Source organism: Marmota flaviventris, chromosome 2 (assembly GCF_047511675.1).
Source record: "Marmota flaviventris isolate mMarFla1 chromosome 2, mMarFla1.hap1, whole genome shotgun sequence".
NCBI classification, from domain to species: Eukaryota; Metazoa; Chordata; class Mammalia; order Rodentia; family Sciuridae; genus Marmota; species Marmota flaviventris.
The window spans coordinates 64,291,908-64,434,213 of NC_092499.1; the positions used below are offsets into that span (position 1 = coordinate 64,291,908).

General features: G+C 49.0%; 1 protein-coding gene across 3 annotated transcripts; it reads left to right on the forward strand.

The window, feature by feature from the left end:
• Positions 1-15,850: 15,850 nt before the first annotated feature.
• Positions 15,851-111,174, forward strand: Actn1 (actinin alpha 1). 3 transcript variants are annotated; one of them, XM_071607933.1, is made up of 22 exons: positions 15,853-16,671; positions 67,234-67,348; positions 71,952-72,071; positions 79,143-79,229; positions 80,987-81,074; positions 81,787-81,865; positions 85,015-85,096; positions 87,782-87,867; positions 94,740-94,832; positions 95,730-95,960; positions 97,423-97,570; positions 100,671-100,821; positions 101,374-101,482; positions 101,906-102,046; positions 103,080-103,262; positions 103,431-103,565; positions 104,667-104,846; positions 105,872-106,018; positions 106,954-107,034; positions 107,499-107,564; positions 108,788-108,946; positions 110,261-111,174. In XM_071607933.1, exons 1-22 carry the CDS (start codon positions 16,567-16,569, stop codon positions 110,417-110,419), a joined length of 2,745 nt encoding a protein of 914 aa, XP_071464034.1. In that variant the 5' UTR covers positions 15,853-16,566; the 3' UTR covers positions 110,420-111,174. The 3 variants fall into 3 exon arrangements, with proteins under 3 accessions (XP_071464033.1, XP_071464034.1, XP_027785255.1); XM_071607932.1 differs by lacking the exon at positions 106,954-107,034 and having other exon boundaries at positions 15,851-16,671; XM_027929454.3 differs by lacking the exon at positions 107,499-107,564 and having other exon boundaries at positions 16,175-16,671.
• The last annotated feature ends 31,132 nt before the right edge of the window (positions 111,175-142,306 follow it).

Consider the following 142,306-nt stretch of genomic DNA (forward strand, 5'->3'; position numbering starts at 1 on the left):
GCAGCAAACCACAGACCAGCTACAAGATTATATGTACCCATCTTTTCCATTCTTAGTACTTGAAAACCTGTCAACACGTTCACTGCTAATAATTCTCTTTCTTGCTTCTGTGGAGAAAAAGGTCAGTGAAGGAACCCGGGATAGACTGCTGAGGAAGACAGGAGGACCTCTGAGACTTGAACACCTTAATCCATGAGGCTCCTTCTCGGGGCAGCTCTCAGCAAAGACCTGTGAACATGCTGGCCAACATGGGTTACAGGGAGTGTGGAGGAGGGTTTTCCAGAAGGCAGGAATGTGGAAGAGGGACTTGAAGAAAAAGTGAGTGGGAGGGTGTGTCAGGAGGGCCATGAGGTAATGTTCCCAGAGTACTCTGAGCCTTCTAGTTAAAGGACCATTTATCCACGAGTTATTATCCTGGCTATTACTTGTGTCTGTAATAACAGCCGTGACAATGGATTCTGCAAAGGTCAACCCTGGGGCCCCTGTTGCCTAATGCATGCGGTAAGGGCTGGAGGCAGAAGGAGCTGATGAGGTTGATTGTTGATCCAAACAGGTTTCAGCTGGCCGAGATGGTGGAGGCCTGTGAGAAACCCCAGATGGAGTGACTCTTCTCTGGGCCCCAGGCAAGGATGGCAGCTAAAATCTAACTTGAACACATACAAGGTAAGGTATGCAGAGCTCATCTCATCCTGTAGGATTCAGGGTGGAGCCCTGAGAGGCAAGGATTCGCCACAGAGAGAGGGCACTCACTCCAATCAGGGCAGAGGCCCTCCTTGGTCACCAGAGCATCCAGGGGAGGGCTCTGGGCTCTCCTTCTGAACACTTCCCCGACCCCAGGAGGTCAGGGCTGCCCTTTTCTATCTGGAGTTGTCTCAGATCCCACCTGACATTTCTTGGTGGGATGGTAGCCGGTCTATCCCTTCATCTTACATGAGGTAAAGGAGGCCCTTAGAGGTGGAGAGACTGGATCAAGTTCACCCAACCCCGTGGAGGCTGAGCCTCAACCAGCCTTGGCTTCCAGTTGGAGGATCTCTACCTCATCTGCAGTCCCCTCACCCCATCTGAGGCAGGCAGATAGTAGTCTCCCAGGCCCCAACTGTGGGAGACAGGAAACCCAGAGACTACCCTGTTCACACGCACCCCGATTGTGCCTTCCAGCAAATGCCTTTTGAGCACTTATTACATTTCATGTACTGTCATGCATGGGGGAGAAGGACATGAGGTTTAGAGTCAGACCTCGGTCACTTAATCCCTCAGAGCCTTGATTTCGTCACCTGGAAGAATGTGCCTAACACATATGGTGAGTACACCTTGAAAGGTGGCTGGAAAAGATGGGAGCCAGGCCCTCAGGGGAGCCAGAGTCATGAGCAAAGACATGCAGTGGGTCTGAACAAAGGGGCTTAGGAACAGAGGAAGGAATAACTAACTCTAACTAAGATGTACGGTGGCAGTGTTTGCTCTGCCACTTACCAGCTAGTTGACCGACCATAAGCCAATTCCTCAACCTCTCTAGAGGAGCCAGAATTTTCTTAATTATAACACGGGATGATGTAAGTAGCACGTAAATGCAGGGTTATGCATTCATAAATTGGAGATAATAAGAAACATTTGATACTCAGTAGGCATCAATAAAATAGGATCATTGTTTTGGAGGGTGAAGTCAAAGAAATCACAGAAGAGGTGACACTTGAGTTGCATTTTAAGGATGAGCAGAGCCCACCAGGCATGGTGGTGTAGGCCTGTGATCCCGCGGCTCAGGAGGCTGAGGCAGGAGGATCTCAAGTTGAAAGCCAGCCTCAGCAACTTAGCGAGACCCTGTCTCAAAATTAAAAATAAAAAGGAAAAAAAGCTGGGGATATGAGTCTGGGATGGAGTACCCTTGAGTTCAATCCCTGATACCAAAAAAGAAAGAAAAAAAATAGAGAGATGAGTGAGCTTTAAAGGGAGATGACAGAGGACAAAGGTGAGGAGACACAGAATTAAATGTTTAGAGAAAAATAGTGGCTTGGAGGTTCTGGAGCAGGGCTGTGCAGAGAGCAGTAGAGAGGAGACGGAGCTGGCTGTGATGGGCCTTGTGCCCAGTGCAAACAAATGTGGACCATAAGGGCCATTGGAGGCTTTTTCTTTTTTGTACCAAGGATTAAATACAGGGGTGCTTAACCACTGGGCAACATTGCCAGCCAGATATATATAAAGGGGGATTGAACCCAGGCCCTTGTGCATGCAAGATAAGCACTCTACCAACTGAGCCACAATCCCAGCCCCCACTTTTTATATTTTATTTAGAGACAGGATCTCACTGAGTTGCTAGGTGCCTTGCTAAATTCCTGAGGCTGGTTTTGAACTCTGGATCCTCTTGCCTCAGCCTCCCAAACTGCTGGAATTACAAGCATGCACCACTGTGCCAGGCCATTGGGGCTTTGTTAGGTCAGGATTAAATCAGTATTTGTAAGATAAGCTTCATTAGCACTTTCATGGATGACTTTTAGTTCTGTTTTGTCAAGAACCATATTAGTAGTCATAATACGATGGCGATAAACTTCTGAGTATCTATCAGAACTCTGTCCGTTGCAAGTGTCAGAAAACCAAAATCAGATTACATGTGGTGGTTTTAAAATGAGTCCGCGGATTATTTGATACTCCTTCCCTCAAGGGGTGGAGCCTGATTCCCATCCCCTTGAGTGTAGGCTGGACTCACTCACTTCTAATAAGTGGGGGTGACCATATGTGACTTCAGACTAGGTCACAGAAGGCTCTGAGGGTTCTTCACTCGCCCTGTGTCTGACAGCTCTCCTTGGGGAAGGAAGTGCCATGTCATAGGGCCACACAATCAGCTTTAGAGAGCCCAAATGGCAAGGAGCTGAAGCCTCTTTGCCAACAGCCTGGTGGAGGCCCAGCCTTCACTGTCCTTGCTAACATCCAGACTGAAATTATGGAAGACCCGGTGCCAGAAGCATTTGGCTTAGGGTGCCCCCAGTCCTTGACCTATCAGAAACTGTGAAATGTTTGTTCTTTTAAGCTGCTAAGTTTTGCAGTAGTTTATTAAGCAGGAATAGATAACTCATACACAATTTATGCAAAAAGGGAATCAATAGTGCACATAACTGAGAAGTCTTGGATGCAAGGCACCAAAAGATGTCACGTGGACTTGGTTTCTCCTCTTGTTTTCCTCTGTCGTGGCTTTTTTTTGGGGTGGGTGGGTAGGTGGGGAGTGGTCCCGGGGATTGAACCCAGGGGCACTCAACCACTGAGCCCCATCCTCAGCTCTATTTTGTATTTGATTTAGAGACAGGGCCTCACTGAGTTGCTTAGCACCTCCAACTTGCTGAGGCTGGCTTTGAACTCACGATCCTCCTGTTTCAGCCTCCGGGGCAGCTGGGATTTCAGACGGGCGCGGTGCACGGCTGCTGTGGCTTTTTTCACAACTTCCACGTAAGATTCCTGAAAGTTCCAGGCACATCTTTACTGCTGGGCTCTTCAGGGGAAAGGACTGTGTGCCTTTCTCTCTGGAGTGCCTGCGAGTCTCATTATGTGTCCTTCATTCTGATTGGGTCCCATGGTCATTCATAAACCAATTGTTGTGCTCTGATTGGTCAGCTGCCCTTTCCTAGTGCTTGGGGGTGGGGTCAGCTCTACCTGAAGCACTGGGACCCGGGCAGAGAGGAGCCTCCCCTGAGGAATATCAAGGCGCGGTTGCCTGGAGGGGAAAGTGGTTGCTGGGCAGCAATACAACAGGTATCTATTGTACCAGCATTTGTATTGTACTTTTCAGTGTGTGCCTGGGGCACGTTATTCCAGCAAGCCACTGTGATCTCCTAGCTATTTCTGGAATGCTTTTGCTTCCTCTTCTCTTTCAGGTCTTAAGTATCATCCTCCCTGAACACCCTTTTAAATCACGTAATCTCCTACTTCTCTGCATACTATTTCCCTTCCTTGCCTTTGTTTTTCCTTAGAGCTTAGCACATATTATTTTACTTATTTATTTTCTTTTTAGTGTCTCATATTGAAATGTAAACTCCAGCTATAAATGGTGGTGCTTACCTGTAACCCCAGGCAGCTAGGGAGGCTGAGATAGGAGGATCACAAATTTGATGTCAGCCCTAGCAACTTAAGGGGATCCTGTCTCAAAATTTAAAAATAAATGAAAAGGGTTGTGAGTGTAGCTCAGTGATAGAACACCCCTGGGTTCAATCCCCAGTACCGCCACACACACCGGAAGAAGAAGGAGGGGGAGGGGCGGGGAGAAGGAGAAGGAGAAAGGAAAACAGCTTCATGGGGTAGGAACTTTTGTTCATTTTGGCCCCTGCTACATCTTCTGTACCTGAAACAATGCCTGGCACATAGTAGGTACTCAATAAATGATTGAATGAATGCGTGTGCACAGCCATCCTGTGAAGTAGGTGGGATGAAGGTAGCTCTCCTGTTAAAGAGCCCTGAGACTTGAGAGAAAGATCCTGTTGGCACAAAGACTTAAAAAAAGAAGTTTAAAAACTAATTGTTAAGTGTTAATGAGAAAACAACAGAGGGGAACTTTGTGCATTATACTGTGTTCCCACCAAGTGAAGGTTAAATGATGCCCTGATATAGTGGTTCAAATAGAGAAAGTGGTAGGAGACTTGAGTCATCTGGCACGTGGTATTACATCCCGTGCAAAGACCCACCTGTTCCATCACAGTCAGACCTAAATGGGAGAAGCAATTTAGTTTCAGCAAATAGCAACAATCACATTTAAATTAATGTGACTAATTTGAATCTTACTGGTTTTATAGTTTCTTTTAAATAGAATCTGTAAGCTTGTTTTGATTTTATTGTTGATGGTAAGCCTAAAACCTTAAGTTTGTACTTAGTTTTGCATTTGTATATATTTAAGGAACATTAGAACTGAAAATTAAGTACCTGCTAGGATTTGTATCCATTATAAAGAAACTTAGTAATTGAGATGGCAAAACACTTTCCAAAAAGATTCCATCCCTGTGGTCATTAGAGGTTATAAAGGAGGAGTCTGAGAAGGATATTCTTAGGTGACTGCTCAGGACCACCTAGCCAGAAGCTTCAAGACCACCTGGTGAGTCCAAGCTCTCACTTTGTAGATCAGTGGCCCAGGCCCAGAAGCTCTAGATTCCCAACCCCAGGGCTCTTTCCCTGACCTTATTAGAATACCTGTCTCCCAATGCTGTCCCATCATTTCCCTAGAAGTGATCTGGGCAGGCCTCTAGCACTCAGCATCCGTCCTTGGTAGGCCAGGGGACCCAGTTGCTAAGAGCTCTCCTGCCACTCCCTTTCCCAGGCTGCAATCTGCCTGTAGGCTCCCCAGGGAAGGGGAGTGTTTCTCAGCAGGAATTTCCCCACTGTGATTAGAGTATTTGCTTTGGTCTTTGGTGTGAGTTAGAGATAGCTGGGGGAGAGCTCCCAGCCTTCCTTGGATCTCAGACGTGGCTATCTCTGCTCTGAGAGATTACTTCAAGGTCATGACCCTAGGGTGCTGCTTCAGTTTTATCCCTAGAATTTGGGGAGAGACATGATCACTGGAAAAAAGAGATGTTCCATCACCTGAGACAAGAGAATTAGGCACCCCCCCAACCCCCCCCCCCCCAAATGACAACAACAACAACAAAAAACCTCCGAAAACCTTTCTGCTTACTCCAGTACAGGTTTTTTTTTGTTGTTGTTTGTTTGTTTGTTGTTGTTGTTGTTTCAGTACAGGGGACGATTCCAGGACTTGGCATATGCTAGGCAAGTGCTCTACCATTGAGCTACATCCCCAGTCCTTTTTATTTTATTAAATTTTTTTTAATTGTTGATAGACTTTTATTTTATTTATTTATATGTGGTGCTGAAAATCGAACCCAGTGCCTCACACATGCCAGGCAAGTGCGCTACTGCTGAGCCCCAGCTCCAACCCATCCCCAGTCCTTTTAAAAATTTTACTTTGAAACAGAGTCTGGCTAAGTTGCCCGTTCTGGCCTCCAACTTGCAACCCCCTTGCTTTAGCTTCATGAATAGCTGGGATTCTGGGTGTGCACCATTGTGCCTGACTTCTGATCAGTCTTTTTTAAGAGATCCTGCAAGAGGGAAACTGCTGACGGTCCCCTTGTCCCTGACCAGCTTTGGGTGGGAAAGGGAGGAATGGCCACATGGCAAATAGCCCCCATCAGGCAGCAGCTGACCACTAGGAGTCAGGCCTAGTGAAGGCTGACAGTGGCTGGCTGAGGCACATGAGAAACATAGTTGTCTCAATTTTTCCAGCAGTAGCTTCTCAGGAAGCCCAAGAACTTAGGACATCCTTATGTGGACTCTGGCAGAAGACTGGCCTCCTAGGGCTGCCTGTGGGTTGGAGGGGAAATTGAAGCAGAGAGATAGAACTTGACTAAAGCCAGATTTCATTCAACCACGACTGAAGTGGCGCATCTGTTATGTTAGGCTATGTGTCCTACTGTCCCTGTGAGGGGCAGAACCTTTTCTCATCACCATAGGGATGGTTAGGAGAAAAAATGTGGACAAAGAGCTCAAATAAAGCAGAGAATGATTTCTCAGTCACAAATGGTACACTGTGGAAGTTCAGGGGAAAGAGTGTCCATTAATTAGATTCCTACTGGGAACAGGGACCAAAGTGAAGCCTCTGGCTTCCTGGGATTTCCAAGAAACCATAGTGAGTTTTTCCTACCTTCATCTAGCCTTCTACAAATATAGGTTGTGTATCCCTTATCCGTAATGCTTGGGTCTAGAAGTGTTTCAGATTTTAAAATTTTGGAATATTTACATATACACAATATGATATCTTGGGGATTATATACAAGTCTAAATCCAAAATTCATTTATGTTGCATACACACCTTGTACACATAGATTGAAAGTAATTTAATACCCTAATTTCAGTACACCTGTGTGCTTTTGTGTGTATGTATGTGTGTGCTGTACTGGGAATTTAACCCAAGAGTCCCTTACCACTGGGCTATATTCTTGGGCCTTTACATTTTTTATTTTGAAATAGGGTCTTGCTAAGTTGCTGAGGCTGGCTTCAAACTTGAGATCTTCCTGTTTCAGCCTCCTGAGTTGCTGGGATTACAGGCATGAGGCATCATGCCTGGCTTGCACCTGTGGGATTTTTTTTTTTAAGAGTTTATCATTCTTTAAATAAACAAATATATATATATACATACATACATACACACACACATACACACACACATATGTTGTATGTGGACACAATTTATTTTTATGTGGTGTGGAGGATTGTACCCAGTGCCTCACTTATGCTAGGTGAGCAGTCTACCACTGAGCTACAAACCAAGCCCCTGCACCTGTGTTTTGACTACAACCCATTACACAAGGTTGGATGTGAAATTTTCCAAAGATGGTATTATGTTGTCACTCAGAAAGTTTGTTTGTTTGTTTATTTATTTATTTATTTATTTATTTTTAGGTGCAGATGGACACAACACAATGCCTTTATTTATTTATTTTTTTAATGTGGTGCTGAGGACCGAACCCAGGTCCCGCCCGTGCTAGGCAAGCGCTCTACCCCTGAGCCACAATCCCAGCCCACTCAGAAAGTTTTTGAGCTGGGCATGGTGGCATACACCTATAATCCCCAAGGCTCAGGAGGCTGAAACAGAAGGATCTCGAGTTCAAATCCAGCTTCAGCAACAGTAAGGTGCTAAGCAACTAAGGGAGACCTTGATTCTAAATAGAAAAAAAAAAAAAAAAAAAAAAGAAAGAAAGAAAGAAAAAGAAAAAATAAAAAAAGAAAAGTTTTGGATTTTGGAGCATTTGAAATTTTGGATTTTCCCATTAGGAACACTCATCTCACACTCTTGACTAGTGTGCTCTTGAACTCTTAGGAAGAAAGAGCCTGTTAGCATCACTTGCCATAAAGAGACTGTTGGCATCACTCAGTGAGGTGAGAAAACTCAGGAAACAAGGAAGAAAATCCCCAGATCTGCAGCTAGGGAGCTCACAGTGCTTTTAGTTTCCAGAATCTTGCAGATCCTCCTTGCCTTTGTTTTCCCGCAGGGCCTTGTGGGACCAATGTCACACAGTAGGTCAAGCCGAAGGAACTAGTAGAGTTGAAATGTCTGCTGCATGCAGGCCCTGGGCTGGCACTCTACCTTCTTTCTGTCACCTTGCCTGTCTGTCCAGTTCATTTTTGCCCTCTCAGACTGAACCTGTTGGTGGCTGTTAGATGTTTGAATTCTAGGGGAAGAAGCCCCTGATCTGGGGACACTGGCTTTGAGAGGACCAGGGATTTTTTTGAGCCTGCATCCTGCCTGGAACAGGATGAGCGTGGGGAAGTACTCCCAGAACTCACAGGGAGTATGATCCGAATGCTTCCTTCTTTCCCAGGGAGTTGGGTCATCTACCCCAGAGCGAGATTCTTTAGACAACAAAGCACCTGTGGCTCTGACTGACTCACTGAAGCAGCTGCCCAGAGTGTGGGTGATGGATGAGGCAGGCGTCTGAGCTGCTGTGGAGAAGCTGGGAGTTGGGGGTAGGTGTTATTCTCTTCCTTGAGCAGCTCCACAGAAAGCCCCCAGCTGGTGGAGGAAGCCATTCCAGGGTCCTCCTCCTCACCACTGCCCTAAGGTTCCTTTGTGATTGCACCCAGAGAAATCCAAAGAATGGATGGTAAAAGGACACCAAAGCCTGGGCCTCTGGAAAGAAGCATTGTTTCCTAGGTAAGTGTCCCTACTATGTCCATTTTCCATCTTACCTCATTCTACTTTGGCTGTACATGAACACCCAGGTATTTTTTTTTTTTTCTTGCATTACTAGTGATTGAACCCTGCATGCTGGGCAAGTGCTGTACCACTGAACTATAGCCCTAGCTCAAATAATATATATTTTTCTTTCTTTCTTTTTCTTTTCTTTTCTTTTTTTTTTTTTCTTTTGAGATGGATTCTTGTTCTGTTGCCCAGGCTGGTCCGAATTCATAAACTCAAGTGATTGTTCTGCCTCAACCTCCTGAGGAGCTGGGAGGCAGCCCACCACACCCAGCCAGGATTATTTTTAAAGAGCTGTTTTTCTTAAACTTTTTATTGAAAAGTCATCTAAAAGCAGAGTGCAGTGGCACATGACTGTAATCCCAGCAGCTCGGGTGGAGGACGGGGAGGCTGAGGCAGGAGGATCTCAAGTTCAGAGCCAGCCTCAGCAACTTAATGAGGCCCTAAGCAACTCAGTGAGACCCTGTCTCTAAATAAAATACAAAAAAAAAAAAAAAAAAGGACTGAAGATGTGGCTCAGTGGTTAAGCACCCCTGGGTTTAATCCTGCTACCAACAAACAAACAAAAGTCATCTAAAATATATTTGCTCCAGCTTCCCACCAAAGCAAACCAAACCAAAACAGTTCCTATCAGGACCAAACAGCCTATCCCAACAATCATCCATGGAATAGTTATTAAACATATGCTATTTATTCTTAGAGAGACAGGACCTCATCTGTCTTATTTGGTCTTGTATCTTTAAAAAAAATATTTGTTTCAATTGTAGGTGGACACAGTAACCTTTTTTTATGTGGTGCTGAGGATCAAATCCAGTGCTTCACAAGTGAGCCACAACCCCAGCCCTTGACCTTGTATCTTTTTATTTATTTATTTGTATTTTGTTGGTACTGGGGATTGAACCCAAGGCCTTGCCCATGCTAGGCAAGCATTCTACTGCTGGGCTACATCCCTAGGCCCCTGCTCTCTTTCTTTCTTTTTCTTTTCTTTTTTTTTTTTTTTTTGTTCTGGTGATTGAACTCAGGGTACTTGACGACTGAGCCACATCCCTAGCCCTATTTTTTTATATTTTATTTAGAGACAGGGTCTCACTGAGTTGCTTGGCACCTCTCTTTTGCTAAGGCTGGCTTTGAACTCGTGATCCTCCTGCCTCAGCCTTCAGGGCTGCTGGGATTACACGATGTGCTACTGTGACTGGCTAGGCCCCAGCTCTCCCATTTTGTCTTTACTTCAATCACAGTGTCAGCACAGAGAAGTGGCCTAATATTTTTTGAATCAATAAAATGAATGAAATTTGGGGAAGTAATAAAATATGCATGTTGTTGTCCCCTCCCTCAAGCAGAGGACAAAGCTATGAATCAATGGCAGCAGGGATGAGTGTTATTTATCCAGATGGCCAAAAAGCATATGAAAAGATTTAACCTATAAAAAGAGACCACTATTCACCCACTATAATGGCTCATTTGTTTGTTTGTTTAGTTTTTTTTTTTTAAGAGAGAGAGAGAGAGAGAGAGAGAGAGAGAGAGAGAATTAATAATATTTATTTTTTAGTTTTCGGCAGACACAACATCTTTATTTTATTTGTATGTGGTGCTGAGGATCGAACCCAGTGCTCTGCGCATGCCAAGCAAGCGCGCTACCGCTTGAGCCACATCCCCAGCCCTGATTGTTTAGTTTTTTAATTGACAATACTAGGTAGAAGGAGGATCTAGAGTAATGGAAATCCTCATACCCTGCTGCTAGGAGAGTAAGTTGTTACAGCCAATTTGAAAAACTGGCAATATTTACTAAAGTAAAACATATGCCTACCCAGTGACCCTGGCAACTCCATTCTTAGGTATATGCTCAAGAGAAATGAATGCATATGTTCATAAAAATACACAAAAAATGTTCATAGTAGCTTTATTCATAGCAGCTCCAAACTGTAAGCAATGAACCTATCAACTTGGGGTATATTCATGTAACAAAACAAACAAGCCCAAACAAATAAACAAACAAACAAAAAACCCACAACAAAAAAAAACTACTGATATAAATCACAATGTGAATGAATCTCACAGACATTTAATTGAGCTAAACAATCCAGAAATCAAATTTTACATATTTATATGAAGTTCAAAAAACAAAATAAAAATAATTATTTATGATACAAAGTCAGAATGGTCGGTACTTGTGTGGATTGAGAGTAGACTGAAAGGGGCATGAGAACCTGAGGTGCTGGAAATGCTTCATATCTTGACCTGGGTGGAGGTAATATAGATGTAGACACGTGTACAATTTTATGGAGTTATGTGCTTAAGATTAGTGCATGTGATTAATGCACTTTATTGTATGTTATGCCTAACTTAAAAACAAAAGGATGTTATAAACATACCTTAACATCCCTATAAAAAATTGAACATTTTTAGTGGTCATGTTTCCTGTATGTCAGGACTAGGACTAGTATCAGCAGTGTTACATCACTAGTGTGATTGTGCTAGTTAGAAGACTGGTCAGTTCATCCATTCACCAGCTTTGGCCCATTAGGGCCTCCTCCCTTATTGAGAAGACCAAGACCCTTGGTGATGTTCCCACCCACTTCCTGACTCCCTTCCTACACGCTATCCTCACAGCCTCACCAATTCTTACTTCCCTCTTGGTTTCTCAGAAGACCAGGGTCTTTCTTCTTATTCATGATCTATTCTTTAATGGGTGTCCTTGAACCCAACAGAGTCCTGCCTCAACGACTTCATGCTGTCCCTAACTTTCTTTTTTAAGTGGAGCACGGTTCTTTTTTTTAATATCTATTTTTTAGTTATAGGTGGATATTGGACATATCTTTATTTCATTTTTACATGGTGCTGAGGTTGGAACCCAGTGTCTCCCATGTGCTAGGCGAGCGCTCTACCACTGAGCCACAACCCCAGCCCCATCCCTAACTTTCTTTTGCTTACATTGTCAACCCTTTCCTCTCAACTGGATCCTTCTTCTCAGACTATAAACAAATCCAGTTTCTCTAATTCTAGAAGAAATCCTCTTTTGACCACAGTCTCCCTCTAGTTACTACCTATTATTGTTCCCCTTGCTTAAAAAAATTTTTTTTTGGTTGTTGATAGATCTTTATTTTATTTATTTATACACGGTGCTGAGAATTGAACCTCACACATGCCAGACAAGTGTGCTACCGCTCAGCCCCAGCCCCAGCCACCCACCCCTGCCTTTCTTTTTTCTTAATATTTGTTTAGTTGTAGATGGACATACTACTTTTATTTATTTAATTTTATGTGGTGCTGAGGATCGAACCCAGTGCCTCACATGTGCTAGGCGAGCACTCTGCTACTGAACCACAACCCCAGTCCCTGATTTTTCCCCTTCTATATTAACTGTTTTCATTATTTCACCTCCTAATTTTTTTTTCTTCTTCTCCTTTCTCTTCTTCTTCTTTTTGGTACCAGGATTGAAGCCAGGGGTGCTTAATCACTGAGCCACATCTCCAGTCCTTTTTGAGACAGGGCCTTGCTTAAATTGCTGAGGCTGGCTTTGGACTTGCAATCCTCCTGACTCAGCCTCCTGAGTCACTCAGATTATAGGCATGTCCCACCATGCCCCTCTCTCCTACTGCTTCTTAAATTCACAGCTTCAGCCACTCCTAAAATCCACAGGCCAAGGCCATCAGTGAATTTTTCACTGTCATATCCAAAGAATACTTTTTAAAAAAAGATATTTATTCTTAAGTTTTAGGTGGACACCATATCTTTATTTTACATTGATGTGGTGCTGAGGATCGAACCCAGTGCCTCCTGCATGCTAGGCGAGCCCTCTACCACTGAACCACAACTTCAGCCCCTCCAAAGAATACTTTTTGGGCCTTACTTTCCAGACTTTTCTGATATAGCTGATATTGTTGGTTCCTCTCACTTTGAAATCTAATTCCCTTGACCAGCTCAACACAGTAAGTTCTAGACTCTCCTTGTTTCTGGGTGATCATTTCCTCTCTGTCTCTTTCAGGGATCTGGTTCTCTAAGTATTGCAGGTCAGAGTTCTGCCTTGGTTCTCTTCTCATCTCCACATGGGCATCCTTCATGATCTTCTCATGGTATCAATACCACCCATGTGCTGCTTGCTGGGTAGCTGAACCTGGAATTCTAAGGGCACTTCAAATTCAGTGTGTTTAAACTCAATTCAAGATTCTGCTCTCAGGGTTGGGGATATAGCTTAGTTGGTGGAGTGTTTGCCTCACATGCACAAGGCCCTGGGTTCAATCCCCAGCAAAAACCACACACACACACACACACACACACAAAGATTCTGCTCCCAAACCTTGTCTTCTGTTCTGTCTCAGTTGGTTGTACTTCTGCCATTCTTCAGATCACCCAAACTATAAACTCCTGATTAAAGCAGAATTTCTCAACCTCAGCACTACCGGGGTTTGGGGCCAGAAAATTCCCTGTTGTGGGAAGGTGGTTCCATCCATTGTAGGATGTTTAGCAGCAACCCTGACCTCCCTCCAGCTGAAGTCAATAATAACTCATCTGCTGTGACAATCAAAAATGATTACACGTTGAGCCAGGCATGGTGGTGCACACCTGTAATCCCAGCGGCTCTGGAGGCTGAAACAGGAGGATCTCAAGTTCAGTCAGCCTCAGCAACTTAGCAAGGCCCTAAGGAACTCAGTGAGACCCTGTCTCTAAATAAAATATAAAAAAGGGCTGGGGATGTGGCTTGGTGGTTAAACACTTTGGGTCAATCCCCGGTAGCAAAGTCTCCCCCCAAAACAAAAATGATTGCACATTGATAAATATCCCATGGGGGCAGGTGTGTGAATATTCTGTGGTTGAGAATCACTGCATAAAGGCATGGGTCTAGGAGTCACTGTGCAAATTTGGACTAGCTACCTGAACCTTGGTTCATTTTTTTCCTCTTAGAAGGAGCTTAAATAGGATAACACACTGTAGGTAAAGTACATTTTCTTCCCATATTAGATCTCAGTGAAAACTCCTGTCTCTTCCATATGTCAAATAAAATTCTTAGGTGTCTCAGTTTTAGCTCTTGAGTATTTTGTCTATCTACTGTTCTCCATTCCTATCTGGGTTATGATAACACCTCTGCAACTGGTCCAGCCAGCTTTGTTCCCCTTAGAGGAACACTGGACACGGCATATGAGCCCACCTCTGCAACACTAAACACTTCCCACCCCTGCCCCACCTGGCCTTGTTCCAGCCCATTCCAGCCCATGCGAGGCATTCCTCTGTATACCCTGCTGGTTCCTGTCCCTGTTAGCTTATGCTGTTCCTTCTGCCTGGAATGAGCTCCCACACTCTGTCTCTCATTCCTTAAGTCTCACTCAAGTTTCACCTCCTTCAAAAAGGTAAACACAGGCCTCCTTTCCCATGCAGCTTTGTGCTCCTCCTCTGTGTGCCTATAGAACCCCCTTAGATCTCTTCCTGCATCCACTCTCTGCATCACAGTTTTGTTTCTGCATCTGCCCTTGCTGGGCTGCGTGGGGCAGGGATTGTGTCTTTTTCATCTCTATGTACACAAAGTCTAGCACATTTCCTAATAGACAGTGCTCAGAAATATTTATTGAGTGAATAAATAGATATAGCACCATCATTACCCTCTATGTTAGGTTTAGAGCCATAGTTTAGAAGTGGTTATAAAATAGTCCATAAATCCACTGTCTCTGTGGCTCAGAAGCAGTGCTTCCTTGGCCAGCAGCTTGTGGAAGGCACCGTGCTGATGGTGACACTTGCATATACATGTGTGGGTGACTAATGATGCGTGGACCAACACTGCCAATATCTGCTTACAAAAGCATCAGCTGGCTTCTCCAAGAATCAGAGGCACTTTCTTTTCCTTTTCCATACATGGCCTCTCAAGTATTTTAGTTCAGGGAATTTCCTGTCAGTGAATGTTTTCTTCTAACTCCTTCACTCACCTCTGGATTGACATATTTGCTTGTGAACTCATGTGTGTTTGTGTTTTGCAGTTGACTTAGCCATTCATTCTACAAATACAGTTGTCCTTCCATTTTCATGCTTCTGAATCTGCTATGCAACCAACCAGATTGAAAATATCCTGGGGGAAAATTGATGAATGTATACACTTCTTTTTCTTGTCATTATTCCCTACACAACACAGTGTAACAGCTATTTACATAGCATTTACATTGTATTAGTATCATAAGTAACCTAGAGATGGTTCAAAGTATACAGGAGGATGTATGTAGGTTTTACATAATATTATGCCATTTTATGTAACAGACTTGAGCATCTGCAGATTTTGGTATCTGCAGGGGTCTTGGAATCAATCCTCCTGAATAGGAAGGGTGACTATATAAATTAAGCCCTACCATGCTAGGTATAGTGGTGACACTGACACTTCCACTGTCCACATGGGAACCATTTATTGAAGAAATGACTACTGATTTCTAGACTCACCATCCCACAGGGGAGCCCATCTGGATGTGAGCCCTGTCTCTCCCTAGGAACTATCATGGCTGGACTAACAGGTTTCATTCATCTTAGGTCTGAGAAAGGCCATCCAGGTTCCAAGCAGCAGTATAGTCAATCTTGTTTTCCTTCCTCATCCAGTAACAGTAAGGCTTTGTTTATTGGGCATAAGGTTACAGTATTGGCCTTCGGAGTCCTGAGCCTGCTAAAACTCTTGTCCAGCTCAGCTCTTCGGACCTTAGTTTCCTCATATGTCAGGTGTGTGTATATGGCAAGGGGCTATGCTGTAGGGCCCTTCTTCCCAGTTTTTAGGGTGGTGCTGAGGGTCTGTGTGAAGGGGAAGGCCAATCAAAGATAGCTCCAGCCACAAAGCTTGCCCGCGGGAATACCGGGGAGCCGGGCAACGCAGCCTCCACCCAGAAAGCCCGCGGAGGAGCAGTCCCCTGAGTCTAAGCGCCGGCCCCAGAGGACCCTGTATGGACGCGGGAAAGCTCAGTGGCCTCAGAAAGACGTTTATTGGCGAGAAACCTGGCTCCCACAGGGCAGGGATCAGCCGGGTCGCCCCGGGAGGGGCGGGGATGGTGGTGGAGTCAGGAAATTCCCAGGAAATTCCTTTCCCCTAAGGGGCCCCTCCCCGCCCCCTTTCCTAGGGTGCCGACTTGTCCAGACCAGGTTCCCTGAGAAGGAAAAAATAAAATGCTCCTTCGGTTTCTCCGCGCTTCTCCAGCCCCCGCCGGGCCGGGGGTTTGAAGCACGCGTGGGAGCGCAACAACGCCTGTGCGCCCAAGTTCGGGGCCTTCGCTCGGGCGGGGAATGGATCCAATTCCCGGTGGCTCCCGGGGTTCCCAAGCGCGCTGTCGCTTGGTCCCCGAGCTCTGGAGGCGTCCCCCGGCTTCGGTCCTGTTCAGCTTAAGCTGGTGTCACATGAGCCGCGGGGGAGTGGGAACCCGGAGAGTGGGCGGGGGCGTGCGCGCCGGGAGGGGGCCGCCTAGTCCACCTATATGCACCGCAGCCCGCCTGACGGATGCCAGGAATTCCCAATGAGAGGCGATGGGGGGAAGTTTGGGCAACTCGGTCTGGCCAATGGAGAACCTCGGGAGGGCTCTGCCCCTTTCCCCCGCCCCCGCCCGCCTCGGCTCCCGCAGCGCGAGTGTGTCCGCCTCGCTCAGTGTGCGTGGAGATTAGGTCCGAGCGCCCGCCCCAGGCAGGCAGTCCGCGAGCTCCAGCCGCCGCTGTCTCCACCAGCACTCGCAGCCTCCTCGAGCAGCGCCGCGGCGGAACCCGGCGCAGGGGAGCTAGCCCGGCCCCGCCAGCCCAGCCCAGCCCGGCCGACTCCCTCCCCACGCCGGGGCAGCCGCCGCCGTCGCCCGTAGAGAAGGTGGAGGAAGAAATTCAGCCCCTAGCACGCGCACACCATCATGGACCATTATGATTCACAGCAAACCAATGACTACATGCAGCCCGAAGAGGACTGGGACCGGGACCTGCTTCTGGACCCGGCCTGGGAGAAGCAGCAGAGAAAGGTTAGCCGCCCTCGCCCTCCCGCCGCAGCCCCCAGCCCCCAGCCCCCAGCTCCCAGCTGGGACCTGCTCTGCCTGCCGCGCTTCGGGCTCCGGGCTCCGGGCTCGGAACGGGTTCCGGGCGCGCACGGGCGGGGGCGGGGACTGCGCGGCCACCGCGAGGTGGGGTGTTGGGTTACAGGCTCGGGGCGGAAGCTGGGAGCGCCCCTGCCCCAGAGCCCGCGAACGGCTAGCTCCGGCACGGGGAGGTGGCGCCGCCGGCGGGCAGGTCTCCTTGAGGCGGGTGATTCAGGCCACCCGACTTCTGCTGCCACCATCCCCGTATAGGCAGGGAGCGGAGGCGGTGCTCCTGAGGTTGGGGCTGAGACCCCAGCTCGGTGGCTGCCTATTGGTATCGGTTTTCCCTTCCCCGCCCCCTGGTCGCCTCCATATGGCGTGCTGTGGCAGCGCGCTTCCTGGGCCGCCCAGGGCTCAGTACCTGAGGGGCCAGCTGCCCCCGTCTCTAGGCTCCCTAGCTCCAGCTCGCAGGCGGTCGGAGAGCTAGCGCTGGGGGGCTTGGCGGCGGTCTTCGGATCTGCCTGGAGGTGGACCTGCTGGAGTGTGGCTGGGGCCAAGAAAACCTGGGGGGCGTCCGCTGGCTTTCCAGCCGGCCTTGTGGGGGCGGGGTCAGGACCTAGAACCGTTTTATTGCTTAACTCTGTGGGTCGGTAGCTGCAAGCTTTGCGTCTGCGTCCTGTTACTCCCATACCTGCTCTTTTCCTGGGAGGAAAGCTAATTTGGGCACCTTGATTCGAGTTGAGGGTCTCTAGGATGAGGAACAGACTCCGGAGCTATCTGGGGTCAGTGGGGATCCCTGCTTAACCACGGAGCTGCGTCCCTGGCGCCGTGTGCAGGGTACGCGCTGCGCCACTGGGCTTGGGGCTGGGAAGCTGGCGATGGGACCCGGGCATAGTGGCTAGTGGTAGGAAGAGGTCAGAAACCACTCTTGTTGGAGGAGGGCGCACCAACCCCGCTGCTGCTTCCTGCCTGCTCTGTGAGCCCTTGCCCCAGGCAGCCACGTACCCTGAACCCCACCCCCCCAGCTGCCCGCTCCCATCCGGTCCCTCCCGGTTTCATACCCCCCCTCCCCCGCTGATCTGGGAATGGGGGGGGGACAGGATGGCGCGTCCCTCTGGATAGTGCGGTTAGGGCTGGGCTTAAGGGAGAATGCTCATGTCCAAAAATGGTAACATTCATTCCCTTTTTTAAACTTAAAAGGGGGGGGAGTTTAGAGAGCCGACTGAAGTTTTTTTTTTTTTTTTTTAGCCAAAGGCATCCTGTATTAGCTCACTCAGGAATCCTAAGCCCTGAAACCATTCCCTTTTACTCACTTCATCAGACATGCAGAGGTAATTTGAAACACACCACAATGGGCTTCCTCAGACTGGTGACCCGAGGCCCATGTGCCTGGGCTTCTGTTGGGCCTGGCACTAGAGGACATCAACCTGGGAAGATTCCCCTGGCTCTGAACTGACTTCTTTGTAATTTAGCAGTTGCTTAAACACACCCTACCCATCTTCCTGTCAGCTTCCTACCGGAGAGCTGAGGGCTGAGGGGCTGTTGCCATCCCCCCCACTCATTTAGCTTATTTCCTGGGACCATTGAGCTGTTGATGGAACTGAAGGTTGAGTGAGCAATTTGGAGGTGTCCATGAGGGATAAGGCTGGGGTAGGATGCCTTTCTCTCTCTCTCTCTCTCTTTTTTTTTTTTTTAATTTCAAGGTAAAGCCTCCTTGAAAACAATTTTTAAAAAATATTTTTTTAGTTATACATGGACACAATATCTATTTTGTTTATTTGTATGTGGTGCTGAAGATTGAACCCAGTGCCTCACATGTGTGAGGCAAGTGCTCTGTCACTGAGCCACAACCCCAGCCCCTTGAAAATAATTTTAAATTTAAATCTAAATGGGGCTTGGGTTATGGCTCAGCGGTAGAGCACTCTTCTAGCATGTGCGAGGCCTTGGGTTTGATCCTCAGCACCACATAAAAATAAATAAATAAAGGTATTGTGTCCAAGGGTGACCTTTTTAAAGAAAAATTTAAATCTAAATGGATTTTAATTTAAATTGGACAGGAGAAGAGGGATTAGGATGATGGACCTCTTGGGATCGTCCATGGGGAGTAGTAGAGAAATCTCTGCTTGAAGCACTAACTTATGCCTGGGATGGGTAGGAGTGATAGAGCTTTCTAGGAACCTGGTCCCTGTAAGGGCTGTGAGACTCAGTTCCTAGGGGACAGAGAGGCCCCTTGTCCTACACATAACATTCAGTTTTACTGAGTGAATGAAGGAATGCAAAAGTAACCACCAACTCTCACCAGGGTCACACTCCCGTTCTCATATTCACCTAACAACAGGATTAATTCCCAGGATTCTGAGCTGGTAGGAGCAGATCATCTGGGAAATTTGGTCATCTAGGAGGCAAAGGCAGCAGTGTCAGGGGCTGCAAGGGCTGATGTGTGCCAGGCACTGTTCTAATCATGTCACCTAGATTAGTTGTTCCCATCAGCTCTGTGAGCCAGGCACACATGAGGATGAGGAAATGAGCCAGAGAGGGGAAGTAGCCAGTCCTGAGCCCAGCTTCTCCTCACTTGCCCCTCCTTTGGGAGGAAGGAGGCATCACAGCAGGGTCTGGCATCCAGAGACAGAGGATCTCTGGACCAGTGGCTCTCACCTGCTTTGTTAGGGTTCCTGGCCAGGGACTGGCAGAAGTGTCTCTGGTTCTGACTTGGAAAATCAGGTCCAAGTTTTTTTTTTTTTTTTTTTTTTGGTACTAGGAGTTGAACTCAGGTGTGCTTCACCACTGAGCCACATCCCCAGCCCCCTTTAAAAAAATTTTTTTTTTTTTCATTTTTTGAGACAGGATCTTGCTAAGTTGCTGAGGCTGGCCTTGATTTTAAGATTCTCTTGCCTTAGCCTCCCAAGTTGCTGTGATTACAGGTGTGTGCCATTGTTCCTGGTTTGGTTTAGGTTTTTTTTTTTTTAGATTTTCTCCTGCCATTTAATTGTCTGTCACTTTTTGTGGGCCTCAGTTTCCTTTTTGGCAGAACTTCTTTCCTGCACGTATCTCAGCATCGTGATAGGGATATAAGGAGTTGATATTACATAAGACTTAAAGCTACTTGTAGCTTTTAACATTTTCCAGGGTCCACAAGAGGACAGAGACCAGCCATTGGAGAGGGAGGCAGAGGAGGTATGGGAGGTAGGGCACTGTACCTTGGAACCCAGGGTTACCAGGTAAGAGACTGAAGACTCTGTTTTTACCCTTGGGGCAACCATGGCTATTTCTGAGACTTTGGGCAGCCACTTACTTCTCTGAACTTTGATTAGATTGTTCCACAGATGGCTTTGTGAACACTGACTCTGAGCCATGCATGGTTCTAGGTGCTGGGCGCAGGGCACTGAGCAAGACAGACCAGGTCCCTGTTTTGGGGTGCTTCCATTATTTTTCCTTGTCTGTAAACGGCTTCATTCCTGCCCTGCCAACCTTCCAGGGCTCTTGTGGAGTTTTGATTAAACAGTACAGTAGGAAATACTTCATTGATGAAATTGAGGCCTGGTGCAGATGCAGGTGGGAGTCTCAGCAGGCAGGAGGCACAACTCAAGGAGCTGCCTGGAGTTGGCTGTGACTTGTCCCTTCCAAGAATGGTTTAGTACAGAGTTGTTCAGGCTGGTCTCCATACCTCCAGACCCAGATTACAGTGCTCTGGGAACAGAGTATGTGAAGTAGAGGAGCTTCCTATACTTGACTGTCTTCTAGAGTCTTCCTGAGAGAGAGAGAGAGAGAGAGAGAGAGAGAGAGAATTTTAATATTTATGTTTTAGTTTTTTTGGTGGACACAACATCTTTGTTTGTATGTGGTGCTGAGGATCGAACCCGGGCCGCACACATGCCAGGCGAGCGCACTACCGCTTGAGCCACATCCCCAGCCCCTTCTTCCTGATCTTCCAGGCTGAGTTCTGAACCATCTTTCCTAGGAGCAATTGTTCTTTTCAGGACCCCGGCTCATTCTCTCATGTATCTTGAGTGTGCCTGTATGTGTATGTATGTACATGCAGGTGTCAGGCAGGTAGAGGGAACGTAGACTAGGAGCAGGAGCCTGGCTCTGTACTTGTGACCTCTGGCAGGTTCTTCTTGGAACCATCAAGTCCTTATGTATAAAAATGAGCTGATGTACGTTGATTGGAGAAGATGTGTAAAATGGCAGCTGTGCTGTAAAATTTCATTCTCCCTTTTGCCTCTGAAGTCCTGGAGATTCTGGTTGAACGTGTGTTCCCACAGATGCCAGCCTCAGGGCTTCTTTATATCGAGAAGCTTAATCAATATTTGTAGAGTGAATGGATGTTGAAACAAAGAGGCGGCCTTGGCAGGTGAATGAAGATGGCTGTGGATTAAGCCCAGACCCTAATTCTGTATCCATGCCAACCCAGGTCATAGGGAGACAGGCTTCGTTCGTTTTTTTTTTTTAAGAGAAAACATCTTTGTATAACTTCATTTATAAGCTCCAATATTTGTAATTACTTTTGTTACACTTATATTCTGGTTATCTTTGGTTGTGCAATAAATTTTAAAACTCAGTGGGTTAAAACAACAACCTTTTTTTTTTTTTTTTGTAGATGGACACAATGCCTTTATTTTATTTATTTTTATGTGGTGCCAAGACTCAAACCCAGTGTCTCCCATGTGTTAGGCAAGCGTTCTACCACTGGGCCACAACCCCAACCCATAACAACCTTTTAATTGTATCTCTGTTCTATGGGTCAGCAATTTAGTCGGAGCTCAGAACAGCAGTTTTCTATTCCATATGGAATTGCTAGAAACTACTCAATAGGGTGCAGCTGGGAGATAAGCTGATCAGGAGAGTCTGGGGTGAGGCCTCCTGGCTTAGGCTCACTTCTGGACAGGAGACCATTGCAGGACATAAACCAAAGACACAAGTCAAGGTGGAGGGCTGCAGAGAGGAAGGCCTACCGTGGATGGGTTTATCTGGGGAAGGACAGGACATCCCAAACCAGGGTAATGCCTGGTGGAAATGAAACCTGAAAGAGAAAAAACTGGGTTTTCCATCTTGAGACTCTTTACTATTCTCCACTCCTGATGGCTTCACCCCATGTCACTGTCCTTGGCACCAAGAGACCCAGCCTGTCCTGTTCTCTCCCGAATTCCTAGTGCCTATCACAGGGGCAGCGCTGTTGTAGGTGGCCTGGTTAAGAAGTATCACTGAAAAACTGGATAAATGGCATTATTCCTGGCTCTCAGTCCCAGGCTGGGGATTGGGAGTGGAAGTGAAATGCTTTATGTTCCAGATAAACTACCCTATCCTGGGGCTGTATCCTGATTACAGCCTCCTCAGATAAATGTGCTCTGGGCACACTGGGGAATCCAAATCTTGGCTTCTCTATTGACCGGCTGTGCTCCATTGGGCAAGCCACTTACCTCTCTGTACCTGATGATACCTTTGGAGAAATGGAAATAATATAGTTCCTGCCTGATACAGTTTTGGTGGAGTTTTAAGGGAAGCTATGTTTGTAGGAGAGTTAGCATAGCACCTAGCATATAGTGAGTACTCAATCATTGTTAACTCTTTGGAGTAACCAGAGTTCCTATGGCCTTTACCCAATAGGCAAGACATAGACTATAAACCTATCTTTGACAAGCCAGAGTTGGCTTGAATATATGGGACTTGTGTTGTCCTTTGTCTCTAACCCTGAGTTCATTTCAAGTCATTAAACCCCTCTGATTGCACAATCTCTTCACCTGGGGAATGAGGTAGGCTCCCTTGCTTGCCCTTTCCTACTTGGTATACAGAATGAAGGGATGGATGTTACAAGTGCTTAAAAATTGTGTCTGGGGACAGGCATGATGGTGAACGCCTATAATCCCAGTGGCTTGGGAGGCTGAGACAGGAGGATCATGATTTCAAAGCCAGCCTCAGCAATTTAGTGAGGCCCTAAGCAACTCAGTAAGACGCTATCTCTAAATAAAATACCAAAAGGGGATGGGGATGTGGTTCAGTGGTTAAGCATCCCTGGTACATGCCCCACCCCCCCAAAAAAATTCATCTGCTTATTAGGGTACAGGAAAAATGACCACTTGGTATAAATGACCTCTGTGTGCCAGTTAGCCCAGGAGTGTGTAGCTGGGGGCATTCTTTGGGTCTTGCCCACACTTTCCAGCAGCTTGTCCAGCCCCACTTTACCCAGGACTTGATGCAACAAGCCTGTTCTCCAAACCCTGTTCCACGTGGTTGTGCTGAGAACAGGTGCCCCGCTGGTTGACGAAGTTATTGGGAGGGTCAGGGGCTGGACCATCAGGCTTCTGGAGCCAGTTGGCCCTGGGTCAGGCAGGTAGAAGATCACCGTGCACCAGATTTTCCAGTTTTGAGGAATGGCAGCCCTCCAGGGGCCCTCCAGCGGCCCCAGTGTTGCTGAGCACTGGAGTTGGGTGTGTGGGAGGGAGGCTGGCAGGCTCCTGCAGGCTGCGTGGTCACTATGTGGCCTTCTGAGGAAGAAAAGGAAGAAACTTGTTGGCTTGAATCTCACTTCTTGGGGAGGTGCTGCAAGGCCCCCTCTCTTTCCATCTTCTGAGGGAAGGCCTGGGGCTGGGCACCTGGCCAGTAACCATAAACCATAAATATGGCTTGAGGACTTGTCACACAAGACATGGTCCCTCCTGTGGGTCTAGAGCCAGGGTGGAGCAGCCTGAGATGTGACCTGGTCTCATGGTCATGCTTCTGTGTGGCTAGAGGAAAGAGCCCATCCAGCTCCTTCGTAGCATAAGAATGCTGGCCATTCCTCCTGCAGAGTTGGTCAGTGGGTGTTAATTGAACTCATCAGATGCTCTGCTTTCTGTGTGTGGGGTCAGGAAATCACTATTTAGGTGGAGAGGGGACCAGGAAGACCCAGAGGAGTGGCAAGACAGTGTCTCCCCTACTCCCATGGAGGGCAGGCGTTAGCACTTTGTGATGGGGTGGTGGCGAAGGCAAAGGGGCCTGCTGAGTGGTGTCTCAGGGTGCATGGGATATAAGAAGGCTCTGTTGGGAAGCCACATTCCCTGGGTATGCATGTGTGCATGAGGGAGAATAGAACAGAGAAGGGGAGAGAGATGAAGCCTGGAAAGGCAGAGAAGAGCCACAGTGAGTCATTTGCGGGGACACCCCCTTCCATTGTTCTCCTTCACTGGGCTTCTTTCCGTCCCTCCCAGGGCTGACCTCTCACTTTGCTGAGGCCAAGCTGTCTGAGTAGGTCACAGGTCTGGCTGTCAAGGCCCACACCTCTGTGCAGGTATTGGCGTCATCCCAGCCAGCTAGCCCCACTGAGCTGCCCTTAGTGTGTAATGGTCTGGTGTGGAGCCGGGGGGCACATTCCCTGCCCACCCCGTCTCTATTCCCTCTTGACAGCAGTCAGTAGGCCACCTCTCTGCAGGAAGGGTCACACAAACTAGGCTGAGTTTCTCCTCAAGGACACTGATGCATGGCCTGCAGACCTCTGGCTAGAGGTGGATTGGATGGTTCCTGTTTGCAGGTCCTTGGAGAGGTCATGGCCAAAAGGATACAGGCAGAGGAAACCCCTTTAGCCTAATTCCCTGGTTCCATTCAGACAGGTCAGCCCTAGCCTTACTCATTCTTCAGCACAGGGTTCTGTCCTTATCTGGGAAGGTGCCAGCATCCTACTAAGTACTGCTGATGCAAACTGGTCCTAACTGAGGCCAAGAGCCTTGGCAGCAGGGAGTTTGCAGGGGACTCAGCAAACCAGGGTGCAGAGTCACCCTGAGAGCCCACCTTCCTTGCTCTCCATGCACAACCAAGAGTTCCTACCTGTTCCCCAGCTGGGCATCAAGCCAGAGCCTCCTTGAGTCCTTCCTCCCCAGCAGGTGGGGTGAGCCACCAGAGAGGGTTCGTCAGGCCCTGTCTCCCCTTCTCCCATGGGGTGATATCCTTCCTGGAGGTTATCTGATAGGATTTGGGTGAGTGGGGCATTGTGAGGCCAGCCTAGTGATATGTAGGCCTCAAAGCCAAGTATGACAGTGTCCTTGAACCCGACCTGCCCCTCGGTGATTCAGCCCATGTGGTGTGAGCACAGCAGCTAGGAGTTGGTCCAGATCCAGCCCCCTCCTGGACCAATGAGTAGAAATTGGTTGTCCCCAGCAGCCAGAGCTGGGTCATCTCCACAGATCTGACATGGGCGGGAATGTTGGGAATATGGCTTCCCAACAGAGCCTTCTTATATCCTGTGCACCCTGAGATGCTGCTCAAACAGGCAACTTTGCCTTCGTCACCACAAAGTGCTGGCTCCTGCCCTCCACAGTTTAAAAGAGTCAAGAAAATTCTTACTATAATGACTCACCCTTTCTAAAATGTGCTCTTACCCTGTTAGGTGGGTACAACTGCTTCCCCATTTTGCAGATAGGGGAACTGGCTTAGCAATGCAGGACATTTCCAGGATCGTCCAGCCAGCCAGCCAGCCAGCCAGCAGAGGTGCTGGGATCTGAAGCAAGGCGGCCCTGGCCTGGTGTTTCCACTCCTCACGACTTTGCTCTGATGCTTATGAAACACATGCATGCGTGTGTAGGAACATTTAACCAAAGACAAATGTATACAAAGAAAACCCCAGTGAGGAGATGTTCTGGAATTAGATAGCGGTGATGGTTGCACAACCTCATGAAATATTTAAAACTGCTGAATTCTGCTCCTCAAAATGGTGATGCTGGGGGTATAGGAATTAGATCTCAACTTGGAAAAAAACCTAAGAAGAGACTAAGTAATATGGAATATAAAGAAGAAAATGACAGTTGCCTGTCATTCACCTCCCAGAGGTGAATGCTGTCACAGGAATTCCTTTCTTTTTTTTAATTTTGATTTTTTTGAGTGCTGGGGTTGGAACCCAGGGCCTTGCATATGCTAGCCAAGGGCTCGACCACCAATTACATCTCCAGCCCCTTTCATAGAAGTTCTGATGGTATCTGCCATCCTCATCGCTTGTCCTTATTTGTGTGTCCCCCTTGTTCATCTTGACTCTGGGGCCAAGGATTTGGGCTAATGGGGGAGACAGGAGAGGAAAATCATCAGGAAGGGCAGCTTTCATAAAAAGCCTGGTATCTGATGTGGCCCCTTTCTTGGAAACTGCCTAAGAATAGATGACAGATAAGCACAGGCAAACAGAAGGCTGGGGAGGGCGGGGGAGGCCCTCCTCATTTCCCAGCCCTTGGGGAAAGTCCCACCCCGCTGCCCTGTTGGGCCTAGATGGCTTCTCTCCTGCCATCGCCGGGGTTAACAGGCTTGGGCAGCTTTCCTCAGGGTCCCAGGTGCAAGGTGAGAGGCAGGATGGGGAGGCAGGGCACCTCTCCCGGAGGTTGCCTAGCAATCGCGGGGAAGGTGACTTAGCCCACTACAGAGGTGGGAGGAGAATAAAAGTCAGCCGAGGATGGGAACTGGGCGTAGATACGGAGGATGCTGTTCCCCTGGAAACTGCCTGCTTGGTCCTTGGCTACCGTGGGCCACTTCTGGGGCTGGGAGATTCTCCACTGAGAGGAAATGGGGTCCTCTCCAGTCCCATCACCCTCAGGGTGGGGGTTAGGATAGAGAAACCCTTCCTGCATGTGGACTGTGTGTCACACACATTCTGTCGGTGGCCCTGTTTCACATTCCCGGCAGCTTGGTCAAGTATGTAGAATACTCACTCTTTATAGACGAAGATCCCGAGCCAGAGCCACAGAGTCACATGCTCACAATTGCACAGAGAATGGGCTGGAAGTGACAGTGCTGGTACCTTTGGCCTTTAAAGGGAACTGGGCATTTCATAAGCCCTAGATGCTGAGGTCAGTGTTAATAAACACCATCTACCTCCTGGGAAGGGAAGAGAAGATGGGAAAAGAAAGGCCAGGAAGAGTTGCCTGTTTTATATCAACCAGCCAGTCAGTGTTTATTAACAGTGTCTCTGTTTGCCAACTAATAAAGATATTAGTTGATATTGATTAAAGGTTAAATGGTTTGGATTACCTCAGTCTGTCCAGCAACATTTTGAGGAAGGGACTGTTGGTTTTCTTGTTACCCACAGGGATATTGAGGCCCAGAGGAGGTAAGTTATCCAAGAGTGACCAGTGCTAAGCCAGGTGATGAAGTCAGGCTGTTTGACCTCAGAATGCTGAGGTCAAACTAAAAGTACTCACACACACAAACACACCCCGTTTGCTATTAAGGAGTTTGTTTTAATTGAGAGACAAACTTTAAATATAAGTGAAATAATATTGGAGATGGCATGTAATTAAGTACTCATGAGATGATTCATGATTTTTAACATTTATGCTTTCACATTTAATATGATGTGATTTCTTTCATAAATCATGATGAGACAACTTTTGAGGTCTTATTTCTATTTTATAGCCAGGGAAAGTAAGACTCATAAAGGTTAAGTGACTTTACCGGGGGCTGCAACTTCAATGGGGTAGAGTTGATTTTGAATCCAAGTCTTTGACTAAAGAGTCCTGAGACTAGAGGGGACAGGCATAGGCCTTTCTGAAGTTTCTTCCACTGTGGTGCTGGGGATGGAACCCAGGGCCTCGTGCAAGCTAGGTAAGCACCCTGCCACTCAGTGTCCCCAAGCCCTGAAGTTAACTTTTGTTGACTGAAAAGATAGTGGAGGATGCTAATTATATTTTTCTGCATTTTTCAGTAGAAAGACTGTCAGGAATAGACTTGGGTCTGAGCTGGAGGGCCCCCTGGGTCCCTGGTGGCTTCTCTGGTGCTGACTCCAGCTTTTGGGAACTGGCTTCTTCTGCTTAAAGATTTCGTAGCCCTGCCCCCCTCTGCTGCCTCTTCTTGTCTCCTTTCTGTTTCTCCTTCCCTGCCTCCTTTGTTTGGAGAGTCTTCCTTTGTGGTCACCACAGGAACCAAACAGGCTTTGAACCAGGTAGCTGGGGCTCAGGTTTATTTTGATTTTAGAATCTTGTGCACGTGAAACCCACACAGTGTGAGGCTCTGTTTAAACCCTGAGACTGTTAAGAAAGTGGTGAGGGCAAGTGTGGGAACTCAGGTTGGCTTTGGTGGAGCTGGGCTGAGTCAGAGCACCAAGAGGACAGGGCCATTTCCTGACCCCCACCTTTGAGCCTTATGGGGCGGCTGAGGGTCTAAGTCAAAATCCCTAAATGGTTCTGCTCTGTGCAGAGAAGGGGGGAGGGAGCCTCCTCTTCCTTACCCCTGTTTCTGTTTCTTGGTGGTTAGAGCTTGTGGGGACTGATCGGAGGCCAGGCTGGGGCTTGTAAAGGAACATTTTTATGGGCCTGAAGATTTATTTTTTAAAAGCCATCTGCAAAGCTGATTATAACTGATGGGAGTAGGATGGACTGGTGCTGAGCTCTATTTTCAAGTCCTCTGTAGGTGAAATGACACCAGAGGAGGGAACTTCGAGGTGGGTGGCCTCCTTCAGGCAGGTCCCCTGGTGGAACTTGGCTTTCCATGTTGGAAGAAAGGCACCAAGCTTGCATGAGGGCAGGAGGGGGCCATGGAGACCAGACTTTATCTATTCTCCTTATGTCCCACGTGGAGATGGCCACGCTTCACATCTTGTGGTTTGGAGATGGAGAGAAAAGTAGAGCTTTTAATCCTTGTCAGTCAAGTCCCAGCACCAGAAAGCAGGATCCCTCCCTCCCCTGTCCGTGTGAGTGCCGGCTCGCCCGCGTGACTGGCTCCCAGAAGCCCCCTCTGTTGTGTTTGGCCACAGCCTCGACTTTGGCAGAGGAGTGGCTCCCTTCAAACCTAGCAGACATCCTCCAGATAGTACATAATGGCACTTTCCAGTCCAGTTCCCGATATTTCGGAAGGGCCTTTCTTTCCAGGAACCCAAAGTGCTTTTCCAGACTTAGCCCTGGGGGCTGGGAAGTGGAGGAGGCGACGGCTCATGAATCGTGTTTTCCTGGAGGCAGGGAAATGGGGCCAGACCCCTGGTTTCCTGCCCTTGGTGGAGGTTACTGGTGGCCAGGACTGTTTGAAAGTGTCTCTGCATGTGTGAAGCCCTGAAGGATGTGTTTCTATTTTTCTGTTGTTTTCATTTGTTTTACAGTGCTAGGGGGTTGAACCCAGAGACTTGTGCATGCTGGGCAAGCACTCTACCACTGAGCTATATTCCCACACATTTTCTTCTTCTTTTCTTATTTTTTCTTTTCTTTCTTTCTTTTTCTTTTTTTTTTTGGGGGGGGCAGTGCTGGGAATATAGGTCCTCCCTGGGTTGCTGAGACTGGCCTCAAACTTGTAATCTTCCTGCCTTAGCCTTCTGAGTAGCTGGTATTAGAGTTGTGCACCACCATGCCCAGCTTCTTCTTTATTAAGGTTAAGCCACAGTAAATTCAGAGGTTGACCATATATAGTTTTGTTTTTGCTTTAAATTGAGTAATGCCTCATTGGGGTCTTAGTTTGGTGGGTCCATCTAGCACTCCCTGAGTGAGGCTGCTTGGCACAGACAGTGAGGCCACACTGGTTCCCCAGGGTGCCCAGATGGGGAACCAGCCCCTATCCCCTTTTCAGAAGCCACAGGTTCAGGAGAAGGCCCAGTTGAGGCCTACCTTCCTGGCCCAGGGGACTGTCTGGAAATAGGGCACTGAGCATCCGATCCTCCCCTGTCCCACCTTTGCCCCTAACTTGAAACACCCTGGTGCTGTGGTGTGCAAGAGCAGATAGTCATCCACGAGGCCTGAATGAGATGGCTGGTGGGCAGTGCAGGTGTTTCTGAAGAACTGAAAGGTTCAGGTGATTACTGCAGGTATTTCTGTATCTTTCTGATCTTGAAACTAGTTCACAAAGATCATGTTGCCTTCAGAATTTTAAAGGAAAGAGTACATTACAAAGTTGAATGTACCAGCGTTCTCTTCCTGAATTCCCTTCCTGTCTTTTGCTGGAGCCTTCCACTGTCCCATGTCCATGTTTTATTCTTAAGCCTACATTTTTACATGGTTCCTGCCTCTATCTGGTTGGCTATATGTTTGTGCCTGTTTTAAAACTTTAGATAAGTAGGCCAGGCTCAGTGTGGCCTACATGCCTGTAATCCCAGCAATTCTGGAGGCTGAGGCAGGAGAATCACAAGTTCAAAGCCCAGCCTTAGCAACTTAGTGAGTCCCTAAACAACATAGTGAGACTGTCTCAAAATAAAAAAAACGCAAAGGTCTGGGGATGCAGCTCAATGGTGAAGCCCCCTGGGTTCAATCCCCGGTACCATAAAAGGAAAAGAAGGCGTCAGGTCAGCAGTGTCACACCTGATCTTGGCTCTGTGTGTTGTGCTTTTTGCCTGAACTGTTGAGATGTCCCTGGCGGGAGTGCCGCATCCCTGTTTCATGGCTGAGACTGCTAAGGCCTGGAGGGCTTGTCTAGGTCACTCAGCTTTTTGCAGGTGGCAGGTGGAACTGGAACCTGGCTCTCTGCCCTAGTGGCTTCCTGCCGCCAGTGCTTCTGTCAGAGTTCAAAGACTTGCTGGTGTTTGATGAGGGAGGGCAGAAGTCAGTCTCCATTTCTTGTTTTCTTCCCTGCCAGGTGTGTTTTTGGCATCTGGCTCCTTTGCCCTGTGGGTACCTGCTCCTTTGTCTGTGACTGTTTCTGGGGCTTTGACAGGTTCTTAGAGACAGGTGCCACCTTGCCATTTTTCCCTCCTCCCAGGGTAGCAGTTATTCTTTCATTACATCTCGGTGAAGCAGATAAGCAGTGACTGTGAACTTGGGAGTGCTTCTAAATGAATTTATAGTTCGTGTCTCTCAGTGGCATCTTGCAGTGTTTGGAAGCCAGTTTAGTCTGCAAGACGAGCATTTGTGCTCTGGATATGAAGCCTGGAAGAGGGCAGAGGTGGGTAGCCATGGTGACCCCCTTTTTTCCAGGCTCCAGGGATAGCCAGTGGTGTCACAGCTATGTCGTCTTTGTCCCTGCCTGGTCTCCTGGCTCTCGCCTCCTTTTCCCCTTCCCTGACTCTAGGCCACTTCTTCCTGTCTTGCTCAGTTAGCCTTTGGGCTATAGGAGGGACTGGAAAGCTGGAGAGGACAGTGTGCTGGCAGCCTGCTAGTGGCCCTCCGTGCACTCTCTTGGGCATTGCTGTTCGACTTTTGGCTAAGGACATTTGAAGCTGATGCTGCTGATCCTCACTGATCCAAGGCTTCTTGGGTGATGGAAGGTGGGCCTGCAGGGTCTCCTGGGGGCCCTTGGAAAGTGTGACTTCTCAGGAGCCTCCCTGACCAGCTCATCCCAGCTCTCTGAAGAGCAAGCAGGCAAGAGCTTGCACATAGAAGGTGCTTTTGGCTGGGAGTGTGGGCAGCTACAGTCCAGCAGGATATGTTTGGCAGATGCTGTTGGCGATGATCTCAGTCATCAAGGACTGCTCTGGTAGTGGGGTTGATTCCTGGGCCCAGGGGAGGGGCCTGGTTGGCCCCTCAGACTCAAGTGTGCCCTGGAGTCAGGAGGAGGCCACAGGCCAGAGAAGCTGGCCTCATGGTGGGGATAGAGTGAGCGCCTTAGATGCTGCTCAGTGCCCCTCCTCTGGTGTCTAATTGTGGGATGGGGTGGGGGCACTGGCCTCGCACCCCTGTTATAGAAAGACCAGCTGTGGTTTTCCTCTTGGCCAGCTGCCCACTTCACATTCCTCTCCTGAGGTGCTAGACATGCCGGCATGTCCCTCTGCAGCTGCCCCTTCCTCCCTGGAGGGTGGGGTCATTGCCTGCTGCCAGGGCCTCTGATTCAGAAAATCTTAGGGAGTTTCTGATCCTCTTTATAGGTTTGGGGACCTCAAGGAAGTAAGACCTTCAGTTTTCCTTCTCCTTTCAGTCTCTTGGCCGGGGACTAGGATTCCCTTCTGAGTAGGGGACAGCAGCTGTCTTTAGCAGCCACATCCTGGGGTGTGGATCTGCACAGCACTGTGGTGCCTCCTGCTCATAGGAGGTGGGGTCTTACAGGACCTTGGTTCACTGGCCTCCTCTCTTTCTGTTGGGACGTTGGAGGTGGCATTTGGGAGAGGGGGTAGGTGTGGAAAGGTCCTTTTTGAACTATTAAGTCAGAAAACTGTTTGGTAGAATCCCGTCCAGTCTCCTGGGAACAAGAGGATGCTAGTGGTTTGGACCAGGGCCTGGGGGGGGGGGGGTTGCATTAGTGCCGACTGTGGCCCTGTGATGCTGGGCTCCACCTGTAAAGCGAGGGGGCTGGATTGGAGGAGGGCGGTTGGAAACCATCCCTGGGCTCAGGGCAGTGCCAGTGTTCTGTGTTTCTGACCTCTTGGGTGGACACTCAGCAGAATCAGTTATTTCTTCAGGTGTCCTTGAGGTTGACCTCCAGGCTTCTGAGTTGGCCATTAGGGCTAGCTATTTGGCAAACAGTCTCTCAGTTTTAAGAGCCTTCTGTGTCCTCAGCTTTCAGGAATTTGTCCCCACCCTCTGAGGAGGGTGTGGCAGGGCAGGTGACTGAGCTAGCTTCCCTTCTGGGCAGACCTAGAAGCCTGTGCTCTGGGTCCAGGGCCCTGCTTCGCTCTGACTCTAAAAATGCCTGCTTAGGGTGTGGCTCTGAGTGGGAAGCCAGGTGCCTGGAGAGGGGAGGAGGGGCTGGGGAGGATGCTTTGGCCCCGCCCCCAGCCTGGTGTCCAGGTCTCTTCCAGGGTAGGTGGCTCAGGAGGAGTGGGAGAAACATCTCTACCTCCTTGCAAGGTGGACTGACTGTTCATAATTCATCTTTTGTGTCGGTTTGCTTGACGCACAGGCCTGGTGTGAGGGTGGCTGTCTTCCCTGTGGACTCGGTGGGTCGGGAGTAGGACTTTCAGCCTGGAATTTGCCCAAGGGACTGATGGCAATAGGCTGCCTGTCCTTCACTTTCAGGACCCAGCTCTGACTCTTCTCTCCCCTGCAGCAGTTTGAAGAAATTATATCATAGAATAGTCAAGCCTACATTGTCATCGAACCCTCCCGTATTTACAGGAAGAGACTGAGGTCCATAATGGTGGTCTGACAAGATTTGTCCAAGGACACTCTGAGTTCTTTCCTTGTGGGGCTGGATTTCTAAGGATTCTTTTATTTTGAGTATATACAAACCGCCTTTTGAAGTCACCCTTGCAGGTTCCTCCATTTCAGGTGAATTTTACCTGTTGGAGGTAGTGATGGACAGGTGGGTGGGCCTTTATTCACCAGCCCTCCTGCACTGACTCCTGGGGACAGAGGCTGAAGTGGTGGCTATGGTCCTGGTAACTACAGCCCACATTTACTCCTATGTGCAGAGTCCAGCTCTACATTCTGTCAGTAAATCATCATAGCCATCTTGTAAAAAAGCAAAAAGAAACAAAAACTACTTTGGTATTTTTATTTCTGCTCTGCAAAAGCACCTGAGGCACCACCTGTGGTGGTGCACGTGACTTGGGAGGCTGAGGCAGGAGGAATGAGAGTTAGTCAGCCTCAGCAACTCAGTGAGACCCTGTGTCTAAATAAAATATAAAAAAGGACTGAGGATGTGACTTAGTGGTTGAGCACCCCTGGGTTCAATCCCTAGCAGTCCCCCATCAAAAACAAAAACAAAAACAAAAAAACCCCCAAAAAACCAACAAAACAAAACACCAAACACCTGATGCTTAGAGAGATTAAATAATTTGCCCCTCTTTGCACAGCAAAGTGGTGGGAACTAGACGTGGGCCCCAGGACTGAGTGGCCAGAGCCCATATTGCTGTCCACTGCCCTGGCTCCTTCCTTTCCGCCAGGTCATTCTTGCTGGTGGTGAGCAGAGAAGCCCCTCATTAGAGACGGAGCTGAGTCTCCCCACTCGCTGAGCTCCAAATACTTCTCTTCTGACTTGCACATTCCAGCACATTCCAGAGGAAGCAGGAAGTGGCCCTCTCTGGTCATGGAGACTGAATTCCTGGTGCTGTGTTAAGCAGTGGCGGGGCCGTGGCTCAGGGCCAGATGGGGGCTTTTATCCACCTCTCCAGGCTTCTCTTTGCCCAATTCCTTTCTTCTCATGTCTGTCCTGTTCTCCCTCCACCCCCAAGTGACACCCCAGCATCAGCCACATCCAAGAGTGATCTTGAGAGTGAGACTGTGCTGCGCCTTGCTCTGGGCAGGGGCAGCCTTTTTGTCCTCCTGAGAGCTCAGTGCTGGCCCAGCCTTTGATGGCTGCAGTTCTTGGGCACTATCCTGGCTGTGTCGAGGTGATCCAGGCCTGCACCCTCTGAAACAGCTGGTTGAGTTGCCCCTCTTTCAAGTCAAGTTCCTGTGCCGGCTGGCTGTTGCCCACAGTTATCTTGCTTCCTCCCCACAACAAGGGAGCGGGCATTGCCCAGTTAACTGGGAATCAAAACCTTGAGAAGTAATGCACAGCAAAACCCAAGACAGCAACGGTGTACTTCCCAGCCTGGCTGCAGCATCCTGGGCTGGGAGAGTAGGAGCGTGTCCCCGAAGAATGCAAGGAACACGTGTTACCAGTCTCCCTGCACAATACCAGTCTCTACTGGGAAGAGGCCAGGTGGAAAGCATTTCCCAGGCTGTGGGCCCCTCTGACCCATTACATGGGGGCCGGGCCATTGCTCAGGAGTGCTGAGATGCTCCGATTGCCAGGAGCCAGACTGAGTCTGTCTCTTGAATCTGGCCTTGCCTTTGGGATTCCTTCTTTTCAAGTCAAGTTTCAGTGTCCGTTGTCACCTGGACCTGTTTTACAGGAGCTGCGGGACCCTGGTGGATCATGGTACAGTCGTGTGCTGCCTAGATGAAGGTGGTCCCATCAGGTTACAGTGGAATTGAAAAAGTCCCGTCACCTAGTATTTTTTTTTTGGGGGGGCGGGCACTGAGGATTGAACCCAGAGGTGCTTTACCACTGAGCCACATCCCTCACCCTTTTTTTTTTTTTATTCTGAGACAGGGCCTTTCTTATTTACTGAGGCTGGTCTCAAACTGTGGTCCTTCTGCTTCAGCCTCTGCAGGCGTGCATCACCACATCCAGCCAGCAAAATACTTTAGAGTTTAATAAAGGTATTATTTCATGGAGTGTTTGACTCTTATTTCTTTCCTTATACAAGGTGCATGGCAGGAAGAATTTAAAAAATTTATTATGGAAAATTCACCCACAGGCACAGAGAGACTAGTGTTGTGTGCCTGTTAACCCAGCTTCAACAGTTAGCAACAGGACCGGGCTGTAGTGTTGAACCATCTGGGTTGTTTTATGGACGCTGAGATCAGTGTGCTAGGACGCCCTGCTGGGAGTTTCTCATGTGAAAAAGCATAAGGGGAGATGGAGTGATGTTATGGTGTGAATAAAGCCTACCCTCGTGCTCTGTCAGGCACGTGCAGGTGCTCAGCTGTAGCATTGAGCTCCAGCCCCGGGGTGGCCGGAGAGTGTCTGAGGGGCGAGTTCAGCAGAACACAGGAGATTTCTCAAATGACACATTGGGATCAGAAGCACCACACAGCCAGCCATAGAGCCTCCACATGAGATGTGCAAAAGTACAGAGAAGAGTAAAACGGACACCCGTGTGCTTGCCACCCAGATGTAACAGATAGTCACATATCACTTAACGATGGGGGCTTGGTCTAAAAACTGCATCGTCAGGTGATTGCATGGTTGTGTGAGCCTCAGAAAGTATGCTTACACAAGCTAAGTGCTTATGAGTCACGAGGCGATAGGAATTTTTGAACTCCATTATAATCTTATGGACCATTGAGGCTTTTGCAGCCCATTATAGACCAGTTCCTTCCAGGTAACAGCCAGTGCTTTATCTGTGTGCTTCTGAGCAGGCCAGTGGGTGAGGGACCCAGGATTGTCACTTTTCCTATCTTGTACAAAGAGGTCACAGCCAGTATAGAAGGGAGCACAGAGAGGTAGACCCCAATCTAGCCTGGAAGAGGCAGGTATGACTTCTGGAGGAGATGATAACTGTGAGTGAAAAGTCAGATCTGGAGTGCTGGGTGCGCTCAGTGGCAGGGTGCTTGCTAGCATGCATGAGGCCCTGGGTTGGATCCCCAGCACAGCAAAGTAAAAAATCGGAAAACGTAAGAGTGAGTCAGGCGAAGGGGGTGGTGGTGAAGGGTGCAGGGAGATGGGCCTGGCAAAGAGTATGACCAAAGGCAGGAGAAAGGCAGCAGCAAGTTCTGGGGAGGGAAGGGCGGGAGATGAGTGTGAGGGAGTGGGCGGACGCAGCTGGAGCGAAAGATGCCTGGGGGTGGGTGACGATGCCTGCTGAGTGGCTGAGTCAGTGGAGGGACAAGCTCTGGCCATCTTCAGGGCAATAGCATGGGCTTGTCCTGAGAGCTGCTCAGCACATGGCCGTCTGACCTGCACTCACATGTGGAGAGGGTTGCAGACTAGTGTCATCCATGTGCAGAAGCCTGTGTTTTGGGTGGGGAAGGGTGGGAAGTGTGCAGAGGGCTACTTGTTGGAAGCTGGGCTGCTTAGAGAAGGACCTAGGATGTCATTTGGAAGAGGGGCTGCATTGGGTGGGCCCAAGTGGGAGAAGTAGGACTTGTTGGAAGCCGTGTGGAGAAGGAGTCTAGCTCAGAATAGAATTTCTCATAGTGAACTCTCCAAAGGAAGAATGATCCGGGAGGGCGGGAGTGGCATGTGAAGGTGCCTGAGTAGACTCAGGGTACTGGAGACCGGGAGGGTGACCTCTGCTGCCTGTCGTGAAGGCCTCTCTCTTCTGTGTTCTGAGGATTCAGGCCAGAGAGGGTGGGTTAAGTGACCATGGGCATCTGCAAATGGTTCTCCAAGGAAGGCTGTGGAGGAGGTGCTGGCCTGTTGCCATGGGAACCATCTCTACTGTGGGTTTCCATTTCCAAGGATGCCCTGGAAGGGAGTGAGCTCATCCCACCTGCAAGGTGGTGAGCCAGCCCTGCCTGTTCTGCTAGCCCTCCAAGGCTAGGGGGGAATCTGAGCGGCAGACCATGCCTGTACCACTCCTTGGATCCCCCAGCATTGCCCTGGCCTGGATGTAGGCTGTTTTCACCAGCCAGTAAAGATGGCTCCTGGCCATTCTGGGAGCCATCCACTGTTCTAGTCCCTCAGCCAGTGGGGACCGGCACCACCCGCAGCTGTGCTAGACCTGGGCTCAGAGTCTGGGGCTGGGCAGCTAGCTGCTGAGGGTGTGATTTCAGTGGTGCCGAGGGCTGGGAAGGAGAAGCGCTGGCCGTAGGAGAGTCTCTTGGGCAGATGGGGATGGTCCCTGGAGGTGGAAGAGGAGAGCTTTCAGCATTTGACCTGACCCAGGAAGGCTGAGGTGACAAAGTGGGTGATAATTGGGTGACAAAGTCCTAGGCACCTGGAGGTTGGGGTCATGGTCCATGGCTTCTCCCTCAGCACCCCATCCCCCGTGTGCCTGCCCAGTTGAGTGCTCAGCAGAACAAGTCAGGACAGGGGACTGACTGCAGGAGTCTTGAACAATGTGTGTGACTCAGGGCACCAGGTACCTTCCTCAGGGCCCTCAGAAATGCCACTGGGAGCCGTCCTCTAAGGATCCAAATGGGGTCCCCTCCCCCACCCCAGGAGCAGCCCTTGAGATGACTTAGGAAAGGCCAGCAGCAGCTCCCTTGCTGGCTTCACCCCCATGGCCTCCCATTCCTTCTGAGAAGATAAAGGACTTCAGAGGGAAAGGACTGTCTAACCCTTTCACCTAAACAAAACAGTTTATATTTGCAGAAACCTATTTGTGGTTGTATCTTCATGCCTGCAGGATTTTGATAGCGGTAATCATAGTGCATATAAAATGGAGCTTGGCTTTTTTATTTCCCCTCTTGGCATTTTGTCAAAAACATTTTTTTTTTCTTATATAGCTACAGTGCCTTTATGCTCCTTCCCTGGGGAAAGGAAGATTGTTTCATGAATATATATGTATTTGTACCTTTCCTGCCTCTTCCCCCCAAAAGTTGAGGTAGACACATGATAGGGCTGTGTACAGCTGAGTCTTCCAGTTAGAAGAACTAGAGCTTTGTCAGAGGGCTCAGGAAACACTGTTAAAAGAGGTTAGTTTAAAAAAAAAAAACAAAAGTTTCTCCTCTCAGCTTTTTCTTTTTTCCTTTTTTTCCCCCCCTTCAGTACTGGGGATTGAACCCAGGGGTACTCTACCACTGAATGGCATACCCAGCCCTTTTTATTTTTATTTATTTATTTTTAGATTTTTAGTTGTAGATGGACACAATGTCTTTATTTTGCTTATTTTTTTAATTAATTTTTTTTTTTAATGTGGTGCTGGGGATCGAACCCAGTGCCTCGAGCATGCTAGGCAAGTGCTCTACCACTGAGCCACAACCCCAGCCCTATTTTTTATTTGAAGTTATTTTTATTTCAGGGTCTTGTTAAGTTGCTGTGGCTGGCTTAGAACTTGGGATTCTCCTGCCTCAGCCCTCTGAGTCTCTGGGATGATTAAGTGTGTGCCACCTCACCTGGTTTCCCCTCAGCTTTCTTGAGGTATAATTGGCAGTTGAAGATCGTATATATTTAAGGTATATAGTGTGATGATCTGATAGACGGATACATTGTGAAATGATGACCACAGACAAGTTAATGAACACATCCCTCACCGCACATAGTTATCATTGTGTGAGTGAGATAAGGATACTGAGAACTATTAGCAAATCCCAACTAAACCGAACAGGATCTTTAACTATAGTCGCCATGCTGTGTTAGGTCCCTGAGCTTCTTCATCTGGTAACTGAATATTTGTACCCTCTGACTGACATCACCTGTTTCCTTCACCCCAGTCCTGATAACTATGGCTCCACTGTTTCTGTACATTTAATTCATTTTAGATTTCACCTGAGTGAGATCATGTAGTATCTATCTTTCTGTGTTTGCCTTCATTTAGCCTGATATTAAAAGTGGTTAGCTTTTGTAAGTCAGTACTGACCCTGCTTCTGAGCTTCCTGGCCACCAAAACAAAAAGGGAAATTGGAAATAAGCAGTGCTTATTCCTAATAGGAGGAAGTATATACCATTTCATGGGAAGGACACACTTCTGTTAGCACTAAATGCTGAAGGCCGGACCACTTTCAGAAGAGCAGTGCATGGGATGGTGGTGTCCGTTTTTCATGGAGTACACAGAAACCTTTTCTATATTCTTGGTCCTTAAGACAACTCCCAGTAAAACCCAAAGGCCTGCTGTAAATCTCTTGTCTGAGGGTGTTTCTGGGGGGACTGAAGCCGTGAAACCAGCTCTGCTGTTTCTGACCTCAGAGAGGCACAGGTCCTTGGAGCTGATGCTCCTAGCACTTCCTGGTGCCTCGTCCGGCTGGCCATTGACACAAGCTGGGACTGTCAGGCTAAGGTGCTTTCTGAAAGCACCAGAAGAGTGGGAGCTGTTCTGTGCGGCTGTGAGGTGCTCCTGGCCTTGGGCCCTTTGCCACAGAGCAGGGACGAGGCTCTCGAGGAAGGAAACCACGTGGTCAGTCAGGCTGGCCCATCAGGTAAAGATCTGCTGCCTCAGGCCAGGGCAGGTGGCATACTCTCCTTATCATTTCCCCGTTGAGTGCGTATTTTTGTTTTCGCACTTTGAGCCGTCATAGAAAATGCCTTGAAATATTCCCTTCACGTGGACATTTTCCCACATTTCAGATACTACCCAGGGGCTGGGTTAATAGTCCATGGAAGGGAGGATCGTTTCTGAGTTCTTTTACATATTAATCAGTTGCTTTAACAGACTGATCAGCTTCATGCACCATCAGCAATACGTACCTGTTTTTTTCCTAATTAAAAGGAAATATTTTAATACTTATTTTGAAAAGTATAGAAACCACGGTAAATTATAAAGAAGAAAACAATGATTACCAGATTTCTACCACATAGAGGTATAAGGTTTGGTGTGCTGCCACTGTGAACTTGTGGCCCCTTCTGGCCTCTTGAGCTTGGGACAGTCCCCTGTTAGCCACTGTGCCTAGGTGCTGCCCTATTGGAGGGAGCTGATTTTCCTTCATCCCAAACCATCTGACCTCTCTGGTCCTGGGCTTATGTTTCCAAGTCTCTAAAGGCCCTGTTAGCGTTTTAATTTAGTGCTGACTACATAAAACATGGTTTGGGAAACTCAGAATTTTTAAGTGTTTGGGAGGAAAATGTTAAGTCAGTGTCACCTGTTGTCACCTTAGCAGCTTCTTCAGTGGCTAGAGCGAGGGGTAGGTAGAGGCGCCCAGCTGAGGAGCTTCAGGGGAGAAGCAATCAGTAAGTAGAATCTGTGTGGGCCCATTTTGGCCCATTTTTGTCCAGATCTGGTTCCTGACCACCTTCCCAAGTTCCTGTCTCTGAGGCTCTGCAGAGCCACAGTGTTCGGTGCAGCTGAGGGGAGTGGGAGAAGTCACAGACAAGAACCCCAGCCTGCTGCTTCTGGCCTGGGTCTCACTTCCCCTCTTCTCTTCTCTGAGTTAACCGTCCCGTGGTTTGGGTACCTGTGTTCTTGTACTCCCTGATCTTTAGAAGGAAGCTCCAGGGAAGGGGGTTACCCCTTCCGTGTTGGCTAGATGCCTTGCTGACCTCTTGACCCCCCACTCCTACCCTTGAGTGTCACTTCCATTACTGAGTAGCTCCACTGTCACCAGAGCCATTATGTGTCTCACTAAATTTCCCAGAAGTTAGAACAGGAAGAAAAAGGTGGTCTGTTCATGGAATTACTTGTCCTCAGTCCTTAGGCGCTTTAAAAACTGACCAGAGACTTCTTAGGTGGCCTTGGGGCCACAATGGGTGACTGTGTGGGTGCTCTTGGTGCTGTGCACACAGCAGTCACACACCTGCGTGGCCCAGTCTTGTGCGTTGCATAGGAGCTGATGCCCAGAAGGCCCCTGTCCTGCCACTCACGCCGTTGCATGGAGTTGGATGGGACCACACCTGAAGGTCCCTTGGGGGGAGAAAAGATGAAGGCTTAAATGATGACATTCTAGCCTTACCCGGACCTCTGAACCACATGTGGAACTGCACATGCCCCCAGAGGGTGCTTGATGTCTCTGTTAGTCTGCTTTTTATCACTGTGACCAAAATACCTGACAAGAGCAACTTAGAGGAAGGAAAGTTTATTTTGATGCACAATTTCAGAGGTTCAGTCCATGGTTGGACAATTCTTTTGCTTTGGGCCTGAGGTGAGAAAGTGGTTCACCTTGTGGCAGCCAGGAAGCAGAGAGGGGGTGGGGTGGGGTGGGGAGAGGAGCCGGGGAGACAAGATAAAATTCCCAGTGGCACACCCCCAGTGACCCACCTCCTCCAGCCGTGCCCCACCTGCCTACAATTACCACTGGACGCAGTAACCCATCCATTGGATGAATCCACTGATGAGTTTACAGCTCACAACCTGATCATATCACCTCTGAACACTCCTGCATCCAAACCCTAGGGCTGCCTCTGCCTCCCCATCCCTGTATCCCGTGACCAGCCTATCTGACCCACAGTCTGGAACTGTTTTCCGACTTCCAAGGGCTGAGGATGATCGGAACTTTGGAACCAGGGAATTTGCCAGAGAGAATCTTGGTTTGGGGATGTTTCCTCGGGGGCGGCGAAGGGAAAGCCACTGGAATGTCTCAGCTGCTGTTCATGTTGTTGGAGTAAAGAGCTCCCACTGGGGCCTCTCGTGCCTCCAGCTTGTGGCCATGTGGACAGGCTGGGATTCATTTGTTCTGTCTGGTCTGTCCGACACTGTACCCTCTTCGCCCTTCCCTACCCAGAAAGCCACAGTGAGCCACATTGGCAGGTCCAGTGAAGATTCACGGTGATCGGGAGGCAAGAGGCAGCCTCTGGGGCACAGTGACTTCTAGCTGCGGCTGGTGAAGGAACGCGCAAGGACTGGAGGCCGGTTACACAATGAAAGGGCCTGCCTCCCACCTCAGCCTGTATTAAATGGTCCCTTCTTTCAGGTGACCACAACTTCTCTGTAGATGTGCTGGTTCCCATGCATGTGTCTACCCTCTGTTACCCAAGTTTTGCTCCTGGGCTGTATTCCTTAAAGGGTGGTTTTTGGGCCACCTGGGCCTCATCTAGACCTACGAACCAAATGCTCCAATCAGAACCCAGGAATCTGCATTTCTAGCAAGCGCTTCAGTTAAATTTTAGATAAATCTACAGAGTTCTGTGGAGGCATATCATTGCTTGAGTCTGAAAGGGAATAGTTCAGCTAGACAAACTCCCTTACTCTTCTTCACTCTCCCCCAGGATATTTAGATGAAGCTTTGTTTCCTTGTGACATACGCCAGAAATTTGCTAGCTACCCTCGAGTTAGAATCAGGTACTTCTGGGCCTCAAATCTCTATTATTAGGAAGGTAAGTAAAGAAAGGGAAGGAAGTCTATTACTGCTTTCCTGATTGGCACTTGCCTTTGGCTTTGGAGCAGATGGGCCTGTTGGCATCTGTAAGGCTGCTTTAAAGTAATCTGCAGCGATAGCAGGACCATCCTGATGAGTTTCATTCATCCTGGGATTCTGCCTGGCAAAGACAGCCCACCCTGCCCACTGGTACCCTGCAGCTTGTGCTGTGCTTGGGGCCCTCTCCTGCCACTGAACACAAACATTTGTGTCCTCCACTGACCTGCCGGCTCTGTTTCCTGTGGAGAGGGGTCTTTTCAACTCTCTGCATCCTTCCTTGCTCTGGCGCCCCTCCCAGGCCCACCTTAGTGACCTCTGATCCTTTAGTTCCATTGAGCCAGATTCTGACCATGGCTGATGTCTGGGTTCCAGCTCCCATCCAGGCAGTGTGACAGTGGGGGTTTGGGTTGGCCCTGGGCTCTGTGAGCACCTCCCCATTGTCACGAGGCTGAGTGGCTTTCCTCTGGGGGTCTGCCTGCAGCTGTGTTTTGTTGGCACAGACTCCATCTGCCTCCTTAGACAAGCCCAGGCAATGGGAATCCTGGAAGTCCTGGCAGACTCAGGTTAACAGGAGATCCCCTAGACGTCACACTGCTAGGGGTCTCTTTGGAGGCTCATAGGCCAAGAAACCCTCTGGCTGCTTCTGTGCCGAGTAGAAGCTTCACGGGGGAGTTGTGGGACCACTGAGCAGAACGGGCTTCAGGGGGCTGGGAAACGGAGGGCGGTTGAGGAGTGGAGCAGGGAATTGAATGTGTGGGGCACATAGGGCAGCCCTTACCAGCTGCTGGCATCAGGGTGTACTAGGGGTATGGGGAGGATTGGAGGGGAGGTAGGACTTTGAGCTAAGATGTAAGAAAAAGGATCTCTAGAATGCTTAACTTGGAGGCCCAGAGAAGGTGACATCTTCCAATCAAAACAATGTATCTGAGAAACAATTTAAGAAGGATAAGATTCTGATAGAATGGGTGGTCGAGCTTTCTTTCTTTCAAAAAAATTTTTTTTAGTTGTAGATGGACACAATACCTTTATTTTATTGATTTATTTTTATGTGGTGCTGAGAATCAAACTCAGTGCTTCACACGTGCAAGGCAAGTGCTCTACCACTGAATTACAACCCCAGACCCCCCCCCCCCCCTCTCTCTTCCCTACTTCCTTCATGCATTATAGATATAGGAATGTGCTTATTTCTAAAAAGTTGCAGTTTGGGACAGCCTTTGGATAACACTATGGTTCTTGATACAACCAAGCTATGAAATTTACATACCTTTTAGTCTAATAGTTCCATGCCCAGGATTGAGGCTGATAGAAATTGACCAACAGAAATAAAGACATGCTTGGAAATATTCTGTGTGTGGTATCAATGAGAGCAAAACAGGAAAAAGTGCTTTCATGTTTAACTACCCTAAGCCGGGGTTTTTTTTTTTTTTTAATATTTATTTTTTAGTTATCAGCGGATACAACATCTTTGTTTTGTATGTGGTGCTGAGGATCGAACCCGGGCCGCACGCATGCCAGGCGAGCGCGCTACCACTTGAGCCACATCCCCAGCCCAGCCGGGGGTTTTAACAAACCATTTCATACATCATAGTGGTGGAATATTTTTTCAGTCTTTAAAAATAATAACTCAGGTCTGTTGCAGTGGTGCTTGCCTGTAATCCCAGTGGCTCAGGAGGCTGGGGCAAGAGGATTGCAAGTTCAAGTTCGTCTCAGCAACTTAGCGAGGCTCTAAGAAACTTGGCAAACCCTGCCACAAAATAAAAAATAAAAATAGAGGGGCTGGAGATGTGGCTCAAGCGGCAGCGCGCTCGCCTGGCATGCGTGCGGCCCGGGTTCGATCCTCAGCACCACATACAAACAAAGATGTTGTGTCCGCTGTAAACTAAAAAAGTAAATATTAAAATTCTCTCTCTCTCTCTCTCTAAAAAAAAAAATAGAGGGCTGGGGAGGTGGTTCAGTGGTTAAGCACCCCTAGAGTCGATCCCTGATACTGAAATAAATAAATATAAAAAAAAAAAAACTAGCAAAATTGTATGGTAACAAAATAGTCAATGGACCATTGAAAGTAGGGGAATACCAAATAATATATACATTATAATTGAGTGCAACTGTAAAATTAATGGAGATACAGAAGACAGAATGTAAAAATGAAAATGGCTACTTTTTTTTTCTTTTGTGATACTGGTCAAACACATGACCTTATACATGTTAGGCAAACACTCTACTACTGAGTTATGTCCCCAGCCCTATGAAAATGGCTATGTTCAAGGTGTAGGATTAAATACATCAAAAATTATATTTAAAATTCATAGCAAGTCAGGGGATTTTTATCTGAAGCATTGTCTCTCTTCAAATATTTTTCTGCTATCACTTGTCCCTTTTTCTTGATACGGCAGCTTGGTAAGATTTGACTGTCCCTTCTGAGGACTCTTGGTGCAGGCTCTTTGGAGCACATAGTAGAGGCGTGGTCCCTGGCCTAAGAGCAGAGGGATGGGTGCCTTTGCCGGGTGGACCAGATGTCCCTGTGCTGGACAAGCTGATTAAGCTGGGTGCCAAGGTATGGATGGGATAAGGGTCCGTGAGGACTGAGGGTGGAAGGAGGGGTCTGGCCCTTCAGCTGGGGTTGGAAGAATCCATAGGACCAGGAGAGCTTTCAGGATAGGGAAGCAACCAGTCCATGACTGGGGAAGCCTAGAACGTTCTCCAGAGTCCAGTTGTCCTTAAGATAAATTCTGTTTAGATCATCACAGTTTTGTATGAGCTCAGTTAAGTAAGATGTCTGTTATTCACCCATTTGCTAGACACTAGAAGCTGAAATCCAGGGAATGAATCCTTCCAGGAATCTCCAGAGACCTAGGGGACAGGGGCAGTGTGCAGACTGGCTCACTGGGCTGTACTCCAGCCACAAGCCCCATCCGCACCTCCCCAGGGGCAAATCCCCAATTCCCTAAAGTCACCTTTTCTGTCCCCTTTGATCTGGTGGCGACCCTGGTGGTGGAGAATCAGTTTCAGTTCTCCAGCGACCTCTCATTTCAGATCCGTCCCTGTCTGCATGGGTGCCACGTACTCCCAGGGGGCCTGCCAGTCACACTTGCCATTTGGGGAACTTTGACATTTTGTTTAAGTGGGGATGTGATGGAGGGCGTGCGAGAGAGAGAACCGGAGGCTCTGGCTCTTTAAGGCTGGACCTTGCAGTGAATTTTGGCAGAGGAGATACTGAGCATTTAATTTTAGGGCCAAGGAGGGGGGTGGGGGAGAGTCCCCACCGCATCTGGTTTGTGTTAAGCCCTTCCCTTCAGAAGAGGGCTGTGTTTATGGTTAAAATCCGGCAGAGATGGGGACCGGGAGGGATGCCAGTTCCCCCAGTAAGCCATGTGACACAGGGACAATGCAAGTAGCTGCCGTCTTGCCCTCTGACCCTGTCCTAAGCCAAATGGCTCCAACTTTGAGAATACTGCGACATCCATTTCATCCCTGAATTGAAAGCAGGATGTTTGCCTTCAAACTGCCTCCAGCAGCTGGACTTTGCCAGACCGAAGCTGCGTCCCTCGTGCCTCAGAACTCCCTGGAGTTGGCTGACTGTCAGCTCGCTTGTCTGCAGTCTGCAGGGTCCCGGATGGGTCAGTGGCTGCTGGGTCTGAGTGGGGGCTGCAGGAAGCTGCTGCACGGGGCTGGGCTCCAACAAGCCTCCCTCCCAGGACCCCAGGATCAAGGGGTTGAGGCAGCTCCTACTTTACCTGTGTGGACTGTCGGGGCTGGAGGCCCCTGTGGAGACCAGAGCCAGCATCCTCTGCCAGAGGAAGAAACAGAGGCCCCAAGGGCTGAAGAAGCTCCTCCAAGATCAGGCACCACGTCCAACAGACTGGGGATCAAACCCTGCTTTCCCAGCTCTGTTTGGTGTGGTGCTGCTCTTCATGGCTCCGTGTGGCTTCCCTTCTTCCCTTCCACGCCTCATTCTTGAAACTCTGGAAAGTTCACCAGACTGTGACTACCCCAAAGACTGGGCTCCCAGCACGAGCAGGGGACCTTGCATAGTAGGAGCTTAGAAAATATTAAATGAGTGAGTGACAGGGTTGCTGGGCCTGAGGGGGTGGCCTGGTGTTCCAGTCAGAACCGCGGCTGCTGGCAGGGAAAGCAGGCCCGAGTCTCTGCTTGAAGGAAGTCTCCCCGGTCATTTCCGTCCCAGCACGTCACCCAGCTCTTACAGAAACCTAGAGCTTCAGAAGGGGCCTGAGATATTAACTCTCCCACCCCCTTCAACTTGAGGAAACTGAGGCAAAGCCACACAGGCCGTGGGGCCAACAGGAACAGAGCCGCCTCTGCTGGGTTCCAGAGCCGCCTCTGCTGGGTTCCAGAGCCTCCCTACACCCTCCTGGTCTGGTGTGTTTATGTCAGGAGCAGAGGGTAGAGGGACGGAAGGTCCTGTCCTGACCATTGCGACATCCCCGCCCTGTGTCTTCCTCAGTGGGTGAGCAGCCTACAGTTGCCCTGTCCTGTCCTGTCCTGGAGGCGGGTGGTGGGGGTGGTGGGGTGTGTGTCACCAGAGTAGACTGCATAAAAAGTCTGGGCCTCTGGGATTGGGCCACATCATTCCCTTGTGCCTTCCTAGAAAGGGAAAAAGGCAGACTGGTTCATTTCCTTCCGGGGAAACTTCAGCTTGAGTCACCTTGCAGGCAGGGACCAGGGAGGGGCCACCAGTTAACCCTTGCCTCATGCTTCTTCCCTCCTGCTGTTCTGTAAGGATGGAAGGTCAGGAAAGGGCCTAAGCAGTCCACCTGGGCCCCACCTCAAGTCTACCTTCGTTGCATTTTGTTGTCCTGGTCCCAAAGATTCAACCCCGGGCCTTGCACATGCCAGGCAAGTGCTCTACCCCTGAGCTACATCCCCGGCCCCTTTTTATTTATTTTGAGACAGGGTCTTGCCAAGTTGCTGAGGCTGGCTTTGAACTTGCAATCCTCCTACCTCAGCCTCCTGAGTTGCTGGAGTTACAGGCACGTGACACCACACCTGGCTTCCTAACCAGGACTTCTTAAGTACCCTCTTGGAAATGTTTTTGGTTTACAAACCTTTTAGTGTCTTTTTTTTTTTTTAAAATAAGAGTTTGGCCTGCTTTTGGCAAAATAAAAAACAACTTCCCACAGATAACACTGTTATTTTTCTTTGTCACATATCAAATTTTATATGCTTGATCATATACATGTAAAATTAAACATACACATTATTATGGTAACATGTATAGTGACATTTACATTTTAACTAGTTTTGTGTTCACAGCTCAGCGGCATTGGGGTTACATTCACACTGTGGTGCAGCTGTCGCCACCATCCATCTCCAGAACTTTCTTCATCTTGCAAGACTGAAACTCTGCACGTGTTAAACAATTTTGCATTCCCCTTGTCCCCAGCCCCTGGTAGAAGAGAGACTTCCTGCTGTGAGTTTAGCTAGTCTAGGTACCCCATGGAAGAGGAATCACACAGTGTTTGTCCTTCTGTGACTGACTTATTTCACTTAGCCTAGTGTCTTTCAGGTTCGTCCATGGTGTAGTACTGTCAGAATTTCCTTCCTGTTTAAGGCTGAACAATATTCTGTTGAATTACCACATTATGTTTATCTGTTCATCTGTTGATGGACACTTGGGTGGCTTCCACATTTTGGCTATTGTAAATAATCCTGCTATGAAATAGGGTGTGCAACTGTTTGAGTCCTTGCATTTGACTGTGTGTGTGTGTGAGTGTGAGTGTGTGTGTATAGGTGTGTATGCCAGAAGTAGAATTGCTAGGTTTTATGTATGTACTGATTGTAAATACACCTGGAGGCCCCAAGGTGGGGTTGACAGGTCAACAGAAGATCCTGGAGACCTCCCTTCTCTCCTCCTCTCCTGGCTGGCAGGAGTCTGCAGAGGCCGGCAGGCTAGCCAGCTCAGTCCCCAAGGACATATGAGTGTGGTGCAGCTGTGGGGAAGTCTGGGACCATGGAGCTAATGGGAAGTTCCGGCATGTTCTGGTGGAGAAGAGCCTCTTGGGGCCAGTTCCCCCTGCCTTCCCTTCCTCCTGACCTCCCCTGGCTTCGGACCCAAGGCAAGGGGGCTGTAGCTTTCTGGGCACCCTGGGGAGGAGTGGGGACCCCAGAGCTTGCAGCCACCTTTCTTCTTCCTGCCCCAAGCTGTTTCTTTCTCAAGGACTTTCCCAGAGGGTTAGTATGTGACACATTTTTGGCTGGTGAGTTACAGTGACTAATGCAAAACTTTCTAGCTTCCTTTGGGGAAAAGTTCTATCCATTCCTTGCTAATGGCAGGATCCTGTCCTCCTCTCACTGAGCTTGCTGTACCTGGCAATTGCGCTTATGTCATGTCAGCCCTCAAATATAGTCCCACCCAGATCCCCCACCTGGACCCTGTGCAGGCAGCCAGCAGTCTGTGTTCCTGGCTCTGCAGGAATCTGCACCTGGTCTCCTCTTGGGTGCTCTGTGTTGTTCTCAGTGACAGTGTGTGTCTGTCAGCTTGACGTAGTTCCTTGATTACTTTTTTTTAAAGAGACTGGTAGTAGCTGTCTCCTCGACTTGCGATGGGGTTATATCCTGATAAACCCATTGTAAGTTGAAACTATCCTAAGCAAAAAACACACTCAACACACCTAACTTAAGAACATCTTGGCTTAGCAACACGGTCCACGTAGAGCACTGGTTGTTCCCCTCAGGATCTCATGGCTGACGGACCTGGAGCATGCTGCCACTGCCCAGCATCATGGAGTGAGCCTCCTGCGGCATGTCACCAGCCCAGGGAGAGAGTAAAGTGGTTTCTACTGAATGGGCATTGCTTTTTTTTTGCACCACTATAAAGTTGAAAAATCCTTTGGGCTGGGCTTGTGGCTCAGTGGTAGAGCACTTGCCTAGCACGTGTGAGGCACTGGGTTCAGCCCTCAGCACCTCATAAAAATAAAGGCATTGTGTCCACCTACAACTAAAAATATATATGTAAAAGAAGAAAAATCCTCAGGTTGTTCCTGTAGGTCAGAGACATTTATACTGAGTGGATACCCAGTGAGAGAGAGAAGGAGAAAATGGTGGAAAGAACTTGAGGGAACACCTGGTGTTGGTTTGGGGCCAGCTCTTTGCTAGCTGGGTTACTTAACTCACCTGAGCCTCAGTTTTTTCTTTTTTAAAATGGGAATGAAAGAAACCTACCTCTTAATAAGCTTGCTCTAAAGAGTAAGTGTGACCCCTCAGTAGAAAGGGCCTCTAGGAAGTGTCAGCTATTGTCATTGTTGTGCTCTCCCCTGTGCAGGAGAGGCCTGGGGAGGACTCCCTGTAGGAGGGAGTTTGGGGACCCTGCACACTTTGCCTCCACTTCTCCTTTGTCTGTTCCAGGCCAGGTTCCCTGGAGAAGCTGCATGAGAGGAAGAAGGGACTGGAGGCCGGGAGACTTGGGAGGCTGGGAGACCTGGGAGGCTGGGAGACCTGGGAGGCTGGGAGACCTGGGAGGCTGGGTGGCAGTGGCTTCCCCTGCAGGAGGCCATTGCTTCCTTATCAGGGAGATGAGAGTTACTTGCTCTGAGGGATTATGTGCGAGGGTGAGGAGTCTAGGGTCCCTGGGGCTTCTTTCCAGGGGCACTGTGTCCTCTGATTGTGAGCACTCTTTCTTGTCAGACCCTCTTGGAGCCCTTCATTTCAGCACCAGGCATTTTGGCTCAGAATTCCCGGCTGCCCTGGATTGCTACTTGACTGTGTCATAGGTAGGTCCTGCTTCCCAGTCTGTGGTGACCCCTCTCCGTCATATTTGGGGAAAGAAAACGGTGACCTCCATCTCCATGCAGTAGGATGCCCCTTTGTCGTGCAGCGTGATCCTTGTGATCCTTATTCAGGTTCAGGGCAGTGAATCAGAGAGCAAGTCCCGTCGCTGCCTGCCGGAGAGTAGAGCTTGCAGAGGCGGCAGGGTGTTGGGGAGAGCCTGGCTTTGGAGTCAGCAGCGCTGCCATCTTGCTGTGTACTTGAGCAGGACCGTCTTCTGAGCCTGGGTTTCTTTTTTATTAGACAGAGCCTCACTGAGTTGCTTAGCACCTTGCTTTTGCTGAGGCTGGCTTTGAACTCGGAATCCTTCTTCCTCTGCCTCCCGAGCTGCTGGGATTATAGCCGTGCACCACTGAGCCCAGTTTCTAGGTTTCTTTTATTTGTAAAAGGCAGGCAGCCTGTCAGGCAGGGTCGTTACTAGGACTACACAAGGTGATGTAAGTAAACCACCCAGGTTGGGTCCTGCACCTGGTGGGCTCCCTGGGTGTGGACAGCTGTCTGTTTTGGATGAACCAAGGAGTGCTTTCAGCAAACTCTCCTTTACCTTCTCTGCACACGAGGTGAGATGCTTCAGACTTCCTGGGCATCTCTGCAGCCCAGAGCTGCCCAAGCTTGCCTGATGACAGGATCCACCTGGAGTAGCTGTTACAGGACCTGTTGGCGGGCCCCACCCCAGAACTCCTGAACCAGAATGGCGCTTGTCAGGGTGAGATCTCTGCTTAGCACTTGATGTAAACAGGCGAGTGGGAGAAACTCTGCTTCCCTCTGAGTGCTCCCCTGGTGGCTGTATCACTTGGTCTTCACAGCAGCCCAGAAAGGAGGCAGACATGGCCTCACAGAGCGTGGGCAGCTTGGTGGGTGGGGAAGCTGGACCGCATGGACCTGAGCCCCCAGCTCCCTGGTGGTGGAATTAGAACTCAGATCTTCCCGAGATCTTTCCATTGTCCCTGCAAACATTCCACTAAAGCATGGCAAAGGTGGAGTATGGACTGAGTTTGAGCAACAGGAAGGAGGTGAGGAATGCGGCTGCAGTGGTGGCCTTAGGGGCCTTTGGAGACAAGCCTGAGGGACAGTTGGGGAGGTGGGGCCCTGACCCCACTGGGCACCTCTCTAAATGAAAGAAAACCAGGGCTTGGGTGAGCATGCCGAGTCTTACAGCCACTGGGAATCAACCGAGATCAAGGGGAGCAAGGGGGGAAGCAGGTGGATGGGGCAGCCCACCTCCCCAGGGCTGTTGGTGGAGTCCAGTGTGTGGGTGGCATCCATTTCTCCCCGTGTCCATTTTTGGTTGATCTGGAAGCCTTCTAGTAGCATGAGCAGGCTGGCTCCCTCTGCCTTGCCCGCTGGCGTGGTCTGGTACCTTGAGAACGCACTTACAGGGTCCTCTTTTCCTGCTCTGGAGGATGATATCCCCCCTGCCTCCACTCCCCACCCGCCATGCTGTTTGACAGGCGGTGGGGCGGGGTGGGCATGGTGAGGTGGGCTGGTGGCAGTGAGGGTGGAGGAGCAGCCAGGAGTGTGGCGTGGCTGGTGCACTGACCTGCTGCCAGGTCCTCAGGAAGGGGCACGGGGTGGGAGGGGGCAGGGAGGCCTGGGCTGACCCAGCAGCGGTGAGCAGTGTGAGCTCCATGCCCCAGGTGGGACTCTGCCTCTTCCACCATTCATTGTGACCTTGAGTGACTGAGCTTCTCAGAGCCTTGGTTTTCTTATCTGTAAATGAATTGGTGACAGTACCTCCCTCAGAGAGTGGCTGGGAGGATGAAATTAATGCTGGTGGAGCACTTGGCCTGGGGGACTGGGGATGGAACCCTGATCTCTGAAGTCCTGCTCCGATTTTCCAACCGGACTGTCCGACTGGGGTCTGTGGACAGGGCGAGGATTGTGGGTGGGCAGCTGCCTGTCAGTTATGGCACTTCCCCCTTCATACCCAGGTTTGAAATCTGGGTGTGGCCTCTGACCCCTCCTGTCCTGCCTCCTGGGTCCCTCTGTGGCCACCGCTATGCTGGTCTGAGCTACCTGTCTCCACCTGGCCACTTTGCTGCCTGTGTCCTCCCCTCTCTGCTCTTCCCAGGTCTCATTCCAAGATGCAGGTGTGTGCTGGCCTACTCCTGACTCCCAGGCTCGCCTCACCACCCCCTCATTCATTCATCTCAGGTGAAATCAGATAAAAACCATCTTCAGTGGCCCTCATTGTTCTCAGGGGAAGTAATCACAGCATCCTGCAGGCGCCCGCATTCCCCAGTGGTTTGCTGACCCTGGCATCTGGCACTCTCTCCTCTTCCTGCACCAGCCCCAGGGACCATTTTTCAGTTTTTTGAGCAAACCTTGTGTTCCTCCCTAGGACCTCTGCCTCTGTGTTTCCTCTGCTTGGGCAGTACCACCCTCCTGACCATCCCTGTCTCCCACACATGCACAGGTGACATAGGGTGACCTTGCAGCTCCGTTTGTCCCTGGTGTCCTGATGTAATTGTTAATAGCTTTTACTTTCAAGTGTCGTGGCTTGGATAAGATTACATGGCACCTGTTCACATTTGTAAACTTTTCATGTAACTAGCACTCCTCAGGCTTAGGGATTCATACTTCCTTTGAGAAGGGGTTAGACCCCCACTCCTACCACCCCCAGAACCAGGGTCAGCACCCTCAGGGCCCTGTTTGAACCTTGACTTTAGGACTCTTTCTTCTTTCTTTCTTTCTGCTGGGGATTGAACCCATGGCCTTGTGCATGCGGCCTTGTGCATGCGAAGCAAGCACTCTACCAACTAAGCTATATCCCCAGCCCGACTCTTTCTTTTATTTATTTTTTTTTGGTATTGGGGATTGACCAGGGATACTTTACCACTGAGCTATGTCCCAAGACCTTTTTATTTTTTTATTGGCTGAGTGTGGCCTCAAAACTTGTGATCCTCCTGCCTTAGCCTCCTGAGGCACTGGAATTACAGACACATCCGGCTTTCAGGACTTTTCCTGTATGCACCTGAGCTCACTGACAGGGTCTAGGGTTACTGTTTGTATCTCCTGAGACCACAAGCTCTGTGACTTAGGGGACTGTACCTTCATTTGCCCATGGTGTAGCCTCAATGCCTGACAAAGAATCAATGCTCAGTAAGAATTAACTGAATGAATGAATCAATCAATTTGCCCCCTCCCTGGAGCTTGGGGGAGTCAGGGGGAGCTGTCGTGGCCTGCGGTGAGGGAGGCTCTGACCTGGGACCAAACAAGCTGGTTGCGCACTCCCTGGCATCTGCACCACCCGCCTGGCTGCCCCTTTAGTTATTCACTGTCTTTCTCAATGGGCTTTGTGTTCAGAAGCCAAAAGAGACAAGAATTCAAACCCCTTTTCTGCCTCCCCAGAACAGACACAGAAGAAAAACCTGCCTCACCCATTCTGCATCCCCAGGGAGCCCGAGGGTCCAGGCCTTCTCTCCTGGCTGGATGGGAGTGTTGGAGGTGGTTCGGGGCTCAGTGTCCCGGGCTGCCCTTTAGCTACCCTTCTCAGTTCTGGCCCAGAATGGCCTGGGGACAGCTGAATAGGTCCTCATGGGGCAGTGGCAGGGTGCAGGGTAATGGGCGGGGAGCTGGGTGGTCCTGGGTGGTCCGGCTGACTTTCATGAGGCTGATGGTTTGCCTGAAGGAGCCTCAGTCTTTGGACAGTGGAAAGGCTCAGGCTTTGACATCTTGCACACCCTGGTTCAAGCCTCAGTTCTGCCTCTTGGTAGTAGCCTTGGAGCTGTGGAGGTTGCTGCTCCCTCTGACCCTGGTTTCCTTCTCCCTTAACATAGATTGTTGAACAGATTAGCTGAGGCGACTCCTGGCTCACTAGTGAGCGAGCGCTCCAGGATCTTTGAGTGGCTGCAGGGTCTGATTCCCTGTCTTGCCCTCCTTGGGGTTCCTGGGGTCCACATTGCCTTCAGCATCCATCTCCACCTGCCCCCCCCCCCCTCAGGACTCAGGATTGAACCCAGGGCCTTGCACGTGTGAGGCTAGTGCTCTACCGCTGAGCCACAAACCCAGCCCTTCTAAGCTATTTTTTAACGTGCCAGTCTGTGTTGTGTGTGCTTTGAGAGAATAGCATTGTTTTCCTGGACCTCAAGTGAAGAATACTGAAGTAATTAGGCCCCTAATATCATGACCCGCTGTTGTCTTGGATCCATCCATGCTGTCAAGAATAACTCAGTGACTAGCATTCTGCATCTCAGTATTCAGCCAGTTGAGAATGTCCCAGACTGGGGTTGCGGGGCTATAGGGTAAGATCATTCTCTAGAAGGGCATTACAGTCCACTGTCCACCAGCCAGGCAGGTATAGGGCTCCTGAATCCCCATACCCTGTCATCACTTGACGTAATCACCTTTCTGATTGTTTGCCAGGCTGTTTGGTGTAAAGGAATAAATTATTGTTTTAATATGCAGCCTAGGAGGAAGTCTTAAAGTGCCAAGCATCTTTGTTCCCTTCTCTCCTGGAACCTAGAAACTTCCTCTTAGACATGGGATAATGGCTGTCATAGTCGAGAATCATGGTGATCCTCTGTAGAAAACCCGTGCTCCCCAGGGATAGGCAATTATAGATAAAAGTTTTAATGCCTTGGTCTGCTTAGGGGTGTCTGCCCCAATCCTACCCCTGGGGCACAAATCACTGGTGCAGTTTATGGTGGCCTGATGCTGAACTTGGGACTCACCCCCTGCTTTCTGGTTGAGGCATTTCTGGCATCCTGAGGGCTCTGGGTTCCCTGGAGCTTTGAGCTTTCCCTCTGGAGGTCATGTAGCTGCTGGGTGGTGGTTCCCTGGAAAGGAAGTGGGTAGCCCTGTGGCATTGGCTTAGAATCTGGGCTGGACATGAGCTGAAATCCTATTGATATGTCTCCTTGACTGGCTCAGGGAGGCTGGGGCACAGTGCATGCTGGAGGCTGCTGGCTCAGATGCAGAAACTCACTGGGCACCAGGGCATCCCTCATGACCCTTCTTCCAAGGTGCTGGGGACCATTTAGTATGTGAGGACAATTCCCATGGGCCCCAGAGTAGTCTGTGTTCCATGAGCAACCTTTTTCTTTTCTTTTTTTTTTTTACTTTAGTATGTATGTAGTACTGGGGATTGCACCAGGGCTGCTTTACTACTGAGCTACATGCCCAGTCTTTTTATTAATTTTTTTTTTTTTAAATTTGAGATAAGGTCTCACCAAGTTGCTGAGGTTGGCCCCAACCTTGTGATCCTCCTGCCTCAGCCTACTGAGTAGCTGAGGTTATAGGTGTATGCCACGGTGCCTGGCTTCTTTCTTGTACTTTAGTAATGAACTCTAGACTCTATTAACTACTTAACAATGTGCTAGGTCTTTTGCGTAGATTAATTTACTGAAAACCATTCACAACCCAGTGAGAAGGGTTATTCCCATTTTACAAATAAGAAAACTGAGGCTCAGAAAGTTCAAGAACTTGTGCAAGTCTTGAATGAACCAACTCCCATGTGCTCAAACCTGTTTTTTTAGCCTGAAGTCCTCAGAGTGTGATCCCCAGATCAGGAGCATCGGCATTACCTAGATATTTGTTAGAAATGTCATTTCTCCATCTGTCCAGAACTTCGAGTCAGAAACTCTGCTGGTGGGACCCTGTAACCAGCCTTCCCGTGGTTCTGATGCGGGTTCAAGGGGAGGCTCACTGCGCTGAGTTATTCTGCCCTTCCTTTTTTCTTCTCTGCTTCTCATCTATCACTGGGCTGGTCAGTGTGAGACCAGACTTTGGGGCCCTTGCTGCTCTTTGGTGCTTCATGCCCATGACAGAGAGGTGCGGTGGTCTCTCCCCATTGGATCTGGGGCCTCCAGAAGCCCCTCCGAGGTAACCAAAAGGTGTTAGTTGAGCTGATCCTCTAGCCTCTGCCCTGGATGACCAAGAGTGAACTGTGGGACAGGCCAGAACAGAAGCTCTGGTCTCGAGGTTATTTTAGGGGCACAGAGAAGAGACTTGGGCAATTTTTGTTGTTGTCGTTGTTCATGCAGTGTGTTTTTTTCTTTCTTGCAAATTTGTAATCGGTGGTTTGACTCCTGGAGAGAGTTTTCACAAAGGAGGCTCAGAATCTAGGTAGGCTCTTCATTCCTGGTTAGGAAAGCACATTCAGCAGATTAAAACTGTATTTTACTTTATTTTCTTTTGGTGGGGGGGTCCCATTGTAAGTCAAATAGCATGTTATTTAATTCTTTTTACACCTGCAGGAGAGCTGGATGTGATCATTCCCATTTCACAGGTGAGACCATTAAAGCTCAGTGTCACACCTTAGCTACATGAAGGAGTCATGTTAGGGTCTAGAGTCAATCAGACTCACATTCCCCATATTGGATGATGACCAGGGGACTGAATCTTTGTCATCTTGGGAAGTTCTCTGTGGAATTGGGTGACCTGTAGCTCTTAGCAACTGTGCCAGAAAAACCAAATGACCTCATTTTTGGGTGGCTTTTCCTTCTTTGGGGAAGGAATGCGCAGGCCATTCCTGTGAGCCATAGCCTTCAGAGGTCTGTGTGCTGTCAGATCTGCAAGGGCCAGAACCAGACTCCAGACGTGGGAGGCCAATCTCAGGGACAGCAGCAGAGAGCAGGCTGTCCCCACACTGACCTTCTGGAGCAGGGGGCCACTTTGCTTCGAGAAGACCAGCTCCTCCTGCCTTGGAGTCTTAATGCCAGTCTGCTTACCTGCTACCAAGGGCAGAACTGGCTCAGTCCTTTCCTCCCTCCCTAGGGTGTGAGGGCCCAGGGTGTGCCTTAGAGACCCTGTTCTTGCTAATGGGCCAAGCGGATTAAAAAAAAAAAAAAATGAATCTTAATGTTCTAGAAGCCCTCTAAGTTTTTTATATTTTCATTTTAATTTTTTAAGTTTTTTTTTTTTTATACCAGGGATTGAACTCAGGGGCACTCAACCACTGAGCCACATCCCCAGCCCTATTTTATATTTTATTTAGAGACAGGGTCTCGCCGAGTTGCTTAGCCCCTCACTTTTTCTGAGGCTGGCTTTGAACTCTCAATCCTCCTGCCTGAGCCTCCTGAGCTGCTGGGATTGCAGGTGTGTGCCACCGTGTACAGCCATTTTTGTCTTAGTTTTGCAAGGTTTTAATAGAAACTTTATGGAAATATAATTCTACAACTTTGTGGCTTTCAGGATCTACACAGATCTGAGCAACTGTGCTGCAGTTAACTTCAGAACATTGAAGACAGATAAAGTTTATACCCCTTTGCTGTCACTCCTCTTTTCTGTCCCCAGCTGTAAGCGTCCACAGACCTACTTCCTGCAGGGGCTGGTTGGGTTTCAGCATCTAGGGAGCACTTCCTGTGTCTGGCACTGGATGGAGGCCCTTGCACTCACTCACACAGTGGCCCTCACAATAATCCCCCTGGGAATAGAGGCTCGTTTTTTTGTCTTTGTTTTACTGATGCAGGGATCAAGGCTCAGTGAGGTCAAGCAACAAGTCTGGAGTTCAAGAGTCCATAACTGATGGCTTGTGGCAGCCGGGCAGTTGCTCAATTGCTGGGAGCTCTCTGGTTTCTGGGAGAGGGGAGGCTGTGGACGGTGGCAGAGTGGAGGGAGGGGGCAGTTGATTCTCAGGCCAGGAGCTAAGAGCACAGACTTCGTTTCTTCACTGAGATTATGTCTCCATCTGACTTTTCCAATCGCTCTGCATCCTCCAGGGGCCCACAGGTGACTCCTGCAAGAGGCAGAAAGGCTGAACCTGGGCTTCACGGTGGGCCTGGAAGCCTCTCAGAGCAAGGTGGGCTTGTTAGATCAAATAGCTCCCAGGATGAGCTTGGGGTACCCTGCTCCTTGGCCCTGCTTGACCCTCTGGGTGTCTGGCACTGTGGCTCCTGAAAGGGGCTGTACATGGGCATTAGCCAGGAAATGCAGGTCCACTGTCCCTCCCAGTCTCACCAGTGGGAAAAAAATAAGAACTCTTTCTTGCCAATGCATGGAGCTCTGTGAATGATTAACTCTGATTAAACAGAGGATGGGAAGTGACAGCAGAGGTTTATTGGGTTTCTGCTGTAACCAGGGCATCTTCCTGGCCCCTTTTCATCCATTGTCCTCATCTTGACAACAGCCCTGCAGATAAGTGATGTTGTTTATCCGCATTTGTCAGATGAGGCGCTTGAGTCCTGGACAGGTTGCCTCAGCCAGTGGGTGGCAAGGGTCAGCTGGATCAACATTTTAAAGTGCCTGCTGTGGACACAGCATTGGACCAAGTGTTTTAAGTCCACGGGTCCCATTCTGTGCTTTGTTTAAGTCTTATTATCCCCGTGGTACAGAAGGGCATCCTGAGGCTGAGTTTAGAATGCTGTTCCAGGAGGCAGGTCTAATGAGACGTGCAGCCTGGGGCCGTTGGGTTCACAGTCCAGGCCCCTCGGGCACCCGGCCACCTGCACGCTTAGTTTTCAGGACCTCAGCATGCACATGGGGGCGGTGCACGCTGTAGCTCCAGAGGGCTGCCTGGTGGTTGCCATCTTCTTCAGCAGCCGCCTCAGGTGGGTGGAAAGTCAATAGATCTGGGTGGAGATGTTCCTGAGAACTCTGCTTTTCATCTGCGAGAACCAGCTGCCTGCTTGCTTTGAAAGTCTGGCAGTTGGCCCTTGATCAGTTAACCAGATACTCCTGTTTATGTTACCAGAACCCAGAACACTGGGCATCTGAGATCACTTCTGGGCTGGTCTTTGCTTAGACAAATCACCCAAGGCCCACACCCTGACCAGACCGGCCACACGTGTGCAGAGCTCCAAAGGACTCCAGGGTGGCCCAGGGGACACAGCAGGGTCTCATGATTCTCCTGCAGTTACCTTCCCAGCATCAGCCAAGAAGGGAACTTGACCTTGGGCACACCTCTTGGCCTGATGCCCACACGCCACTTGCGGCAGCTTTGGGAGTCTCGGGCAGCAGGGTGTTCCCTGGGAGGTGGAGGGCTGTGGGAGCCACTGAGTTGATTTTTGACTCTGAGCCCGAATCAGAATTGCTGCTGTTCTGTGCCAGGAAGAGGAAGACCCCTGAAGGAGAGGCAGCTTCTCCAGGAAGTTCTGCACCACCTTCAGGAGATTTAGAGGCATGTTTGGGGAGTTTTCTGGGGCTACCAAAGCCAGTGCACTGCCTGTGTCTCTCCCAGTTAAAAATTGCCACCTCTGCTGTGTTGGGGGTGGGGGTGCACATGTCGATCTCTGGTTTATCCTCACCTCATTAACTGTGTCCATAATTGTGGTTTTCTTATAATATTTCATGTTGACGAGGGCATTTCCAAGTCCTCAAGAGCCCTTCCTCTTCTCTCTTATTGATTCTCTTATTATTTTAGATAGATGGGGTAGCCAGGTGCCACGGTGCACACCTGTAATCCCAGCCACTCCAGAGGCTGAGACAGGAGGATCACAAGTTCCAGGCCAGTATGGGCAACTTAGCCAGACCCTGTCTCAAAATGAACAGTGCTGGGGGTGTCGCTCCGTGGTGGAGCACCCCGGGTTCAATCCCCAATACCACACACAGCTGCACACAGATTGGGTGATTTTTTTTTTCCTTTTCTTCCCTCCTTTATTTTAGAAACATCCCTCTCTGTAATTCATGAGCCCTGACACCCTCTTTCCTTAAATAATCTTAGAGGAATGGTGAGTCCCTTCCATCCCAGCCCGGAGTGAAATGCACACCCTTCCAGACCTACTTTGCTTATATTTGCATTGTAGTTATTATTATTTTTTGTACTGGGGATTGAACCCAGGGACACTTAACCACTGAGTCACATCCCCAGCTCTTTTTTGCATAGTTATTACTTTTTTAAATAGATATTGACAGTACATGGGACAAAATTCAAAAGAAACAAAAGCGTATTCTGTGAAAAACAAATGTTCTCCTGGATTCCTGGCCTCCCTCCACGGAGGCAGCCACAGTTTCCAGGTCCTTGTGTGTCCTTCAGGGATATACTGGCATCAAGTTTTCAAGGACGTTTAGTAAACTCATCAGAGGTGTCTGCTGGATCGGGAGGTTGGGAGTTGCAATCTGGAGGCTGAGATGCTGCCCATGTTGAGTTCATGGAGATGAAACTGTCCCTGTGGAATTTATTGGCATCCTTTGACATGGAGTAGCACCTATTGATTGGTATAAGCCCTGCACAGGCATAAAAGATTGTCCTGGTTGGGCGTGGTGGCACACGTCAGTAATTCCAGCCCCTGAACAAGAGTATATGTCATCTATTATTTTTGCAAACTATGGTGGCACACACCAGTAATTCAGCCTCAGCAACTCAGCAAGACCTTGTTTCTAAATAAAATATAATAAGGGGCTGAGGATGTGGTTCAGGGGTTAAGTGCCCTGGATTCAATTTGGTTCCCGGTACCAAAAAAAAAAAAAAAAAAAAAAAGACTGTCGTGGGTGTGGTTTTTAGGTGTATTATGATGGGAAAAGTCTCTGAGCTCCATCTGTGAATGTATAAGGACTCCTTTGGGGTTATGGAGCTAGACAGGGTGGATTTATCTGCAGTCACATGTCCAGCTGAGCCAGGGCAGGGCCTGGGTTTCCTGATCCCTGTTCTTTGAACAATAACTCCCCTGGAGTGAACCAGGGCTGGTATCCTTGATTCCAGGAGAAGGGGGATGGCTCAGGATAGGTGTGGTCAGCACGTGACACTGTGGCCACCAGGCCAGTGAGGTGACCCTGCTGTCCTATCACAGCTGAGCCAGCCTCATTTGGCTGCAGGTGGATTATCCTGTTGACTCCACACCTTGGTCAGCCAAGGCCTCTCTGGGGAGATCTGCCAGGAGCACACAGTCTGGATTGTGGGAGAGTAAACATCCAAGAGAGCTCTAGCAGTAAGAAGCCAGGGACAAAGGCCAGGCAGACCAGGTGCATTTGCAGGCGACCAGGCAAGGAAAGAGGCGAAGGATCCTGGCCAGTTCAGTGACTGGAGCACAGTGCTGTTTGTGTTTGGATGTGTTTGGTTTTTAGTCATTTTTGTCATGTTTGTGAGATCGCTCAGAGTTTTAAACCTGCAGCATATGTCCCTTTGTATCCCGGTTTATTTCGCTAATTATATATAAGCAATCCTTCCCCTTGATGATGGAGCTTCAGACCCATCATTTGGCCATGTCTGTTCCATCAAGTGAATAAACCATAATTTACTTAACTAATACCTTAATATCATTTGGAGCTATTTCTAATTTTTTTCCCTCTCAAGTAAGCCCAACAAAAATGTTTTCATGCTTATAGTCTTTTCTTTATTTAGCATTATTTACCCAGGATGGAGTCCCAGAATGTGGGTCAAGGCTTATACCATTTTAGTTTACTTTGGCAAGTGGATTTCTTCTGGATTGCACCAAATCAGGCTGCTCACAGTGACATATTTTGGACATTGCCGTCATACCCACCTTAACAATGGGTATTAGCAGAAACTTAGCTTGCAAAAATAATAGATGACATATACTCTTGTTTCGGTGCACGAGGCTTGGTGGTATGCGTGTGACACATCTGATTGTGAAAGTGATTGGTTGTTGGTCAAGCCCAAGTGAAAGGAGTGCTCTCTATTCCTCACAGGATGTCCCTCAGCTCTTGCTAGCATGTTCCCAGGTGGCTAATGTTGTCAGTGGTCTTTTAGGAGAGTCATCTGTGGTAGGCACAGATGTGTCCACTAGGTGCTTGTTTTAGCACACCATGTGTTATTGTGTGTGTAATTTACTTGTTAGGAAACTAAGAAAGACTCCATGTTTTCCCACAGTGGAACCAGAGATCCAATGAGTCTTTTTGGTTTTGGTATCAGGGATTGAATCCAGAGGTGCTTAACCACTGAGCCATATACCCAGCCCCTTTTTTTTTATTTTTTATTTTGAGACAGGGTCTGGCTAAGTTGCTTAGGGCCTGGGCTAAGTTGCTGAGGCTGGCCTTGAACTTGCTGTCCTCCTGCTTCAGCCTCCTGAGTCATGGGATTACAGGCATGCGCTACCAAGCAGTCCAATGAGTCTCATGTCAGCAGGCTAATTCTGAATTATTTATTTTTATTTGGGGTGGTGGTCTGTGGAATGAATGTTTAATCTTTCAAATTGTAGCAGCAGTGAAAAGTTTTTTTAAAAGTCCTGATACCTAGCTCCTCTTCCCTGGAGGCGTCCACATGTGGCGGCTAGGAGGGGCTGTTCCCGATCCCTAGCTACCTCCTGCTCTGGCACTGAGGCTTTGTTCCAGTTGCCATTTAGCAGCTCAAATACACTCTTGTACATTTGCAAGTACTCCTCCGCAGCCATGTTGTCCTGTGGGTAAAACAAAACAAAACGAACAACACCCTGAAGGATAGTCAGAGAGCACCAGAGTTTCTGCCTGAGAGTACATGGAGGCGAGGACTCACTCATTCTACTGTTCTTCCACATGTTCCTTATTTTCCTCATCTGTACAATGGGGAGAACAGGAATTATTGCCTCATTGTGTCTTAAGTGAAGATTTGATGAATTAAAGGGGGTAAAGTACAGAGGCGCTGGACCACAGAAAGTCCCCAGTCCCCACAACTGCTGCTTTAATTACGATGATCCATGGCCCTAGACCAGGTAGTCAACGGGTGTGTGTGTGATTTTTGGATATCATAGGTTTGGATGGGGTGTTACTGGCGTCTAGTAAGTGGGGTGCAGGGACGTTGCCAGGATTCCGGTGATGCAGAAGACAGCTCTTCTCCACAACAAGGAATTTTCTGACCCCAAATTCCAAAAGCACCAAGGTTTAGATGCGGAAGTGTCTGAGTGAACTCTTCAGGTAAATCTCCAAATAACATTTTCAAGGGCTGCCTGGGCTCCTGTCAGATCACAATTATAAGGGACCTTCCTCAGCTCAGCCCCTGGGGCTGCTTGAATCCTTCCCCAGCACTGTCCCCAAGCCCTCTTGGTAGTGGCAGGTAACACACTGCACACCTATTCTTGATTTCCCATTTTACAGATATGAGGACAGAGGCACTCAGAGGCCTGAGTGGCTAACAATGGCACATCCTAGTGCTCGAAGGCCGGAGGTGGAGCGGACATGGTGGTTGTAAAGATGTGGGGGTCTATAAAAGCAGGACTGAGGCCTGTGGAGAAGGTAGACAAAGGTGCTTCCTCTGCCCATGGCTGGAGCCCTGAACTGCAGTGCTGGACAAGTGTACTTACCCCTTCCTCAAGCCACCTTTATTGTCCTTAGACACAGGTGGATGCTTCCAGTCAGTGAGAGGTGGAGCAGGGCCTGGTTCTGCCCCACCAGCCCTCTGCTGGGGCCTCAGAGGCTGAGCAGAAGTGGGGAGACGGGGGGGGGGGGGGGCTGAGTGCAGAGGGGGGCTGCCCAGAAGGGAGCTAGTCCTTGCTGTGGCTCTGTGAGCATGTCCCAGCCTGGTCCTGGGCTCCAAGCACTTTTCCGAGATCTCGGGGCATCCGGGAACTCAGAGCACAGGGGGTCCAGTATGGTCTCCTTAGACTGTGAGCCTGAGCATGGCCTGGGGAGGTGACTGAAAAGACTCTTGGGGAAGAAGGGATCAGAGAGAGCGGGGCCTGAGCAGGGCCAAGGCAGTCAAGTAGCCGTCCGCCCTTCCTTTGAGGAAGGCTGGACTGTCACGGTGGGGAAGCGCTGCCCACTGTTCTGGGCATCTAGGCGGGAGACTGTGCAGCCCTGGGTGTTGCTTGTGGCTGTTGGCTTTTCCTCCTTGCTGGACCCCTGGGACACTGCTAAGGGGTAGGTGTCCTCTCTGTTACGCTCTGGAAGTACTGGAGCTGGGACCTGGAGACCAGAGGAGAGAGTGGGCCTGTGGTCATGAGGCGAGCTGGGGTGTCGAGAACTGCTGTCAAAACCACCTCTTTTCTGCTCCCACACCACGTTTTAGTTCTCTCTCATTCTCATTTAGCACCAGTTCCAAAAAAAAAAAAAGAGTCCTCGGGCCCACAAATTGCCATCTTGGAAAGAGGGGGTTGTGGAGAGGGAATTTGTTTTATTTTTATTTTTCATTTTGTTTGGTACTGGGGATTGAACCTAGGGGCACTCTGCCACTGAGCTACATCCCCAGCCCTTTTTGTTTTTTATTTTTTGAGACAGGGTCTTGCTAAATCGCTGACACTGGCCCTGAAGTTGTGATCCTCATTGGTTTGAGGCAGAGTAACTCAGAGGTAACATTAAACTCATTGACATCTTTGTTTATTAAATCCTTTCCCACCAGGTAGCTAAGGGTGACAGAGTACAGAGGCATGGTGTTAGTGTTTTGGGTGATCCTCCTTCAGTCTTGATCCAACTTGAGTCTCCCAAGTTGCTGGGATGACAGGCTTGGGCCACAGGCAAGCCACTGTGCCCAGCAGGCAGTTTAGAGGGAGCGCTCCTCGGCCCAGCCACAGGCATGTTTTGGGGGAGCTTGTCTTTCCTTTCTTACTGTTTATTGAGCACCTACTAAGTGGCAGGTACTTAGTAATTAGTTTTTAGTTAAACCTCTTTGATTTTTATGAAGTGCTGTGACTATCTCCATTTTACTGCTGGGGGAACTGGTTTTTAGGGAGGTTAATCTGAAGGTCCCAACTAGTAAGTAGTGGCCCTGAGACTTGAACCTTTTGGTACCGCCCAAAGTGCATGCTCTTAACTACAGAATTACTCTCCCCCCCTCCCCCAACCCCATTTCCTCCCTGCTGCAGAACTTGGTGATGTGCTGCTTGTTGGGGGCACTTTAAAGTTTGGGAGGGGCCTGAGGAGGGTGTTTCCAGGCTGTGAGCTGTGGGGCCAGGGGCTTAGGGCACCACCTGGGGGTTTTAATGAAGCTTAGTTCCTGAGTCTCAGCACCAGGACTTTCTCCAGAGACCAGAGCAAACACAGGTGTGTTTGGTCTCCTGCAGCTTCCGCCTCCCCAGGAAATGGAGCCCCAGCTTTCAACAGGACTTTTCCTCTTTCTCCAGCCGTGACTTCTTACAAAAGACAGCAGAGCCTCCCCTCCCTCCCCGCCCTCCCATTACCCTCCTCAAGACCTGTTAGAAAACACAGCCCCCAGCTGGGCGCACCGGGCAGCTCCCACCAGGACCCCAGCCAGCTGCCCTGGACCTCAAACCAGCCCTTCCCTTCAACAAAGCTGCTGGGGATGACAGTCTCCTTCAAGGTGGCAGCTGGCCTTTAGCTGAGGCTGATGAAAGCAAGGTGCTGGGAAATACACGACCAGTGAAAAGAGCCCCCACCCCCCCATAAGATCCCACCTAATGTGATCCTATAAGGTGACAGTCCTGTGAAACAGTGACATATGACAGGGAGAAGATTGGCAAAACCAAAATAAATCGTATTTATTCTAAAGATTTAAAAATCCTTTCCTGTTTTTTTTTTAAATTCTTTTCTTTTTCTTTCTTTTTTTTTTTTTTTAGCTGTAGTTGGATACAATATCTTTAATTAATTAATTAATTTTTTATGTGGTGCTGAACCCAGGGCCTCGCCCGTGCTAGGCGAGCACTTTACCATAAGCCATAACCCCAGCCCCATCTTTCCTGTTTTATATCATCAAAAAAGGTCTGCCAGGCGCGGTGGCTCACACCTGTAATCGTAGCAGCTCAGGAGGCTGAGACAGGAGGATCGCGAGTTCAAAGTCAGCCTCAGCAACTCAGGGAGACCCTGTTTCTAAATAAAATACAAAAAGGGCTGGGAAGGTGCTGATTGAGTGCCCCTGAGTTCAATTCCCAATACAAAAAAAAAAAAGGCTAAGGCCTTGCCAATTTGTCAAGCCCAAACTAGAGGAAGGGTACCCTGTCCTTGCTACCCCGAGGCAGCCCCTGTCCTCTGAGCTGTCCTCCACGTCCAGGCTAACCCATTGCACGAGAGCAGGGGCTTTTGCTGTGCCGTTCACTGCTCTAACCCTGACTCTGTGCCTGGGGACTCCCGGCTATGGAGGTGAACATTGAGTCCTGACTCGCAGGAGTTTCCAGTCTGGGGCATGGGGCTGACCCCATCTGGCAGTGCTTGGTGCTGCCAGCTCTGCCCCCAATCCAAGTGGGCCTCCTGGAGAAAGTGATGTCTTCACCCTGTTTTGGAAAGATGAATGTGAGTTAGCCAAGCAAGACACAGAGCACATTCCACACTGAGGAGTCACTCTGTGCCCTGCCTCCCTCCCCATCACTGCCAGTCTAACCAAAGTGTGGGGGTATATGCGCCCCGTTCTGTCATGGGAGTGCTGGGGTCTACGAGTGCAGGTGTGTGTGTTGGGAGAGGAAGGTATACCGTTTTGGTAAGTTGCTAATGAGACAGGATTTAAAAATGAGACCCAGAGCTGGGTGACGTCATAATGTAGTCCCTCCCCACCTTTCCCGTCTCTGTCCCTCCTCTCCCTGCACAGAGGCTCTGCTGGTAAAGCTAGGCAGCCGGTTCTTTCCCCTCTAAGTAATAGTGTGCTGCTGCGCCTGGTGCTCCGCCTGCTGCCATTTCACTTTGTAGTTCCTCAAGGGCAGAAGGACATGTATCTGACCTTCCCTAGAGCAGGGGTGGTTCTAGCATGGCTGATACTTTTACTATAAATAATATACTGCTTGCCCTTGGGACGCTGCAGGCCAGGTGGGCTGAGAGCTGCCAGGGGAAGAGCGGACATCAGCTCTTGAGACCATGATGTTGGGTGCAGGGGACATCTAGGGTTGAAAAAACAAAAAGAGCACTGGAGTTCTTCTCTTGTTTCCGCAGACGGTGCCAGCTGCAGAGAGAGACTGGCCCAAGTTTTATATGGACGTGTGACATCAAGTGCACATATCCGTTGCTCCTTTTTGAGTCACCCTGCTCCTTGTGCGAGCCACCGAGGGGTGCTGTCAGCCCAGGACAGCTTGGTGGGCGTCCTCTCTGTGATCTGCTCAATAGAGAACTAGCTACAAAGTGATGGGTTTTGTACTTGACCTCCTTAGTTTCCATTTCTGGAATCCTTTGCACTTTTGTAGCTCAAGGTAACTCCACCCAAACTCTGTCACCATGCTGCTGAGCTCTGTTCCCAGAAAAATGTAGGAATCCTTGCCCTTCGCTCCCCAGTGGGAAAGGACTTAATAACCCGATTGACTGACAGAAGGCAGCAACCGGGTGTGGTCTGACCTGAGTTACTCTGCCTTCAAAATGTGAAGATTGAAACGAATTTACCCAAGAGGGAAATTGCAGATAATGGAACTGTGGTGCTTCTCAATGTGGGTGGGGACGGTGGGTCTGGAAGAGAGGTGGGTGATGGAGCATTGTAGGAGGATGCCGCTTTATCTGCCCCACGGGTGCCCCACAGGGCGCTGGGCTCCAAGCTGCTGTCCTCAAGGAGCTCACTCCTTGGCTGATGGGAGACCTGTCTGAGACAACTGTGCGGAGAGGGTCTGTGGCCTCTCTTGTCAGCCGTCCACCCTCCTGACTCTGTGAGGTGGCTTGTCCACTGAGGGCGGCCACACCAGACTCCCCTTATACAGAACAGCTGGAGGGAGAGCCCGAGGCAGCCGGTCCTGGGGAGCCGTCAAAGCCCTGCCCACAGTCACCTCAGGGACCATGCCGCTTGTGGAGAAGGCTAACCCCTTGCTCTTTCTCTCTTGCCCAGACATTCACAGCATGGTGCAACTCCCACCTGCGGAAGGCGGGCACGCAGATCGAGAACATCGAGGAGGACTTCCGAGACGGCCTGAAGCTCATGCTGCTGCTAGAGGTTATCTCAGGTGAGGTGGCCCCAGCCCAGGATGAGGGGCGTCACCTGGGTTCTGTCCTGCCCCCTGCTTCTGCTTTGTCCGTGGCCATAGCAGGCTTCAGGTCTCTTGAACCACGATGGGGATGAGGTGTATGAAATCCGATGAGGAAACTAGGTCTCGTTTGGGTTTTGCTGCTGACCATCTGGGTATCTTGAACACCCTTCTGTTTCAGTATCCTCAGTTACAAAAGTAGGTTTTGGTTTGTTTTTGATGCAGGGCTCTGAACCTGGGTGTGCTTTAAAAGTAAGGGTTTTGAAGGCTGGTCTCTGAGATTCCTTCTCCAAATTGCCAGAATTCAATGGCCAAGAATATAACCATCGGAGATTATCCCCAAACCTTGGCTCCTGTACTACCTAACTACCCCAGATAACACAGGCGATTATGCAATTTCCACATTGTCCAGACGTCTGAAAGCGCTGCTCCACTTGAGGGTACATCTGAGCTTTTCTGCAAAAGCTTGTCCTCCACCATCTTTGAAGTCATTGGTCCCTGAGCATCTGGCCTTGGTTTATACACTGAGCAAACTTAACTGCTTTCTTCAGCCATCTCATCCTTCATGCTAATGAGTCCTAGATCTAGTCTTACCCATGAATTCTCCGTTCTCTTTGAGCCCTGTCTTAAATATTCAACCTATTTGAGTATATTGGTTCATTTTCCATTGCTATAACAAAATGCCTGAGCCCGGGTACTTTATAAAGAAAAGATATTTGTTTAGCCCATAGTTTTGAAGCTTGAAAATCCAAGGTCAGGTGACCTCATCAATTCAGCCTCTGATGAGGGCTTCTATGGCTACGTCACTATGTTCTGTGGCTGTGTCACTACGTTCTGTGGTTAGATCTCACTGAGTTGCTTAGCACCTCTGTTGCTGAGGCTGGCTTTGAACTCATGATCCTCCTGCCTCAGCCTCCTGACCTGCTGGGATTATAGGCAGGCACCACTGCACCCGGCTGGTCCCACCACTTCTTAATGTGACCACGCTGGGGAATAAGACCCAACACTTGAGCCTTTGGGGGTCCTTGACATGCCCAAACTGTCCTGAACACTCTTGGTGCTAGCAAACCTCCTTCCCTCCTGAGGTCTCCTTCTTGTCCTCCTTAGCCTGATCTGGGAATCATAGACAGCTCTGTTTCTGCTTTTCCTTCCAATTTACATTCACGTTCTGGTCATCTGTTTCCTTCTTCAGAATTCCACTTTTAACCTGACTCTGGTGTCCATGGGGCCTGCCTCCGCTCCCACCCAGATGGTCACTGACGGGCTCAGACCCTGCCCACCTCCCCACTCTCCATCCCTTAAGCCGCAGCCACAGCTCAGGGATCTCTGACAGGCCAAATACGGTCATGCTGTTCCCTGTTCAAAGCCCTGGTGCCTCCCCAGAGCTTTGAGCCCAAGTCCACATTCCTTGGGGCAGCTCGCAGGGCTCCTGGTGAGCTGGCACCTATTTTCTTTTCAACCAACCATTCCCAAAAAGGTAGCAGGCCTCAGGCCGCTGCTGCGCTGGGAGACGACTGTCTCCCAGACGACATGCACCCTCTGCTGCTGAGCCTTTGCACAGGCTCTGATGACCCTTTCTTTCTTTCTTCCTTTTATTTTAAGTTCTTTTGTATATTTTCTTTTCAGGTAAAAACCTTTATGTGGTGCTTTTGGTTTTGCGTGTATGTATTAAATTATACATAAGATTTACCACTTGGCCGATTTGTTTTTTGGGGTACCCAGGATTCAACCCAGGGGCACTTGGCCACTGAGCCACATCCCCAGCCTTATTTTGTACTTTAGAGACAGGGTCTCACGGAGTTGCTTAGCGTCTCGCTGTTGCTGAGGCTGGCTTTGATCTCACGATCCTCCTGTCTCAGCCTCCCGAGCTGCTGGGATTACAGGGGTGCACCACTGAGCCCGGCATCCACTTCGCTATTTTTAAGTGTACTGTTTGGTGACCTGATGTGTACTCACACTGCCCGGCACGGCACCACTGTCCATCTCCAGCCTTTTCATTACCTGAACTGAAACTCTGTCCCCAAGCTCCCCAAGCTCCCCTCCCCCTAGCCTGTGGCAATGCCTTTTACTCTCTGTCCTTATGAACTTCACTACTCTAGGTATCTTGTACAAGTGAAATCACACAGTATTTGTCCTTTTGTGACTGGCTTGTTTCACTGAGCATAATATCTTTAAGGTTTATTCATGTAGGACAAGTCAGAATTTCTGTCCTATTGATGGCTGAATAATATTCCATTAGGTATATTAATGCATTTTGCTTATCCAGCCATCTGCCCATAGATCCCTGGGTCGTTTCCACCTTCTGGCTATTGTGAATAATGATGCTGTGAACATGAGTACGGAAATACATTTTTTTTTTGAGCCCCTACATTCAACTCTTGGTTGTACGCCGAGAAGTAGAATTGCTGGATCATGTGGTGATTCTGTTTAATTTTTAAGGAAACACTATACCATTTTTTTCTGCTTTTTAGAATGTCCTTTCCTATCTCTCCAACATTCCCCAGCTGAAAACCAACTCATCAACCAGCCATTACTCATCTTCATTCCTCACCGCTTGGCTTGGCTTGGGGATGTCCACCAGGGGGGCTTCCCAGACATGCTGCCCGCAGAGGCAGACTCCCCACCCCTGTCCAGTGCCAGTAACATCCCACCATTTCCTCTGTTGGGGCTCACTTGTTTTCTTTCCCACTCCACGCTGTCTCCTTGGGGGTAAGCACTATTTCATTTCTGTGTCCCAGGTGCTTAGAACTGTGGCAGGCAGGTGACATCTGGAAATATTAGGGTGACTGGATGGATGCCCAGAGACGGGCTCGTGTGCATGACCTCGATTGTCCTACCAAACAGGTCAGGCTGTGCCCACAGGGAGCCAGGCCCTTCTGCAAAACTTGTGGACCTGTCTCTTAGGGCTGGGGGAGGCCTGACCAGTGACATGATGCTCTCCTCCTGTGTCTTTGGAGGTGGGCTGACTGCTGGGAAGAGGAGAAGGCCGGGGGGTGTAGCCTACAGAGCCTCTCAAAGTGCGGTCCCTGGACTGTGCACGCCAGAGTCATCAGGGCTGCTTGTTGAAATCCACATGCCCAGATCCCAGCCCAGGCCTCCTAAACCAGCCACTTGGAGGTGGTGGGGTTGGGGGGACTGGAGATCTACATAGCAAATTCTCTGGGGGATTTTGTGCTGACTGAAGTTTGAGAACTGCTGATGTGAGCCTAGGAAGCTCTTCCCACCCTCCAGTGTTTAACCCTGGCCTCGTCCTCTGTCCTCATGGAGGTCTGGGTGCAGCGAGTGTGCACAGCTGGGGAGTGGCTGGGAGCTCAGGCATGGCAGGACCTAGGGCTGGGCATTAGCAGGAGCAGCTGTCCAGGGAGGGAGCCTCCCAAGGGCAGACAGTGGCAAGACACCCTGCTGGGCAGTGGCCAGGGCCTAAGGAGGGTCCCAAGTGAGAGGTCTTGATTTAATAAGACCACAGCTCTGCTTTCCTAGGAGCGGACAGCCCAGTCACATCTCCGCAGGAAGTCTGTCTCCTCTAGAAGCTGGCAGGTGGCCACTGACAGGGTGGGCCTGGCCCAGTGTCCCAGCTGTAGTCCCTGTGCCCTCAGCCAGGGCTGCCATGCTGCACTGGGGGCCAGGCTCTAGGATAGTGATCTAAGCCCCTTGGGGTCTTTGGCCCCTCAGGGATTCTGAAAGCCGTGTCCCCTTTCCCTAGGTATGGCCATGTGCTTACACATTTTCCAGATCCTTTCGGGAGGTTCCTGGTTGCTCTCTGTCCTGGGATTGAAGTGTTCTTAACGGGATATCCGCAGAATGGGTTTTCTACTCACTCTGCTGCACCCTCTGACCTGGAAGCCTGATCGGAAGAAACTCCTCTGAGTGGAGGCTGGAGGAAGCTGGGGCAGAGGAGGGGAAGTAGGGTGGAGGTTTGATTGGCAGCTGAGCCCTGGGTGCTCACAGGGAAGCAGTGTTCTCAAATGGGGAGGGGATGCTATGCTGTAGATAGCTCCATTTCACCACCAGAGACTTCTTCTAAATGCTCTAGAGTGACCTAGCCATAGCCTCAGAGTTCAGGGCCTCTGTTCCTGCTGTTCCTTCTCCCTTTATCACCATTCCCTGCAGCGTTGGCCTGGCCACAGAGACTCAGGCCTCCCCTGACCATTCCTCAGTTCCTCCTCTTGGGAAGAGCACCGACCCTTCTTGGTATTTGTCTATAGTGTGTCTCTGTGTGTCTCTTTCTTTAAGGCCTGGAAGTCCTTCTGGACTATAATTTTGTAAAGGCCAGAAACTGTTCGGCTTGCCCCCTCCCCCATATCCCCAGCACTCCATCCAGCTGCTTGATTATATTGGAGGCTTAATAAATAGATGTTGAGTGAATGCATGTGGTTTCCATCTGAGTAGCGGAGGAGAGCAGAGGCAGGTGGCCTCTCCCTCTCCCTGCCTGCCAGGTGGCATTCCCCAGCTGCTCAGAGGCATGCCTGCACAGGGACGCCACCTCAAACACACGCACCTCAGGTGAGGGGGTTACAAGGGTAGCCCCGGGTCCTGGATAATTTCATCTCACCTCCCTTTTCTTTCCTCTTGATTCAATCAGGCGAACGCTTGGCCAAGCCGGAGAGAGGCAAGATGCGGGTCCACAAGATCTCCAATGTCAACAAGGCCCTCGATTTCATAGCAAGCAAAGGGGTCAAACTGGTGTCCATTGGTGCCGAGGGTGAGTAAGGCCTGCCGTCAGCTCTTCGGGGGAGCCTGATGTCCTGTGCACCCCAGTTTCATTGGTCTTTTCCGCCCTGACTCCCAAGTATCACTTGGCCTTTGGAAGCAGGTCCTCTAGCACCTCCATCTGGCCAGCCTGGAATTCTTCATGTTAAGGGCAGGACTTTTCTCTCAGGCTCAGCCCCGCCCCACACCAAGGATTTACACCCCCTTTTCTTTGCAACTGTTCCTGTGGCCCCTCTGCCAAGTCCTTGCACTGTGGAGTCTGGCAAGGTGGAAAGCTGCCTCCCTATACTTGGCCTCACCACACTTTGCTGCCTGCTGTATGTGGCTGGGGGAGGCTGGTGGGAGCCACGAGGCTCCATAGCCCTTGGGGAGATGGCCTGATCCCCAAAACACATTTTTTAAAAATGTTTATTTAGTTGTAGATGAACACACAGTATCTTCATTTATTTTTATGTGGTGCTGAGATTGAACCTAGTGCCTCACACATATGAGGTAAGCACTTTAACCACTGAGCTACAGCCTCAGCCCCCCGAAAACACATTTTTAATAGCATTTTCTTGCAGTGTAGCTTCTTGGCTCTTTTGCCATCACTTTAAAAAATCTGAATTCCCCCAAGCTTTTTAAACGACTCTAAGCATGTTATTAACAATTAAAAGGAGGTAGCATGCGTCCTGGGGTGCCTTGCAGTGGCTCTGCAGGATTGGGGTAGGTTGAGGCAGCTAGAATATGCTAACCAGGGCCCTTCATTAATGTGCCCTTGGACTCAGCAAGTATTTATTGGGCGCCTGCTGTATGATACAGAGATCTAAAGATGTATACAGCACCGCCTCATTCATTCATCCATTCATGATACAGCTGTAGCTGAGAATCAAGCACTCATGGGGTGGAAAGTGCCTGGCTGAGGTCTTTAACCAGCGAATCCCACTTAGTCCTCACGGTGACCCTCTGAGGTAGCTCTAGTTATTATTCTCTTTTTTTTTTTTTTTAATATTTATTTTTTAGTATTTGGCGGACACAACATCTTTGTTTGTATGTGGTGCTGAGGATCGAACCCGGGCCGCACGCATGCCAGGCGAGCGCGCTACCGCTTGAGCCACATCCCAGCCCCTATTATTCTCTTTTGACAGTGAGAAAGTGTGCATGCAGAGGTTACATTGCATTATGTAAATTGCCAAGCCAGAGTGCAAATCCAGGTCTGCCTGACACCAGAGAAGGGCCCCAGAGGGACCAGTCCTTGGACAGAGTCGGGGTCTTGCTCCTGGTAAGCCCACAGGAGCAGATCTCTTCTGGATAATGCTCAGAGTCCTCTTTCTTCTGGAATGGAGGGCTTTTATGCTGAAATCCCAAATTGAGAAACTTCAAGATGGATCAGCAAACTCTAGTGCATGGGACTGAGTCTGGCTGACACGGGTTTTTGTAAATATTGGAACAGAGCCACACCCACTGTATGCGTGTCATCTGTGGCTGCTCTCGGGCCACAATGGGTAGTTTGCTACCAAGACCATATGGCCAGCAAAGCAAAACTATTTCCTATCAAACTCTTTGCAGAAAATGTTTGCCAACCTCTGCCCTAGTCAGAACTCGGCTAGGGACCCCGAGCATCCCCGCAGATGGTGGAGGGCTCAGGAAATATTCAAAGCACCCTGCACATAGCAGAGTGCTCTCTTTTGTGATCAGGAAAATATTCTTGGCCATTTAATAAGAACAAAGGAATTTGTTGGAGGAATAAAAAACTTGGCAGAAACTGGTTTAGCTAACCGTGCACAGAAAGCCATGCAGGCGCACTCAATGGCCTGGTGCCAGTGCTGCCCCCCAAAGAAGGGAGGTGGGGGACTGTGAGGTGAGCCGGGGCGAGTGGAAGGGGTAGATGGGGACTGTGGTAAACTTGAGAGAGCAGGGCAGACGCCACATAGATCTAACCAGTCATCGCGGGGTTGGGAATCCAGGTCTAGCGCGGCAGGCTCCTCTAGCTTTTCAAAAGAAGCCAGAAGTACTGATTTTTAGAGAGGAAAAATTGGCAATTCACTAGAATAAGAAAAAAATATTTTTTCTTCTTCTTTTTTTTAAAATAAAAGACTCTGAGAGGAGAGGACGGAAGGGGGCAGTGGAAGAGACACCTTCCATGGGCCATCTTCTCCCATCATGCCAGTTTGTAGGATGGGAAGGACCAGCCATATTTTACAGTTGAGGAAACTGAGGCTCAGAAAAATTGCCAGAGAGGAAGAGTATAGTCAACGGGGCCCAGGCTCAGACCCAAAGTGCTCAACCAGGTGGGTGGGCTCCAGGACCCAACCTGAACTTCTGGTCTACCTCAGTAATGAAGGGGCAGGTCAGGTCCCAGCAGAGTGACCAGGAGCTGAGACGTGCCCTGGTGTGGACTCTGATCTTGCCACCTGTCCTGTAAAGTCCCTCCCCTGGCCGGCCCTGGTGTTCCAATTCCCTTGACACAGGCCTAACGTGAGATGCTCTTATCTCCTCACTGCCCTCGGGAGCCAGTGTGTCCAGCTGAGGCTTCCTGGTTTGAATCATCTACTCATTTCAAGCTGAGCCCGAGGATCCTGTGGGAAGGGCTGCTCTGCCAAGGCAGGAAGCTAGCTTAGCCGCCCAGTGGGTTTGTTTTTTAATGAAATGAGGTTTGCTGCTGTAGAGTATGAAGTGAAAGGCAGTGGATGGGGTGGCCGGGAATGAGCTCTCCTGGGGCTGGCGCGGGGGATGCTGTCACTCCTCCTAATGGAGGAGCATCCGGAGCTAGGAGCAGGCCCAGTCATTTGGTGTAAGAGCTAGACTCTCTGGTCCACTCTACAGGGCAGAACCAGGCCCTGAAGGGAGACCCTATGGACAGGTAGACTCTGGACAATGTGCCTTGGGGAATGGAATGAGTGCTCCTCATTTGGTCCCTGTCCCTGAAGGTGTCCAAATGGAGGCCAGAGGCAGAACACTTCCATAAGTCAGACAGAAGTTAGAATAGATGCCTAAGAATTCTTCTACCATTCTTTTTCTTTTCTTTCTTTTCTTTTTTTTTGAGAGGGGAGACCAGTGATTGAATTCAGGGGCACTCAACCACAGAGCCACATCCCCATCCCTAGTTTGTATTTTATTTAGAGACAGGGTCTCACTGAGTTGCTTAGTGCTTAGCTTTTGCTGAGGCTGGCTTTGAACTTTCAATCCTCCTGCCTCAGTCTCCTGAGCCGCTGGGATTACAGGCCTGTGCCCCACCGCGCCTGGCTTCTTCCACCATTCTTGATTCTAGAATGTTTGGACTTCATGAGTTTGAGTCGTGGCCTGGGCAAATGGTTGGAATTTAACCAGGGAAAGGAACCAGAGAAGGATATTTTAAGATCTTTGGGCAGAGAAAACTTGATGGTTTGGGTGCTGAAGAGTCTGAGGATGGTCTTGATGATTTAGCATCTGTCAGAATGGAGGGGGCTGTGGGTGCAAATAACAAAAGTCTTGGTCTGAAAAGTGGTGGCCCTGGGGTTCTAGTCTCTGTAACATGGGATTTCTGCAGCATGATTCACTCTGCTTTCTGAAGGTGGATAGGCGATTGCCTCCCTTTTGTGGGAAAACAGAGAAATGGAGCCTATGAGCAGCTTGGGAACGCACCCTAGACCAGGAGCCACACTTACGGGGCTGGCCGCTGCTTCTCCCACAGGGCTCGGAGAATCTCTCACGTGGTTTTCCTACAGTGCCCAGGTGTGGCTTCGGAACTCTCTGGGTGTAGCCTCCTGACATAAAGTGCCTCTGAGATGGGTCACCTCTGCTGCCCATGCACAGAGGCCTGGGAAAAGGATCTCCCTTGCTGAGGAGTGGGAAGGGGAGCCTTTGGGGAGAGTTCTGCTCTGCTGGGACATGGGACAGGAGCCAGGTGGAACTGGGCTGGAGAGGGCTCTTTAATTGAACTTACCTCACTCTGTTTATCCCTTGAACCTCTGTTTTCTGGTGAAACAACTTCTTTGGTATGAATGAGAATTCAGTAAACCAAGATCCGTGGGGGGCCTCTGAAGAAGAAGGAGAGGAGTAATTAGGACCCCCAAAGAAGCCACTGGCCCCCTGGGTGCTGGGAGTGCTGTGGGGAAGACAAAGCTGCAGGCCCTGAGCTCAAGGCCAGAGGGAGGCCAAGGTATTTGGTCTTCTAGCAGGGGGACAAAGGGGCGGAGAGTAGGGGCGGGGAGCCAGCACTGCAGCCCCCACCCCTGGAAAGGCCCAGCTGCAGGGTTACCACTTTTTCTAAGCTTAACAAACAAACAAAAGCCCCTCATATTTGATGAAATGGTGTCCGAAAGTTTTATTATAAAGATTTTTTCCAAGTCATTAAAAACTCATGAATGTGATGTTTAAATGGCTGCTTTAATCATCTGTTTGAGCACATCTGTGCTCCTTCCCACACCTGGGCCCTGCCCAGGAAGAGACTAAGTGTTTTGTTCTCAGGGGGCAGATGACAAGAATGTATCACCTGGGCCCACCCGCCCACTGTGGTTAGTGCCCGCTTGGTGTCCATCCAGCCATCCGATCATCAACAGATGGAGGGCTTTCTCAGTGCCTGGCACTGTACTGGGCTCCAGGTAGTAATGGACACAAAACCAGGAAAGAATCCTGACCCTGTGGAACTCGCTTTCTAGAAGGGGAGAGAACATTCATATATGTGACTGTCAGGTGGAGAAAAATGAAGCAGGGAGTAAAGTGGGTGGTCCAGGAAGGTGTCAGTGAGCTGACCTGAGGACAAACCACTGGACATCCTGGGAGGGGGAGGGGAGGGTAAGAGGCCGAGCCGCCAGACCCGAAGGGAGGGGCGCCTCTGCCCAGTGAGGGGCGCCTTAGAGCAGAGCGATGGGCTCTGGGGATTTACTATTGTACTCTGCGCATTCACACGGTTTCCCCTTTGGGGCTGTGATAAGTAACCAAACAACAAGCTATTTAGACAGAAGCCTCACTCTGCCTTTCAGGTCATGGGCCAGGGATAGATTCCTGGAGATAGAATTTCACTGCCCAAAAGATGAACAATTCTAAGATGTGGCCAAATTATTTCCCAGCAAGTCTTTTTTTTTTTTTTAAAGCCAATTTACCCATGTAGCTGTAATGTGATAACCTTGTTTGTACCAAGGCCTGTGCCTGTTTTTGAAGTTTGTTTTTTAACTTTGTTAATTTAATAGCCGGGAATATGTGTTTTATTTGTTTGAGTCCAAGTGAGATTCGAAAGATCTTATGAATTGGTTATTTGTAGTTTGTTTTGTGATGTGTCTGTGTAATGTCTTTTACCTGCTTTATCTATTGAGAGTTGAGGCTTTTTTTTTTTTTTTTTTTTTTAATCAGTTTAAACTCTTTAAATGTTAGAGATGTTAAACCATTGGAAAGTGTGATTTTTTTTCTCTAGGACTTGAACCCAGGGGTGCTCTACCACTGAACTGCCCAATCCTTTTTATTTCTAAATTTGAGACAGGACCTTGCTAAGTTGCCCCGCTGGGGTCTAGCTTGCAATCCTCCTGCCTCAGCCCCCCAAGTAATTAGAATTATAGGCGTGCACACCATGCCCAGCAGAAAGTCCATGTTTTAAAACATCAAAGCTGGGTGACTTGGGCTCCCCTTAGTGTGTCCTGTCAAACACTCACTCTCTGTGCTACTTATTCATGAATGGTGGCATACTTTTGCTGCTCTCTCTCTAACCCAAGGCTTTGAACCTGGCATCTGGGACTCTGATAGCAGGAAGAGTCACATCCCATCCCATGTCTCAGGTGGGCCCAGCACCCTGAGGCAGACCCTCAGGGTTGCCTGCCCCTTGGAATCCACTGTGGCCAGCCACTGCTCCGAGCTCTGTGTCTTGGTAGTCATGGAACAGTGTGTGGCGTTGACCTTGCCTTTGAGGAAGGGCTGAGTTCTTAGTGGAGCTTTCTTGGTGGGAATCCACACTGTAAGTAAGGAGTTTATGGAATACAAACCCTAATGGACTTGGGCAGAGGGAATCTGGACTCCCTGAAAATGGCCCCTTTTGTGGCTCTGTTGTCTTTCCTAAAATTTAACCAAGTGTACCTCGCCTTGGGCCAGGTTATTGCACCTGTTCAGCTACCAAGACCATAATGAGCACCACGTTTAGGCTCCTGAAGACAGGGCTTCTTTATGCCTGAATGCCCTGCCTTTGGGCATGATGAGGGGGAGAAAGAGAGAAAGAAAGAACATTAATAGAATTTAAGGCATTTAAGAATCTAAAAAAATGTTACTTAGAGTAAATACAGCAGCTTATCTCTTTGAGTTGAGATCTTAAAGCTGTTGTGTGATTTATAAACAAAAATTTAATAACCTAACTAATGGCATTATAAATTTGATTTTTGAGTCATTAGATCATTCAAATGGTGGTTAGCAAAACCATGTCAAATCTGTGACTTTCTGTTGCTCTTAGTGGCTTTCTGTGTGCGGATGGTATTTTAAGAGCTGTGATTGCCCAGAGACCCCCAGCTCACAGGGCTGCTGGGACATCTGTGACAGCATAGAAACTCAAACCCTCTTTAACAGGCCAGAGGCACAGTGCAAGGGCTAAGGGCACCCCCACTTCCCTGTGGCCTTTTCTGATGCCGCATCCACTGTCTCCAAGTAGAATCACCTACACCTTCCTTGTGCCTCAAATAGACTTCTCTCCTGGCACCTTTTGTGGTCGATTGTGCTAACTTTAAAGAAAAACAAAACAAAACCTCCTATTAAGACTAGAAGAGTAGAGGCAGGGGAACTAAGGGGTGGGAGAAGGGGAGTGAAATTGACCAAATTACGTTATGTGCATGTACAAATATGTCGCAGTGAATCCCACTATTATGTATAATTATAATGCACCCAAACCAAACCTCCTATTAGGGACTGGGGTGTAGCTCAGAAGTACAGCATGTGTTTAGCATGTGAGAGACTCTGGGTTCCATCCTCAGCACTGAATCAATAAATAAAAGTGTCATCTTTTTCCTCGAGAAGTAGGGCTCTGTGGTCTTTGATTCTTAGTGTCACATGGAGTGATCCAGGAGCTCAGGGAATGTTAATTCTGTCCTGCTACGACCTATCCTAACGTTTCCTGTTGTTCTTTCTCTAGAAATCGTGGATGGGAATGTGAAAATGACCCTGGGCATGATCTGGACCATCATCCTCCGCTTTGCCATCCAGGACATCTCTGTGGAAGGTGGGTTTCTGCCTCGTTGCCAGACTTGTGCCTCTCCCCTGCCTGTGTGTGTCTTCCTCCCTGGGATCAGCCAGGAGAACTCCCTCACCCCACCCCTACCCGCCAACACCACTACTGCAGTGACACTGGATTACAGGCTGCGTCCTGGGCTTCTTACCCATTTCTGCTTACCCATATCTGTTCTCTCTCCTAGTCTATGTTGAAAAGTATGAACTATTTGAGGTGCTGATTCCTATAGGCATGTTGGGCCAAAACTTATGGGATACAGCAAAAGCTGTCTAAGAGGAAAGTTTATAGCAGGAAGCAAGTAAATCAAAGGAATAAGCAAGCTATAGGCCTGTTGGCCCCATGGAAACACCCCACTGTGAAGATCCCAAGTCTGCTATGGGATAGTGTATTGGAAGCCCTGCCTGGCCCTTGGGTGGGAAAAGATGAGGACTTGGTTCTCCACTTTGCTCCCACAGCACCCTCTGGTGGCCACTTTTCAGAAATTCAGGGCCTGTCCTGGTCTGGGACAGTGATCTCTATCTAAACTTTTGACTCCACATTCCAGCACTTTTTGAACTTTATGTCTGATACGCATGTGTTTATTTTGCAACATTTATGCATTGCCATGCACATGATAAAACACATGCACCCAAACAAATTTTTAAAAGTGATATGGAGATAATATTTCTAAAAATATTTTTACTTCATTTTAATGGCATAGAAATCTTAAAAAAACATTTTTATTCAAAGGAACTTCTTAATGAAAATGATGTGGATTGAGTTGCATTTTTATGCGAATCTTGGTTCCACACTAGCAGTATGAGGGTCTAAGTTCTGTGTATACAATGTTAAGGGCTAGAGTCGGTGAATTGAATCACTAGTTAATTGTAGGGGCTGTAAATCCATTTTACCGATAGCCTTCTTCATGCTTTTTATTCTTTTGAGTGGACTTTTTATTATTTCCCATTGAATCATTATTTTAATCTTGTTATATAGTCAACAAAAAAGCTTGAACTAAAAAACATTCACCTTGCCAAAATTTTGTTCTTGTTTTTGCCTGAATTATAATTTTTCTAGGTATGCTTTACCATCATTTTGAAGTCCATTTTGTGAATCTGAAGTAAATGAGGTTGCTATGACCCATTTCACTGATACCATAACCTGCAATTCACAGGTGTGAACACAAGGGGGCAGTGTGCAGCCTCTCAGGTGTTGGGAGGTCCCTGCATCTCCTCAGATGCCTGCCTTAACTTACAGCTAGGTGACTTTTTGATGCACACAACAGCAGAGGGCAACAGCAGAGGGCAACACCGCCAATCCATGCAGTAAATACAAAGAAACCTTGTTTTTTTTAGATGGAAAAAAGAAACCTGAGTAAGAATCCTCAGGCTTTCTTCTGGCCCTTCAGGCTACGTGATTGTGTCTGGAGGTTCCTGGTCCTTTAGATTTCCCGGACTAATCCAAGTGGCTTCCAAAGTGATTGCCTGACAGGCTGCTGACTTTTCTTGTATCCCTACCACTTTGAATAATGGGAGTGGGGGAAATGCCTCTGAATGTCTCGTGGCTAGCTTGCTTCCTACATCGCTCTTCTATTTCTCAAATAACTTCTCAGATTTGTCAAGGAGAGAGAAATGTTGGCCGGGGCGTCTTTCTTCCTTGGTAGCAGCAGGGTTAGAATCTAGAGGTTGCAGTGGGGCCTCCTGGAAGCCAGCGCCCCTCCCTCCCCTAGATCAGCCTATTGATTCCTCTGCTCATCCCCTTCCCCACAGAGACCTCAGCCAAGGAAGGGCTGCTCCTGTGGTGTCAGAGGAAGACGGCCCCTTACAAAAATGTCAACATCCAAAACTTCCACATCAGGTGGGTGCCAGGGGCAGGGGCTCCTGTAGAAACTGGGCTGCTTCCATCAAGACCTCGTAGGGGCTGTCGCGCAGTGGCAGAGAGCTTGCCTAGCACATGTGAGGCCCTGGGTTCACTCCACAGCATCACATAAAAATGAATAAATAAAATACAGGCATGCTGTCCATCTACAATTACAAAAAATATTAAAAAAAAAAATAAAAAGAAAAGAAAGACCTTATAGGCCCCCTTGGTTACTCAGTCTCAGCTCTAGAACAGCTGAGGCCCTTGGGGAGGAAGTAGCTTTTCTGGGAAAGAATCTATTGCTGTCCCCTTGAATCCCTTCCCCCTCCCTGCAGGGCCTTGGACAAGGCCTTTGGTTGATATGTGTTACTAGGAATATTCCCAAGAAAAATGTCCAGGAATTCCCAATCTGGGGCTTCAGGTCAGCAGACTAGGGCCATGGACCTCCACTGGGGGAGGGATGTGTGTGACTGGTTTATCTCAACTTGCCAACCCCCCCACCAAGTCCTGACCTCAAGTTGCCTGGGATTATGGCATGAAGGGGTCTCTCTGGCCTGCTTTGTTTTGTGCTTTGAAGAATTACGTATTCATCTTGAATACAGGAGGCTCCTCTTGGTGCTCTGCCCTGGGGTAGTGCTTGATGGCCCCTGTTTGGCCACGCTCTGCAGACACCTTCTCACCAGCTTGTCCCCCTTTTCTCTCCTGGCAGCTGGAAGGATGGCCTTGGCTTTTGTGCCTTGATCCACCGACACCGGCCTGAGCTGATTGACTACGGGAAGCTGCGGAAGGTACACACTCACCTGACTTTGTGCCACCAGCCCCTGGTCCCGTGGCCTCCAGCAGCTGGGGACAAGGCTTAGGGAGGGCAAGACAGGGACTCCACTCTGAGAGCAAGGCTGAGGGATGTTGGCCCTATAGGCTAGCCAGACAGAGCCCATCTAGAGGCGAGCAGCAAACCACCCTCCCTGAATCTTGCTGCCCAAGAACCAGTATAGTGGTTAAAGGGCACTGGTTGTGACCTTGGTGAGACTTGTCATGAGCATCTTGGGAAAGGCCACCTTGGGAAAGGCCACCTCGAGAGCTCTCCTTAAGCTTCCAGTTGGTGATCTAGAATGGAATTGGAATTGGAATGTCACCTGTGCTGGAATCTCTTGGTGAGGAGGCTTAGGAATGACAGCCTTATGTTTCTCACATTCATCTCGATACCTAGAAGGCACAGTGTTCAATAAAGACCCCACCTTGCCTGAGCCCCAGGAAAGGCCTGTGGCTAACCAGTGGCCAAGCAGGGCTTGATGTTGCCCTGGCAACTCATGGTGGTGGCTGGCCCTCTGTTCTGGGGGTGTAGGTGAGCAAGCCACTAGAGGGCTTCTGTGAGGGAGGAAAGGAGGAGATTCCTATTTTCCATTTGCCTGCAGGGCCTCAGCCCTAGGAAGGGCCTATCTACAGAAGGCCATCCATCGGCCTGGCCCTGTGTGTGGCCTTGTGCACGGCTGTACAACAGCCTTTCCCCAGCTAACCTTTTGGGGAGAAGGTGGATCCCAGCTCACTAGATCAGCTGCTTTGAAAGGGAAAGAAAATCCATTTGAGACCCCCCCCCCCCACCTGCCTGGAAACTCTGTGCCCAAATCAAACAGGGCCAAAGTGGCAAACCCTAGTGTCATCGATGTTTTCTTTTGAAGGCGTCATACACACCTGCTTCCTGTTGCGCTGCTGCACTTTGGTGATGGGCGTGTGTGTGCCTGTGTCCCTGTGGGGGGTGTGGGTGTCAGCAGTCAAGTGAACACACAGCTGTTGCCTGCTGTCGTATAGAGAGGGGTCTGTGCTGTCCGTGCCTCTGAAGTCCCATCCCTGTCTCAGAGGTCCCATCCGTCTTGGCTCGTTGGGAGTCGAGAGTCCAGGGGACATCGACTGGTACCTGGTAGTGTTCTCCCCACCCTCTGTCCCTCTCTGGGTCTGTTGATATGCCCTTGCACATTCTTTCCTGTTTGGCCTCCCCTTCTCTTTAGCTCATCACTGAAGTCCAGCCCAAGTCCCAGCACAGAGCCAGGCCCAGGGAACAGTGAAGGCCTTCTGGAACACACAGGTGGCCAGAACCCACTGGCCCTTGGGCACTGGGGACACAGTCCAGGGGCTCCAGCTGGGAAGCTCTTTATTTCTGGCCCTGGCTATGGGAAGGCCTCTTGGCGGTCCCACATGGGGCAGCCAGGGCACACCTAAACCTGTGTGCTGGCAGCTGCCGTGCAGGCCCGGGTGGAAATGACCTTCACCGTTTGGCTGTTTTTATCATCCTGGCTGCTGTCAAATACTTTCCTAGAAGGACTCTACTTACTCTATTTTGAACAATTTCCTCCTGAAAACTTCCGAAGTGAACGTCTTCATCTCTTTGTTGCTTGTGATTCTCATTTGAGTAAAACAGGGAAACAGCCCTAGACTGGCAGAACCGGCCCTCTTAGATCAGTCTCAGGGAACAGCAGGGGAGTGGGGACTCTCCTCATGAAAGGTTTGGTTTTTTTCGCCCTACATTAAAGTTCTTTAAAAAAACAAACAAACAAACAAACAAAGAAACAACTAGCCAGGTGTGGTGGCACACAATGTGATCCCAGCAGCTCAGGAGGCTGAGGCAGGAGGATCCCAAGTTCAAAGCCAGCCTCAGCAATTTAGTGAAGCCTTAAGCAGCTAAGTGAGACCCTGTCTCTCAATAAAAAATAAAAATAGACCTGGGGATATGGCTCAGTGCTTGAATGCCCTTGAGTTCAATCACCAGGACCAAAAAAAAAAAAAAAGAAAGAGCCCCCCAAAATAAAACAAAACAAAGTTGTGGTAAAATAAATACGTAACATTTTTAAAAAAATATTTTTAAGTATGCAGTTCAGTGCCCTTGTATACACTCACATTGTTGTGCAAACATTACACATCCAAAACTTGTTATGTTGCAAAACTGAAATACTGTGCCCCCTCTCTCTCGCCAGCCCCTGGTGAGTTTCCGTCTCCATGAATTCAACCCTCTACGTACTTCAAAAAAGTAGCATCCTATAGTGTTTTTCCTCAGCATAATGTCCTCAAGGTTCATTGTGTTGGAACATGTATCAGAATCCCCCCCCCGCCCTTTTGAGGCTGAGTAATATTCCATGTGTGTATGAACCGTGGTCCACTTACCCATTCCTCTGTTGATGGACACTTGGCTTCCACCTTTGGGTTCTTGTGAATAATGCTTCTGAGAATGTGAGTGTGCACATATCTCACCGGGACCCTGCTTTCAATTCTTTGGGGTTGTACACGCAGAAGTTGGAATTGCTGGATCATATGGTCTCACCACAAAGTGGCTGCATCTTATTCTATTCCCATCATGATGACATTACATTCCAGTGCACAAGGATCCCAGTTTCTCCTCATCCTGCTCAGTTTCCTGGAAAAGTTAGCAGAGGTAGGAGTAGTTTAGAAGCTGTGGCTATCTGAAGAAACGCCAAGATTTCATGAAATAAGAACATGAAAGGGCCCCTGCTCTCCCCCTAACTAGCCACAGTTAAGATCTCCTAGCCCAACTCTTGAGTGACAGATGGAAAAACTGAGTCCTTGTCACTTACCCAGGAGTCCCTCTGGCTGGTGGCTGAAACCAGAAGCCAGGACAGCTGATACCCTGCTCCCAGCATGTACTTCTTAGCAATTCTTTCCTATCCTGACTCAGGCTACAGGCAGGTATTCTCACTTCCCTGGAAAAGAAAATGAAGCTTAAGGAGGAAAGAGACTGTTTTGAACCTCCAGCCAGTGACCCTGGTGATGAGGCCAGCCTTGTCCACCCACTGCTGTGCCCTGAGGTTGGAGCCTGGGAGGGGCTGCGGGAAGGCCCCTCTGCCCCCCAGTTTTGGTGGCCTCCCAGGGGTGGCCTGTGACTTGTCATGGCTTCCCTTATCACTGTTTCCTCCTCTTCTCCCTCTAGGATGATCCACTCACAAACCTGAACACAGCCTTCGATGTGGCAGAGAAGTATCTGGACATCCCCAAGATGCTTGATGCTGAAGGTAACAGTGTTCTCTCCCCTTTGGGGCCTCCGGTCCTTTCCAGCTGCTCCCCAGGGGCTAAGAGGGGCCCCAGCAGTCTGCAGCAGGAAGGGAGAAGGCCTGGGCCATCTGGGACCTCATTTGAGGATCCCAGGAGTTGCCTGCTTATAAGGGTTTCCATGTCTTCCTGAGGCCCAGAGGGAGAGGTACTAGTCCGGCCACCTGGGTGGGGACAGGTCCAGGGTTTAACACAAGAACATCCTGATCACAAATACGGTCCTGGGGCTGGAAACTCGGTGCTTCCTGGCCACTGCACCCAGCTTTCTGCCTCATACCATGCCCAGCAGCTCTGATGGGTGGTGGGGGGACAGAAGTTGTCAGGTGAGGGGAATCATGGGGGCCAGGGAGGCTCATGGCTGGGATCCATCTAAGTCTTCTTGTCTTTGTTTCTGCCCTGGACACAATGGCCACTTTCCTTCTGGGCCTTCCCTGGGCCCATATGCTCAGACGCCATCTTGAAAGTGACTGCTTCATGTCAAGAGGTTGGAAAAGGGATGTGAAGGTTGTCCCCTTTCCCTCTGTTCCCTGCCCCCAACCACCAGTGACATTTTAAATTAAAAAAATGGTGCCGGGCACAATGGCTCACACCTGTAATCCCAGCAGCTCAGAAGGCTGAGATAAGAGGATCATGAGTTCAAAGCCAGCCTCAGCAAAAGTGAGGTGCTAAGCAATTCAGTGAGACGCTGTCACTAAATAAAATACTAAATAGGTCTGGGGATGTGGCTCAGTGGTCAAGTACCCCTGAGTTCAATCCCCAGTACCAAAAAAAAAAAAAAAAGAAAAGAAAGAAAAAAGTAAAAAATTTGATTAAGGGGACTGGAGTTGTGGCTCAGTAGTAGAGTGTTTGCCTAGCATGTGTGAGGCACTGGGTTCGATTCTCAGCACTGCATATAAATAAATGAATAAAATAAAGGTCCATCAACAACTAAAGACATTTTTTAAAAATGTCATTAGGAAAAAATCTCAAATGTCTACAAAAACAAAGAGATTAGTATAATGAACTTCTGTATATCCATCATCCAGATATAGATTATTAAGATTTTGTCACTTTATTTTTCTCTTTTTATTTCTGTTTTCTTTATTGACATATATTGAGTCAGATCTCAGCTATTGCATAACTTCATCACTACCTCAGAATACATACCTGGAAAATATTAATATTTTCTAAGGTAACCATAAAATAATATTCTTATTTAGCAAATCGACAATAATTTCTTGACATATCTATTATCTAGTTCATAATCAAATTTCCCTAGTTGTTTAAAAGATGTCTTTGAAGGGTTAAGGATGTAGCTCAGTGGTGGAGCACTTGCCTAGCACCCACAGAGCCTTGGGTGCAATCCCTGTACTGGAAACCAAGAGCCAAGAGTTGTTTTGTTCTAATTGGGAGGCACACAAGGGTCAGGGGTGGCATTTGGCTTTGCAGTTGGGGTGTCTCTTCTCTGCTCACTCTGTCATTCCTCCCATTGAACTTCTGGAGGTGGGGGCCTGCTGTCCTATGGAATGTTCTGTATTCCCAGGTTGTCTGTTGCTTCCTGGGGTTACGGCTTTTCTTGTTCCCTGCCTCTTCCATTCCCATCAGCGGGAGGCCGGCTAGGTTCTGGCTGGGCATTTTGGTGAGAAGACTTTGTGGTCCTACAGGATTCTTTTTGCTTCTTATTGGAAGGGGTGCCATGTGCTCATCCACTGGCTTTTCATTCATTCGTTCACTCATTCATTTATTCATTTATTTGCTTGTTCTTTTTAGTTATACATGGCAGTAGAATGTATTTTGACATATTACACACATGGAGTATAACTTCTCTGAAAGAACGAACAAGGCTTGCCATCAGAGAAAATGCCTGTTTATTGAGGATCGGCTCTGCATATTTATAGAGCCAGGGGTGGTTTGACAGTTATGACAGTTTCATGGTTGAAGGGTTTGACAGTTGGCATGGGGTGCTTTCTGATTGGTGGGTAAGGATCATGTGAGTCAGCAGGTCTAGTCTGATTGGAGGATAAGGATCATGTGAGCCAGCAGGGCTAGTCTGATTGGTGGATAAGGATCATGTGAGCCAGCAGGGCCCACCATTGGACGGTTCTTCTCGGGGGGATGGGGAACTTCCAACATTCCCATTCTTGTAGTTGTGCGTGATGTGGAGTTACCCTGGTGGTGTATTCATACATGAACACAGGAAAGTTATGTCCGATTCATTCTACTCTCTTTCCTACTCCCATCTCCCCTCTCTTCCCTTCATTCCACCTTTGTCTAATCTGGTGAATTTCTATTCCCCCCTACCCCACCCTTATTGTGAGTCAGCATCCACATATTAGATAGAACATTTGGCCTTTAGTTCTTTGGGATTGCCTTATTTTGCTTAGCATGATATTTTTCAGTTCCATCCATTTACCAGAAAATGCCGTGATTTCATTCTTCTTTATGGCTGAGTAATATTTCATTGTGCATATATATACCACATTTTCTTTATCCATTCATCTGTTGAAGAGCACTTAAGTTGATTCCATAGCTTAGCTTGTGAACTGAGCTGCTATAAAATTTGATGTGGCTACATCACTAGAGTATTCTGATTTTAAGTCCTTTGGGTATTTGCCCAGGAATGGGATAACTGTCACCTGCTGGGTTTAACTCCCAATTTTTCTTGACAGACATCGTTGGAACTGCTCGGCCTGATGAGAAAGCCATCATGACTTACGTGTCCAGCTTCTACCATGCCTTCTCTGGAGCCCAGAAGGTACCTGGGGCCCCTGCTCCTTCCATGCCCAGCACACCTCATGCCGGACCCTGAGCCCTGCCCTCCTGCCCCTCCCACCTGCCTGCCCCATCCAGTGCCTGGATGGATGGCCTCGTCTCGTGGGTAGAGTTAGTCCTGGCTCTTAGGTGGCGTGTTCTCTTTGGCTTGGCTCCTCTCCCACCCTGCACCTCTGCCCTCTCCCTTCCCCTGTCCCTCTCTCTTCTTCTCCTGTTACTGAGAAAATCAAGAGCTTCTGGGCCTTCTGGGACCAGCCACCTGGTGGAGGCAGGAGAGGCTGCGTGTGTGATGTCAGCCTCCTGAATGGTCCTGAGTGTGGGGAGTGGGGGTGGAGTGGGCTGCCACCCTCCAGGTCCAGCTGTGCTCTTGACAGTGCCAGGACTTCCCTTGAGGATGCAGTTCTGTCCCCAGAACCTCCACTTTGCACTCTGTGTTCCCAGACAGGATTGTGACCCTTGGGAGAAGGAGGGGAGAGAGGAGGTGGGCGGCCGGGAGCCCCTTCAAATGTCCCGGGCCAGATTTGCTCAAGGAGGCCTCAGGTGAAAGCTCAGTTGTACAGGTTCCGCACTAGGCGGGGCGGCACGATTACTGAGGTTGGACAGCAGATGTCCCTCCGCCCGGCCTCCCTTGAAGGCCGGACCCCAGAAGAAGCGGAGTTGCCCTGACCGCAGAACCCTTCTGGCTTCCGTCTGTGGGCCTGCCAGGTGCTCTGCGTGGCCCCTGAGTGGCTTGTCGTGAAATGCAGGACAGGAGGCCCTTTCTCACCCTCTGCCCGTCCCCCTCGCTGATCTCCACCTGCTCATCCACCTCCTGCCCCTTTCCTTCCCACCTCTGTCTCTGCCTCTTGGTTCCTGTCTCGTGCTCTCTCTGTCCGACATGGCTGTTTGGGTTTGTGCTGCTGCTGCTGCTGCTTTCTCCTCTCAATCTCTTCTCCTTCTCTGTGCAGATGTGTAGGCACGCTAAGGCTGGATGGGAAGGCCATGTGACCTAGTGTCTCATGTCACTGCCACACCTTCCCAGGTGCGCAGAAGGTGAGCTCCCCCTCGGCCTCGCCCACCCTCCCTCCGTCCTCTCTGGACACTCCGGCAGCAGGCCTGGGGCGAAGGAGGCGAGAGAAGCCCCTCCTCCCCGCAGGAGGACGGGGTGCTCCCTGAACCCCGGCCAGGACACTTGACGATGCCAGAGGAACCCTGCCTCTGCGCGGCCCCCACATCTCCCCGTGCACCGAGGCAGTGGATCCCCCAGACGGGAAGGACAATCACCCTAGCTCCTTTACCAGACCCAGCACAGTCCATGTCCCAAGAAGTGGAAGCGCTTAGCTATGGTTTCCGGCTAGTCCCTTAAATACCCAAGACCCCTTTACCTCTGTCTCTCCCTCCTTCCTTCTTGCTTAAGCAAGGTCATCTTCTCAAATTCAGCCAGCAGCAGGGCAGGGAGAAGTCTTCCTGCCTTCTCCCTGGTGAATAGGCCAGAGCCCTGCCTGATAACTCCCAACCAGACCTGCCCTGGATGGTTGTGGAGGTTGTGTACTACAGAAGGGCAGCTGGCCTGTGCCACAGACAATGGGGGTTTGAATATTTTTTTTTAGTTGTAGATGGGCACAGTATCTTTATTTTGTGTATTTATTTTCATGTGGTGCTGCCACTGAGCCACAATCCCAGCCCGATTTGAATATTCGTGACTAAAAATTATCCTGCAGATGGCAGTAAAAACATCTTCTAACAAAATCAGTGTGACCTTTTTCAAATAATAGTGCTTTGGGGAGGAGGCACCTTTAAAAAATCCCACAAAGTAACCAGATGGACCACCAGCAGCCTGTTCCTTACCTAGCTGGGCCCCCAAGGCCAACCTCACCACCTACTGAAGGCAGGACTGCCTGTTCCAGCCCCCTCTGGCCGGATCCTACTTGCTTTCTTTCTGTCCCACACACCTCTGTCTCCTTGACCTCCTCTGACCCTGTGCCCCCCACCCCACCTCCTAGCCAGGATTTGAGCAGCATCTCTGCTTGCTGAGGTCCGGCTCCCAACCTGGTGACCACAGAGAGAGTGCCTGGCTCGTCCCCACCGGGCTGACTCTGCAGGGCCTTTCTTTCCGTCTCTCTTCTCCTCCACCTCCTCCCGCTCCTCGGGGGTTCTGTCCTGGGCTTCATGCCTTTGACACTGGCCTTACCTGTCTCTGAAGTCTCTGTGTCCTGGCTGCTGCTGCTCGGAAGGGGCATGTGTTGTGTGTGGGGGAGGGAGTGTGCATGTGTGTGCCGTGGGGCGGGAGCCACGGGGTGTGACATAGGCGTGTGTGGCATATGGGAGGGTGGCAGCCTGCTCTCCCTCTGCAATCCTCTATACCTCCCCTGTGCCCTCGTCCCATTTATCTACCTCTGTTGCAATCATTTCATGCTGCTTTTGTTTCCATCTGAGGACAAAGTCACAAACTAGGGGTGGTGCTCCTCTGGTGTCCTGGGTGTCCCCAGTCACTTCTGAAGCACCTACTTAGAGCTAAGCAGGCAGGGGGCAGGGGTTTTCACCTCTCCTGTGGGAAGGGGATAATGGAGGAGGAGGAGGCTCTGCCTCACGTGGCCTTGGCCTTGACTGACTATCTCAGGGGCTGGCACTGACCAGAACTCTTCCAAAACCCATGCCCACCCAGGGTTCTCCTTCCTCTCCTGCCTTTCTCTGGACAAACTGTGGATAAGGGAACTAGAAAGGCAGCAGGGGAATGCACATGTGCATTTGCACACACACGTACCCAGCACATGTGCCCACACATGTAAGTGTGTTGATTGACTTTCCTCGTTAGGTGGGGACCAACTTCTGTCAGGCAGGCTGGTTTTGGTGCTGACTCTCTTGCTCTCCTCCACTCTGGGGATTTAGAATGGCTGGAGAGCATCTCAAGGTTTGGTTTACATAGTTTTTCCTTTGAAGTTCATGGTCTTTTAGGAACTTGTTCCTGAGAATCAGCCCTTGTAGGCAGGAGCTTGGTCTGATGCAGGTGTTTCTGGATGCTTTTCGGGATGGAGGGATCCATGGGTCCATCAGGCACATGCTCCACTGCTGTGGACTTTCTCAGGGAGGAACCCCATTCCTGCCCTTGGAGTTCATGGTCTGTCTGGGAAAGCCCTGGACACGGGGAGCCGTCGGGCCTGAGCAGTGCTCGTTCTGCTGCAGATCCGAGCAGGGGAGGTTGACTGTGGGCTTTTCCTGAGCAGCAGCACTTGACCTTGGGGCTCAGGGTGGAATCAGGGTTCCCATTGGGAAGGGGCAAACACGGGTGGAGAAAGGTGGCTGCAACTTGTGCAGGGACAGAAGCCCTAGAAAGGAGAGTGAGTTTGCCTTGTCTGGCTGCTATAGAGCGGGGACTCCTGGGGGAGCCAAGGTGCAGCTGGAGAGAGGGGCTCTGCCACCCTCCGGCCAGTTCCTCTTTGGATATTTTATGTCACGTTGAGGACATTTCCTCTCTGGCCTCTACCTGCACCAGATGATTTGGTGCTGACTATGAAGGGAACCACTGTTTTGGGTTGTGAAGTTCTCCAGAGGTAACAGCCCACAGTCCTTTTAAAACTTACCTCGGATACCAAACGGAGTGTCCTGCTGTGTGTTAAGCTGGATGATAGTACAGATGGAAAGTAGGTCGCAGAAAGACGTGAAAGTACAAACTGCGGAACAGGAAACACAACTTCTGGTGTCTTTTCCCTGACACTTGGAAAGCACCTTGCCTATTTCTGTGCCTTCTCTGCCCCTTGCTTGTTTGTGCTTACATCATGTGATCTCATACCAATCTGTCCTCATCAGAAAGGCTGGGGCATTCTGGTTCTTTGCTTTGGGGTTCCGAGCATCCCCTCTCCTTTGGCAGGAACCAAGCTGAAGTGGGGACTTGCCTGGGTCTTCTTTTGAAACTGCTTCCATTTCTGCAATTCCCCCACGGCATTTCTTTCCTTCCTGGGACCACCTCTCCCTCGGGCTCCTTAACTGATGCAGTCTCTCTGAGATCCCTATGGTCTGGGTGTCGCTCTCCTAACCCCATGGTGCGTGGGGTTCTTGCAGTGATGGGGGGAAAGCTAGAAAGTGATGACTAGGGTCATGGACGGGAGCTTCCCTGAACTCCAGGCCCAGCTGAGCCGGTGCTTCCTGGCTGACCTCTTCTTACCTCCTGGAAGGGGCTTGGTGGTAACTGAGCCACTTAACAGTAAGTTTAGCACACGCCCCCGGCACGCTCCTTTGGGCCGTGAGGAAGTCGGCAGTGAGGGTGAGGGAAGCAGCAAGGTTTCTTGTTTTTCTCTAAACATCAAGTGTGGGGCTCGGGTCGAGGCTCAGTGGGAGAGTGCTTGCCTTGCATGGGTGAAGCACCAGGTTCAATCCTCAGCACCACACACAATAAACAAACAAATAGATAGATATACATAAATAGATAAACAATTAAATAAAAGTTATGATGTCCATCTGCAACTAAAAATATTTAAAAACAAAATCAAGTTTCAGGTTCCTGCTTCCTGGAGGTAACAGTGCTGACCTCTGAGGCAACCCAGAGATGTTTGCCCATAGACCCTCTCTAAAGAAAGCGTCCTTTGGGGCTGGGGACATAGCTCAGTTGGTAGAGTGCTTGCCTTGCATGCAAAAGGCCCTGGGTTCAATCCCAAGAACCACAAAAAAAAAAAAAAAAAAGAAAGTGACCTTTGGTGTCATGTGCAGTGTCCCTGTGGTCCCCAAAGGCAGGACTGTGATTGTGTTGGTCCTGTTCTCAGTCATCCTCTCCTGCTGAGGCCCCCCTGGGAGGGACAGGCCAGGACACAGGCTTGGGAAAGAAGTTGGATCTTTGTGAAAAGTCCCCCAGAGGCCCACATGGGAATCTCCCCCAGACTTCATCCAAAGATGCCCCAAGTGACCCTGGGGGATGGCAAGGCTCTTGAGGCCCATGGACACATCTAAAATCCCACCAACTCAGATGCCACCCATAGCATCAGTTTGATGACGTATACGTCACAATTTAGGGCAATGGAGCCCGGGATTCAGCATCCATCAGGAGGGTAGCGAGGTGCAGGTGGGCTTCTCCTGTCAGAAATCACAGCTGCAGCCGCTGCTCAGCCGTGATGGGTAGCTACCCGATCCTTTTCTGCTCATGAGGGCATTAGTGGCAGGGTCTGCGGCCACCCCACCTCCTTACGTAAATTTCAGCCTGGAGTCAAACGCCTCTGCTCTTCCTGGTCCTTGCCCTCGTCCTCAGTGGAGGTGCCCTCAGTGACCTCGGGCAGTGTGCCCGCCCCAGCCAGCCTCATGGGCTTGTTTTCCATGACCCTGCTTTCTTTCTGAACCGCATCTATGCACAGGCTCCAGGGGGGGAGTTTCCCTCCTCAGGGCCTTCTGGGATTCCCCGTTATTACTCAGTGGTTCTCAAGAGGAATGACGCCAATCTGGAGTTCCACTGAGAGATGGCCATGGAAGCTCCAGGACAGGGGACAGGAGATGAGGGCCTCAGGATGACGCCTTGCCCCAGTTTCTGAAGACCTTGAAGTCTCTGTCCAAAGGACTCCTAGGTCACCCTCAAGCCATCCCCACATTTTCTTGGTAAAGTCTCAGCCCACTCTCACACCTTGCCCTGTAACATACAGTCTCTCGATTTTGCACTCGAAGGGACCTTGAGGTGATGACAGATGATCTCATTCTGTTCCACCCCGATGTATACCCCAGCACAGTCACTCACAAGGCCCGTGAGTTGCGGGCCTGCATCCTATTTGAAAAGTTCTTCACAGAAAAAGCTTCTGCGTCTTCTCCATCATTCCTGCCAGTTCTAAGAGTCCTCATTCTCAGGTTCTTCCTTCTGCCTGGCCTCAGGTAGTCTTGCTGCAGTTGAAACCCTTTTTGTTGCGTTCATCAACCAGATGTGAGTTCAAGTCTTCCTTCCCTGTAAATCGGGCATCCTTTATTGGCTGCAGGTCACCTTTCTCTATATTCCCAGGATGCATCTCTTTCTCCCCCCAGGCATTATCTTCTCCGACTCTGGCTGTCTTCTGCCCTGTGGCCCCCAGAGGTCATGGAGTTCGCTGTCCTTCGGTGTAGAGGCAGAGTGTACAAGGACACAACTCCATCCCCAAACCTCCTAAGTGAAGTAGATGGAGGAAAGTGGGACCCTTGCTGGTGTTAGGCTGCGGAAGATGGGTCTCTGAGGGAACTCCAGGCCTATGTCTGGTTACCATTCTGTCCCCTTTCTTTCCTCTCAAGGCTGAGGCCTGTCTGTGGTGTTTGTGTGTCCAGCACTTAGCTTTCCCAGCAGTGACCGTGCTGGGATGATCCCTTGTCCTGCCCTTATTATGCCCTTTGGTTTCCTGATGGGCCAAGGTTCTTGGGAGGTTCTGCAGGGATCCTTAGCAGAGATTCTTAGAGCTTTTCCTATTTTTCAGCTGGCATCTTCTCCCTAGACTCCCAGATTTGAATTCCCACATCTCTAAGATCCTTGCACATCTGGACTAAGGCCCTGAACCTTTGCATCCAAGGCCTCCACTTGCAATCTCAGGATGGGCGTGCATTTCTTCACCTCTCCACCTGATCTGAGTGCTTTTTGAGTGTAACTGTCGTTGGATTGGTTTCTTCCCAACATGCATGTTGGGTCCCAGACTCAGATCCTTCTCTAGGACCCTGGGTCAGCCACTGAGACCATTATCCAGGCTCCCATGACCCACGAGACCTGGCCATGGGAGCTGGCAAAGAGGGTGGTGAGGAAGAGGGAGGAGGGATATGACTTCAGGACCTCGGAGGCTCCCTTCCATCCACAGGGAGCTTCAGGAGGAGGAGCATGGTCAGCACAGGTGTGTCCAGGTGCCCCTGCTACTGGGGCCGGCTACTCATGACTCTCTGTCTTGTTGCCAGGCGGAGACAGCTGCCAATCGCATCTGCAAGGTACTGGCGGTCAACCAGGAGAACGAGCAGCTAATGGAAGACTACGAGAAGCTGGCCAGCGATGTGGGTACCCTCTGGGTTTCTCCTGACTTGGCCCCAGCAGGGTCCTTCCTGCACCTCATCATCCTGAGGGAAAAGGGGCCCCCAGAACCTATACCTCCAAATCTATCATGGAGACATAGTCCTAGGCTGGGTGTCATCCATGATCCTGACACAGTTAGCATGGGACAGCTTGGGCTCTGCTCTGGCTCCCTCAGAAAGTAGAGAGGAGCCAGGGCTTAAATCTCTGATCCACTGTTCCAGCCAGGTTGCCATAGCCAGTCCCATGCTGGGCATTGGTTGCCTCCTCCATGTCCAGGGGAGGTCACATACTTAAACCATAAAATTCCTGTGATTATTCAGATGAGTTAATTCGTGGGATGTGCCTGGCACCCTGCAGGTGTTGCATGTACTTGCCATCATTTCTACTCCTCCTTCGTCTTCTCCACCACCATTACCTTGACTCAGGAAAAGCAAGCAGACTGTTCCCTAGGCAGCTCTCTACCCTAGAAGAGAGCTAAATCCCAGAAAATCTGGTGGCAGGGACCTCAGGTAGCAGCCTTTAGATCCTCTGTCTGTGGCATAGACAAAGAAACAGGCCCACTCAGTTAGTAGGACCTGGAACTAGAACTCAGGACTCTGACACTCGGCCAGCAGCCGACGGTTCCATGGTTCTTCCCCTGCAGGGTGGATAGGGTGAATGAAGCTGGCCACAAATTGACAGGTCCCAGTAGCCAGGCTTCATGCAGCCTCTGGTTCTTAAAGGGAACACCCTGGACCCTGGCCTCATGGCCTGGGAATGCCCAAGGATGGTAGAAGGGAAGGACTGTGCTGTGGGGAGAGACCCTTTGCCCTGCGAAGGGAGTAAGCACTCCCGCTCCCAGCATCCTCAGCCCCAGGGCCTCTACTCTCTCCCTCCAGCTGCTGGAGTGGATCCGCCGCACCATCCCCTGGCTGGAGAACCGGGTGCCCGAGAACACCATGCACGCCATGCAGCAGAAGCTGGAGGACTTCCGCGACTACCGGCGCCTGCACAAGCCGCCCAAGGTGCAGGAGAAGTGCCAGCTGGAGATCAACTTCAACACGCTGCAGACCAAGCTGCGCCTCAGCAACCGGCCCGCCTTCATGCCCTCCGAGGGCAGGATGGTCTCGGTGAGCAGCCGGGAGCCCCCAGCCACTTCTATTAGGGCCCATGCAGCACCGTGGGGTGGGTCGTTTTCTACCTACCCACAGTGCTCCCTTCTAGATTCCCACCCAGGCTCCAGCCCAAGCTCAGGGGGACAGCTGCTTCTGCCCTGACCCAGGTCAGGTTAGCCCTTCCAGAGCCTAAGCATCCACCCCCAGACCTCCCTGGCACCACTAGCCCCCCACCGCCCCCCAAATCATTTTGTAAATAGAATGTCCTTGGAAATAGGAACAAGCAACAAGTTAATTTTTTTTTTACTTTTATGGAACTTTAATAACTTTTAAAAAAAATGTTAATTTATTTATTAAGTAGATTTTTTAGGGTAGGATATTAAGTAAAATACAAAAAATAGAAATTATTCATGATCCCATTACCCATTATCAATGTTTTAAAAAAAATCAGAAAGAATTGTTTAGTCTTTATATATGAATATATGAATATGATTTTTAGGTAAACCTTAAAGCAATATATATATATATATATATATATATATATATATATTATATATATATAATATATATATATATATATATATGTAATAGGAGCCAAGAGCATGGAGGTACACGCCTATGATCCCAACAGCTTGGGAGGCTGAGGCAGGGGGATTGAAAATTCAAGACCTGCCTCAGTAACTTAGTGAGATCCTGTTTCAAAATAAAAAATAAAAAGGACTGGAGATATAACTCAGTGGTAAAGTACCCCTGGATTCAATCCTTAATACAAAACAAAATACTACAACTTTTTGATATTGTGTGCAGTATGGAAAACTATAGCCTTCTTTTGGGTTTCAAGTCTGATTCAGTAGCTTTTAGGTGGCCAGAGCAGCTGTTGGCCTAATTGGGGTGCTCTTGCAAAGTTGAAAAGTTGCCCTGGGTGGGACAGATGCAGCCTGGCCCTGGGGGGCATGGTAGAGAGGATGGGGCATAGGCCAGGTTCAGCCCCAAGTGTGCTTACCTGGGTGTCCTTGCACTGATAGTAGAGGTGGCTCTGTCTGAAGGGGTATGTGGGCTTGTGCTCAGCAGCTGTCCCTCTCAGAACCTTGGGCTGGGTCATCCAGGCTACTGCCCAGAGGCCTGAATCCAGGAATGTGGTGGTGGCGGTGGGGTGGCCCCAGTGCCTGCTTGCCCCATTCATTGTTGTTCTGGTTCCCTGACTGGCCATGAATACCTCTGTGATCTACCACAGTCCTGTGGGAAGCCAGACCTGGGCAGGGAGGGCCTTGAGCTCTTATCCTACAGGACTTCATGCTCAGAAGCCCTGTGGCTGGTGGCTTATGTGGAGGTGGGCTGGGCTGGCTGGCTGGGGTGGGTGTGGGGCAGAGATTGGGAAGAGGTTCCTCCTGGAAGACACGGAGCAGCTGTAGGGGTCCCAGAGGGCTGGGGTCCAGGCCCAGGCCAAGTCCTGACCCCGTGCCTCCCATCCCTGCAGGACATCAACAATGCCTGGGGCTGCCTGGAGCAGGCAGAGAAGGGCTATGAGGAGTGGCTCCTGAATGAGATCCGGAGGCTGGAGCGGCTGGACCACCTGGCGGAGAAGTTCCGGCAGAAGGCCTCCATCCACGAGGCCTGGACGGATGGTGAGGCCCCCCCAGCCCCACCTCTTCAGATGTTCTGGCTTTGCAACTCTCCCACCCGGCCACCAGCCCTGGCTCCTTCCTTCTCTTGCTAGTCCTGTCTTGTACTGGTGCTCTGGCACTGGGCAAGCTCATTAGCCTTTTGGTTGCCTTGGTTTCCTCATCTGTAAAATAACAGATCCAACCTGATAGGGGAGAAGTAAATCAACGAAGGCATGGGCAGTACTGACAGGAGTTCCCGACATAGTACAGTGCTATCTAAATGCTAGTTTGTAATTGTTCTTGTCACTGTCATTGTTTTTCCTCTCCTGAGTCACTGAGTGGGTTTGAACCCTGGCTCTGCCCCTTGGAAGCAGCATAAGTTAGAATTGGTGCCTTAACCTTGGGTCTGTTCCCAGATCTGTAAAATACAGGGGATGGTGTACCCTCCTGTGTTGGATTCCTTTGCTGCTGTAAAGAGTCACCACACACTTGGTGGCTTAAAGCAACAGAAATTCATCCTCACAGTTCAGGAGTCCTAAACTGAAGTGTCGGCAGGGTTGGTTCCTTGTGGAGGCTCCAAAGGGAGAGTATGTTCTGTGCTGCTTCCCAGCTTCTGGTGGAGGCCAGCCGTCCCTGGCATCCCTTATCTTGTCACTGTGTCCTCTGGTCCCTGCCTGCATCCTCACGGGGCTTCTCTTCTCTGTGTCTCTGAGACTAAATTGCTCCTTTTCCTAGTAAAGACCTTAAATCAGTTTAACCTCATCTTACCTTGCTTATATCTGCACAATCCCTATTTCCAAATTCTGGGGTTCTGGGGAGACATTAGGTGGGGAGGATGACACTAGTCAACCTCGTGAAATGTCTTCCTAGGGTGTTCGTGAGGCTTACATACTAGTACATTTTCCACCTGGTTCAGGGCCCAGCGGGTATAGTGCATTCAGTAAAGAGCAGCTCTTGACATTTTTTCCCTCTGTGTCCTTCCCTCTTTCTCTTTCCTGGTCTTTGCCTTAGAACATGTGTGACCCCCTTTCTTTGACCTTGAGGTACTTGGAACCACGTCTGGAGTCTACTCATGAGTGGCCAAGGTTAACTCTGAAGAGACAGTCATACTTGGGGGGTCTTTCCTTAGAACTCCTGCCAGGGCTGGAGGGAGGGATGGCTGCCTCTCCCGCCCTGTAGGTCTTATCAGCTGACGTCCCTGGGCAGACCTGTGGACTGGCAGAGCTCAAAGCCCTAAGATTCCCCCTTTCAGCCCTTTTTTGTGCTTCTCAGACTAGAAATGAATAAGGAGAGCCACACCCTGTGGCCATTTGGGAGTAGCCTGGCTTGATGCAGGGGCTAGGAGTGAGCTAGACTCAGCTAAGGGGTGTGGGTGTACCGCCCTGTGGGAAGCGCGTGGGCAAGTTCTGAGTAGAAGGGGATGGTGGAGAGGGCACTAATTTACCCACTTCCTGCTAGTGTCTCCTCCTGGGTCAAGAAACAGCTCACAGCCACGACACAGGCAAGGGTGCCCCATTGCCGTGCCAGCATAACCTCTAGGGAAAGCAGTTTGGCTATCTGCATTCACACCCAATGACTTAATTAATTGCAGTCTAACCTGGGAGTTGCATTTCTTGACTAAGGAATCAACCCTGAACTTGAGGAAATCAGGCCTGGAGGCTTTTGTGGTGAGACATCTACCACAGTGCATCTCGCCCTCATGCCCACAGCAGGGCTATGAATGGTTCCTCATCCGGGTGGGTGAGTGGGGTGGCACAGGCTGCTCTCTCTGGCATAGTTTTTGCATCTGAGGATTCAACCAACTGTGGGTTGAGATGTTGAAAACAAAAAAGAACTTCATCTGTACTGCACCCTAAATGATACAATATAATGACATTTGCATAGCATTTGCATTGTATTAGTTATTACAAGCAATCTAGAGATCATTTTAAATATACAGGAGAAGCTGTGCATCTGCAATCCCAGCTCCTTGGGAGGCTGAGGCAGGAGGATCCAAGCTGGAGGCCAACCTGGGCAACTTACAGAAACCCTGTCTCAAAATAAAATAAAAAGGGCTGGGGGTGTAGTTCTGTGATAAAGTGTACAGGATGATGTGCGCAGGTTATATGCAAACACTACACCATTTTATATAAAGGACTTGAGCATCTGCCAGTTTTGGTGTTTGCAAGGGATCCAGGAACCAATCCCACCTGGACACTGAGGGACAACGGGACATGGGAAGTCTGTGGAGCCACAGGGGAAATTCTGATCATGTGCTGATAAATATTTGAAAAGCAGAAAACAATTTATGCCCAGTATCTTAACATAATGTCCATATAAGGAAAAACTGGATAGGAGTAAATAAGTAGGCTCCTAAGTCATTCTGACATACAGGCATCCAGAAAGCTTCAAAATCGAACAAGCTTGCATTCACGGAAGGAACATTGGGCTGGGTATGGTGGTACATACCTATAATCCCAGCAGCTCAGGAGGCTGAGGCAGGAGGATCGTGAGTTCAAAGTCAGCCTCAGCAACTTAGTGAGGCCCTAAGCAACTCAGTGAGACCCTGTCTCTAAATAAAATAGAAAAAAAGTGGCCTCTGAGTCCAATCCCCAGTGCCACCCCACCCCCCAAAAAGGGGATTGGGAATGATGAAATTTCAGTGGCCTGGCTGATCCACTTTCTTTCCACCACTGACAGTATTCCACCTCTTATTGCTCATAAGGTCCCATGGGTGCTGCTGTAAGCAGACTTCTTTTTTTTTTTTTTGAGGTGGGGGAGAGAATTTTTTAATATTTATTGTGTTTAGTTTTCGGTGAACACAACATCTTTATTTTATTTGTATGTGGTGCTGAGGATCGAACCCAGCGCCCCATGCATGCCAGGCAAGCACGTTACCGCTTGAGCCACATCCCCAGCCCTGTAAGCAGACTTCTAAGAGACTGGGGAGGGTTGACGTTCCTAGTTGTTCCCCATAGTTGTTCTGGCGGCACCCCTGCTTTCTCACACCGCGGATCGCTGTGTGGTACACACCTCCATGGAGTTGCTTGGGCCTGAGGGAGGAATGCCTGGGGCCAAGAAGATGCCCCCTCCCCTGCTCGCCATTTCTTGCTCAGCCGGGCACCCCTCTCTTTCAACTCAGGCAAAGAGGCCATGCTGCGGCAGAAGGATTATGAGACGGCCACCCTGTCTGAGATCAAGGCCCTGCTCAAGAAGCACGAGGCCTTCGAGAGCGACCTGGCTGCCCACCAGGACCGTGTGGAGCAGATAGCGGCCATCGCACAGGAGCTCAAGTAGGCCTGCCCCGGTTACCCCCACCCTTTTGTGCCCTGAAACAGGGTTGAGGCTCAGCTTTCTCAGCTGCTGCGGGAGTGCCAGGTGGCTGGGGGATGTGAGGGGGGTACAGATGGTGCCCAGGTGTTGAGGGAGCCCATACAGAAGGCAAGGAATGCCTCCGGGTGGGGAAGGAGCCCGGACTACTCCCTTCCTGTGATAGGCCTTTGGTCCTCATCTGTCACTCATGGGACCAGAGGGTGACCCAACCTTGGTTCTGAGTGCTGAGCTGTCTCCTTGGTCCTTGGTGGCTCCCTGCCATGGGGCACTGAGGTCAAGGAAGGCATCACCTCCTGCTTTGGTTGGGGCGGGGCCACTGGAGATGGGGACTGGCCTTTGATCTCCTGTCTGTAGTCTTCTGAGGCCAAGGAAGTGAGAGGGGTACTGGAAAGTCTACAGAAGGGGGCACCCCTGACTCTCCAGCACCACTGGCACTCCCAGCTTCAGGAGGAGGGAGAGTAGGCCCCCCAAATTAACCGACCTCACCTGACTTTCTCGTCTCTTCTCCCCAGTGAGCTCGACTATTACGACTCACCCAGTGTCAATGCTCGCTGCCAAAAGATCTGTGACCAGTGGGACAATCTGGGGGCTCTAACACAGAAGCGGAGGGAAGCTCTAGAGGTGAGGACCTTAGAGGTAGAGCATGGCCCGTGGCTCTGTGTGTACCCCTTCCCCCTCCTTGGTTCCCTTTGCTTTAAACAGCTCTGGTTCCCCAGACTTCTCCACCGTGGGCCTGAGTGTGGAGATGCCTCCTCTCTGACCCCAACTCTATCTCATCCTCCCAGTTGAGTGCACTGAACAACCCAAGCCATTTGAGAACTTTCTTGTTTTGTGGGTCAGATTCTCTGGGGGCCAGGCCAGGTGACTCCAGCGAGAGGTGGCCCATCCACCTGACAAAGACCCAGGGATACCTGTTCTTTTTGCCTGGCTCAGTCCAGTGCTTCTAGATAGGGCTGTCCAGGAAGATCTCGGTGGGGGTGGGGGCGGGGTCTCTGGGCATCCCTCTGCTAAACACCCCACCCCCACTCCATTCGGCACTCCCAGCGGACGGAGAAGCTACTGGAGACCATTGACCAGCTGTACCTAGAGTACGCCAAGCGGGCCGCGCCTTTCAACAACTGGATGGAGGGCGCCATGGAGGACCTGCAGGACACCTTCATCGTGCACACCATCGAGGAGATCCAGGTAGGCCACATCCCCTCTCCAGAGACCTCTCCCCCAGCTGCTCCTGGCCCATGCTCTGTAAGTCCCACTCCCCCCCGTAGGGTTGATGAGGAAGAGCATCCCAGAATTCCATAGATCTGAAACTTTGCATTTTATTTATTTTGACCAGATAATATGTGTACATGCTATAACATCCCAAAGTAAAAGGGGTGTATGATAAGGTCTCCCATCTGCTCCTGTCCCCTAACCCCCCATTTCCCCTCCCCAGAGGTAAGCAAAATATCTCTGCATACACAAACAAGTATATTCATTTATATGTTCTTCTCAACACCCCCTACCCCCACATTTTTTGTACACAAAAAGTAGCTTCTAGCCAGGTGTGGTGGTACATGCCTGTAATTGCAGCAACTTGTGAGGCTAAAGCAGGAGGATTGTAAGTTTGAGGCCAGCCTTGATAATTTAGTGAGATCCTGTCTCAAAATGAAATAAAAAACAGGACTGGGGATGTAGCTTGGAGGTAAACACCCCTGGGATAAATCCCTGATACCACCACCAAAAAAAAAAAAAAAAAAGCTTCTGTTATATACTTTATATTTCCTGAGCCTTGATTTGTACTATAATAGTTATCTTGGAGCTCATTGCATAATTAACATCTTCCTCTATCTGCTATATAACTGTAAAGTATTAGATTCAAAAAGAGAAGCAGAGAGCTGCGGGAACTATTGTTGGGGGAGGTCACCTGGAGAGCAGAGCTCAGGGGTCCCCGTTGTCCTTGATTTGAGGGATGTTGAATGCCCCAGGGAGGTTAGGACAGCCTCACCAGTCCCTTGGGTGCAGCCGTGGCTTTGATGGAAGCTCTGCCTTCCCCTTCCTGTGGCCATCCTGCCTTCCTGATTCTCAGCCACCAAAGTAGCTGAGATGCCTTCAGGTTTCTCATGGCCCTTCTACCTGCATCTGTCCTGGGACTTCTAGGGCTCCTTTCACTCATCTAGTCCAAGGGACACACAGCCCCTCTGAATGTCTGTACTGATCCTGCGTCCTTGTGTCTGTCTAGGGACTGACCACAGCCCACGAGCAGTTCAAGGCCACCCTCCCTGATGCTGACAAGGAGCGCCTGGCCATCCTGGGCATCCACAACGAGGTGTCCAAGATCGTCCAGACCTACCACGTCAACATGGCAGGCACCAACCCCTACACAACCATCACGCCTCAGGAGATCAATGGCAAATGGGACCACGTGAGTTGAAGGGCCTGGTGACTGATTTTTCTTGATTCATTTTTATTGTTTCATAGTGAACATTCATTATTTGTCCGCATAGTGAGTGAATTTCTGGAACAGGTCAACACCTTGACTGCTGTCCTTGTCTGACCCACCCCTGACATCCCACGGTTGTCTCCACCCTAGGTGCGACAGCTTGTGCCGCGGAGGGACCAAGCTCTGACCGAGGAGCATGCCCGCCAGCAGCACAACGAGAGGCTACGCAAGCAGTTTGGGGCCCAGGCCAACGTCATCGGGCCCTGGATCCAGACCAAGATGGAGGTGGGTCCTGTTGTAAGAAGCTGGGGGCTTCCCCGCACCATCCCTGCCAGGCAGGCGGCCTGCTTCCTCTTGCGCAGGACCCACGGAGAACTGAAGACTGAGTCCACAGTTGTTCTGCTGTCCTGCAGGGGAGTGTGGAGTCCTGTGCAGGGAAGGCAGATGGGCTCGATCCCAGTGTCTGATCTGGGAGTAAGCACACACTACAGAGCTGCATATGGCAGTCCCCAAGGACCACCAGCTCCTGAACACCTGGGTCAGCTTCAGCCCTATGGCTTTCCTCTTGGCTGGGCCTCCCCTTCCTCCATTGCTGCTCCCCTGGCAACGGGCTCAGTCAAAGAGGGTGCTCCGCCCAGAAAGCAAGCTGAGCTGTCCCTAATCAAGTGTAGATTTTGGGGGGGAGTTTTGTGGGCTCGTTGGTGGAGAAAGTGCACCACTTGGCTAGAGCGTGGTCTCTGAGCTCCTCGAGGGCAGAGACCAATTGCAATTCATGTTTGTGTGCATATCTTTCCTTCCTCCAGCACATGGTGTTTAGTAAATGCTCAGGGGATATTGGCAGGACTGAATCGAATGGGCTGAGGTCGGCTGATGTGAGTGAAGACAGGCAAATGTAGATGTGGACATTAGGTCTGGTCCTTTGGGGGGGGGTGATGGGGGCTCAGGAGGGCTGAGCAGGAGCCTAGGAGGCAAAATAGCAGGAGTGGTGGCCACTGGGGAGGACCTGGCTCAGGGGACACTGAGAAGATCCATGAGATGGCCAGTGGTTAATAATGAGGCTTGGGAAGAGGATTTGAAAAGAGAGTGAAGGAATGAGTGTTTAGGTCAGCAACTGACCGTGCAGCCCCGTCCTGAGGCTGACAGGTACCTGAGAGACAAGAGATTTCATCCGATGGTAATGCTTATTTCATAACTTTACGATGCTCTTTTCCTACCAAGGAACATCACACTAAATGTGTAGTGATTACCAGTGCTGGCCTCCCTAGGCCTGGGATGGGAACTGAAAATCTTCCTGGTAGTTAACCTATATGACCTTTAGAGCTCAGTCCCCACCCCATGAGTGAAGGGTGGGGCAGGCTCTCAAGGTACCTCCTTCTGGATGAGCAGGAGATTGGGAGGATCTCCATTGAAATGCATGGGACCCTGGAGGACCAGCTCAGCCACCTGCGACAATACGAGAAGAGCATTGTCAACTACAAGCCAAAGATTGACCAGCTGGAAGGTGACCACCAGCTGATCCAGGAGGCTCTCATCTTTGACAACAAGCACACCAACTACACCATGGAGGTGAGTGGGGCAGAGCTGCAGATCCCCTTCTCTCCTCCACCTGGGCTGGGGTGGGCTGAGGAGGAGTTAACCCCCTCCCAAGGAGTCTGGTCATACTAGCAGGATAAGTGCTCACATCTCTTTGCCCTTGAAGCTCCCCATCTTCAATCTGCAGTGCCTTCTGGATGATCCAGGGAACTTTTGGGGAGTGTATACTTCTTGGCTTTATCTCCAGAATTTGCTTTCTCATTCTGGGATGGAGCTTGGGCATCTATTTTTTTTTTTTTTTTAAAGTTGTAGATGGACACAATACCTTTGTTTATTTTTATGTGGTTCCAGGAATCGAATCCAGTGCCTCAGGCATGTTAGGCAAGGCCCTCTACCACTGAGCCCCAGCCCCAAGGGCATCTAAATTTTTAATAAGCACTCCCAGCGAATCTGATACTGGTGGGCTCCAGGCACTGGCCTGGGCACCAGCTTCAAATGACTGACATTCTGAGAAGCATGTTGTAAGGCAGTTTCCTCCTATGTGCACATCATAGAGGATGCTTACACAAACTAAGACGGCCACACCATCACTAAGTGACTTTGTTTATTTGGCCTGATGCCGACCAGAAGGTCCTCCTGTGGCACATAACGGCACTTGTGTTGACTGTGAAGTGTGTACGAGCACGTGCACGTGTTTGTGTATGTGGTGGGGTTGGGTTCAGGGAATCACCCAGTTTAATCCTTCCCATGTCAAGTCTGCTTTCCTTCCCCAACCGACCCCCACTGCCAAGCCTGGTCTTCTTGCTGTCCCAGACAGAGGCCAGCACCATGCCCTCTTCATTCGCTAGAGTCTTGTGTCCTGATAGGTTGTCCTTGTCTCAGTTCTTCTCCCTCTGGTGATACTGTGGACTGCAGACAGAAGGCCCAGTTTAATTGCTTTGACTGTTTTCAAGAGTGGAGAGGAGGAATAGGAGGGGCAGCCCAGGCCTGGGGGATCTCCACTGAGATGCATGAGGCCCTGGGGCCCCTTTTGCTGACAAGCCTCTTGCCCACTGCAGCATATCCGCGTGGGCTGGGAGCAGCTGCTCACCACCATCGCCAGGACCATCAATGAGGTGGAAAACCAGATCCTGACACGGGATGCCAAGGGCATCAGCCAGGAGCAGATGAATGAGTTCCGGGCCTCTTTCAACCACTTTGACCGGGTGAGAGCCCCACTCCTCACTCATTTAGAGCTGCCCCCAGCCCCTGACCTAGGGCCCTGGAGGGCACTGCCCAGGGTGTGGGCCACTATGCAAGGCCTGGTTCCCGGGTGGGTGAGGAGCAGGGAGCGGAGGAAGCTCCACCAGCTTAGCCCGACTCCTGTGCCTCGCGGAGCCTGCCTTGGCAAGTCTGTTGTGACTTCCCCTAAGCCTCCCTGCTTTCCTGGAGAGAGTGCTCTTGTTGAAGGTGGGGAGAAGACCCTTGACCCCTGGCCCTCGCTCTCCTACCATGAGGAATCAACCCTCACAGCGAGGCTACCAGAGTCTCAAATGAAGGCCTGCTGCCCCTGGCTGTGGGAACCGACCCTCACCTCTGCCTCAGGGGACAGAGAAGAGACTCCTTCCTACCCCAACCTGCTGCCTTTGGGACACTTTACTGGGGATGTTGGAGTCCTCTGTCCTGGGTTTTCATCTCAGCCCCAGGACAGGCCAAGCGTACAGTGGGCTGCCCCTTCCCAGTGCCCTGGGGCTTGGGGCAGCCACAATGGTGGGAGAAGCATGGGGTCAGTTGCTGTCCACCACCTTGCCTGCTTCCTGCCCTCCAGGCACGTGGGTGGGAGGAGCCTGGGGGAGACCTGGGTGGCTTGGAGCACTCCTGGGGGAGCTTCTCACTCCTGCGCCCCTCCTGCCCTGCTTCACAGAGCAGGGCTGCGTGTGCCAGAGACTGGGCTCCTCTGGAACGTCATCCGTGTGTCTAACTATGTGCACTTTTATCTTCCCTCTCCCCTGCCTCTCCACCTCCACCCTCTCCATCGCATGCCTTTGTCCCTGTGTCTCCCCACACACCACCCTCCACTGGGGCATGGCCCACCCCCACCCTCACGGCCTTCACCTCCCTGGCACCGCATGGCTGGCTGCCTGGCGCACCACGGCCCTAGGATCACTCCGGCACGCTGGGTCCTGAGGAGTTCAAAGCCTGCCTCATCAGCTTGGGCTATGACATTGGCAACGACCCCCAGGTACTCGCCTCCTGCATGGAGCACACTCAGGGGTGGCCTCCGGGGCGAGAAATAACGCGTTTCTCCTTTTTCTCTTCTCTCTCTGTCTGGATCTCCCTGACCCCTTCCCGTGGGCCATGGGCCTCGTCCTCTCCTGCCATCCATGCCTATTCTATGTTGGGCTTCTCCTTCCACTGCTGTGCCCTCTGCCCTTGGTTGTCATCTGTGGGAACCTGCTGGGGCCCACATTCATCTCTCCTCACCGCTCTTCATTCTGTGGATGGATTTTGCATTCCTCTCTGCTTTTCTCTTTTCTGTGGACATTTTTCCTGGACATGTTCCTCCTCTCTGTTCCTTCCTGACCCGCAAACCATAAATCTCACCCTCTTCTCTGGCTGTCTGTACCCTGTCTTCCTGGCCCCTGGCTGGCCCTTCCTTCTTCCACCTGTCTCTGCCTCCTGTATCTTGGTGCCACTGCCCCACAGAAGAAGACAGGCATGATGGACACGGATGATTTCCGCGCCTGCCTTATCTCCATGGGTTACAACATGGTAACGTAAACCCCACCCTCTGTCTGCCAGGCCTTGGCCTGCCCTGGCAGGAGGAGGCAGCTAGCTGGCTGGAGAAGCCAAGTCCTAGCAGTGCAGGCCTAAGCCCTGAGCCTAGGGCTGCCCTTCTCAGAGGAACCTCAAATTCCCAGTCCTTGAAAGCAGGGCCCAGCCATGGAGGCTGTGTGTGGCTGGGAGGCCTGGGCCTTCTCACTGCCGTCTCTAGACTGGCTTGTCTCTGGTACTTACTGCGGAGACCAGCTTTCTCACTCCTATGGAGAACTGGGCTGACCCCAAGGCAGGCAGGAAAGATTGTGGTTTGGACATTCAGGGTTTGGGGTTGGCCCTGGTTCATCTCACATGAGGGCCTGGAGCTTTCGATTTCTTCCCCTGCCCTGATGATGGCTCCATTGAGGCCTGCCACCGCTCTGCCATAGTCCCAGGCCTCTCTGTAACCTTCTTAGCATGCCCTCCCTTGTCTAGGGTTCTAAGCAGGGCAGGGTGTTTCGCTGGGCAGTCAGGTAACTTCTGGCCATGGCGCAAAGTGCAGAGCCCGTGGGCTTCCAAGCAAGGGTGAGGGCTGGGGTAGAAACCATGAACTTGGAAGTAAATCCCTGCTCCTCCATTACTAGCTTGTGGCCTCAGATGAAGTAAAGGGAACCCCATAGGACTGTTGTAAAGATGAAATGAGGGAATCTAACATAAGGCTGGCACTTAGAAAATACAGAGTGGTAGAGAGACAGCGCCTATCTGAGTTGAAATACTAGCTCCCTACTCACTGGCTACGTGACCTTGGGAAAGCCACTTAGTCTGTCTGGACCTCAGATTTCTCATCTGTACAATGGACATAATAAGATTCTATATGGTTCTAGGGAGGCTTAAATGAACTAAAATATCTAAAAGCATTTAGAATAGTGCCTGGCATATAGTATATGCTCTGTAGAATTAGCCTTTGTTAATGGTATTGTCATTATAATGAATACCAGCATTATTTTCTCCAGGGGGAACCCAGACACCTGTAGCGGGTGGGAAGCCCAGAGCTGGGTCTCCACTGTTGAGTGTTGAGACCCTGTCATACCCTTAGTGTGACCCAGGTTAAGGTCACAGAACTGTCGTACCCTCCTCTTCCAGCCATAGACTACTCTGATCCCCAGGGGTTTGAGGTCCATCTGATATATTCTCAGCAGGCCATGGGCTGACAGGCCTGGGTTGACTGTTTCCTCCAGGGAGAGGCAGAATTTGCCCGCATCATGAGCATCGTGGACCCCAACCGCCTGGGGGTAGTGACATTCCAGGCCTTCATTGACTTCATGTCCCGAGAGACGGCTGACACGGATACAGCAGACCAGGTCATGGCTTCCTTCAAGATCCTGGCTGGAGACAAGGTGAGTCTACTATGGTGTGGGCACCATGCTGGGTGGCAGGCACTGCCTGGATCTGATCTGGAGGGGTGGGGTGGGATGTGAGTACCTCATTACCCCTTTCTCCAGGACCCCATTATGCCTCTGGTTACTTGCACCTCTACCCCTTTTTGCAATGCCTGGGGCTCAGCAAAGGTGTTAGGACAAGGCATTAATTTAAAGGGTCCCCTGCCAGGAGCACTACATATCAGTGAGGGATTCCTGCACATTGTGATGAGATGATGGAGGATGGAAGGTGGTGGAAGGCAGTAGAATGGGTTGGGGTATGTGGCTGAACAATGGAACTCCATCTGAGAATCCTTGGGATTTCATCCTTATGCCCTGCTGGGCACAGGTATGGAATATAGGTGGGAAGCAAGATAAGGGGATGGGGTGAAAGAAGGAAGCATGCCTCTCATTTTTCTACTCTTGAGAGTGGCCTGCTTCAGGTTTCCAAATCTGAGTCCCCTGTAATGCCCCACTTAGCCCCTCAGTGCCCCTCCCAGTTTTCCAATGCTATCTGTATGCAGAGGCCAGAGGCCCAGTCCAGGTCTTAGCCATCTGAAATGATCATCAGTGAACCCAGATGTCACTCAGACCCACAGCCATTTTTAGACCAGAGAACTTGAAGGGATCTGTCAGAGCCACAGATCCCTCTAATGTTCTAGAAAAGACAGCTTCTGAGCAGACCTATCACAGGTACACAAGAGGGGCAGGGTGAAGGCAAAGACCCACGCTGACAGCTGGCTAGAATGGGGTAAGGGTCATACTTTTGAAGATGGTTAAGACAGCCAGATAGGTTTTAAATGCTGTCTGGCAGGGATGCCGAAACTGGATGCTCATCTTAATCTGCTGGAGGTCTCCTTAAAATTTAACTCTCTGGTTGAGATTTTCCAGAGAGCCCAATTAAGTGGGAGTGGGATCCCTCAGGAATCTCTGTGTTCAAGCAGAGTGCCTGTTGACATTGCTCCATCATGGGATTATTGCAGACTAGTAGTGTGATACATGAGAAGATTATTAGTATAATTAAATGTGGAATTAGTTTGGAAAGAGGCTAAAGTAGATATAGAAGCGGAAAATATGAAATGATTTTTAAAATATATTAGGTGTATATATACATATACAGAGTGTGTATGTGTGTATGTATGTTTGGATTTATATGTATAGATCCAAAAGAACTAGGAGGGAGTGTAAATGGGGATGGCCTAGGTTACCTAAGGTCACCGGAAAGTTTACAGCCACAGGGTTTTGCGGCCCTGCCAACTGGCTTTGCGGCACCTGACCACGCTCTCTCTGCAGAACTACATCACAGGTGACGAACTGCGCCGAGAGCTGCCGCCCGACCAGGCCGAGTACTGCATCGCACGAATGGCCCCCTACAACGGCCCAGACTCCGTGCCCGGTGCTCTGGACTACATGTCCTTCTCCACGGCACTGTATGGCGAGAGTGACCTCTAACCCGCCCCAGCCCCTCGGCCCCTACGCCGTGCGCACCCCGCCCTGCACCTCCGCTGCCCCCGTCTCCTGCCCGAGTTTGGTTTCAGCTCTCAGCCTCCAATGGAGCAAGCTGGGACCACACGGCCTCGAACCTCCCTGCCCGCGAAGTGACAGTTTACAAAATTATTTTCTGCAAAAAAGGAAAAAAAAAAAAAGTTATGTTTAAAAAGTTAAAAAAAAAAAAAAAAACCAAAAAATTACATATTTTATTATAGAAAAAGTATTTTTTTTCTCCACCAGACTTAAATGGAAAAGAGGAAAAATTAACTATTTGCACCAAAATGTTTTTGTTTTGTTGTGACATAGGAAAATAACCAAGCACAAAGTTTTATTCCATTCTTTTACTGATTTTTTTTTCTTCTTCTATCTGTTTCATCTGCTGTATTCATTTCTCCAATCTCATGTCCTCTTGGTGGGGGGTGGGGGGAGGGGTACTCTTGTCAAAGACACATTGGTGCATGTGTGTTTGCTAGCTCACTTGTCCATGAAAATATTTTATGATATTAAAGAAAATCTTTTGAAATGGCTGTTTTTTAAGGAAGATAATTTATGTGGCTTCTGATTTTTAAATCTCCTCAGAGGTGTGGCTAGCCTCTTTATCAGTGCATACTTTTTTAAAAAGAATTTAATATTGCTATCAAAAATAGACAAACTTGGAGATTATGGACAACTTTGATATTGCTTGGCACAGACATATTAAAACAACGCTCCCATGATGTCTCTTTGCTCCTTGATTGCTGTTTTCTGGAAGTATGGGGGTGATTGGAGATGGTATGGGGCACCTGTACACACCTGTACCCACCTCTGATGTGTTTTTGACTGAAACACTTCAGTTTCTTCATTTGGAAAAGGAAAAGGTGGTTTCCTCACAGAAGTTAAAAATAAGATGAAGAATGTGTGGGGCACTCCCAGATGATAAGCCCCATCTTCCTTTGTTCTCTATAGCATCATATAGCTATGTGACATCCCTGACTCCTTTTGTTTTTTCCTACAGGGTACAGCTTGAGTCACCTCAGAATTACCCCTTCCTATTCAAATTGTCCCACAAAGGGCTAGGGTGTATAGCACAGTGGTAGAGTACTTGCTTAGCATATGTGAGACCCAGAGTTAAGTCCTCAGCACACCAAGGCCCACGGACAGCAGCTGTCTGGTATCACCTGGGAGCTTGTTGGAAATGCAAAATCTCAGGCCATACTGGATCAAAATCTGCATTTTTAATAAGACTCCTAGATGGTTTGCTCCAGCTTTTCCCGTTTTCTTCTTACTCATCTCCTGGCTGGGTGTGGTAGCACACATCTGTAATCCCAGCAACTTGGGAGGCTAAGGCAGGAGGATTGCAAATTCAAAGCCAGCCTCAGCAATGTAGTGAGGCCCTCAGCAGTTTATTGAAACCCTGTATTTTAGTCAGCTATTTTGCTGCTATGACTAAAGGATCTGACAATTTTAGGGGAGGAAAAGTTTGAGGGACTCATGGTTTCAGAGGTCTTAGTCCATGGAAGGCCAGCTCCAATCCTTGGGGCTTGGGGTGAGGCAGAACATCATGATGGAAGAGTGTGACAGAGGGAAACAGCTTAGCTGATGATCAGGAACCAGAAAGAGGTCTCCACTTTGCCTAAAACAAATATGTACCCCAAAGCTACCACCCCAATTCCCAACTCCTCCAACCACACCCTACCACTTCAATTACCATTCAGTTAATCCCTATCAGGGGATTAATTCACTGATTGTTATGGGGATCCTCCTCAGAAAATGCTTTTAAGTCTGAACTCAAACAAAAAAGAGCTTTTATTTACCTGGCCAGGGACTGTCTCCTACCCGGAGAGACTGATGTTCTGTGGGAGAACAGCAATTTCCTGGCCTGTGTCTTGGGAATTTAAGGACAAAAACCACAACTCAGTTGCTTTTCTCAGTATCATGCAAGGAAGATAAAAATAGCAGTTAGCTTAACCATGTTTTGGGTCCGAACAAGTGTTAGTCAACCTTATCCTGATTTCAGATGAGCAGGGGCGATAATCTATTTTAATAAAGTCATGTAGACCCATGACTATACTCAAACCCAGAATGTAGCTCACCATGACCACCACCATTTCCTGAGTTGGGTACATTCTGTGGGGTACAAAGTACAGAAAAACAGTTTTTTAAAACAGCTTTTGTTTTTGTTTCTCAGAAATGGGTCATGCAACAGTTTTTTTTTTGTTGTTTGTTTGTTTGTTTTGTTTTGTTTTTTTAATAGAAGGCGGCAAAATGGAGTCTTAGGCCTGTCTGTGACGGCTCTTGCTTTATATTTGCCTTATCTTATCAAAATTTTATTATCTATAATCTATATTTTTTTTACTAATTTTTAACCTTTAACTTAACATCCTTACTGATTTTATTGATTAGTTTACACCACAACATTCCCCACTGGCTTTATGAGACTAAATCAAATCATTGATTTATTTAAGTTTAGTTTTATCTAAGTTTACCATGTCATATTTTCTAAGGACTAGCAGCTTGATAGTCATTCGATCAGTGACTGTCTTTTAGAAGCAGGCTCCCTGTCATTTTTCTGGCCTCAAGAGTTTCTGAGTAGAGCTGTGTGCAGCGTGCATGTCTGAAAGTGAAACAGAACAGAAAGTAAAAATCAAGAGTACTGTTCATTGTCGGTTTTCCAGGTGGATCTTCTGTTGGAGCTGTCTTCTTGATTTGGGAGTGATGAATCCAGTGTTGTTTTCTGGTGACTTTTACAGCAGTAGGGGTGTTAGGATGACCGGAAAGGGCCCGTGCCAGCAAGGTTCTAAGGTAAATGGATGATGGCTCTGCTGGAGTGGGTGAGTGAAGGTCTCTCCTGCAACTGGCTGTCAGGCTTTTTGTTAAAGCCTGAATCTGGTGGGAGGCTTGCTGGAGAGCCTATAAGGACTCAAGAAGTGAGTAGTTACTTATTTTAGTTTTTTATCTTTTAGCCTGGGTAAGTGCCATTAGTTCTGCCTTTTGTGCAGAAGTTCCATGTCCCAGAACTTGAGCCCAGATAATTTTATTTAAAGTAACTACAGCCACCCCCATATACCTGATTCCATTTTGGATGTAGCTGCTGCCATCAGTATAGGACCAGCGAGGGTGGTCTTAGAGCAAAGGGAAGAAGGAGGCTCATCCAGACCGCACCAGTGCAATTAGTAAGGGTGTCTTTTACGGTTTTATTTATCCTCTTTACTTGTCCTGAACTCTGGGGCCTATATAGACAATGTAGGTCCCATTTAATCTCAACGGCCTTGGATCAATTTTGAGTTATCTGAGCTATGAAAGCAGGGCTGTTATTGGACCCCATGGCTATTGGGAGGCCAAATCAGAGAACTATCTCCTGAATAAGTTTCATAACTATAATAGTTGCTGTCTCTGTCTTGGTAGGAAATATCTCAATTTATATGGAATATGTGTCCCATGAGTGCCAGTAAATACTTATAACCATATTGTCCAGGTTTTATTTCAGTGACGTCTATCCCCCCCGCACCCACCGCCTGCAGTCTGGTTCCTGTAAATTGGCTTACCTTTGGATTGGGATTTTTTTTTTTTTTTTTTTTTTTTTGGAGCATAAGTCTGGCACCTGAAAGAAACTTGTCTTGTTAACTGAGTTATCTTAGGAATGTAAAAATCTTTTTGTAACAATTTAGCCATTTTAGTATTACCCATATGGGTTCCTTGATGTAATTGCTTAATTAACAGTTTTTTTCCAATGTTTCCGGCATCAGGATTCTTTTGTCCGATAGAATCTTGCATCTGTTTTGGTCCTCAGTCATTTTAAAGGTTTTTCCTAGGACTTTCTTTTGTTCTACATACATGGGGGAAATGGGCAACAAATGGTTAGGCAATACAGGCAAGATCTGTAAGTCCCCACTGGTTTTAAAGCCATCTTTTTAGCTATTTTGTCAGCAAAGGAGTTCCGTTTGCCTCTGGTGTCTCTGTGTTTTGGTGGCCTCTGTAATGTATGGTAGCCACTTTCTCTGGTAACCAGAGGGCTTTTTAGCAAAGCTAATATCTCTTTCAGCATGTTTGATATCTTTTTCTCTTGAAGTTAATAGTCCTCTCTCTTTATAGATATCTCCATGTACATGAACAGTAGCAAAGGCATACCTACTGTCAGTACAGATATTAACAGTCTTTCCTTTGTCGGGTCTGAGAGCCTGGGTACGTGCCATTAGTTCTGCCTTTTGTGCAGAATTTCCATGTCCCAGAACTTGAGCCCAGATAATTTAAGGTAATTATAGCCGCCCCTGCACACCTGATTCCATTTTGGATGTAGTTGCTGCCATCAGTATAGAGTGTCTCATCTGGGTCTGGTCAATGTGTGTCCATCAGGTCTGGCTGGACATTTTGGAGCAACTCCAAGATATCCTGGCAGTTGTGCAGGGACTCGGAGGATCTTCTTCAGGAAGAAGGGTGGCTGGGTTTAAAGCTGAGGTTTTTAGGAACTTTATTCTGGACTGATTTAGAAAAAGGGCCTGTACTGGGTGATGTGAGTGTTGGAGAGCCAGCGCTCTGGAGGGCTCTGAGCAAGGTTACTACAGCATATGGGGCTTTCACCTGTAAATCTTGTCCCAGTGTAAGCTTTTCTGCTTCCTTAACCAGGATTGCTGTGGCAGCGATGGCTTGGAGGCAGTTTGGCCACCCTCCCGCAGTCTTTTGGATAGATATGCCACTCATCGTTTTCGTGGCCTCAAAGTCTGAGTAAGCATCTCTTTTGCTATTCCCCTAACTTCATGTACAAACAGTTGGGATGGCTTTAGAACATCTGGGAGGGCCAATGCAGGTGCAGAGACTAAATATGTCTCTTGTTCTTTCTCAGTCTAAGTAAAAAAGTCCTTCTTTTCCTCCTGTACTAACATCAGGGATTGGGCTAGTTCAGAAAAACCAAGGATCCAAAGGAGGCAATACCCAACGGCCCTGAGGAATTTTTGCACCTGATGCTTAGTCTTGGGGTGAGGAATCTGCATGATTGCTTTAATTTTGTCCTGTGACAGAGTCCTTTTTCCTTCTTTTAGGTTATAGCCCAAGTAAGTGGCTGATGAGGTACACATTTGGGTCTTTTTAGTTGACACCTGGTACCCCAAGATTTTTAAGGTTCTTAACAAATCTCTGCTTGGCTGTTCACATTTAGTCCTAGTTTTGGTTGCTATCAGGAGATCATTTACATATTGTAAAAGTACAGTCTCAGGGTGTTGCTGCCTGTAAGCTGTGAGGTCCCTGCCTGTAAGCTGTGAGGTCCCTGCTTAGGGCCTCGTCAAATAGAGTTGGAGAGTTTTTAAATCCCTGTGGCAACTGTGTCTTAGTCAATTGTCCTGAAAAATCTCCTTTCTGGGTCTGACCATTTAGAAATAAAAATTGGTTGTCTTACCTAGGCCAGTGGCAAGCTGAAGAAGGCATCTCTGAGGTCCAGGACAGTGTAGACTTGGTGAGAAGGAGGCAATGAACTGAGAAGAGTGTAGGAATTTGGTACCGTGGAATGAATAGTTTCCACTCTCTTATTTATTTTTCTTAAGTCTTGTACCTGTCGGTAGTCCTTTGTCTCAGGTTTCTGGACAAGCAGCAATGGCGTGTTCCAGGCTGCTTGACAGGGAATCAGGAGCCTTTTTAGCTTCTAGTCTGATAGGATACTGTAGGATCTACACAGAGGTGGCAGTGCTGGTGAGCTGCCCTATAACATAACAGGTGGCTGGTGCACCACTAATCCAGGAGAATTGGTTTCTGCCCAAACCCCTGGGATTTTTTTTTTTTTTAATCTTGTGAGGAAATTGAAAGGTGAGGTATGGGTGTCTTTTGTTAAAAGTAGGTGTTTTTCCCCAATTGACAAGTATATTATAGCTTCTGGCCCTTTAAATGACAGGTTGGCTGTGCCTTTCTGGAAAGAAATGGTGGCTTGCAATTTTTGTAGCAAGTTTCTGCCCAATAGGGGATAGGGGCATTTTGGCATTACAAGGAACTAGTGAGTTATTGTCCCTTAAGTCAGTTCTCATTAGAAATTGGCCCTTCAGTTTCCATTCCTGGGGGCTGCTGTTGTTTAGGGAGTGGAGCTCTTGGGGGTTGTTGTCCAAGAGCTTGAGGCCTTAGGCACCTCGAGACTCTGACACAGCTGTCACCATGACTCTTGTCAACTTTTTAACTTGTTTTACTTTGGGGGGGGGGCGGGTCCTCTACTATTGTAGACACTTTGGGCTATTTTTCCAATTTTGGCAGCATCTTTCCCTCAAATCCTTCTGTCTCTAACTTTCTCCTAATATCTGGGGCCTATTGAGTCACAAAAGTAATGTTAAGAGCCCTTCTGTTTCTGGAGCCTCTGGGTCCATCAGTGCGTACACAGGATGAGCCTTGGGAAGGCGCTCTAGGAAAGCCCCCAGGGGCTCATCTGGGCCTTGAATTGTCTCACTTACCTTTGCCAATTTGGTGGGTTTTCTAGCAGCTGCTTTGACCTCTGTCAGTGGAGCCTGGTGGCACTGGTCAGTCACCTCTTTACCTGTCCAACTGGGATGAACTGAAGGGAAAATGAGTTCCACATGAGTTGGATCATCAGAGGGTTGGCCATCAACACTGAGAGACGTTTTGGGTCTTTTCTTCTGATTTTAACAGAGAAATCACTAGTAGAAAAAGGAACATGTATTATGAAAGGGCTTTCTGTTTTCTCCCGATGTGGTAGGGGGAGCCTGATGGAGGGGAAGTGTGGGGACCAGAGTAGGAGAGAAAGAGTTGGATATAGGATGGGAAGGCTTAGGCATCGAGGGGGGACTCCGTGCCTGAGGGACAGAGGGATCCGGAGGAGGAAGATCCTGGTCCTCAGAGCTCTCTTGTAGGACCTGTTTCTTCAGGGAGGAAGGTTTTGTTAGCCATACAGTTTCAGATTTGTTTTTCTTAGCTGTTCCTGTAAGGCAAAATCTTAACCATCTTGGCTCTTTTAGGAGGATTTCAATTCAAACCTGTGTATAGGGCAACTGATCTGGATGGCCAGGCCGCCCGGAGATGACTGAATTCAATAGGTGGTGGAGAGGCCAGTGGTCCCCTTTTGGGGGCCATCTGACTTAAAGGCTGGCCAGGCTAACTCACAAAGTTTTCTGAGAGAGGAAACATTACATGATGTTTTACAATTAGTTGTTTTCTCTGAAAACTCTTTAAAGTTAGACAAGAAGACATTTAAGGAGTGTACAAAATGAACATGAAGTGGACTGATTTTGCTCATAATGAGACTGAGACTAACAATGAGATGCACAACAGACAAGGCGCCATGAACAAACCTAATTGACCAGAGATTTAGATGGGGTTTCCAACCCCCCGGAGTCTTTAGCCCCAGATGGGCCACTGAGTGACACCTTGATGCTTCCCTGGACTGGAAGTAGGTGCTGCGTCCAGCCTTCACTGATGTCCCCAGACTGTGGCTTCACACAAACCGAGTTTTTCTTCTTTCCCGGGAGAACTAAGTCACAGGTGCAAATTGCAAGTGCTCTCAAATAGGCAGTTTGCAGGTTAGGCAGGAGCCGATGAGGAGAGGACCTGGGGCCTTCCCCAGGTTGTCTCCGGCCCACCGGGTCTCCTGGGTGTTTCTGAGCATTCTCCTACTTATGAGAAGAGAAATATCTCTTTCATCTCCCTGGGGCCTCCGAGATGTTATGGGGAGCCGCCTCAGAAAATACTGTAAGTCTGAATTCAAACAAAAGAGAGCTTTATTTACCTGGCCAGGGATGTCTCCCACCTGTAGAGACTGATGCTCTGTGGGAGAACAGCAATTTCTTGGCCTGTGTCTTGGGAATTTAAGGACCAAAAATCACAACTCCAGGGCTTTTCTCAGTGTCATGCAAGCAAGCAAGTTACAGAAGCTAAAAAAAAGCAGTTAGCTTAACTGCATCTCGGGTCCAAACAAGCTAATTAGACAACCTTATCCTGAGTTTCAGCTGAGCAGGGACAATAATCTATTTTAAAGTCATGTAGACCCATGACTGTACTCAAACCAGAATGTAGCTCACCATGACCACCACCATCTCCTGAGTTGGGTACATTCTGTGGGGTACAAAGTACAGAAAAACAATTTTAAAAGAAGACAGCTTTCATTTCTGTTTCTCAGAAATGGGTCATGCAACAGTTTTTTTTATGGAAGACCTGTCTATGCCGGTTCTTGCTTTATAATTGTCTTATCTCACTTATCAAAATCTTATATCTATAATCTGTATTTTTCACTAATCTATAACCTGTAACTTAGATTCTTACTGATTTTATTGATTAGTTTACACCACAACAATTGGGTTATTCTCTGAACCTTCTTGCATGGTCTCATGTGAGCTTTTGGGGGACACTTCACATTCAAACCATAATACCCTGTCTCAAAAAATAAAAAAGGTCTGGGGGTGGTGGCTGGGTGGTTAAGCACCCCTGGGTTCAATCCCTGGTACAAAAAAAAAAAAAAAAAAAAATCCCCCAAACAACCCCATTAGCAAACTTCATTAAATTCCTTAAACATTTTAAGCCATATTTACATGTTTTAATAATTCTCTCTCCGGGACGTCACACTCTCCACTTAGGCATTTTCAAATCCAAGCAGTGGGGGCTGGGGATGTGGCTCAAGCGGTAGCGCGCTCGCCTGGCGTGCGTGCGGCCCGGGTTCGATCCTCAGCACCACATACAAACAAAGATGTTGTATCGCTGAAAACTAAAAATAAATAAATAAATAAAAATTCTCTCTTTAAAAAAAAAAAAAAAACAAATCCAAGCAGTGAAGTCTTGCTCAGCACAATGTAATTGAAAATGTTATCAATGTCATAAATCAAGTCCCTTTGAGCAAGCTAATGGTGTTTACTGACTATCAAATCCCTTATACCTCCAAAATTAAAATCACATGTCTTCTTTCAGTTACACACTGCAGACTAATAAAACCACAAAGTTAATATACACCAGATTCTGTTGTGTGTTGAAGCATCCTAGATTAATCCATAGGTTGTCATGATAGGCCCAGAACTGCTGAACATGGCTGAAATAGTAGTACTAAGAGTTTGATTTATTTTATCCACTTATTTATTTTTTAATAGATTTAAAATCCCTTACTAGTTGGCTGGCTTTGGGGATCAAAGATTCAGAATGGTGGTCTCATCGTGTGAAGATGGTAGCATAGTGGCACTCCCCTACTCCACAGAAAGTCTTAATTAAGCCTCTCCAGAAATCTTCACCACAATTGATCTTAGGACTATCAGCACAAGAATCTCTACAAAAGAATTCAATGTAGTTAAACTTCTTATATCCTGTTGTTCTGTCTTACTTGGCTTGGAAGAGATCAGCACTCCAGGTGTTGAACACCCCTTTATTAGTTTTTCACAAACATTTATGGACTACCTAAAATAACAACACATATAATAGTTTGTAGAAGTGTGCTTGAAAATACAGAGTATGATAAGAAAAACATACTTTTAACTTGGCCTCTGGAGCTTCACAGAGATGTTTACATTTCAAAGAGAAGAGGTTACTAATTGGGCTCCAATTGGGCTGAATTCAGGGTTCAGGGGGATTGATTGATTATAGGGAAAGCTTTGCCCTCTGAACCTGGCTATAGCCAAATAAATCTGCTTCCTTCTCCTATTTGGTGTCTTTTCTCATCTGTCCCCTGCAACATTTTACCGTTGAGGTGTGTACACTTCCAGGTGATTCCACCCAATTGACTCTCTTCTTTGAAACAGGGATCCCTGAGCCCATGCCTTTTGTGTGACCTACATTACTCGCCCCTGGACGTCTTTTGTATATCACACATGCCCATTTTTTAAGGTCCCTGTTTCAGCTCACTTTAAATGATTGGGCAGATGGTATGTGCTACTCTGGCCAAGATGAAAATTAATTGTTCCTATGTTGGTGAGATGGATTCCCTGCCTCTCTCCCTGTCTATGTGGACCGTTCCTTTATTTTGTATTTTAATCTGCCTCTCACTATACCTTTCTAGGACTTTGTTGACAGCCTCATGAAGGGCAATCTATGAAAAACAGTTCCTCTCTGGATCTTGCCCCCTTAGCAAGATCTGAATGACCGTAGTGAGTCCCCAGCCCGTCTCATGTCCTCAGGTGCTGACCAGCTCAGAGCTGTCTGGACTTGGGCCCATGATTACAGGTATTAGTCAGCTTTCCATAGTGTGATGGAATACCTGGGATGATTCGTAAGGAGGAAAGATCCACTTTGGCTCATGATTTCAGAGGTTTCAGTAAGTAGTTACATGGTATATTGCCTTTGGGTCTGTAGGGGGCAGCATATAAGGTAGAGGGTGCGTGGTGAAGGTCTGTTTACCTTATGGCCACCAGGAGGCAAAGGAGGGTAAGGGCCCCATGCCAATACCCCCTTCAAGAGCACGCCCCCAGTGACCTAACTTCCTTCCACCAAGTCCTACTCCCTGAAGGTTCCACCACCTCCCAGCAGTGCCACAGGCTGGCAACCACGCTGTCAACACATGGGCTTTTGGGGACATTTCATATCCAAAGCATAACAATACTAAGACTGAGCGTAGATTAGACTTCCTGAGGTGGTGAGGAGAGATGGGGGACTTGGCCAGTTCTTCTCCTGTGCCAGGCCCTTTGGTGAGTCCACAGGTAATGTGAGTGGTGAGGGTATCTCTGAATCTAAGGCTCCAAAGCTCTCCCACGCAGCCTAGAGTAGGGTCTGCCCTGTGTCCCTGAGGGAAGTAATGCAACTTCTTGTAACACCACTGCCTGGCAAGCGAAACAAATGGGATCAAGTCTCTCTGACACTTACCGGCTGGGTCATCTTGGGCAAATGACTTTCTCAACTAGGACTGATAATGCTTCTTTATTCTGGTCCTGGTGCATAGCAGGCTTCTAATAAGTAGCAGTGAGTACTGTTACTACAGGTTTTTTTTTTTTTAATTAGCTATGTTATTTTAGATATTCTTATTTGTTGTTTTTTGGTACCAGGGATTGAATCCAGGGGTGCCTTCCCACTGAGCCACATCTCCAGCCCTGTTTTATTTAGAGATAAGGTCTTGCTGAGTTGCTGAGGAGCCTCACCAAGTTGCTTAGCCCTCACTAAGTTGCTGAGGCTGGCTTTAAACTTGCAATCCTCCTGCCTCAGCCTCCCAAGCGGCTGGGATTACAGGTGCGTGCCACTGCATGTGGGAAGCCATTCTCGCACGTGATTTGAGTTACCTCCCTGGTTGGGTGAGAGGCGCTTAGACAACTGTGTCAGAGCCTTCCCCACCCTGTCCCAGGTGCGAGGGCTTGTCCGTATGGAGGGGTGCCTGGCCACTGACCCGAAGACCAATCACTGACCCTGACCTTGGAATGCTGCCCCCCTCCACTTTCATTGGATGAGATTTTCCCTTTAATTTTCTGTTCCCCAATAAAAGCCCACTCCCTGGCGTGCTCTCCCTCTCTCGCTGGCCGCTTGTGTCAACCTCGCCACCGCATTAGGTGGCTGGAGGCGGGAGCTAGGAGAAGCCGTCTCCGGAGCTGGGCATTAAAGGTAACGAGAGTATGTCTCTTTAATTTTAAAACTCACTAGTTCTTTTCTATGCTTTGAACCTCTTTTATGAAGCTCGTGTGCTGGTCGCGCGGCAGAACTGCACCTGGCTATTTTAGATATTCTTAAAGGAAAAAACCTGATTATAGAGAAATACCATTAAGAATATCCCTCCTTCAATTCTATGTGCTCCCACTCAATATCTATGTCCTAATCCCTGGAACTTGCGTTGTTGTCAGAGGGGACTTTGCAGATGTGAATAAGTATCTTGAGAAAGGGAGCTTATTCTGCGTTATTTGGATGAGCCCTTATGAGAGGGTGCAGGAGCATCAGGGTCAGAGGAGGTGGGACAGTGGAAGCAGAGGTTGGGAAGATGAGAAGCCATAAGCCATGAAATTCAGGCAGCCATTACAAGCTAGGAAGCCAAGGCAGGGGATTTGCCCCCAGAAAGAACATAGCCCTGCAGATCCGTATTGGGTTTCTAATCTCCAGGACTAGAAGATGATAAATTCATGTTGTTTTAAGCCACTACATTTGTGGCAATTCGCTGCAACCACTGAAGTGGCACCCACTTTCTCCACAGAAAAGCCCTCTTCACCATGGCTAATTTTAGGACTGTCAGCAAAAGAGTCCATTGTAGATAAACTTCCTATTTTCATGTCACCCTGTTTACTTGGCCACTGGCCGAGAAGATACCAGCACTCCAGGTGCTGGACACCCCCTTACTGGTTTTTCACAAACGTATCCAGTATAGTACTTTGAAGAAATGTGCAAACAAGGCCTCTGGCCTTGAGCGAGGCTTCACAGGGATGTCTACATTTTGAGCGAGGCTTCACAGGGATGTCTACATGGGGGAGGATGTCTCCCCCATGGTAACAGCGGGCAGGGGGAGGAAAGAAAGAGGAGAAGAAGCTCTTCCCTTCTCAGGCGTTGTCCTTAAAGAGCTAACCAGTGGAAGAAAAAGCTGCTTTTATGTGAACTTCTGCAGACTGTGAACTTCTGAGCCCCCCCCCCTTACACGCTGGGTATAAAACTGAAACTCCCTGAACTCAGGGTTCAGGGGATTGATTGATTACAGCAAAGGCTGTACCCTCTGAACCTGGCTGCAGCCAAATAAAACTGTTTCTTTCTATCTTCAGTGCCTTGTCTCGTTTGTCCCTACAACACCACCACTGGGAATCCTGACCACCCCTTAGCGAGAACGACCATCTTCTAGGTGTGGGACTTGGGAGAGAAACTGCTGGAGCTTCAAAAGCCTAAGTGTGGGATGTTGGCCCTTGTTGCCTTAGCAGCTGGGCCACAGGCCCTACCCCCAGAGGAGGGAGACTGAGGCTACAAGCTCTGAAGTCCTAGAAGGGCCAGAGTGGCCGGGCCCAGCAGAGGTGTGTCAGTGGGTAGGTGAGTTGGCTAAACTGGTTGGTGGCATTGGGCTGAGGGGCTAAAGGCTGAGGGCTGAATCTTTGAATGGAGGAGGTGACCTCCCATGGAGGTCTCCTCCAGAGTCACAGGCTGTCCCTCCCTTGGCCCCATGAATGGGGACAGAACAGGGAGTCACTGGGCAGCAGCAGGACCCAAAGTTTGCAGACCACTGAGAACATTACCTGAACAGCCACCGAGAAGTTGGTTTCTGATCACTGAGGCTCTCCAAGCCTGGAGGCGGGGAAGACACTGTCGGAAAAGCAAAGACCTGAGCCAACACAGCGAACCTTTTGTCAGTCACATAGGTCAACGAGCCAGTTCAAAGACACAGGGGAAATGACGACAGGCTTCAGGGTGTCCGAGCTCAGGAGCTAGGAGACAGCCGGCTTCTAGGGACGTGCCACAGGACCTGGATAGCCCTTGACAAGGGGGATCCTGCTTTCTCTCCTGCATATCTCAGCCCTTCCTGCAGCTCTGTGCTCCTGACTTGCCGTGGCAGAGGCCCATTCCACAGTGCCCAGTGTTTGCATTGCCTCTACTCCAAAGCTAGTCCTCAAACAAAAACAACCCCCCCCCCCCCCAAATCCCAACTCCAACTTGGGAAGATGTGAGAGATCACATGGAAAAGGGACCAAGAAGAGTCTAATCTGAATAAGTAACAATTTGGAAGCAGTGAAGTGGGTTAATTGGGCTGGGCCAGTAGCTTAGAAATGCAGAAGCTCTCAGTGCCTACATTCTCTGTACCCTGTATATCAGCCCAAGCCCGTGGGGGACATTTCCCTTTCCTAATTCAAGTTAGATTTGGGACACGAACCCAAAGTCCTAACCAATAACCAATAGAAGAGGATGTACCCTACTTTAAGAGATGGGCATGAGCAGACCCCAATTTATCTGATGGAATCAGGGACTGAGTGTCATTTGAGACTTACTCTGAGGATTAGAATTCGTTGAGGTCTCCCCTTGTAACTTCCAATATCTTTTTTTGTGGGGGTGAGGTAGAGGAGGGGAGAAGGAGTACTACCCAGCCTCTATTCAGGGCAAGATTTTAGTCTTAAATTGGACACCATATTGAAAGCAGCATTTAAAGAAGAAAGGGAGGGACCCCTGTTATTGCAAAGGTAATGGCAGTGGGAAAGTGGGGAGAAGGAAAGGTTGGAGATTTCACTAACAGGCCCATATTTATAGGCCGTGAAGGGGAAGACTGTCCATAGAAGGTTAGTGTTGCAAGACCTCTGAAGGCACTGAGTCCCACCTTTCCATTCAGTAGGGAGAGAACCAAGGCCTGGGAGTGCTAGCTGTTTGCCCTAGTTCACAGGGGCAGACTGAGGCAGGGCCGGAACCCAGGTCTTCCAACTGATAGCTCAGTGGTCTACAGAATGGCAGAGTTTGAATTCAAGGTGGGTGGCAGGGGGTGTGTGGGGGTGGATTAGAGATATTTTGGCTTCCTATAAAATTAACTTGAGATGATTAAATAACAACTCATGAATGTACCCAACCAAGTGTTGGTGGGCAATGCTCAGTAACTATTAGTCTGGGTATTGGTTAGGACCCTTCTAGGTGCAAGAGACACAAAACACAACCCAAGCTGGTAAAGCCAGCAGGATCATTTACTTTCTTCCCAGATGGCCGAGGCAGGGGCTCAAGTGATGCCCACAGGAACTGGCTTCTCTGGCTTGACTCTATTCCCAAACATCTCTCCCCCTGAGCTGGCAAAATAGCTTCCAGCGGCCCCAGTTTCCCGACCCTGCCATTCCAAATCTAGCTAAGACACTTGAAAAAGAGTGGCATCTGCTGGTGGGATGCAATATGGTGGCCCCAGCTAGGGAAAGGGAATTTGCTGGTCAACTATGCCTGGCTTGGGTCTTGTGTTCCTCCTAGAGTAGAGGATGTAGCTCCCTCAGCCCCAGGGCATCTGGATTCAGTGCGATGTATCAGGGCTCTACAAGCAACAGAAATGGACCCTGTTTTCTCCAAATTCACATGAGGACTGGGCTGCTTCTCCAGATGCTGATGCTAGTCAATAAGCACTACAGACAAGAAGTGGGACGAAATGGATTCCCACCTCAGGTGTGATGGTTTGGATGTGAGGTGTCCCCCAAAAACCTCATGTGTGAGACAGTGCAACAAGGTTTAGAGGAAAAATGATTGGGTTGTGAAAGCCTTAGCCAATCAGCGAATTAATCCCCTGATGGGATTAGCTGAGTGGTAACTGAAGATGGGTAGGGAGTGGCTGGAGGAGGTGGGTCATTGGGGTCATGACTTTGGGGTATACATTTTGTATCTGGTGAGTGGAGTCTCTCTGTGCTACCTGATCATCATATGAGCTGCTTCCCTCTGCCACACTTTTCTGCCATGATGTTCTGCCTCACCTCAAGCCCTGAGGAATGGAGCCTGCAGTCTATGAACTGAGACCTCTGAAACTGTGAGCCCCTTAACAAATTTTTGCTCTTCTTAAATTGTTCTTGTCAGGTTTTTTTTTTTAGTCACAGCAGCAAAAACTTGACTAAAATACCAGGCCCGGGGCTGTTGCTGAAGGAAAGGGAAATCAGAGTCCGAGGATGGGCAGTCAGTACCTGAGTCAGAGGTGAAGGCAGCCTCTGTCACCACCCCACCCCATACCCTGTCCCCCTTCAGTTTGCTCCAGCAAACATCCACCTGCCAGTACCTGCATCTCTGTGCCTGGGGCCTTTCCCAGAATGACGGGAGGCCACTCTGCCCTCTGAGGTGGGGCAGGCTACCTCAGGGTGGGTGTATGAGTGGCCCAGCGCCCTTGCCCCTTGGAGGGATGATTGTGGGGCTCGTGTTAGGGATTCAGTGCAGCTACTCTCTGTGGTGGCTGAGCTCCCAGTGCTCCCTGATTGGCTGTCTGTCCCTCTTAATAGCTCTTTCCATATCCATCCTCTCCCTCTCCCACACAGACCTCATGTAGGGGATGCTTTGGGGGTAACCCAAATGAAGACCTCAAATGATCACTCTCAGCACCTGCTTGGGAGGAGTGACACCCCCTGGCAGCCTCTGTCTGACCTTGAGATGGGAGCCCTGTTTCCAATCCCTAGTACTGGATCACATCCCTGCTGTGCATGAAGGAGGAGATGCCACGGCATCTATGTCCGTGTGCAGCCCTGTGGTTGGCGGGATGGGAAAATATGGAGGAGGAGGGGTCCTGGTATGCAGGAATGTGGCACTAGAGGGGTTGGAAAACTGTCATTGAGCACCTGTGAGAAACCCCACATTTGGGAATAATTTTTTTTTTAATTTTATGATTCAAGGCAATGAGGAAACTGGATTCTTAAGCAAAATCTTTCTATGTAGGTTACATTTTATAGGCTGTATTTTGTACTTTTTTATTTGGTACTGGGGAATGAACCTAGGGGGGCTTAGCTACTGATCCACATCCCCAGATCTTTTATGTATGTATGTATGTATGTATGTATGTCTATGTATGTATTGTTCTGGAGATTGAACTCAAGGGCACTCGACCACTGAGCCACATCCTCAGCCCTATTTTGTATTTTATTTAGACACAGGGTCTCACTGAGTTGCTTAGCACCTCGCTTTTGCTGAGGCTGGCTTTGAACTTGTGATTCTCCTGTCTTAGCCTCCCAAGCCTCCGGGATTAAAGGTGTGTGCCACTGTGCCGGGCACTATTTTTTTATTTTGAGACAGGGTCTCCCTAAGTTGCTTAGGATTTCTCTAAATTTCTGAGCCTGGCTTTGAACGTGTGATCCTCCTGCCTCAGCCTCTGCAGTCTCTGGGATAATAGGTGTACACCACGATGTCCAGCTATAGGCTATATTTTTTTAAAATAACCTATAATATTATATGTTATAATTCAGGCTACATCATTTACATCTTAAATGAAGTACTGGGGTTAAGTTCTGGGGTTAACTAACTCAGTGTCCAACAAGCCCCCAGGAAGGCTTCTTCCCCATTCCCACAACAAGGGGTCCTAAGCGCTTCTTTATGGAAAATTATTCTCAAAAATGAGCCCCAGACACATGTCTGTAATCCCAGGGACTCGGGAGCCTGAGGCAGGATGATCGTAAGTTCGAGGTCAGTCTCAGCGACTCAGAGAGACCCTCAGCAAAGTAGCAAGAGGCTTTCTCAAAATAAAAAGGACTGAGGGATGTAGCTCAGTGGTGAAGCACCCCTGGGTTCAAACCCCAGTATGAAAGAGGAAGAGAGGTGGATGCTGCCCTCCAGTGGCCAATTATGACATTACAATATTTCAAACCAAACCTTGCTTCCTTGACCTGCTTTGGACAGGCCTGGCTGGGCTGGCTATTCCCAGGATCTGTGCAACAGAGGGATAGTAGAAAGCAAATAGGCACATTTCGCCAGAGAAAAACAGTGTCTAACTTTGTTTCCCCCTCCGTGCTGGAAATTGAATTTAGGGTACTTTACCACTGAGCTACATCCTCCGCCCTTGTTATTTTTTGAGACAGTGTCTCATTAAGTTGCTGAGTCTGGGCTTGAATTTGTGATTCTCCTGCCTTACCCTCTCTTTGAGTTGCTGGGATTACAGGCATGCACCTGTCCCTAGCTAAAAATGCTAGTGTTTGTTGAGCCCTTACTTTGTGTTGGCCTAAGTCTTAAGCAATCTACCTGTATTTAGTCATTACACATACTATTATTATCTCAATTTTTAAAAGACAGAAAGCCAAGGCTTTGAAATCTCAAGTTAGTGAGATCTCCAGAACTGGAATGTGAACCCAGTCTTTCTAATTTACAGAAGCAGTGCTAATCCACTTTATCACCAGTCCTCAAACCTTGCTGTGCCCAAGAATTACTTGGGGAGTTTGTTAAAAATGGAGAGTCCAGGGCTCTATTTTTAGAGATTTTTGAGTGAGTGTAAGAGGGGGGAAAGGACAACTGGGAATTTGTCCCTTAGACATTCTGGTTGGAATGCAGTAGCCACCTAAAGACGTTTATAGACCATATTTTGAGAAGCATTAGATTAAAATCTCACTATTACTAAAAGGGAAATTTTGTCTGGATGTTAGCAAGAACTTTTGAGGAGTATATATTCTGATTTAACCTATGCTATATGTAAGCATTTTGATAGGTATTTTTACATACACATTCTTCCTTGGTGACTTTTCTTTTTTCTTTACCGTACTGAAGATTGAACCCAAGGCCTGATGCATGCTAGGCAAGCTCTCTACCATTGTGTTACATCCCCAGCACTCCTTGGCGGCTCTTTGAGGTGGGTGTTCCCAATTGTTGATGTGGACACCAGGATCTGATATCTCTTCGGGAACTAATCTCTCATTTCTTCTAATTCAGGGTCCTCTACCTGCTTCTATTCATCATTCCATTATGTGTCTGCAGTGGGTTTCGCTCATGGGGATTAAGTGTCACTGGGGAACTTTGTGCTTTCTGGTAAGGGTCACAGAGGAGCACAACAGTGTTTGCTGAGATGAAACGGCCACCTGCTGTCAACAGGCTTGAGTGAGGAGGATTGGTAGACCTATGGAGCAGCTGCACAGGTGTCTCGAGGGTAGCATCAATCCTGGTATTTAGAGCAGCTAATTCCTGGAGAAAGGTCCTACAGGGGAGATGAAGGGCTGAGGCCTGTCGCCCTGAAGCTGCTTTCTAGGACAGCCCACAGAGTGCTGTCAATTCAGGACACATCCTCTGCAGGGACAAGATCCTGTGAAGGTAAGTCTAGGGTTCTCCCAGAGGCCCAGGAACCTGAGCAGTGTGAAGACCCTGGGGAAGGCTGGCAGGGAGGAGGCCAGCCGTTTCCCATGTGTGCCCTCCTGCCTCTGCATGCATGGGTGAGCTCCTGGCCCGCCTTCCAGCTGAGTGTGGGCACCAAAAGAAGATGGCCAAACCCCCGGGGCAGTGGCGATAGGCCTAGTTGCTTCCCAGGCTCAAGACCTTGGGAGGCCTTCGGGTCCTCTGCCAGGACCTTAAGGGATTTGAGAGGTAAACAGGTACAGGTGACTACTCCCGCCTGCTGTGGAGTAGGGACCCAGCCCTCTCAGCTGTGTGGAGAAGGGTTTGGCTCCTGGATGTGCCTTAGGAGCTGAGAAGCTGTCTGGCAGGGTTTCTGTGAGGTGGGTGTGAGAGGGACAGCAGGCTGGGCAGGGACACCCACTGCTGGCGGGTGGTGGTGGGGATTTTAAACTTCTGCTTTACATGGGGTGGGTGGTCTCTGGCCATTGCCAGGTCATGTAGGCTTCACTCAGCCCTGGGAATGTGGCATGGATTCTGGGGCCATCTGGCCCTGGAGGGCAGGGGCCGGGGAGGTCAGTGGCTACTTCAACTGCTCCTGCCAGCAGCAACGCATCCATAAGTGGGGACTTGCCAGAGGGTGAGCCTCTGCTTGCCTCCAGGCATGCCTCCCTCCTCTCCCCCTTGAGGACTAGAACTTTCCCCAGGACCCAAGGCCTTTCTCTCCTCCACTCTCAAGCATGTTCCTTTGTTTTCGAGTTCCCTCACATTTCTTCTTTATAGTATTTTGTATTTGCCTATTTTTTTTTTTTTTTGCATGAAGCAAGTTTAGTTTTATGGTCATATATTTAAAAACCCTTTTCATTTGGAGAAAACCACAAATTGGATGATCCTCCGGCAAACAGGCTTTAAGGGAAGAAAAAGTGATGTCTATCTTAGGTTTGTGGCTAAGATGCCTATATCAAAAGGCAGATTAAAGGAGATTTCTAAGAAAACGTCTTGGGCCCCAGTTTGGGGAATTCTCACTTGGACATTTAAAGTCTTATTCTATTAAAATACCTTTCAAATGTGAAATATCAATATAAAACACGTCTTTAAAAACACATAAAAGAGGGAGATAGTCAGTAAGCAAGCAGATTGGGGGGAGGAGGGAGGGAAGGTACTGGGGGGTTGGAGTAATCAAATCATGTTTGTATAAATATGGCATAATGAACCCCCTATTATTATAAATATGTGCCAAATTTTTTAAAAAAATACTAAAAATATTTTAAGGCTGTTTAGTTAAATAAACACAAGACTTAAAATGCTCGTAGAATTTGGATTCCTGCACATGGCAGGTCTAGGAACTCTGGTCTAGGAAATGCTGAGGGGCCTCGGAGGCAGATGTCAGGCTGTGGGTAAGAGGAGCTAAGGGCAGCGGCCCTCTGTAGGACCAGAAGGTGCGACGGCTTCACTCACCATCTCAAGGCCATGGCTCACTCCCCACAGCATAAGACAGATTAATAAGGGAAGGCAACAGATTTACTTAAACTTCTATGTGGCGGGGAGCCGTCAGAAATGATGACTAGGAGACCAGGGAAACTGTATTTTTATGTCTAGGTTTAATCGAGTGGACAGTCATATAGAAGAATTACTGAATGCAAAGGGGTATGAGGCAATGGTGATTATGGTAGCTTTCTGTCATTGTGACACAATACTTGAGATAAACCACTTATAAGGAGGAGAGGTTTAATTGGGCTCATAGTTTTAGAGGTTTCAGTCCATGGCTGCTTGGTCCTGATGCTTTTAGGTCTGCAGGATATATCCTGGCAGAAGTGCAGGATTAAGGAGCTGCCCACTTCAATGCAGTGGGGAAGAGGAGAGGGATGGGGAGAGAGGGGTAGGGACTGGGGTATCAGTATCCTCTTCAAGGGCACATTGCGAATGACCTAACTTCCTCCTACCAAACCCCACTTCCAGAGGGTCTCTCCACCTCCTGATAGCCACGCGTGCTGACAATCAAGCCTTTAACGTGGGCCTTTGGGCCCATGTTAACATGGACATTTCAGATCTGAACTATAGCAGTAACAAACCAGGGGAACTTAGCAAGGCCTCTCTGCTCTGATTTTCTTGCCCTCTACCTCACCCCAGGTGTGGGGCAGGACCCTTTTGGAATGAGGGTGTTATGACCTCCTTTCGGGGAAGTGGGTCAGAGAGTGATCTCGTTAGGAGCTATGTCTTGCTTTGGGAGACAGAAGTCCTGACTTGTATGTCTTTCTTGGGTGGAGAAATGGGATGGAGAAAGCAAGGAAGGAGAAAGTCGGAGCTTTGTGCTTCTGAGGCTTTTCCAATCTCAGCAGGCCAAGGCACCCACCCTATTTTGGGGTATCATGTCTGAGCCCCAACATTTCAGTGGTAAATACATTTGATCCCAATATTGTATTTATTGTCAATAAATGAGTTAATGTAGGAAACGCACCCAACATTTTCAGTGCTTATTTCTGAGTGGTGTTATCATGTGATTTAAACTTCTTACTTATTTATATTCTTCTATCAGATAAAGGGTCATAAGGACCTTTTTAGTTAAAAAAAAATTTTTTTTCCATTCTGGGGATTGAACCCAGGGCCTGGCTCATGCTAAGCACATGCTGTACCACTGAGTTATACCCTCAGGCCTACAAAGACCTTTTTAAAAATAAAAATATAAAATTTTACAAAATGGTGAGGGCTGGAGATGTAGCTAAGTGATAAAGCACTTGTCTAATATGTGTGAAGCCCTGGGTTCGATTTCTAGCACTGAAAAAAAAAATTATAATTCTTTAAATTATTTTTATTTCCACAGAAAGAAATACAAAATATTGGCAGGGAGCACAAATAGAGGCCCCTTTCTATAGTTATTCATGAGGCTGTCTTGGCTTGGTTCAGAGTAGGAGCAAAGGATTTGGACTGTGGCCTGGTGCAAATCCCAACTGGGCCACTTTGTCTGCATCTCCTATTTCCTTACCTAAACAGGGATAGGAAGATAAGAACATCCCAGGGCTGGGGATGTGGCTCAAGCCGTAGCGCGCTCGCCTGGCATGAGTGCGGCCCGGGTTTGATCCTCAGCACCACATACAAACAAAGATGTTGTGTCCGCTGAGAACTAAAAAATAAATATTAAAAATTTCAAAAAAAAAAAGAACACCCCAGTGGGCTTCTCCCAAAGAGCAGAATAAGCCATCTGCCAGTGCCCAGCTCTGTGTTTATATGACTTCCTATTGTCATCTCCTTTGTATTAATTTGCAATTTATTCTACAGACTTGGGGTTGAGGGGGCTGTGGTTTACCTGGGTTGTTCCTGTGTGCCCTCCTGGGGGCAGAAGCGGGTTGGAAGGATGGTCCCATTTGCAGATCTGGTACTTAACCCACCTTTGCAACCCTTCAGAGCTAATCCCAGGTGGAAACCCAAAATATGGACTTCCATCTGGCTCCTGCCTCCTTGGAGCCCATGGGGTCACTGCTGCTGCCTTTGGGACCACAGTTCCCAACTTGGCTTGGGGAAGGTGTGGGGTTTGCAGGCACTCCAGCCTGCTCCCTCCCCTGACAGCAGCCTCCAGTCCCCTCAGTGAGCTCTTATTGCATATGTAATTACATTGGAAAGGGGAAAATGGCTTCCCTTCACCCTTCTAGGTCCTTTGCCTGGGCTAAAAATTAAATTGGCATAAGCAGATGAACAGGAGAAATCCATTTTCAATTATGTGCCTATGCACAGGTGTCCCACCAACCATGAGACTGCAAGAAGGGTCAGATGACAGGAGCTTATATAGCATCCTGAACTCCAGAAAGGAATGGGGAGGGGTCCTGGGGGCAGTGGGGACGCATGTGGTAGGAGAGGGAGGGAGGAGCTGCAGTGAGTAGAGATGGTCTGGTGCAGGTGGTCTCTCTGGGGTAGCCCCCTCCTCGATACACCCATGGGGAGGAAGCTACTCCTGTAGTGTGGATTTGCCCTTCTGTCTACCTGTGTGCTCCGCCTTTGCCCCTTGTTTGTGGTGATGGCACATGTGCGTTTGTTATCACCAGAAGTCTGGGTCCCTGAGACTGTTAAGCAGTGGGAATAGGATCTTTTAGGGTATAGGGAAGCGATGGGCTGATGAGTGTCTTTGAGAAGGGCTTTGTGGTGGGGAGTGAGTACAGAAGTGCAGGCTGCTGGGGCAGAGCCCTGTTCCCCCGGGCCCCAGCTCCTCCACCAGGCTGACGGGGATTGGGGCCCAGCCTGGATGTGCTCTTGGCCTTGGACTCATCAGGGAGGGAGCAGCGTTTGAGTGAGCACTGTGGGCTGAGACCACCCTGCCTCGGTCAACTCCCAAGGGGGCGCGCCCTGGCAAGCCACTTCCCCTCTCTGGCCCGTCTCCTCTTCCTCTACATGGGGTCAGTGGATAGGAGACAGCCAAGGGGTCACCTAGCCTTCAGTCTCAGGCCTAACTTGCTGAGAACCTGCTCTCCATGGCTCCAGGACGCATGTGGAGGTGACTCCTTGGTTCTCCAACATTTTGGGCTCAGACCCTTTCACATTCTTAGGTACTGAGGACTTCCAAAAGCTTTTATGAGGTTGCAGCTATCAATGTTTACCACTTTAGGGGCTGGGTTTGTGGCTCAGCGGTAGAGCGCTCGCCTAGAATGTTTGAGGCCCTGGGTTCAATCTTCAGCACCACATAAAAGTAAATAAATACTTAAAAAAGTAAAAGAAAAAAACTACAACTAAAATAAATAGATAAATAAATATTAAAAATATTTACCACATTAAATGAAAATTCAGGAAATTTTAAAGTAGTATTTATTGTGGGGGGAAAAAAGAATCCATGTAAATATTGTTATGTCTACAATAAAATGTTTTTAATTGTATTTTCCAAAACAAATCATTGAGGCCATCTGTTTTGTTTTGGTTTTGCTTTTATATTTTGCAGTACTGGGGATCGCATAGGCTGGGCAAACACTCTATTTCTGAGCTGTACTCCTTAACCTTTAATGCATTTTTGCAAAAAAAAAAAAAAATTTTTTTTTTTTTTTTTGGTACCAGGGATTGAACCCAGGAGCACTTAACCACTGAGACACATCCCCAGCCCTTTTTTATATTTTATTAGAGACGGGGTCTTGCTGAGTTGCTTAGTGCCTCACAAAGTTGCTGAGGCTGGCTTTGAACTTGTGATCCTCTTCCCTCAGCCTCCAGAGCCACTGGGATTACAGGTATGTATGCATTTTTGCAAATCTTTTTTTGTGTGTGGGGGGGTACTGGGATTGAATCCAGGGGCCCTTAACCTCTGAGCCACATTCCCAGTCCCTTTTTATATTTTATTTAGAGACGGGGTCTCATTAAGTTGCTAAGGCTGGCTTTGAACTTGCGATTCTCCTTCCTCAGCCTACTGAGCTGCTGGGATTACAGGCATGAACCATCATGCCTGGCTCATTTTTGCAAATCTTTTTAATGTCTGGTTTTAAACTGGACTCTCGTATTTGTTCTTGCCTTTAATCTACTGCAATATCACGTGTGATGTAGGTTCTGGAAAATTGTTCCTGTACACTCAAGAGGGAATGCCAGGGCAAAGTAGGAGATCTTCTGCTACACAGTCAGATGTGTTATCCGTAGCACTACTGGCCTTCAACCAACAGATCTTGTAGATGTGGAAAAGGAGTTTCTTCTCACCCATCACAAAGTTAATGTCACGCTGGCAAAGACAGATGCACAAGAGAAAAGCTTAACAAGTCAAGATAAGCTTTATGTGATCTGGGAAACTTCATTTGCAAAGAAGTTGCATCGGAGAACAAAAGGGTACCAACCGAGGGAACTTAGCAGCTTCTGTTTTTTCAGATTCTTCTGGATGTCCCTGTATAACACTTTTCCCCTTTGTGTAGAAGGCAGGGCACCTGTCATATGAGGGCCTCCAGGGAGAAGGGAGGGAAAATGTCAGAGTGACCTTCCCAGATTTTGCTGTTTTCTCTAATGCCATTTTGGGGGTACTGTTTCTGAGTGCTGATTGTCTCATGGATTTCCTGAAAGGGTCTCTAGGACCCAGTGGGTAGAAGGGAATTTACAGTCTAGGGGAGGCTGAGCCTGTGGTCTGGGTGGGCTCCCTGAAACGGATGCTTGTCCCCCACCCAGGTCTCCCAGGCCTTGCCCTCTGAGTAAGGCTGCTCGCAGTGAGTTTTCCCAGAGGCAAGAGCAACCTGGATCCAAGCATAGAGACTGCTAGAAATTCCAAGTGCCACGGCCCAACCAAGGAGTGACAGGGACTGGTGGATAAGTGGCCTGGCCTCCTCATGAGAGGTGTACCCTGCACTGTCTGCCATCCCCGTAGGATTTGGCTCCGGCTGCTCATGTTGGTAAAATGACTTGATAATATCCCTCTGACTAAGTTCCTCCCTCCCCAGTCTTGCTGCTGATCCCTGTGGTCACTGACAGGGCACCGAATACACTGCCCCCAAATCAGGCACCTTAACATACTGAGCATTTTTGAAGCTCAAGGAAATTGAGAAAACCACAGACGCAGGAAGGCCACTTGCTGACCTTTGCCCTTCTCCTCTGACTCATTAACATCCTTGTCTCTTGAAGGCACAGAAAGGGGACACAGAGGAGAATCTGAAGGAATGTTCTTGCTAAGCCCTCCCCCTTCATTACCATGAGGTCATACGCTCTTGCCTGATCATAGTTTTGTACAACTATCCTTAAAAAATAGACACGTATTTCTGTTTCTTTGGGTCTTCACTTCTGAAGGCTTTCCTGTCACATAAAACGTACATTATTAGATTTGTATTTAATCTGTAATTGAATTTTATTAATTTTGTTTATAAATATTATATTTTGTTTATAGGGGTGCCAGCCATGAACTTCATGATGAGAGAGGAAAAGATACTACTTTTTTCCTCTACTTTCACTTTCCAAATATCTTACCTGATCTTAAATCCTTGTCTTAGAGCCCCGAACTAAGCCAGTGGCCCTCCCGTTACCTGTCATGCTCCTCTGTCGGGGTGAATATTTGACCTGCTGTCTGGGGAGGTAAGAACCCTGGCTTGCAGTTTTCTGATTTCCGTGGCAAACACTCCCCTGACCACAGCTGATTTTCATCTATTGAACTGACGTCACCACCTGACCTCAGCTTTGAGAAGAGGCACTCAGCCCTGTGAGTGGCTCCAGTGCAGGTGGCTTCTGTAACATTTTCCACCCTTGATTGTGATCACCTGTCTGCTGCTCTGTGTCCCCTACATGGGGGATCCTCAGCACTTGGCAGTGTCCACTCTTTCTAGGCACACATATTTGTCAAGTGCAGGAGAGGGAGCAAAGCCCCCTGGCGGTGTGAGAACTGCTGCTTCGAAGTGTGTCCCAGACACAGGACAGGGCTGCCGCCGGCCTGAGAGCATTGAAAGCTGCCTGGAGGCAGCCTCCTACTGGAGGCTCACGATTCCAAGTATAAACTTGGAGTCCACCAGGCCTGGCAGGGAGAATTTGAACATGCAGTGGTCTGTAAGAACAAAGCCAGGGGCCACGTGTGGTGGCACACACACCTGTAATCCCACTGGCTTGGGAGGCTGAGGCAGGAGGATCCGAAGTTCAAAGCCAGCCTCAGCAACTTAGCAAGACCCTGTCACAAAATAAAAAGGGCTGGGGATGTGACTCCGTGGTTAAGTGCCCCTGGGTTCAATCCCTAGTACCAAGGGAAAAAAAAAAAAAAAAAAAAGAACAAAGCCGGGGCGGGGGGCATATGTGGAGAATATCAGGTCCTTGGGGAGTGGGGGTGGGGTGCTATGGCACGGAGAAAGAGAAGTGACACTCTGCCTATTTGGGGGACAACGACTCTGGTGGTTTGATCCCCCCAGGCTGGAACCCAGGAGGCCTTCTCAGTGACCCCTCTGTGGCTGCGGGCGTGAAAGTGGGAGGTGTGTCCTGGTTGGACACTGAGCTGGCCAGTTCCAGTCTGAGGAGAGAACTGGCAATTAGTGTCTTTCCCTAAACTGCCACCTTGGGAAGGAACTTTGGTCTCTTTACCCAAGGTCTGGAGTGGGCAGAGGAGCAGGGTTGACCAGGGAAGAGCCCAGTGGCCCGGGAAGGGAACAGGAAACCACAACTAGGGTTGGGGAGGATGGGAGGTACAGACAGGCCCCGGGGGCCAAGTTACCAGGGCCAGGTGGGCCAGGAGCCCAGAACCCGGGCTTCCCAGAACCTGGGCTTCCCAGAAGCTTCTGAGCTTGCTGCTGAACAGGAAGCCGGCCATTTGGGCTGCGATAGCAGAATACCAGACTGGGTGACAGGCAAAGAACACTTTACTGTCCATGGTTCTAGAGGCCAGAAGTCCAAGGTGAAGGTGCTGGCAGATTTAGTGTCTGAGGGCCCATGTCCAGGTCCACAGACAAGGCCTTCTTTCTGAGTCCTTAAAAGGCACAAGGGATGAGAGGGCTCTCTGGGGTCTCTATTTTATTTTGGGGGTGGGGTCTCTCTGTGTAACTCAGGCTGTCCTCAAACTCCTGGTCTCAAGCTATCCTCCTGCCTCAGCCTCTCAAGTGCTGGGACGACAGAGCCTGGCTTGAGGCCTGTAGGGTAAGGGCGCTAATCCCTTTCACAAGGCTCTTCTCATGACCTAATCACGGTCAGGCCCCACCTCTTAATACTATCACATTAGGGGTTAGGTTTCAACGTGTGGATTTTGGGGGGACAGAAACTATCCAGTCTATTACAACAGGGTCTAAATAGAGCCAATAGGGCAGTCATTTACCCTGGAGAATTACCCAGGGCCTACAGACCTGAGGACAGAAATGACCAACTGGTTTTGGCCCTGTCCCTTCCCATTTCATCTAGAAGGGAAGGAGACTACAGCAATATAATTGTAAAGATAGGGGTGGAGGGGACCAGCTAACCTGGGTGTGAATGCTGTTCTGCTGCTTACTAGCTGTGCGACTTGGGGAATCTTAATTAATCTCTGAGTCTCTTTTCTCATTTTTAATGCAGGACTCTCAAAGCTGTGTGATGGTATGTGCTAATTGACCAACATGGTGCCTGCAGCATAATTAGGGCTCAATAAAAAATACGTATTTCAGCAGGGTACAATGGCACACACACCTGCCATCCCAGAGACTGGGGAGGCTGAGGCAGGTAATGCAAGTTCAGACCCAGCCTCAGCAACTTAGCAAGGCCCTAAACAACTCAGTGAGACCCTGTCTCTAATAAAATATAAAAAAGGGCTGGGAATGTAGCTTGGTGGTTAAGTGCCCCTGGTTTCAGTCTCTGATACCAAAAAAGAAAAAATTTAAAAAAAGAATATCATATTCAATTGAATCTAGCATGCCATTAATTTTTTTAAAAAATTGTATTCTAATTTGTTATATATGACAGCAGAATGCATTACAATTCGTATTACTTATATACAGCACAATTTTTCATCTCTCTGCTTGTATACAAAGTATATTCACACCATTCGTGTCTGCTTCCTACATGTGATAAGGGTAGTGATGTCCATCTCATTTCACCATCTTTTTTTACCCCCTTGCCCCCTCCCTTTCACTCCCTCCCCTTTGCCCTATCTACAGTTTGTCTAATCTTCCTATGCTCCCCCTCCCAACCCCACTATGAATCAGCTTCCTTATATCAGAGAAAGCATTTGGTTTTGGGGGGATTACATGCCATTAATTTTAAGAGATATCTTTACATTTTGTTCCTCTAACATTGAGAGAAGAGAAGGGGAGGAAGGAGCTGGGCATGGTGGCGCATACCCACAATTCCCACTCCTGGGAAAGCTGAGGCATTCCAAGTTTGAGACCAGCCTGGGCAACTTTGCAAGACCCTTTCTCAAAACCAAACCAAACCAAAAAACATAAGAAGGGTTAGAAATGTTGCTCAGTGGTAGAGCACTTACCTAGCATGCAGGGGGCACGGTGTTCCAACCCCAGTACTGCAAAAGTTAAAATTAATTTCATGGGCTGGGGCTATAGCTCAGTGGCAGAGCACTTGCCTAGCATGTATGAGGCAATAGGGGAGTCATTTTGAGTTTGATCCTTAGCACCACATAAAAATAAAAAGATAAAGGCATACTGTCCATCTACAACTACAAAAGAAATTTTAAAAAATTAATTTCACCTGTTTCTTTTTGCTTGTATAATATTGCCAGAAGACAATTTAGAATGACATCTGCAGTTATTTTTCTGCTGACCTAGACCAGCCAGGGAGGATCTGCAAGACAAGGACACTGTCCCCACACCCTGCTTTTGCTCAGTCCTAGTGAAACTGGAGTTTTGAGATGAAACTCGATTCACTGCTCCTGCTGGGTGGAAATGGCGTGGGTGGGTGTCTGCACAAACTTGCAGGCCTCTGCAGTGGAAAAGTGTTGCAGCTCTTAATGGTGGGCCATGCCCTCCAGTGTTTCAGCAGAACCCAGCAACTCACGGTTAATTTCTTTTTTCTGGGTTCTTATGAATTCAAAGAATGAAATCCACAGACCAGGGCTGGAGGTATGGCTCAGTTGGTAGAGTTCCTGCCTTGCATGCACAAGGCCCTGGGTTCAATCCCCAGCACCACCACCAAAAAAAAGAAAGAAATCCACAGACCAGGATGAGTGAGGATGAGTGAGTGTAGGAGTCAGGACTTACTGAAGAATAGAAACAGGAACAGAACTCTTGCAGTACAAGACAGGCCCTGATAGCAGGTTTTCTCCAGGGCTTTATATAGCACCTGGTTCACTGCTATTGGCCCAAGCTTATACTAATTAGGCTTTGGAAAAGTAATAATGCTATTAGCCCTGAATCCCTTACTTAGACTGATGGGCTTGCCCTGGCAGCCCAAGGTGCTGGCTGCAAGTGCCTTAGGCCTGCCACGCAGGCTCCATGCCCCATGGGCTATGCTTGCCATGGGTGCTCCAACCCACCCGGGCTGCTGCTCCATTACAGCTACTTGGCAGGAACCTGTAGGCCGGCTGTGTGGTTTGGCTGATAAGGAGCCATGTCACTAGTTTCTTTCAAATTTCCTTCTCTCTAAAGAGTAAAGTGACATTCTGTTTACTGGTTCCTACCATCCCAGTGGGGTCCCAGGCAGGGCTGCATGTGTAATCTCTGGGTTGTGGGCACTGGCCTATCTGGGTCTCCCAGCTCTCCCGAGGCCTGCATGTCTATCTGACTGGCCACTGAGGGTAGAGCTTTGGCACACAGCTTCCTTCGCTGTGGCGGAGCTGCAGGTGGGACTATCAGTGTCCCAGGGATTGATTAAGGTGCTGTGAGGGTCTCTGAGCTTGCTGGTCACCCAGCCGTAGCCTGTGATTTGGCTCTCCCACCGTCCTGTGCTGTCCAGTGTATTCCTTTAATCCACAGCTCATGACTCCATTTCCACTCTTGCTACACGTGTTTTTGGTACCAGAGATTGAACCCAGGGGCACTTAACTATTTGTCCAGCCCTTTTTAATATTTTATTTGGAGACAGGGTCCTTCTGAGTTGCTTAGGGCTTTGTCTGCTGAGGATGGCTTTGAACTCCAGTCCTCCTGCCTCAGCCTCCTGAGCCACTGCTTCTAGCTCCACACTCTTAAAGTAAGGCAGGCGGCTATGAATCAGAATTTTTTTTTTTAGTTGTATATGGACAGAATGCCTTTATTTTGTTTATTTTTATGTGGTGCTTAGGATCGAACACAGTGCCTCACATGTGCAAGGAAAGCGCTCTGTCACTGAGCTACAGCCCCAGCCCTGAAACAGAATTTTCACCGCCCCCAGTTTTTTTTGTTGTTTTGTGATATCCTGGCAATTCTTTTTTCCTATATGAACGTTGTATTAGCATTTCAAAAGCAATAAGTCTGTCTTAGTTTACTCTGAAACGTTGGTGGGTGCTGGGCACTCAGACTCCCAGAAAAGTGGTTTTCTTTCTTTTTTTTTTAATATTTATTTTTTGTTTTAGATGGACACAATATCTTTATTTTGTTTTTATGTGGTGCTGAGGATGGAACCCAGTGCCTCATGTGTGCTACGCAAGCACTCTACCACTGAGCCCCGGCCCCAGAAAAGTGGTTTTCTTTGGAAAATGTATCATAGTTTTTTGTTTTTGTTTTTGTCATTGAAGCAGATGAGTTTGGGAATACGATAGATGGGACTTTTGGCTTTGGCACTAAGTAACTGGGAGACAGGATGGGCAAGTGTCTTAGCCTGTATGCTTCAGCTTCCTAATGGGTAAAGTGGAGATAGTAATAGCACCTCTCTTGTGAGAATTAAGTGAGATAATAGCAACAAAATGCCCAGGGTGGCTCTGTGTACTTAGCAGGGATCTGGTAAAGATGGTTGCAGCATGAGCTGCTGTTATTCTAAGAGTCACCTCCTTTGCCCGTGTATTGGCCGAACTCTCATTTAACTGCTAGGACCCTCACGGAGAGGGCATTGGCAACCCAGAGATGATCACACAGAGACAGAGAAATACCTTTTTCTTTGAATTCTGTGACGGATCCTCTGACATAGCTCCCACAAGGGAGGCAAGAGAGGCAAGAAAAGAGAGCGAGGAGCACGTGCTGTACTCTTTTGTTGGGGAGAAGCCATTCAAATGAGGCAAGGGGTCAGGTTTACAAAGAAACAGGTGAGTGGAACTCAGCGCCTGGAGCCACGCCTCACTATCCAAGCAGGGTAACGCCCAAGTTCCACGACCTGGCCCTGCTGTGCCAGACTGAAGGCAATAATTGGTCAGAACCCGGGGCATCAGGACTTAAAAGCGTCTGCATCCAGGGCAGCTCCCGACACCTGTCCTTTGACATCCCCATAATCCAGCTCAGGGATCAGTCCTGAGAAGCTGTCAGAGATGTGCACCAAGATCTGTCTCTGTGTGGCGGTAGCACTGTTTATAAAATGAACCTCTGGGATCCGTCAACAAGAGAGGTGGGTTAAATGAATTAGGAAATGTCCATTGGAGATAATATTATGTACGTGTGGGGGGGAGTTTTGTGTGATATGGGAATTGATGGGGAAAACGGGATACAAAACTATTTTTAGTAATATTGTAATCAGAAAATAATGTGCACCTGGAAACAGGTTGGAAAGACCCAACCTGTTTGCAGTTACTGAGAGCCGGTAGGATTATAGGTGCTTTTTGTTTCTTCTTTTTATATTTATCTCCATTTTAAAATTTATGTAATAAACAAGTGTTATTATTATAAACAGAAGAAAAGCCCTGCTGTTTATGTCTGTGTGCTTGTGTGTTTAATTTAGAAAAAGAGGGTTTTCTTTAAGTTCTGTTTATGAGGAAGTAGGTACCTTGTGTATGAAACCTTTATCTTTTGGTAAAAAAATGTTTCCTCTCTTCTTCAAGTTTTAAAATTTGGTGCAGGGGGG

Excerpts from the sequence above, each read along its gene's own strand:
- Actn1 (XM_071607933.1), top strand. The coding sequence starts at position 16,567 with ATGGACCATTATGATTCACAGCAAACCAATGACTACATGCAGCCCGAA. Across the intron at positions 85,097-87,781 it reads CAAGATGCTTGATGCTGAAG|ACATCGTTGGAACTGCTCGG; the intron begins GTAACAGTGTTC and ends TTTTCTTGACAG. Across the intron at positions 97,571-100,670 it reads CCACGAGGCCTGGACGGATG|GCAAAGAGGCCATGCTGCGG; the intron begins GTGAGGCCCCCC and ends CTTTCAACTCAG.